This window comes from Phascolarctos cinereus, unplaced genomic scaffold (assembly GCF_003287225.1).
Source record: "Phascolarctos cinereus isolate Bilbo 61053 unplaced genomic scaffold, phaCin_HiC Scaffold_4;HRSCAF=312, whole genome shotgun sequence".
In the NCBI taxonomy this organism is placed as follows: Eukaryota; Metazoa; Chordata; class Mammalia; order Diprotodontia; family Phascolarctidae; genus Phascolarctos; species Phascolarctos cinereus.
The window spans coordinates 391,883,570-392,006,025 of NW_027555847.1; the positions used below are offsets into that span (position 1 = coordinate 391,883,570).

At 38.4% G+C, this 122,456-nt stretch overlaps 2 protein-coding genes and 1 long non-coding RNA gene across 5 annotated transcripts; 1 reads left to right on the forward strand and 2 right to left on the reverse strand.

The window, feature by feature from the left end:
* Window positions 1-3,383: 3,383 nt before the first annotated feature.
* ELP2 (elongator acetyltransferase complex subunit 2) lies at window positions 3,384-54,985 on the reverse strand. The gene is given in 23 exon segments (XM_020985694.2): window positions 3,384-3,724; window positions 4,284-4,397; window positions 4,784-4,926; window positions 7,556-7,677; window positions 10,390-10,537; window positions 10,539-10,583; window positions 11,869-11,941; window positions 20,549-20,606; window positions 20,725-20,823; window positions 24,572-24,641; window positions 26,743-26,931; window positions 29,434-29,583; window positions 31,921-32,052; window positions 32,384-32,484; window positions 36,641-36,736; window positions 39,151-39,291; window positions 39,884-39,950; window positions 40,409-40,473; window positions 43,427-43,504; window positions 44,717-44,873; window positions 48,500-48,570; window positions 50,297-50,375; window positions 54,848-54,985. Coding segments are annotated over 23 exon segments (2,493 nt in total). The 3' UTR covers window positions 3,384-3,567.
* Window positions 54,986-55,073: 88 nt separating this feature from the next.
* SLC39A6 (solute carrier family 39 member 6) lies at window positions 55,074-106,944 on the forward strand. 3 transcript variants are annotated; one of them, XM_020985695.2, is made up of 11 exons: window positions 55,260-55,348; window positions 61,212-62,033; window positions 65,597-66,274; window positions 68,423-68,606; window positions 70,791-70,960; window positions 77,789-78,007; window positions 79,534-79,639; window positions 84,915-85,292; window positions 94,125-94,205; window positions 101,106-101,296; window positions 105,487-106,944. In XM_020985695.2, the coding sequence occupies exons 3-11, from the start codon at window positions 65,606-65,608 to the stop codon at window positions 105,637-105,639; spliced, it is 2,151 nt and encodes a 716-aa protein (XP_020841354.1). In that variant the 5' UTR covers window positions 55,260-55,348; window positions 61,212-62,033; window positions 65,597-65,605; the 3' UTR covers window positions 105,640-106,944. The 3 variants fall into 3 exon arrangements, with proteins under 3 accessions (XP_020841355.1, XP_078009415.1, XP_020841354.1); XM_020985696.1 differs by lacking the exon at window positions 61,212-62,033 and having other exon boundaries at window positions 55,074-55,348; XM_078153289.1 differs by lacking the exon at window positions 61,212-62,033 and having other exon boundaries at window positions 55,074-55,348; window positions 85,095-85,292.
* On the reverse strand, window positions 101,673-114,224 carry LOC110207935 (uncharacterized). The gene is made up of 3 exons (XR_002324358.2): window positions 114,147-114,224; window positions 107,111-107,224; window positions 101,673-101,747 (listed from the first exon to the last, which is right to left on the reverse strand). It is a non-coding gene; the product is annotated as an uncharacterized LOC110207935 (long non-coding RNA).
* Window positions 114,225-122,456: the final 8,232 nt, after the last annotated feature.

A 122,456-nucleotide genomic window follows, 5' to 3' on the forward strand; every position in this document is an offset into this window, starting at 1 on the left:
ACAGAATGATGTCTTGACTTGTGGGTGAATTGGATTTAAGGGAGGCCGAGCTGCACAAAGTTGTCATTTCTCTCTTCCAATCATCAAAGTCCAGTGGCCAGACTAAAGTCGACAACTGGTGATGGCCCAGTGTGCAGTGAGTGCCCTTGGAGTCTTCAGTGTTGACCGAGTTCTAAGCATTCCACAGGGCCTTCTTCAGCCACCCTCACAGCCATTGGAAGAAATTGTTCTCATTCGTCCATTCTGCTAGAGAATCTTCACATGCTCAGAGCAGACATCCCCCCAAATCACAGGTAAGTGGCGCCATGGTGCAGTTTGGGGCCCGGAGTTGGGAAGATTCATCTTCCCTACTTCAACTCTGACCTCAGACCCTTACTAGTTGTGTGACCCTGGGCACATCACTTAACTTGTTTGCCTCAGTTTCTTCATCTGTAAAATGAGCTGGAGAAGGAAATGGCAAACCACTCCAACTTTACTTACAATGAGAATAGTCAGAGAACCTAGTTCAAATCCTGCCTGACTTCCCCTGTGTGATCTTGGCCAAGTCGCTTAAACTCCCTAAGCCTCAAAAAGTTAAACTTACTCTACACAGCTCCAAGACACAAAATTAGGACCAGTAAATAAAAGTTCTCAAGTAATGATCAATCAAAAAGCACTTATTAAACCCTTATTACCAGCCGCTGTGCTACATCCCGGAAGATACAAAGGTTAAAAACAGTACCTACCCTCCAGGAACTCAAAATCTAATGGGGGAGATACGTAAAGATCTACGTACATACAATATAAAGAGAAGGGGAATGAAAGAAGTGTTTTATTAAGTGTGCTAGGTACTATGCTAAGCACTTTTGTCTCCATTAATTCTATTAGGTAAGTACTATTATTATTCCCATTTCATAGTTGAAGAAACTGTGACAGACAGAGGCTAAGTGACTTTCCCAGGGTCAAAAAACTAGTAAATGTCTGAGGATGGAGTTGAACTCAGGTCTTCTTGACTCCAGGCCCAGTACTCTATCCACTATGCCAAAGCAGATGGGAGGAAATCACATGGGTAAAGGCACTAGCTGTAGGGCTTGAAGGAAGGACTTAAGGGCTTAAGACTTTAAGGAAGCCAGAGAAATAAAGTGGAGGTGAGTGAGAGCATTCCAGGTTATGAGGGTCAGTCAGTGCCAAATGGGAGAGATGAGAGTCATTTATTTGCAAGCAACAGGAAGAAGACCAGATGCATGCAGAGTGTAAGTGTAAGAAAACCAGAAAGGTAGGAAAGGGTCAGTGTATGAAAAGCTTTAAATGCCAGAGAAATTTATATTTGGTGCTGGAGGTAATATAGAGCCACTGGAATTTACTGAGTAGGGAAGTAATCTAGCCATAGCTATGCTTTAGGACAGGGATGGGAAACCTGTGGCCTGGAGGACACATGTGGCCTTCTAGGTCTTTGGGTATGGCTCTTTGACTGAATCCAAACTTCACAGAACAAATCCCCTTAATAAGAGATTTGTTCTGTAAAATTTGGACTCAGTCAAAAGGCAGTAGCCAAGGACTTAGAAGGCCACATATGCCAGGCCACAGGTTCCCCATCCCTGGTTTAGGAAAATCACTTTGCAGGATGGATTGGAGCAGGAAGAAAATTGACACAAGGAGACCAATTATTAAGCAACTGCAATAGTCCAGGGTCTAAAATAGGGTGGTGGTTACATGAGTGGAAATGGGGGACACAGATGAAAAACGTAGTAAAGGTAAAAACAAGGACACATGGGCTGAGGGCCAGAGGAGTTGAGGATAACACCAAAGTTTTAAGCCTGGGTAACTGGGAGCGTGGCACTGCCAGCAACAATAATAGGGAAGTCTGGAAGAGGAGAGCATGTGGAGGAAAAGATGACTTCAGTTCTTGATCTGAGATTCTTATGAGAAAAGTGATGCAAGACGGGCGCTCAGAAGACAGGTTAGGGCTAGACATAGCTCTGGGAATCATGGGCAGAGACGACAACTGAATTTATGAGAACAAATGAGATGACCAACCAAGATAACATGGAGGAAAAAGAGAAGAGGGCCATGGATGGAGAAACCCACAGTAAATGGGCATATTCTAGACAAAGATCCAGCCAAGGAGACTGGGAAGGATCAGCCAGACAGGTAGGAGAAAAACCAGGAGAGAATGTTGTCATAAAATGCTAAGGAGGAGAGAGCACATGGGGGAAGAGGGGTGATTGACAGCGTCAAAGGGCGCAGAGAAGTCAAGGAGGATGAGGATCATGAAAATGTCCTTAGATTTGACAACTCAGTGATCATTGTTGACTTAGGAGAGAGCAGTTTCAGATGATTAATGAGGCTGAAGCCATATTGCTTTAGAACTGAATGGGAGTGGAGGAAGCAGAAGCAAGTGCAGACAACCTCCTTGGGGAGTTTAGTCACGAATGGGAGGAGAGATACAGGATGACAGCTAGGAGGGCTTTTAAGAATGGGGAGACATGGGCATGTTTGTAGGCAGCAGAGAAGGAGCTGAGACAGACAGAGACAGACAATATAAGAGAATGGAAATGAGAGAGAGAGCAAGCTGCTGTCACGCTCGGGAAGAGGAGAATGATTGCAATACTGCTGTGAAGGCCCAGTTGTAGTTAAATCACATAAATCTGTAGTGGTCCCAATCAGCACGGCTTTGTGATAGATCTGTTTAGTAGCAGCACAGGCATGGAAGTGAAGGTGGTGGATGACAGGAGTAATCCAGGGTTGGGCCTTTGGCAAGGTAAGACGAGGGATCCGAGGGTAGAATTGAACTGTTTCACCAAAGGATTAAGAGAAGGAAGGGAAGACAGTATAACTAATAGGGGAAAGGGTGTCAAGGGAAGCAGTGTCATCCAGAGGGAGCCAGATTTCAGTAAGTGCCAGAAGATAGGAGTGAAAAAAGAAGAGGTTTAAAATGAAAGAAAGTTCTAAGACAACTCCAAAAGACTCACAATAGAAAATGCCATCCACATCCAGAGAAAGAACTCTGGAGTCTGAAAGCAGGTGGAGGCATACTGTTTGCTCTCCTTTTCCTTTGTTTTGTTTTACTGCTTCATTCTCGTGGTTCTTCCCATTAGTTCTAATTTTTCTTTACATCATGACTAATGGGAAAATATGCTTAATACGAACGTCTACATAGAGCCTATATCAGATTGCAATCTTGGGGGGCAGAGGGAGGGGGAGAAAATTCGAAACAAAATCTTATGGAAGTGAATGTTGAAAACTAAAAATGAACTAATTAATTATAAAAAAAATAAAATGAAAGAAAGTTTGAGACAGGCAGGATGAGGGAAGAACAAATGGATCTGAATAACCCACAAATAGGATAATTGGCCCCTAAATAAAGTGTTAAGCATAATCATAAAAATGAAATTCAAATTAAATTATGAAGGTAAAGAAAATTTATTTACAAATAAATATTCAGATAGTACTATATTATCAAAGCTGTTTTTAGATATTACAAAAACATAATTATCTTTTTTAAATAATATAAAAATTTTCAAAATGTGAAACTGAAGCAAGTGATGGAGGTTTTTACACTTTTTTAATGTAAATTTTCTACTTTAGCTAAAGTGTGTATCTGTTAACATTGAATATTTTGACACAGTTATCCTCTCCACAGCTTGCCAGCTGTAACCATTCACTGCTGTCTGGGTCATCATGTCCAGCTCTTCCAGTATAATTCCTCCAGCACAGTTTTTTGACAGTGAGTGTGTGACTTTGGCTGTAATAAAGATAGAAAAGTCGTGACACAAAAATGTATCTTTGTAAATTATAACTGCAAAATAAATTCAGATTTCACCTCAATATGCACCACTTAATGTATGCTAAAAAAAAATGTATGCCTAAAATGTCCGAAGATCCTACTGCTAGACCTAGGTCAAAACAAAAAGGAGGGCTCCAAGTATTAAGAGTAGCAATGAAAAAGTGAATTCTCCTACCTAGTCACCCCATCTTTTGTGCCGAGCAAAAAGCCCCCAATATCTCCCATTCTCCCTTTTTCTGTCTCTGTCTCTCCTGGACTCTAGGTGTCTGGGATAGATCCTATTTCTGTCAGACTGCTGTCAACAATCTGACTGATGGGAGGAAGAAAGTATTTTGGGAATGGAGTGTATTATTATGTTCTTGAAGAAAGAAGAGTTTCAATCACTTCTCTGCACCTGGGTCTCCGCATGTGCCTCTCCATGTGAAAGTTGGATATAGTTTACTACACAAAACACATTAACTTTTGTTCAAGTCAAAGAAAACAAATATTGTCTGTAGGGAGTGGGACACAGAAATACCTATGATTTGTTTCTATGCATTTGGTCCAATCTGAAGATGCCGGTTTCTGGAGAGTCTCCTCCCACGTATACAAACAGATCTTTCCACACTCTAATCCTAATGCAACAATATATCTAAAAAAAAAAAAACATAGCAACAAGTATTAAAATTACTTCTATTATCACCAACGTCACTTCCTAAATTTAAGGTGTTAATTGAGCATCAAAGCTCAACAACAGTAGGATTTAACAACCAATTTGCAAGCACTTTCTTACCAGGATCTAAAAGAACCAGTCACCTCTAAAAGAAAACAATGCCTATATTTGATTCTTAGCCTCTGCTGGGAAAGCTGGGAGACAACTCGGAAAGGCCAGGAGTCCTCACAAAGGAAGTCAGAAGAGGAACAAATACCAGGAAGGCAAGCAACACTGCTGCCCAGTTCAGAGTTTGGCCTTACAACGAATAAGTGAGAACTAAAATGTTCTCCTCTTTAAAGTAAAATCTAAGAACGCAACCATACCTTCTGGCAAGGGTGAGTACAGGGCTGACGCTGATGGCGGTGACTGCATCGCCTGCATCCAGTACTGAAGAGCAGGGCCCGATATTACAGATGCGGCTTTCTTCTGTAGCACCGGCGGAATCACACTCACCCCAGACTACAACCTAAGCCAGACACACAGACGAACAAATTACAGAGCTGTGTATGGTAGAACAATATCCTTGACATCTGAGGTCACGGACAAGTCCACAGGGAAAAAAAACATTTTTCTTCTCCCTTGGGATGCTCCCTACAGGTTTCTTCTGGAATAGATATTCCACAAATAAGCCCTTTCTCAGGTGCTCTGAGGAACAGAAGGTACAGGGACACAAATGATTTTTTTTCAATTCATATTTGACCCTTTTTTCATACTTAAATTTACATACGCTGCGGCTAATGTTTCTGAAAATTCACAATATTACACCCAACATGATTAAGTTACACAACAGAAAACTGAAGGAGATGAAACCCTACCTACCCTACTTCTCACTCAGTTTACTTTATAAAGATGGAGGGACGTTGCCAGGTGCTACTAAAAATGAATGGGTCTTGCTGTTCTAAGCTCTGGAAAAGTCTTTTGATCTGCTGAGATTTTGTAAGACATGATGATCTAATCAAGGAAAGGTTTGTATACGTGCTTTCTTGGAAAATGTACATGGACCCATCTTCTAATCCAGATTCCACTTAAGTAGAAGCAAAAAAAGAAATTAAAGGGGAACTGGGCTGGAATTCCCCATGGAGAGGAGATGTGAGGAGCACGAGCCTTTATCTGAGTCACTGACAAGAACAATAAATAGCATCAGCCAAGCAAAGATCCCTGGGGTTAGGGTTAGGGTTAGGATAACACAGAGGTAATGGAAGCCAGCTATCTGATCACAGTCCAGCCTTTATCCTCAGATATAAGGACAAGCTTTGTTTTCAGGAAGAATCATAAATACTACTGGAGGGTCTTCTTTCCCAAATGTCCATCTCTTCTGGTGATGGGGATCTAGATCAGTATCCAAGAGTGATTTCTTCTGGGTTTTCAAACAGTTGTTAATTTAGAATTAGAGGTCATTTTAGTCCAACCTCCTTAGTGTACAGTTAAGGAAGAAGAGGCCTGGACAGGTTATGTGCCTTGCCCTCTATGTCTTAGAATTTTACATTTTCTTCTAGACTCTTTTGCACCTTCTTTCTATGTGAAGCCTCTCCTAATCCCTCCAACTACTAGTTCCACCCTTCCCCCAGCTTCTGTGGGTGCCTTTCTATGTACACGGAGGCAGTGTTGTGCAATGGGTAGAGAGCTGGCCTTGAAATCAGGAAGACCTGGGTTTCAGTCCTGCCCCGACACTTATAGGCTATGTAACAGAGACCAGAACATCTCTTAACCTCTCAGTGCTCTGGGCAATTTTCTTTATTTATTTAATTTGCAAAGAAGGTACTGCCCTGCATTGGGAGAGTTTCTGCACCTGGCATTTCTCTGTAACAATGAAATTACAGGTCCACTCTCTATCCTTTTATAAGTCTGTGCTATTTTTACACAATAGATCAGCTACTTGAGGGCAGAGATTATTTCACTTTTACCTCTGCTTAGCACAGTGCCTAACACATACAAGGCACTTTACTGATTGCTCACACAACTTGAAAAGTATGGCTGACACACCGGGTGACAAACAGGACCCAAAAAGATCCTGACAGACTGGAACACTGGGATGAAGCTGAAGGATGAAATTCAAGAAAGATAAATGTAAAATTTTATACCTGGTATTAAAAATCAGCTTCCGTGCACAAGATGAGTGTGTGTGAAGAGGAACAGTTAGACAACAGGTTCTCTGAAAAAGATCTAGAGGTTCCAGTGAACTCTAAGCCCAGTACGACTCAGCAGGATGACATGACAGCCCCCCAAAAAACTAATGACATCATGGCTAGTGTCAAGAAGGCACTGCTGCCAAGAATAATAACAGCGAACACTTATACTGTGCATAGGCACTGTGCTAAGCACTTTACAATTATTGTCTCATTGTCTCCTCAAAGTCCCTCTGCATTCTGCCACAGTCCGATCACACCTGGAGCCTGGTTCTGCCCGGGGCATCACAGTTTAACAAAGACAATGACGAGCTGCAGGGGAACCAGGACGGTGAAGAGCCTGAGTCCACCTCAGAGAAGGGTTGTTAGGAGGGGCTGCACATGTTTACCCTGCACAAGAGAAGACTCAGGAGGGCCGATGATAAGGGCTGTTGTGACAAGAGGGACTCGAAGTTCTGTGTGGTCCCAAAGGGCAAGAACAAGAGCATTTAGTGGAAGTTAAAAAGAAGCCAACGTAGGCTTGTCGGGAACACCTTCCCAACAGTCCGAACCAGCCAAAAGCTGAGCAGGCTGACAAGACAGGTGAGGAGTATTCTCATCCCTGGAAATCTCTGGAGCAGAGGCTAGACACCCATTGGTCAGTGACGTGACAGTGGGGATTCTGCTGGTTGGGCAGTCAACTAGCAGCTAAGTGTCTACTGTGGACTATGTGTCTGCCAGGTCCTGTCTAGCTTCAAAATTCTATGACTCTTGTCGTCATTTTCAACTAGAAAGAATGTCTGATTCTCTCTCTCTTTCTCTCTCTCCTTCTCTTCCTTTTCCTGCTTCTCCCTTTATCCCCTCTTCTAGTACTTTCTATCCCTTAGTTTATCCCTTAGCCTGAGCACTCTTTGTTAAAAAGTTTTCATGACAGTGCCTCAAGCTCTTTAGAGAAAGTCTTATAAGATTGAACAATTTTTTTTTAATCACCTTTTTGTCACGACTCCCAGTGAAGAAATATCTGCTATCAGGGCTCCAATCACAAGACCAAATGATTCTAGTATGCACAGCTGTGTTTTTGTCTGTGAAGGCACAGAGACTAAAAGCTGGTTCTGGAAAAAAATACATATCCACAGTTGAAAAATAATCTACTGAATGAGACAGCTATTTGATTTTTTACCCTTTATAAAGCCATGTTTTAAAGACAATGATGCTTAGCAACTCATTTCTGTATGGTACATGTTTATGTGAAACTACACTGTTAAAATTTTTTGTATTATGTAAATAAAACTGACCTGCAACTAGTAGGACACATATTTTTTGTTGTTTTTCTAGTAACGGGGATAGATTTGTGCTAACCAAGTACTCTTGTGATCAGTGGGGAACATCTGAGACAGCTAGTTAGGAGTTCAATTTGGGGGCAGGGATGCCATGGACAATATGATTAGAAGTACATTATCACAAGATCATTTTCTTTTTGTTTCCAGTGGAAGTAATTCTCTTTCTTCAGACAAGAACTATTTAGCCTAAATATCAAACTATTTATCAAATAATAAATACAAAATATTCATGCCTGCTGCATACATTTTACAAGGAGAGTTTTGAAAGATGGAATTGAAATAGTCTCCTGAGAAACCAAGTCCTTAAGGACCAGAGACCAAACGGATTAAAATGTGTACACCCAATTATCTCTAGAAGACTCAGGGAAAACTGCACATAACAGGAGTGAGCCACATAAAAATACTCAGAATTACTGGTAAATAAATACACTGGGTCATTCTCAAAAAGGAAAACTGAAAGACCAGGTACCAAGAAACTTGTTTTCTTGGTGTCAGCCCAGCTTTAAAAGGCATTCAAAAGAAAGCAACCTCTTGAAAGGGTGAGGTAGAATGGGGTAAATTATCTCACATAAAGCAGACAAGAAAAGGCTTTTACAGTGGAGGGGAAATGGGGGAAGGTGAGAGGGAATGAGGGAATCTTATTCTCATTGGATTTTGCTTAAGGAGGAAATAACATACACACTCATTTGGGTATGGAAATCTATCTTACCCTAAAGGAAAACAGAGGGGGAAGGAGACAAGAGAGCGAGCAGAGGGATGATAGAGGGGAGGGCAGATTGGGAGAGTGGGGGTAATCAGAACTAAACACTTCTGAGGAGGGACAGGGTCAAAAGAGAGAACAGAATAAATTGGGGGGGCAGGATAGGATTAAGGAAAATATAGTTAAGTTTTTCACAACATGACTACTATGGAAGTGTTTTGCATAATTACATACGTATAACCTGTACTGAGTTGCTTGCCTTTTCAATGAGGGCAGGTGGGGAGGGAGGAAGGGAGAAAATTTGGAACCCAAAGTTTTAAAAACACATGTTAAAAAAAAATTATTTTCACATGCAACTGGGAAGTAAGAAATATAGGACATGGGGTATAGAAATCTATCCTGCCCGACAGGAAAATAGAAGGGGAAGGGTATAAGAGAAGGGAGGAGAGATAGAAGGGAGGGCAGATTAGGGGAAGGGGGAGAATGCATGCCATTTTGGGGTAGGGGGAAGGGAGAGATGGTGAGAAAATCTGGAACTCAAAATCTTGTGGAAGTGAATGTTGAAAACTAAAAATAAATTTTTTAAAAAAAGAAAGAAAGAAAGAAAGAAAGCAACCTCTTGGAATTTAAAAAAATATTTCCCCAGGCCCAACCAAGGCTGCAGGCAGAAGACAGCCAAGAGACCAGAGGACATGGGGAAGGGCCAAGGGCCCTTTAAGCTGAATACACCTGGTGAATGAATCCATCATCATGCAACTGTTACGATGCAGACTGAAAACACAAAACATCCTGAGCACCAAGTAATGGTACCTGCATACACCGGACCTAACAAGGTCCCTGTCCCCTAACAAAGTCCCACCTTAAGCTCACTTGTAAATACCAAAGAAAACAAATGTATAAGTCCTTTAGGGCCATAGGTACTTGGACATGTGTTTTCTGGTACCACCCTCACTTGACTAACTGTGAAACTGGGACAAAAAAAGTTAATGGACTCACCCAGTCTTAGGGCACATTCCTGGTATGGGGGTAGGAAGGAGGGAGTAAGCATTTATAGAACACCTATCATATGCCAACCACCGTATTAAGTGCTTTGAACAAATATCTCATTTGATCCTCACAACAACTTTTCAAGATAGGTGCCATTATACAGTTAGTATCTGAGTAAGTATCTAGTAAGCAGCTAGTAAGCTGAGGTCAGGCCCAGCACACCACACACTGATCCAGCAGCTTCCTCTATGCCTCTCTACGGCTAGGAAGAAATCCCAGGGTTTATAGATTAGATATCTAGAATGATGAAAAGCAACATAATTTCTGGTCGCTTACTGCCTCTTGATGTGTATGTGTAGACATAGTCACCAAAAAGTTGGCAAATAAGTTTTTCAAATTATTGAAAGTACTACCATGCTTTAAAAAAAATTTTAAATATTCTTAGTTGTATTTCTGGCTCAATATTTCTGCCATATAAGATCTACAGATCAGAATGTATATCATTTATCAAGTTTTGTGGCAAAACTGATTTTTTAAAAACGTCTTTAGTGTCTATAAAATGTCCCAACCATAAAAGCCATAACTCACCCGTCTTAACACACCCTCCCTTGAGCTACCTGTCACCTTACCAGCCTCACGCCCTTCCTTTAGCTGCAAGGCTAGTGGTGAACCCATCATCATGGAATCATGGTGCTCCAAATTCAGCCACTTCAAGATTATCTAAACTTCCCCTTTTCCAACCAATGCTGGAAACAGATGAAACACAGTCACATGGATGGTTTTCCACTGTCTTTTACCTGGCTGTTGTGAGTTCTCTTCCTGTCTTTTCCACAGTGACCAGTTTCTATCTCTAGAAACAGCGAGCAGGAATTTATCATCTGGAGAGAAGGCCATCTGGGTCACAGTCAGGTTGTGGAAAAGTAAGCTCTGCAGCTGCTTCCAGGAGGGCAGTACTCCAGAGAATGACAGCAGCATGCTCCTTCTTGGTTGCCTGCAGGACAGCAGTGGGGAAAAAAAAAACACAGGAAAAATTACCACAGCTAGAAAGCAACTGAAGGCAAAATGGCAAACGCACACATCTGGACAGAGAGCTGCAACTGATTCAGACACCCAAGCCTGCACAGTCCCTGTTTCTTTCATTCATTCAGAGGCATAACCACACTATTAGATGCACTTCAGATCATATGCACCCCCACCATCAATCCCTGAAAGAAATTCAACCAGTTAACAAGTTATAAAGGGGAAGCATCCTAGAAATGCATTTGAAGTCAATCACTGGGAACTGAAAACACACTTCCGGGGTGGGGGGTGGGGGGGCGCAGGGTAGGGAGTTTTCATACTAGTCCACAAAGGCCTATTTAACATATAATATAGCTTAATGGTACAAATGATCTAATCACCATTTATAACAAGATTTCTTTGTGTGTGTTTCTTTTTTTATATACTTTTTTTTTAAAAATTTTCCTCATTACAATGTAAAAACAATTTTTAACATTCATTTGAGTCTCCCTTCCTTCCTCCTCACCTCCCCCCCATTTAGAAGGTAAGCAGTTTGATATGGGTTACACATGTGTAGTCATGCAAAAATATATCCATAATAGTCATGTATAACAAGATCTCTAAAGGAAACTAAGTTCCAAGTTCTAACTCGGGAAGCCTGACAGTCCCAACTACAAATCCCAACCCCTGTGGTGGAAATTCCCACTTGCCCCTTTCCCACTAGCCCAGCTCCCAAAAGGGCTCTAGGACAGTGTGGGAGTGGAAGGAAGCTGGGACAAGAAAGAACATGGAAGGCAGCTAGGTGGTGCAGTAGACAGAGCTCCAGCCTTGGAGTCAGGAGGACTGCAGGAGGAGTCAAATCTGACCTCAGACACTTGATACTTACTAGCTTGGCAAGTCACTTAATCCCAATTGCCTAAAAAGCAAAAGTAATAATAAAGAAAGAACATGGGCAACTGGTACTGGGGTGGAGTGAGAGAGGTTCAGAAAGGGGAGGGGTCCCAGGGGTCCCAGGGTGTGGTGAGGTATAAGGGGGGCCCAGCAGGAGCACTTCTTTCTCCTGTGGCAGCACCTACGGAGCAAGGCACTGGGGAGAAGGGAGGGCAAAGGTATGATGAGCAAGAGAGGTCAGCAGCAACAGCATCAATCCCATGAACTGATGATTCATAAGCTGAGTGTTTAAGTAGCTCCCATAAGTTCTGACCCAGACCAATGACATCCAAAAACAAATGTGATCTCAAATAGCGTACTAAATAATAAGAAGAAAAATCTCGTACCTTACATGCTGAGGCAATCACGGTGTTTGAATTGTTACAGGCAACACAAAAAATTTCATAACCATGTCCATATCTAAAAAAAAAAAGTAAGAAAATCATGTGCTTCACTTAAAGGAGAAAAGGACAAGAAGCCTCTCTCAGGGATACAGCTCTTAAAGAGTATTTTAGATATGAGTAGAGGAGACAGGAATAATTCTGCATGTCTAATCAGAGTTTACAAAAGCTTTCAGAGAAGGATTTGTTTAGCTTCCATCCCCATAAAGGAGATGTCCGGGGAAATTCCCTTGTAGCAAACAAGCACAAAACTTTATCTTTTCACTGACCTTCCATTAAAGTCACGTACATGCTTTCCCTAATTAACATGTGTAATGACTAATATGGAAATATGTTTTACATGATTGCATATTGCATAACCTATATCAAATTACGTACTGTCTCAGGGAGGGTAAGAAGACAAAGGAACATAGAGAATTTGGAACTCAAAATTTCAAAAAAAGAATGTTAAAAATAGTTTTTACATGCAATTGGAAAAAATAAAATATTATTACCAAAAAAAAAAGGTATTTAAAACCTTTTCAAGGCCCCAAAAAAACCCCAAAACAAATTAACATTTATAGTTCACCTTGTATTTTTATTCCTTACTATTGGATTTGGTGCATATTTATCTACTCAGAAAAAAATCAGTTTGATTCAATACAACTTGATTCAAAACGGTCCTTTACTGAATGTCTACTCAGTAGACTGAATGTCTACTAGGCACTCAACAAAGGATTGTTGAATCCAATTGCACTGATTTGAACTGAGTATTTTCTGAGCGGAAAGGTCACCCCTAGGTGGCAGCATCTGAGTTGTACTTTGAAAGGAGTTAGGGCTCCCAAGCAGTAGAGGGAGAAGGGAGTGTGTTTCATACATAGGGGACAGCCACCCTGTGCAAAGTAGGGCTGAACAATGAAATGCCATTTATAGAGCAAACACAAGTAAGCCAGATTGCCTGAAATTCAGGGTGGGTAAGAAGGAATGGAAAGGACAGAAAGGATGGAATGGTTAGAGCCAAATTGTAAAGGGCTTTAAATGCCAGTCAGAGTTTTATCCTATTAGTAATAAGGATCTCCTGATGCTCGTGAGTAAGGATATGATGTGGTCAAATCTATGTTTTAGGAATATCAATTTGGAAATAAAAAGAGAAAAGAAAGAAAAGACTGAACTATTAAAAATATCCAAAAGAAAATAGAAGGAAGACCAGAAGGATACATGGACAAGCATGACAGCTTTGAAAGTTATGTTAAATTCATTATATACTTAAAAGGAAAAGCTATACATAATAGAGACTAGCAGTTTCACTGTGTGGTGCAATGCTTATTGTATTCAATGCTCAAATCTAGAATAAAAAATTTATTTATTTAAAAAAGGAAAAACAATTTGGCAGCCTTGTGGAGGATGGACTGGGGTGAAAATAGCCTGAACACAAGAAGACAAATAAAGAGGCTACTGCAATAGTCCAGGCAAAAGATGCTGAGGACTTGCTTGATCCAAGGCAGTGGTTGGGTATGAATGGAGAAAAGGCTACAGACATTTAAAACACTGGGATGAAGTGGATGGAGAACTTCTGTTGTCCAAAGTACATACAACTGAACACTCAGCCCAGAGAGCTCATCCATCAGTTCCTTTATTTTGGACAGACACAATGGGTAATAATAAATTAATAAAATGAGCCCAGAACTGAAAAGTGAAAAAGCAGAGTGAGCTGCATTTAGGAAACTGTGCGATGCTTTTAATGATTTCAAGCTTCTCCCTCAAACAAAGATTCATGTTTTTAATTCCAACATTCTTTAAGTATAGAGACAATATGGTAGAGTGGACTGAGAGATGACTTTGAAGCCAGAAAGACCTAGGTTCAAGTCCCGCCTCTGACTCAAGCTGGCTGTATGTCTTTGGGCAAGTCACTTAACTTCTCAATGATGTAGGCAACTCTCTAAGATTAGAAGTTGCAGAGATGGTTCTGACTAGCATTGGTGGGGGAGTTTCTCTGTACCAATGAAATCACAAGTCTAGTCCTGATAACCAAGCCTCTTCTTTCTATGACACTGACAGAATCCTAATAAAGCTGCCCCCACCCCAATATTCTAACTTCTTTATGGGCCCCATTGAAGAACAGGCACATCCTGATTTAACCACACAATCTGGCTTTAACCACACCACAGGCCCCTAGACTCAATATAGCCACTTCCCCTACCTAGCCACTGTCTCCCCCCCCACCTCAATATTCTAACTTCCTCATATATGCCTCACTGCTCACTAGGACAACAGGTGATGAACTCATATTTCTCACAGAAACAACAGGCGTGTCCATGTGATAGAATCCCAGCCACTGTCTCTAGCTAGCCACTGCCCCCAGACCATTTCCTTATACTTCCCACAGAAACAGCAGGTGTGTCCATGCACTCAACCACAACCACATCCATCTAATCTCAGACAATAGTCGGGCTATCAGAAAGCAGCATCACTAGGATGCCCAAGCAAGATGTGGACCCCAAAACAATAGAAAGGACTTTCCCTAAGTAAGCACCTGTACGCTAATAGCAAAAGCTGTCATTTAGGTGAACTTACAATGTAGAAAGGCTTATTACAATATCATTATCATACATACATAACCCCCCAATGGGTTTTTCTGTAGGCACTGTGGATAACTGCATGCACAGTTCCACTGAGGCTGGGACCCGTCCTTATTATCTAATCCCTTAACAAACCCCTCTCCATTACCTAATCCCTTAATATACCCCTCCTGCCTTTTTAATATTCATAATTTATGTTATGTAATTGCATCTTTGCCCTATAAAAATCCATCTTGCTTTCACTGAAGTTGCTGATTCCTCTTTGAACCTAGCTCGCTTCTGAGGGGTGTCAATCTTCAGTAAAAGCCTATCCTTGGATTAGAGGTGGTCTAACTCTGAATTCTTTGAGACAGGGCCACCACAACACACCATGAAACTGCAACAACACCATACAGTTGAGAAGGGTAGAATACCACAGTCTCCAAAGAACTCAAATCATAGGTGTTCCAAGGGCAATCAAAGAGGCTCATGGACTGGCCACTACCAATGAAAATCCATGTGGAAAAGTGGTGTGAAAGATGACATTGGCCAGTCATGCAGGCCGCCGGCAATGCACGCACTCTACTGACACAACGTCAGAAGACCTGGAGGAAGTATGCCCAGCATACTCTGTAGACCTCAGTTTAAGCAGGGGTTCTTGACCTGGGGTCTGTGAAACTGGATGGGAAAAAAGGACACTTTAATTTGGACTAATCTCTAACTGAAATTTAGCATTCCCTTCAATTACGAATGTAGGCAACAAAACACTGTTGTGAAAAGATGTTCATAGGATTCCCCAGCTTGCCAAAGGGGACAAGGAAGTTAAGAACTACTGCTCCAGAGGATTCACAGAAGGACATGGGCAGGACGAGAAAGCTACAAGCCTCGCTGCAGTGACAGAACCCCCATTTTAAAAAAAAATTTTTTTTAAACTTTTTCAACACCCACATTAACAGTGCCCCCAGGTCACTGAGAGAAGTGTGCTTCACTTAGATAGTGGGTGTCTCACTAAAGATTTCAGCTGTGAAAGCTTGGAGAAGAGCAGTCTGTGGGATCTGGTCTTCTCTCCTGTCTCCCCACACACCTCCATGCCTTCTTTAAGCAGTATACTGAACATGTAACCTTTTCTAGATGACTCAGAGCAGTCATAAGCATCCATTAGGTACATGCTGAAACATAATGATGGCCTCAGGGCCTATGGAGCATGTAACACTGGCTGTAACCATATTAAACAGGCCTGGGCTTTTACAGCTGCTATGATTGCTGCAGGTGGTGCCTCTCCTGGATGCCCCCAACTACTTCTTGCTGTTGCAGCCTACCCTCCTTCTAATTTACTGAGTTATTTTTCACAAAACCTTCTTGGTGAAGGGGGCTCTACTGTTATGAAGGAGGATTTTACACTACAGTTTTTCTCTTACTCACAGGGACGAGTTATCTTCCAGATGGCAGGAGTTAATACGAGTGTTACAATCATAATTCTTCCCTTCATGTATGGAGATGCCGTTACTACTTCACCATCAACGGAACATCTCCTTTATAATGATGGATCTGCTCTGATCTTTCTATACCACCCTGCCCAGTTGCCTTTGTCACAGCACATATTTAATAAAAGGCAGGCAGGCATTATGGGTACAACATGTGGTCATGGGTGGTGGTAAGTCCACATGGAGCTGAATAGCATCACTGTCTATCCATCTGGGATGATATGAGGGCCACTAAATCAATCTCACCAAAGATGGTATGTCTTGGTCCTTCTTGGATGGGTTCATTCAAGTGCTATGAGCCTACAGGCCAGGGAAGGGCCTCAGATCCTCTTACTCCCAGAGCCAGCATGAAGCTAGGTGCACGTGGGCTTGTTATCGCTTCTGTCTCTACTGTGTCCACTCTTTCCTACTTTTAGGTAAAGGAGACTGAAGACAGCTTTGACCATGTAAGCTTTGAAAGGTCAAAAGAGTAGGCCACCAGAAGTCAGGGAGCTGGAGTTCACGCCAACACATACAAGAAGCTAGACTATGAAAACTGAAGGCCAGAGAGACCTGTTTGACCCAGTGCAGCAGTGGAAGAGATTCTGGCTCCTCCATCTATGTCTATGCCTTGTAGAAATTATGTTAAGTATGAGCCCACTTTCCCCATGGACGAAAGTGGGAGTATAAGGGAGAGTGTGACCTTGGGTGTTGGGGAAAAATGTCTGTAATTTCTGTTCTTGCAGTAAATACTTCCATAAAAAGCTAAATGCAACTGGGACACTGATCACTGGCAACTAACAAGCAGAAAGAAGAATATGCTGGTGTAGGGCTGACACCAATGGTAGTGCAGAAAGACAGCCCTACTGCTCAGGAGTGTTCCTGTATCCCTGAAGGGGAGTCCGCATCGCTCTGGAAGAGCGAGTTGAGAGTCATGCTCCATGGAGGGGCTCAAATGGGATACAACTTGGCCCTCTGCATTTCGGGGAGCCCTCAGGGGAGATACCCTAGTTACTCTTGGCTATCCTTGTTCTTAGCATCCACCAGAGTAAAACTGGCAGTGTATTTTCCCTTTGTTTGGGGCTACAATTATACAGTCGTTTTTTTCTGGTGTTTCCCATATAAGTTTGTTCCTTTTGAAATGATTTCTGCAGTCGTCTGCATTTGCTGATTTATTGAATATTTAAGTACTGAAATTTGCTGCGTTACTGAATCCTGTACAAGTACTGATATTAAAGGTACTATGACAAGTATGGGCTTTATATCACTAAAATGAAGGTGCCTAGTTAATAAATGCTGAGGTTTTCACATTAAAAAAAAAAAGATGGGATGTGTTGCTGAGAAGCTGCACATAGATCTTTTTTGTAATTTAATGTTCTGGGGAGGTGCTAATTAAAGAATTCCTTTGATAAATCTTTTTCTAACCAAAGAATTACACCCTGTGATAAAATGGTGTAATGACATAATGAATGTGGGAAGGCCTTCCCCCAGAATTTAATTCTTACTCAACATCCTACAATTAATATTAGAGAGACTCCTTCCGAGTGTAAAGAATGTGGGAAGACCTTCAAAAGTAGTTTATCCCTTGATTTCCATCACAGAATTCACAATGGAAAGAAACTCCAAACGTTTAACAAATGTGAAAAGATTTCTAACACAACTCACAGCTTAGAGCACATGAGACAACTTGTACTAAAGAAAAAAATGCACCAATCGATGCAATTTGGGAATATGTTCACCAAACTTTTTTTTTCTGCTAGAGGCACCATCATCCTTCCAGTTGTGCTAGTTTTGCAACCCTGGACTCATCCTCAACTCTCTTCTCCCTCTATCCAATCAGCTGCCAAGTCCTATCAGTTCTATCTCCACAACGTCGCTCCAATCTGTTGTCTTTGCCTCACTCACTTAGACTACTACAACAACTTACTAACTGATCTTCCCACTTCTAGTCTCTCCCGTCTCCAGTCCATGCTTCCACACAGCTGCCACGATAAAGATCCAAAAGCACAATTCTGACCATGCCATGCCCCTGTTCAAGAAACTTCAAGAAACATTGCCCCTAGGATAAAACCCAAGCTCCTGAGCTTGGAACTTAAAGTCCTACACAGTGTGGATCTGACCCACCTCCTCCACCTCATTCCACATTTACTCAACACTGAAGCCCAAAAGACCTTATTTAGTATTAGTAGTTCACTAAGCTCATCCTTCCCTCTCCTGGCTCCATGCCTCTGTACAGCTGCCCAAGCCTAGAACGTTTTCCCACCTCCCCCCTGGGTCCCAGAATTCCCAGCTTCTTTCAAGCCTCAGCCCCTCCTTCAGGAAGCCTTTCCCAACAACCCTAAGGGTTGGTGCACTCACCCTTCTCCAATTATCTTGCATTTACTTGTCTATCTTCTTGTTTCTCCCTCCCAGGAGGAGGAAAGTTTCTCAAGGACAGGCATTGTTCTTCATTTTTCCCTTTATATTTCCCATGCTTAACATGCACAATATTTTGCACAGAATAGGTGCTTAATAAAAGTTGAATTTAAGTGAATAGGGTACCAACAAGGCAGCTTAATAACCTTCTTTTATCAAAGGAGGAGGTGGAAGATTTCTCCTGGACACCGACAGGGAGCCTGGTGTAATAAACAGGGCAATGGATTTAGACTCAGGAAGACCTAGGTTCAAATCCCATGTCAGCCACTTACTGTCTAAGCCTGAGCACGGACCTCTTTGGTCTCAGCTTCCTCACCTGTAAAATGAGAAGGCTGGACTCACAAGTCTTTAAGTTCTCTTCTAGTTCTAAATCTATACCCCTGTGACTCACAGTTTTTTCCATCTTTCCACTCTCCAGTGGTATTCCCCAGCCACTGTATCTACTATAGCAATGCACTTCAGCTGCAGTGACGAGGTAAGAGGGAGGCACCACGGAAGTGAAGTCTCCCTCTAATGTCTCTATGAAATGGAGGAAATGCTCCATTCTCCAAGGCAATGCCAGTCAAGCCCAAGCTGCGAGAGGTCCTGCCACAGTGGAACGACACTGAATTCAGGCCCAGTGATGGACTATCTGCCTTTTATTTGAATTCTAGCCTAGCTAAGTTCACAGAGACTCATCACCAGACTGGCCATAGCATGATGAAATTTTTGGTCACAACAATTCTCAGAAACTCTACTAAGTCAATGAAGGTTTGTGATCTTCACTGGTGAAAGAAGTATTCAAACAGATGAAATCAAAGATCTTTGGATAAGTAGAAGGAACCTCATAAATATAAAGATATAAATAACTAAATCAATGAATATATAGATGAATAAATATATATGTGAGAGACAGCAAAAGAGAGATAGCGTCAATGACGAAGTGAGACAAAGAAAGAGAGACAGAGAGAGAAAACTTAGGTGAGTTAGAGGCACATGATTTCACTCAATCAGATTAATGAAAGTTTAAAACACTAACAGTCTTTTCACTCCCCCTTTGGTTGCTGGCTTGGTCCTCCGGCCTCCATCCTTGGACTCACTCTCCTTTCTCAACACTTCACCATCAGTCCCAGGTGGCGCTCTCTGTTATTAAGTCCCTGGAGAAATACAATCCTTTCCAGTCTGTACTCTAGTTACACTAGCATAGCTTCAAGTCAAAACTGCCATCTGACCAAGGTCCCCTGGACTCTGCCTATTTCCTCATTTGGAACCCTCATACTGGATTTTCTGCTCTTTCTGAACCCAAATTGTCCATAACCTTCTACCTCCTTTCACAACTCCAAATTCTAGGGTCAACAGCCTACCTGGAGAGCTCTTATTCTTCAGGCAACTAGGCACATGAAGTTTTCAATCAATTCACACATTCTACAAAATAGCCCAGACCCAATAACAGATCTATAGCTAAATTACATTTCTGCCCCTTTGATACCTTCACTCCCAAGAAGGAGTATTTGATACCTAATAATTCAAAGTCTCCAGACATTCTCTCTTACAGGATTTTTGCATCCTCCAGACAACCTCCTTCCCTGAGATACAGCAACAAATATAAATTAGCCTAAGGCATTTCACATCATGGTGTAGATACAACCTTGGCCTCTCAAAGGCAAAGCCAGGATAGCACAAGCTCTCATAGTCCCCATTGCCAAGAAAGCTTCATGTGCAGACTGGGGGATACAGTGTCTACCATATAAAGGCAAGACTAGGATCAGAAAGATGAATCACCAGAAGGCTGGTCACCAAGTGAACATCACGTCTGGCCTCAGTGAAGAACTATGAGCTTAGACAGAGAGTGATTATGATTCAAGAGGGCAAAGGCAGCACCCAGATTAACAAGACACATTTGCAGAAAAGAAAACAACGTATGCCTTGAAACCAAATACTGCCTACCTCTAATAACAACTTCACTATGTTGTGAAGAAGAATTACTATCTTCTGGTCCACATGAATTTTGCAAATCATATGCTTTTAAGTGTCAGTGGGGCACTACCACGTAGCATTGTCTGAGGTGTTTTATTCTCACATATCCTATACGCAAGGCAGAGAGCGGCTCCAGAGTGCATGGGATAAAGAACACAAAAGGTCCTTAATAATGGTGTGTGCAACTGAATATTAAGATTAAAATTATGTCCTCAGATCAAAGAGTTGATGTGCACCTAAACTAGTATAACTTACAGTTTCTGAACCTCAGGCCACAGAGTATTTTGTAAAAGATGGTCCTCGGTAGGGGGTTCTATCAAAAAAAAAAAGACACTTTGAATTAACTATTTTTTGCTTTTCTCTTAAAAAGTCAATTTGGCTCTTTATTACAACCAACAGCTACTGCATTAAGAATATTTTCCATTTCTTACCAATAAGTTTGAAGGATTGAAAGCAAATGTCCTGGTACTGACGACCAACACCAACAAATCTGTCTTCTTCTTCTTCAGCTGACTGAGAAGTTATGTCTCCTAATAAATACAAACATAGTCAAAGGTATTGACCTATCACCTCTTCATTTTCTCTCCTCAAATTTTTCAAAATCAAATGAGATAATGCACATAGTGAAGCTCTATGAAAATCGTAACCTTATGTGAATGGTAACTATCATTACTATTATTGAAAGGCAGTGTGGCGTAGTGAATAGAGAGCTGGTCTAGGAGTTGGCGTTCAAGTCCTGCCTCTGACATACACAGTCCTCTTTGATCCTGGACAATTTACTCTGCTTCACCTCTCAGTGCCCTGGGCAACTCTTAAAATTAAACTGCGCAACTTCACATATATAAACAATAATGTCAAACTGATTGCCTTCTCAAGGCATGGAAGGGAGAGAATTTGGAACTCAGAATTTTAAAAAAATGGTTTTACATGTAATGGGAAATACTTAACAAAACAAATAAAAATATATATAAAAAAAAGAACTAACTGCAGAACTGCCCATCTGCATTGGAAGAGAGAACTTTCTTACCAGGAGATCCCTACACACATGAAATCAAAAGTCCACATCAAAATAAAAATTATTACATTTTTTTCAAGTCTTCATCAAAATTCTTTCCACATAAAAGGCAAAAGTCACAAAGAGTTGCAAAGAATAACTGCATCAGGCCTACACTTTTTTTGATATCAGGCCTCCTCATTCATGCCAAGCAGGGTGATACTGAGGCTCAAAGGACGCCAAGATGTAGCCAATTAGTCATATTTTATCTAATGACTAAGTAATCCATGTCTTAAGAGCCTATGAGGAAGAAAGGGAGACTCATGGTAGTCTGTAGCTGTTCATCTTAAATCAATGAATCAATCAATAAACATTTATTAGAAACCTACTATGTCCTAGGCACTGCGTTAAGTGCTAGAGTATTGCAGTATTGGGGGGAAGGGTAAGAATAAGAGGTGATCTTGTTGTGCCACTCAGAATAAAGCTGGGAAATTGGAGAACTAAGTGAGAAAAAGATACAATTAGAGATGCAAAACTAAATACAGGAGGAATAGAGATAAATTTTGAACAATTGCTATTAAGAGGTAATATTGTAAAATTGTGAAGGAATGTGTCATGAAAATAAGTTGCAGTGTATAACATTATAAATGAGCAAAAAAGCTTTTGTTTAAAGAGCTTTCAGGTCAAACACAGACTCTACAATCCTTAAAGTGTCAGCACGAGCTATTGTTGAACTGATGACCTGTTCTGCAGAAGATAACATTGCAGGCAGAAGACTATTTATTACCTTTGTTTTATTACTAATCATTACCTTTGTTTGCCACAAAGGCTAACAGCACAGAAAAATAATTCTATCTCCTAACTTTTGAGAGAATTTTCAACTCCACTTTTAAACTGCCAGTAATATCAAATTATAACAGATGCCATTATGTCTTTACAGATGGAGTTTTCTCAGCTAAGAAAACAAAACCAACCCTAACATACAATATACTTCATCTGTGACAAAACTGAATTTTCCTGTTCAAAATTGCCTTCAGATGATTAACTCTTTTAAGAAAACTAAATCAATTAGTTCAAACAGGAATTTCTGTTATCACAGAAGTGATTTTGTCAGTATGGGAACTTGTACTAAAATAGACTTCAACCTATCTATCTTTCAGCTAAGTCTTAGGAAACTAACTACCTATGGTTCAGTAAGATTAAGGGACTAACCCATGGTCATAAAGCTAGTGAATGGCAAGCCCTCTATCCAAGAAAGGATATGGGGCCCCTCACATATTCACATAGGAAATGACATCTGATAACTTACATGTTATCAATGCCTTTAACAATGAATTTTAAAATGTATCCTGTTTTTATGGATTTCAAAATTTTAAGTTGCCTCAAGTTCTTTTTAGAAGTGCATAAATCCTAAATAAATAGTAAAAGTATATAGCTTAAATTTGAAATTATCCAAATAAAATTGATAAAATGACCACATTCTTTGACCCAGAGATTCCACTGGAAGGCATATACCTTAAAAGGAGGGTCACTGATAAAAAGAATGTCCCCCATATACACCAAAATACTTTTTTGTGGAATCACCAAATGGAATATTACTATGCTGTAAGAAACAATGAATATGACTACAGAGGTGCATGGAATGACCTCCATGAACTGATGAAGACTGAAGTAAGCAAAGCCAAGAAAACAAATACATAAACAGTGACTACAACAATGTAAATGCAGAAAAACAACCATCACAACACAACAGAAAATGAATGCTATAAAATTATGGAGGACAAGCTTGGACCCAAAGAAGAGATACTGAGAAGAGCTATGTACTGCCTTTGCAGAGGCAGAGGGTCCACATGTGTACAACACTGCATATACTGTCAGATTTTTTTCAATGTTTTGATTTTGATTTTTTTTCACTTCTTTTTGATTTTTTTAAGTCTTTGTTAAATGGGAAAAGGACCCACATGTACAAAAATATTCATAGAAGCTCTTTTTGTGGTGGCAAAGAATTAGAAATTAAGAGGATGCCCATCAATTGGGGAATGGCTGAACAAGCTGTGGTATATGAATATAATGGAATACTATCGTGCTATAAGAAATGATGAACAGGCTGACTTCAGAAAAACCTGGAAAGACTTGTATGGTCTGATGCTGAGTGAAGTGAGCACAACCAAGAGAATTGTACACAATAGCAGCCATGTTGTGCGACGACTAATATTGATAAACTTAACCCTTCTCAGCAATATAAGGATTTAAGACATCTCCAGAGGCCTCGTGGAAAATGCCATCCACATCCAAAGAAAGAACTATGGAAGTTAAATTGCTATCTTTTTTTTTCCTCTTCTTTTGAGGTTTATTTCCTCTTTCTGATGGTTTCTCCTACTGGTCTTAATTTTTACTTACAACATCACTAATGTGAAAATATGTTTAACAGGAATGTAAATGTATAGCCTATATCGGATTGTGCACCATCTTGGGGAGGGTGGTGGGGAGGAGGGGGGAGAAAAATTTTAAACTCAAAAGCATATGGAAGTGATTGTTGATAAATCAAAATAGATTAATAAAATAAATTTTAAAAAAAAGTCTTTGTTAAATGGGACAGCTCTATTGTTATACAGGAAGGATAGAGGTGATATAAAACAAAAGCTATCAATAAAAATTTATTTTTAAAAAAAGACAGCTCATGTTCCTGTTCTACAGCATTTTTGATTTATAAAGTATTTGCTTATAACAAACCTGTAAGAGAGTAGGAGTAGAAGCATCACTATCCCAATTCCACAGATGAGGACCTCAGATTTGTATAAGTTAACTGACTTGCCCATAGTCACACAGCATCAAAGCTGTGATTCAAACTTAGACTTTCTGACTTCAAGCCTAGGGCTCTTTCCACTAGATGATCCAGCCTTTCCACCGACTAAACCAGGTATCAAATGAAGTTGTATGTTTATTTACACCCTGCTACTAAATAAGTTATTTCCTAGAGCCTAACATAATGCCTTGTACATAGTATGCACATAACAAATATTTTTAACTGAGCTGATTTATTCAGAATATAGCTAGTCCTTAGCTAAGATTTTTAAATTTACCTTATTCATTGTTATCTCCCTCAGAGGGATGTATGGGTGGGCACTTCCAAAATGGCATACTTGATTTGTGAGAATGAATCTATAATATCAGTAATCAGGAAACTCACCAGATATTAAACAGAGAGGTTTATAAGTACAGTTACAGAGAGTAGTGTTAGTTAATAATTGCAGCTTCAGTGATTAAAAGTGCTAGAGACTTACCCTGAAAAACAGCTTTGTTGGAGAGTCCCAAAGCAGGCACTGTAGCACCTTCTGGAAGGTCATTCTCCTGCTAAAAAAAAAAATAAGATATCCAGATTTTAAGAAACATAAATTACTAAGAGGTAAAGATACTATACTAGCACTACAAAAAGGGTGAGAAGTAATAGGAAAATTAGTAGCCTGAAGTCACTTTGTTGACAGTTCAGCACAGGTCCTATAGAGTCACCAACCCCCTACTCTCTCCTCCAATAAGTGACATACCTCCTCCTTGACCCACCTACCCACCTCCCACAAGCATGTGATTGTCGTATAGGAAAATGACGCAGGAGAGATGTTCAAAAGGATAATGTAGGAGTGGGTGTCAGCAAGAAAATTCACATTATCTTAAGTTTTTTGATTTGTGCAAAGGTGATTGAACTATAATCATGTACAATATTTGGCCATGGGTATGAGAAAGGTGTGATATTAAATTTCACTGGTTTGTGCCTGTACTTCGCACGGAAGGGAAAAGAACTTTGGTTGGGAGAAGAACGTTTTATAGGCTATGATTGAAGGGGTTATGCTGTAAATTCTAACATTATACTATAAGGTCCTAGAGAGGCAGGTATTGTTGTTTTTATCTTGTTATCCCCAACACCTAGCCTTGTGTTCTGAATAAGGCATTCAGGTTTTGGAATCAGGAACTTTTAGGCTCAGATTCCTCCTTAGCCACTTAATAGTTGTCTGATTATGGGCAAACCATTTAACTTCTGCAATTACTATGTATTAAATATATTTAATTTATTAAAACCACATATTAACACCTCTTTGTGCCTCAGTGTCCTAACCTGTAAAATGAGGCGGTCTGATGCAATAACAACTAAGTACCCTAGAGCTGTAAATCTATGATCCAATGATCCAGAAGCCTCATAGCAGTGTTTGGCCCTCTCTCTACTCTCCATACAATCCAGCCGCTTGCCCAGCCCGTATTTTCCCTCTTCAACTATTTTTCCTACTCAAAATGATGAGGATAAGCTCAACACAGAAGGAGATGCATCTCTTTTCCTAATTCTTCCCCAGAGTATGCCAGAATCTCATTCTCCTCTCCTTTACCGTTTCACTGCTCAAAGTCTATGTAAAAGGCCAGGGAATTAAGGCAGCAATATGGTTTTTAACAGACATTTCCTTTAAAAAATATCTCTTGGGGTTACCTCTTTCTCTCTATTAACACACACATAAACCCACCGACCTACCCATGATACCTTTCTAGCAGGCCTCCCTTACTCTTAGTCTCTTTTTGTTCCAATTTCTTTACATGCTGTTTCTAACCTTGCTTTCCTAAAACACCTGCTTTTATCAAGTGCCTCCTCTGTTCAATGGCTCCCTAGCGTCACCGTACCAAATGCAAATTCCTCCCTCTGGCTTTTAAAATCTTACATAATTTGGCCTCCTATCCATTCCACTTCATCCTCACTACTTTAGTCAGCCAGTTCTATCCACTATCCCTCAAATGCGATAATTCTTACCTCTCTCTCTACAATTCCCTCTGGCTAGAAGGTCCTGCTTCCCTCCCTTCTACTTCTATAAATCATTGCTTCCTTCAAGGTCTAATTTATCTTCCTTCTCTTCCATGGAGTCTTCCCCCAACTTATTTCAGCCTACATTCTTCTTTCCCTTCTCTGAGTCCTTTTTGCACCCATAGTCAGTTCCATACACTTAACTATCCTGTAATTATTTCATACTACCCACTACTGTCTCTCCAGCAAGGCTATAATATTCTGGAGAGAAGGGTCCATATCTTTTATTTCTTGTGTATTTTGCACAATGCCAAACTCAAAGTAACCCTTGATAAATACTCATTGATAAAATATTGTACTTCATACAATGCAATAATGAGGTGAACTTATTCTGTTGTATATTAACCTGAAATTTGAATGCTGATTTAGATTCCTTCTACTTTCTTTGTAGACACAAACATTCTTATTCTTAAAACACATATATTTATAAGCCAGCAGGCCCACAATCATTTATGGCAAGTCAGCAGTACAGAAGTTGACTTTATTTTTCTTACAATTTGTACATAGTATGTATAGCTTGGAAGATAAGGAAATGGAGTAGAGCATTTCTTTAGGCCAGAATGATCAAGTTTAAAACTAAGATACTTCAGTCTATTAAAAATGATTTATACTTACACTAGAAAGTAGTTTCTTCACTGTGTGCCCAGTGATGTTACAGAAGTTCTCCACAAAGTTCCTTGGAGCTGAGAAGACTCGAAGCACTTTTTCATCTGCTCCAGACACAAACTGAAACCTACCAATCATCGCTAGACACTTCATGTCAAACCCATGTATCTGAGGCCTTGCAATTTCATGCCACGTTATCTAGTCACAAGATAGAAAAACAACCCAACACTACTTTAATCTAGTAAACTGTACATTTTGAACAGCGTTTTAGACTCAATGGGAAGAAATCATTTATATTCTTGGATTTTGCCCACAAAAGCTGAGGAAAAGCATTACTATAAAACTGAAGTAGTAGGAGAAAACCTGAGTGAGGTTAAGAAAAAAAATAGAGAGAAAACTTTTGAGATGACAGTGCTAAACATTCACATTATTAGCAGATGCCACTCTCCCCCACAGGAAATGTTTCCTACCTTCTGCAAGAAACCCTTCCTGGTCCCTCTTAATGTGAGTGCCAGAACTCTGTGATTATCGCCAGTAATTCCCGTGTATATATTGTTTGTACATGGTTGTTTCCACCTTGCCCCCCCCAACAGCCTGTGACAACCTGTGAGCTCCTTGAAGATGGGTACTGTTCTTTACCTTCCTCTGCATCTACAGCACCTACCACAGTGCCTGGAGGAGCAGATACTTAACAAATACTTCTTGACTTGACTTACCAACTTCCTGACCTATGAGGTACTGACATGAAATTCATTATTTAGATTCCCAGAAAAAGAACATTTAATTCCACAGGAAGATATGTTAAGTCTAAGAATAAAGCTAAATCTCTTATTTCAATGAGGTACACTCTCTAGCTTGTTTTTAGGGGGCAGCTAGGTGGCGCAGTGGATAGAGCGCCAGCCCTGGATTCAGGAGGACCTGAGTTCAAATCCAGCCTCAGACACATAACACTTACTAGCTCTGTGACCCTGGGCAAGTCACTTAACCACACTGCCTAGCAAAAACAAAAAACAAAAAAAAAAGGTTTTAAAACAACTTATTTATTTGCAGGTATTTGGGAGTTTGGGGAAACATTCTAATATTATTGATCTCATTCCCCTCCCTCCTGACTAATAAAGCAGGTGAAATAAATAGTACATAGTGGTAACTCAGTGAAAATTTATTGAAGATGCCTCACAATGGCTCCATTTATTATGTCCTCAAGAATTATTTCTGTTAACATTTCAAAGAAACTTATTTCAGCAAGAGAGAGGGAAAGCATTTATTTAGAATATTAAGACATCATCTGCCAAATGGAAGCCTTATGGGCAAAGTAATGAGTATACATAGTCCAGGCAAAAGAACTTCATTTGGTACGAAGGTCAGATATGACCCTATAAGAAACACAGAAATTTTTACATAATCTCTCATTTCTAGGTGCCATCTAAACTAGTAACTATTGAGGTCTACTCTTTTGAACCTTCACAATTTGTATAAATAACCTGATGCTCGGAGAATTAATATTTACCCATCAGCAGGTTATTATTACCAAATTGATAACCACAGAGATAATACTTCATCCATCCTACCAAGAATTACATTACCTAACCTACAGAGGTCATCCCCTTTGTGGAGCTTTAAGGAAATTATGAAAACTGTCATCACCACCACCCATAATACTCTTCTCTGACTACAGAAGGAACAAGCAGGTCCACAGGGAGAACTATGACAGTCTGTTGTCAGAGTCAACCCATAGAAAGGTGATGGGGCAGAAGCTGAATGCAGAATGCCATAGTCTGATGTTGATATAATTTTTCCTGCTCAAGAACAATGAAGAAAATTCTGCTCTCACTGGATCCAATTCCTCATTGTAAGCCGAAGTATCAGTCTCCCAGATGGGGACATGAACATGAATTAGATCTGACACTGGGATGTTTCACAGCTCTATGCTTAGATGCACCCAAAAATGCTGAGAGCACACCCGATACTGCCCTCCAGGTCTAGTCTGTAGCTACTCTACAAAATCCCAAAGATCAATACAGGTCTGGAGGAAAGCAGCCTGAGAAGCAAAGCTTTAGGGCACTTAGGTGGTGCAGTGGATGGAGTATTGCCCACACTTACTAGCTGTGTGACTCTGGTCAAGTCACTTAACCCCAACTGTGGAGGAGGAGGAGGAGGAGGAGGAGGAAAAAAGAAGACGAGGAGGAAAAGAAGAAGACGAGGAGGAAAGAAGAAGACGAAGAGAAGACGAAGATGAAGACGAAGACGAAGACGAAGACGAAGACGAAGACGAAGACGAAGAAGAAGAAGAAGAAGAAGAAGAAGAAGAAGAAGAAGAAGAAGAAGAAGAAGAAGAAAAGCTTCCCAAAGATGATAAAAAGAGACTAGGTAAAGGGGGGAGCTGGTGTGTCACAAATAACTCAAGGCCAGGAACAAGTTATAATTACAAAAGAGGAATATAGGCCTTTAGTATATGTGGCACAGACCAAGGTAATCAAATGCAGAAGCAAACTGTAAATTTATAGGTCATATGTTATCTACGTATACACACATATGGGTGGGTGGAGTGTATATAGCTATAAAACAAAATTTTTAAAGCTGATTTGGTTCCATTTGAGGACTATGTCATTTCTCACCTATACACAGGATTATTCAATCTTTCAACTTCTTCTATGACTCTACTGATATTACTTAGCATGTAAAATTCAGAAAAAAATTTACCTGTGAACCATTTTTTTTCCTCCATGGAGCAAAGAGCCGAGTTGTCTGGTCAGCACTCACAGTCATAAGAAATTCTCCTTCTGGATCCCACCTTAGATCCTGTACACTATTAAAGTGCCCAGAAATCACAACTCCTGGAGCCCATTCTTTCTGTACAGAAAAAGTACATAACATATAACATCACAAAGTGATAGCACTAGACTTTGCTAGAGGACTTTATGGCTTTTGGGGCACTTTCATTTATATATGAGTCTAGCAAAAATCCACTGAGGTAAGCAGGGAAGATGTTATCTATCCTCATTGTATAGATGAATAAATTGAGATTCAGTTCAATTAAGTAACATGGCTAGTAAGCAGAGTCAAGAGAGAAACAAGGTCCTCTTACTCTTAATCCAATACCCTTTCCACTATACTGACACCTCTCAAATGCAAAAAAAAGAAAAGTGAGTGAATGTGATAAAAACGAGTAAAACCACCAAAAGAAGTGATGTAACATAAGAGTGGCAAAAAGGGATTTGGAGAACCAAAGAGAATGGAAGCCACGTGTATGAAGTATGGCTATAAAGTACTGCCACTGATTTTCTAACAAACATGGGAGAGCTTAGACATCCACCTGAGTGTTGCGCCTTCCCCTCCTTTTCAAAGTAGTCACATTACAAAGTTAAATACTCTTATTCCAGTGATGTCGCTAGTAGCCAAAATCCTCTTCAAATTCCTTTTCTAGAACTGCTTCAGAACCAGTGGCACTTTTGAGAAAATGTTATCAATGGTGGTAAATCTCTATCCATTGAGGGTGGATTTAAAAAAAAAAATAAGTACAGAGTTGCTCAGTACCAAGTATGCTAAACAAGGCTGGGAATCAAGTGAGGTAACAATTTTTAATTTTAAAATGAGGTGTGACTATAAAGTAACAAAATGGATTTTATCACGTAACTTGACTCTAAAGGAAAACTTCAAAAGAAGACTTCCAAAACTGAGTTAAGCAATAGCACACATCATATGAGTAAGTACAAAGTCTTCCCTGATGGACTAACTTGGATAGATCAGTTCTAACTTGCCTGTTTAAAAAGCAGTCTCATTACTTTAAATTTCCTCTCATAACTATGCTATCTTCCCTTAAAGGCATAAAGGTGGTATTCAGTAAACTTTGCCTTTTGTCATTTACTGTTTCCAATCTTCCCACATAGTGCAGTGTTTCTCAAAGACTAACTGAAGGACAGCTCAAAAGGGGCACAGAAGGATTAGTAATAAAATTAAAGGCAATTGTTCAGTGAGAAAACTAGGAAACTTTTTAAAAAAACTATATACTATAATGGTTAACCTTGTGGACCAACATACGTGCAAAAGCTAAATATTTTATTTGCTGGAACTATTAATAGTATGCTTAAAGGTGAATGCAATGAAGAAAACAACCCAACACTTAAAATGTAGAAAGAGGGGAATACCCTTTTTTTCTAAGAGGTCAGACTTCAGTGAATCTCAACCATCTAAAATACAGAAAATACACTTTTTTAAAAGCCTCTAAGCCACAAAATATTACTATAAATTTACAAGTTATTGAATTTTAATTTTTGCAGTTTTAATAAGCACGGATATATTTAAGTTTCCTGACTAAAGCAAATTAAAAACTGAATACTCAAACAGGACAAGGGATGGCAGACAGCTAACACTTAAGGAAGAGAAACAAAAGCTTTGAAAAAGCAGACATGATGACTACAATAGCATAAGAATATGAGGTCACTTAGAGTGGCACAGATAGCCCTCTATTTCATAACAGCCTCTGAGAGCAGCACATATCATAGCACATTATGGTCACTAATGTTAATAATGATGGCCCTGAGTCAGAAACAAAAGGCTAAATTACATTGAACATTGCTGTTCAGTCGTGTCTGACTCTTCATGACCCCGTGGACCACAGCAAGCCAATACTGTCCACGGGGTTTTCTTGGCAAATTTACGGCAGTGGTTTGCCATTTCCTACACTAACTCATTTCACAGATAAGGAAACTGAGGCAAACAGGATTAAATGACTTGCCCAAGTCACAGAGCTAGTAAATGTCTGAGAACAGATATGAACTTGGGTCTTCCTGATTCCTGGCCCAGTGTGCTACCACACTGAGCCATTTAGCCGTCTTATGAACATATTCCACTTAAAAAGTTAGGGAAGGAAAGGAGTAGAATGTTTTTATAGAAACATTTCTATCAAATATGATTTTAAAATGTTTTAAGTATCTAACAACTCATTTTTATGGAATACCTCATTCCCCAATGATACCAGACAGTTAGTGTATATGCTAAAGCCAGTGTCTCACAACTAACAACTGTTGGGACACAAGTACAGCAATCAAACTGAGATTGTTGATTTTAAAAGACCCCTGTTTTCAAAAAGGGAAATTAAAAACAAAACAAAATCGAAAACCTCACTACTGAAATCAACTAAGGCTCCAAAAGAGCCTTACCAGAAACAACAAAAGAAAACCCTCTTACTGAACCAGCTGCATGTTGCTTCCAAAGGTGCAATGCTCCGTGGAAAGCATGGGCGAGGATCGTGGAGCCATCAGGGCTAAACTGACAGTCACAAAACCCCAGGGTGTTCCCACCCACTTCACCTACTCGGACCTAGGCAACCAATGAAAGAAAACAGCTGTAAGTAAATATCCCATACTTCACAATAAAAAAGCCCATTACAGTCAATTCCTTATTTGTGTAATTACTAAAAGGAAAAGTTTGCAGCTATGGCAATTCATTTTTAGAAATGTAAAAGTCGAATTTATAAAATAATAATTACTGTAAACTAAACAAATATTTAATTCCACCCAGAAGACATTTATTATACAAATGTAATGCGACTTAGCCAGGGCTGAGGATATAAAGAAAATATGAGACAACAGCTACTCTTAAGGCGTCTACAAGGAAGTAGAGGAGATGAAACATCTGTCTTTGTCTTTACCTGCTCCAGCCATACTCCTGACTCTTCATCAGGAGCCCAGAGAATCATGGTTTTATCCATTGAGGCAGACAACAATCTCATTGGCTGCTGAATCACATCACCTAAGAAGTAAAAAATACATTGTTGCCTCTAGAATACACGAGTTCTATTTGACATGAAATCGTATCAAGTGGTCTTTTAAGTTTAAATGCAGCCTATAAGCTGAGTTACTGCAAAGGGTCTATGACTTCCCACGAACCCCAAACATGGTCATTTTGATGCTTAGTTAGCTCCAGCAGCAGCATCACTCTAAATACTACATAAACATACATTATGTAGGTTGAATAAATACTATGCCTGGTTAGCAAATATGTGTGTTATTGTATTTCAAATGTATGTAGACATTGTGGTAAATAAAATACAAATTCACTTAAAAGCATTAATGAATTCATAGTAATTTTTGTCATTCACTATGCATTTTCTCAATCAATGGATAATCATGGTACCCCCTACTCTGGAATTATGAAGGGTCCTCAAATTTGAAAATACTAGGAACCACTGCCCTGGAGCCTAATATCTTAACATCACCAGTTTTTTAAATTGTTCTATACTCTGGCAAGTCTAATTAAAAACCCAATTTTCCAGAGATGTTACATCTAATATCCTTGACTATGTACTCCTTAGATATTGGCAAGCATCATTTTAATTGCTTCTCTTTGCTACTTTAGTTGTCCTGTGACATCTTCACTCCTCTAACCTTCTACTGCATCCCTTTTACCCACCCTGGGTTATTATCATGATTGACTGCCTCTAATCCAGTATCTGTGCTGCAAAATACAATGGGACAGTCTTCTAAACAAGCAGATCTGCCTGTGGTCTACAGACAAAACCTCATACAGAGATTACTGACCCACTCCTCATAGCAGCTATGCCAAAGCTGCTCATTTCTCCCTAACATAGCAATTCTCTCTCACGTGAAGAAAATTCCATCACATCTTGTGTCTCCAAGAATGACATCTAGTCTGAGCTACCTATATATTCTATTTTTCACCTTTACTTCTTGCTTCTATATCTATCCTGTCTCATAATTTCTTGCAGTCACATAAGAAACTGTCTTTCTTTAAAAGAATTTTTCCTGCATGTGCCAAAATACCTATAATACCACTTTTTGTGACAGAGAAGAGCTGGAAACAAGGTAGATGCCCACTGACTGGGGAATGGCTAAACAAATTGTAGTACATGAATGTCAAGGAGTATTACAGTGCTATTAAAAAAAATACGAATATGATGAATAAAGAAGCAAACACAGACTTATATGAACTGATGGCAAAGTGAAGTAAGGAGAACCAAGAAAACAATATATACATTGACCACAACACTGTAAACAGAAAGAACCACAGGGGGAAAAAGTGAATGCTCCAAAATCACAAAAATAAGCATGGCTGGAAAGAAGATACATGAGAAAATACTCCAAACATGCTCCTTTCAAAGGGGGAGGAAGTATGGCAATGTTAAGAAAAACAAAGTTTTTTGAAAAAACTTACTTAGAACAAAACAAAAAAAATTTTAAAAGAAAGAATTCCCTTCCTCTTGCCTTAATTCTACTATTTCTCACCTCCCTTGAGAATCTGTTTCTATACTCATTCTTTCCTCCTTTAACATCCTTACTCTCTTTCCTTGTCAATTTCCCTGTTGCCTTCATTCACACATCTCTTCCCTGAAAAAAAAAAGTCACTTAAATTGGCTGCCCTTCAAATTAGGATACTGTGCTATACCTATCTTTCATTGGCTTATTACTTTCATAGGTGATCCATAACCATTACTGCCAAAGTTTTCTGCCTTCTACCACCCTGAAAAAACCACCACTCACATTTCCACAGCACCTTACAATGTACAAAACACTTTCCTCACTACATTCTTGTGATGTGTGCAGTGCATTATGCACATCTTACAGATGAGCAAACTGAGGCTCAGACAAGCAAAGCCAAGTGCCATTTTAGTGCCTGAGCCAGATTCAAACCTAGGTCTCCTGATCCCAAAGCTTGCATTTGGTCCTACCACCAGAACTGTTTCTTTAACTCCAGCCTAGTTCCTGTCCCTATTACTCCAATGAATACTAACTACTGCATGAAGGCCATTTCTTTACCTTTCTACCATCCTAATGCCTTGGGAACCAAAGGACAAATAGACTCTTGTGAAGACAAATGAAGACATTGTCTTTTTACACATAAACAAACATCCATCCACTTCTATCCAGTGGGGCACTAATTTGGTCAGGAACATCAATGGTAAAACTTTAAAGTGATGGAAGCTATCACAGAAATGGCAGAGAACTAGATTTCAGCAAACCAGAAAAAGGGTTAAACTTCACTGTAACCCTGCAAATTACCCCAAAAAAGCCAGTGAGGTTTACGTTATCTTGGTACAAATGGGAAAAAAAAAAGAGGAAGGAAAGGGAAGATGATAGCTCTGAGTGAACTTTATCATCAGCAGAGATCTTGCCCACTAAACTATACCTTTCTTCCACCTTAAAAAAAAATGCAACCATAAGGTATAACCTTACATGACAAGAGGTAGTAATAGTCAATGTTGGAGGAAATGCAAGAAACAGGCACAATAACAATACTGTTGGGTAAAGCTATGGTTCAACCATTCTGGAGAGCAATTTGGAATTATTCAAAGAAAGTAACTAAAATATACATAACCTTTAACCCAGAGGTCCCATTCCTAGGCATATAACTCAAGGAAATCAATGATAAAAAGAGAGGTCCCACACATACCAAAATATTTATAGCAGCATTTTGTAATATCAAAGAACTGCAAGCAAAGTAAATGCTCGCTGACCAGGAAATAGCTAAATAAACTCTGGTACATGAATGTCATGGAAAATTATTGTGCTCTAAGATATGATGAATACAATGACTACATGAAGTATGAGACATATAAACTAATGAACTTATATGAACCAAGGCAAAGTGAATTAAATAGAACCAGGAAAATACCATACCCAATAACTACAACAAAGTAAAAGGAAAAAACATCAACAAGAAACTGAATGAAAGTATAATGACCCAGCCCAGGCTACAAAGAAAAGCTATAAGAATCTACCTCCCTCCTTTTTTTGCAGAAGTGGGGAAGTAGGAGCATGAAGCATTGCATTTAATGACAGGCTTAGTTAAGACACTGGTCTGTTTTGCTGAAAAATTTTTCTCCTTTTTAATTTTTGTTATAAAGGATGGCTCTCTAGAAGGGGGAGGGACAAATTTGGAAACAAAGATGATAAAAAAAATAGAAGATAGCAATAAAAATTTTAACTAAAAAATAAATATGGTTTTGGGTTAAAACCTATGCTGGGTAAACTTGAATGCTAGCCAGTGGGCATCTGAGGCCATCTGAGCAGTCAGTCATCCCAGAAATTATTTACTTGGAGAACTCTAATCCTATATCCATCATCTAATTTACTAATTCAGTGATTTGTATACTAGTTTGGTCAGAAGTCTTTGGGTCTCTGGCACTAGTTCATACTATCCACCTACCGATTTTTGTCTTATATCAACTGGTAATACAAATATTGAAAAAAAATGAAGCAATGGGAGAACCACTTGTTTTGCTGCTTTATGACTACAAAGAGATATATGTTTTGAAGAAGTTCAGACGCCCCAGAGTTTGTATTCCAAGGCAAAACGGAGTGTATTTTGGTCCACATAACAATGCAAGTTAGTTCAGTTATCCTCATATCCCAGTAAAGTTAATTATAAACTGAACTCTTATGTAAACCCCGCTTTCCCTGCACTGTATAATCAGAGTTGTGATCCCTAAAAAGAAATCAGAAACTCTTCAAAAGAATAAGTTGAACATTTGTTGATCAGCTCCATGGCATGCCAGAAATTACAGGTTTATACAACAAAAACTGTAGCTCTCATTTAGTAGTTCACATTTCTTTTCATTTGCCAACCCCTCCCCCCACCATGTTCTCCCACCATGGTTATCTTTCTGCAGAACAGACCATAGAAATTTTTCAAACATTAACAGATTCCTTGAGTCCACACTCTTAGCTCCCAGAGCCTTGTTTCTCCATTTCTCCTTTGGTATGATAGTTATAGTGTATAATACAGAACTGCTATGATATCACACAGCCAATAGGTATGATTATTTAACATGACTTCCAAAGTGAAAATTTATTAGATTGATTACCAATTACATATAAAGAATTAATTCTCTATTGTAACCATCTAGTCAGTTAAATATTTAGTAAACCTCCATTTATCTCTTTCCTACCTGTGCAAAATGAAGGCTGCCAATGAACAGCATTTACCCAGTTTTCATGACCAGCTAACACTGTCTCCAGAGTAACGGCATATGTTGCTTCAGCACCTACAACAAAAGGCAATGAAATTTGTAAAATCAGAAATTATGACATCTCAAAGGCGGGAAGGTCCTTAGAGAACATCTGGCCCAATAACTTCATTTCACAAATGAGGAAACTGGGATCCAGACAGGTGCATGGCTTGCCCAAGATGACACAGCTGCAGAGCCAGGACTAGAGTTCGGGTCTTGTCACTCCAACGCCAACACTCTTAGCACACACTGCTGCCCAAGCTCTTCCCCAGAGAATCAACAGAATGTTCAGAATTAACTCAGGTGTGCAAGCAATGTTAATGCTCAAGAAAAACAGGATATACAACTTTTAAGTAAATGTAAGACATTCTAAATGTTTTTTTCCTTTATCCATGCAATGGGACTTATGTAAGAGGAAAGTTCTAAAGACTTAGTTTTAAGCTTACCATGCTAAAACCAGCTTATTAATGAAATATAAAAATGAATGTATCAAATATTTCTTTAAGCCTTAAGACACCTGACATCCCAATGAAAATCTTTGTCCCAAAGTTCATGTGATTGGCTCAAGATCACAAGAACAGCAAGTGACAAAGACAATATGCAAAACTCAGGCTTTAGTACTGAGTGTTCCACACTTTTGAAAGTCTATACTTTGAAACCTTAAATCAAAAGAATTAATAAAAATCCCAAAAGAATACATATTTGTTAAATGTTAGATTGAATAAGTTTAGGGTATCTATAATTTAATATAAAGTGCCTTCTCCCCTCCTCCATTTATTTTAAAGCATGCTAACTACAGACTATAATAATGACAACTTAGAGTATATAGGTACTTTGCATGGGCAGTGAGGGTGAGATCAAGCACAGTGAGGCAGAACAAAGTAATAGTTACAAAACACTGCCAACAACGTATCCTGAAAGTGTTATCAAAAACAATAAAAAAAGAGCTCTCTGTTTTAATACTGTCATAGCAGCATTACATGTCATTTCAAAAAAGATGAAAATGGGGCAGCTAGGTGGCGCAGTGGATACAGCACTGGCCTTGGAGTCAGGAGGACCTGAGTTCAAATGTGGCCTCAGATGCATAACACGTACTAGCTGTGTGACTCTGGGCAAGTCACTTAATCCCAATAGCCTCGCCTAAAACAAAAGGTGAAAATAACCTAAATGTCCAGCGATAAGGTTATAGTTAAATAAACTGTGCTACATTAATGTGTAATGGAATATAATGGAATTAAGACCAACAAGTGTGAAAAACGCAAAAAAAACCTGGAAAAATCTTTACGAAATAATGCAAAGTGAAAAAGGCAGAGCCAGAAGAATGGAATATACATTATTAACATGTAAGGAAAAATAAATGAGAATGAAGGAAAAAGAATTGTGATGGGGACTTAAGTGACAGTATTATATTTCATGTATCAACACTAATTCAAATATAAGTAACTGTTAAATAAGTTTAGTTTGTTTGTATTGTCATTCAATGTTAAGTTTTTATTGCAACATAAAAATGTGAGAACTTCTTGCCTAAGAAGAATCAGAGTTCAAACACAATATTGTGTGTATTTAACCCTTTCATTATAGAATACTGTTATAATTGAACAATACTCATAAATATTAATTGCTAACTATAGGTTTCCTTAAGAAAGAGATATTCAAGTATATAATAATACTAATACACAGGCAGCAGTGTTTCCATGTTTTGTACATAGAAAAGCCTAATTTTATAGAACATATCTGAATACTGTGATTATTTTGTCCATTGTAAGTATGTGAGTACATGTATGTAGGAAGCATTGTGAGAAAATGAAGAGATATCAGGTTCTAGAAGTCAGAAGCCTTATTCAAGCCCTGCCTCTGACCCACGTTAGCTGTATGACTGTGGGCAAGTCACTTATCCCAGGTAATTCTTGAAGACTTTAAATTGTAAGTGACAATGTAGGTAGTGAGGGGCACTAGAAGAAGGAACTTCCTCACTAAACCTTTTCCACACCAATGAAATCACAGATTGTCCAAAAAAAATGCATTATTCACACCCTTGATATTTTTAAAAGTTTGAATGTGCCCCTAAATTAGTTTTCCCTTTAGAACTGCCAACTCACCAATGTTTAAAAAGCTACTTACAGCAATATTTTATATTGCACAATTTTTCTCGTAATATATTGTCACAATTTTGACCTTATATACTGCTATGCATTTATTCAAATCAAGTTCTATTCTATTTGGACCATATGGAAATATTTTACACCATCAAACATTTTACTTTCAAGGAAAATTATTTCAGATTAAGCATTATCATAAAAGGAAAACTTTATAAATTATTTGTTGATAGAGAATTGACAATTGTAGAGAAACAACCTTCAAATTACTCATTTAGTGAAAAGGCTAAATGAGCCACAGAGATAGGAGCAAACCAAGGATTTCTATATCCTAACAATTTTGTTACTACTCACTTTCATTTTTCAGAGTAAAAGTGTTTTCCTTCAGCTTTATATCATCATCTTCTTGAATTTCTAAGGATGTTGATTTTACATACAATTTCCAGACCCTTATCAAACAGTCTTGGGAACAGCTTGCTAAAAAAAGATCTTTTCCTAATGGAGAAAAATGATAAATTAATATCATGTTCTAAAAATTATTTAAAACAGTCTCTCTTTCTTCCACTTAGCACATTCTAGGATTCTGTTTATATGTTTCCTTCCCCAGCCTTACACTTAGAATGTTTTGAAAAACCTCCTACACAACACAGTGCTATATAATGTATGTAAAATGCCAGATTCTTACATTTAATCTGTTATGTTAGGGAATCAAAAAGTAACAGGGAAAATTGTTCACATAAAGGTTCAAAATAGATCTTTACAATCTCAAGAAGACAATTTTTTACATGGACATTTCTCAAAAAGTTGCTTTCCTACAGAATGCTAAGTTGCTTAAGTTTTCTAAGTCCTGTCAAACTGCTTTATTCTATCTACTCTTACTGACAGTCAAGAGAAAGGGTAATATAATAATAGCCAATATTATTGTTTAAAAAGATGAGAACCTTTTGTTCTAATAAGGAATAAAGAATGGGAGGTATAAGAGAAGTGAAATAAAAAGGGAAATAGTATATTTCTTTCCCAGAACCTTAGAGAGACATGACATATACTTGCTTCTATCACATAATATTTTGTCGAGTTTTATACTGACCAAAGGCTGCCCATTCAACTCCTCTTATCCAATCCTCGTGTCCAGAGAGCAAAAGCATTTTGTGAAACTAAACAAAACAAGATGACAAAATTTTTTTAGGTATTCAACATATCAACACACATCAAGAACCTAACTTATCCTCAAAAGTCCACACCGAAAGCCATCTCCTTTTCTGGACAGAGTACCAATTCTGCACAGAGTAATGTAAACTAGTCACATATCATTTAAATTCTCAATTAAATTGGGAATCAAAAGTTATCATATATAATACTTGGCTTACACCTACATAACTTTAGGCAGATCATTTAAATTTTTCATCCTTTCACCTCAATTTCCTTTAAAGGAAAAGAATCGTGCATTTATGATACATACTTACATTAGGGAAAGATAAGAATATACGCATGTATACATACATAGTTATCTAATCGGATAGATAACAATTACAACAGACTCTAAGAAGAAAAGACAACAAAAGAAAGAAAACAGTAGGCATTTCCAAGAGCAAGAGTGAAAAGTAATCATTACCTGATCATTCTGCTGTACATACAAATGGATTTTGCAGTCATCACTGCCACAAGCTAGAATCGGTACTAAAAAACAAGGTTAGAAAAATTTTTATGGCACAATTCAATTTGACTGAATAAGTATTTATTCATTGCCTTTTACATACAAGGTACTGGGCTAGGCTGTGGAGATACAAAGACAAAAAGAAAAATAATCACCAGGCACAAGGAGTTTATATTCTAAGAACAAAATGTTTTACGCTAAGATTTGGGTTGAATCTTATCACAGTAAGATAGAAGACAAAGCTAAATATTACTTAACAATTTCTTATTACCATATTCATAGACCTTTCACATTTCAGTATTACATTTCTTTTAGCTCCATGCTATCTAAGACTCAAAGAACAGTGATTAGTTTAATATTTACTGGAGCAATAATCTTTTGAAAGAATCTGTTTCATATCTCCATTTTTATTAAAAAGCATTACTGAAAATATCAATGATCACTCCTCAGTCTCTCATCCAAAACTTCATCACTGTGGCTATTAACACCCCCATAACCATATCCAAACTATGATATGTTTTCCTTCAGTTCAGACTTGGGGGAGGGAGGAGGAGGGGAAAGAAAAGGGAAGAACAGTAAAGAGAAGAACGGAAAGATGAAAGAAAACAGTTGACTAGTTGATACAGAATGAATTCTGAGATGAAATCATAACTCTTCAAATAACCACATGATTCAGCACAAATACGGTGACTGACTAGCAGAAATGAAAACCACCAAAGAAAAGTTTCTTCAGGTAAGAACTACAAGTTTGAACGCCCCTTTGGCTCAAAGAATGACTGTGACAAAAGGGCAAATGCTATATTGAGAAGTGAGGATGACCTGGATAGAGGCTTGGAAAAAAGTCCTTTAAGAAGGGAAGAAAGAACTGGGGATGGAAAGGAATGATCTGTCAGTCCTATATGAATAGATGTGAAGCTAACCATTTTTCTTTCTTCTTTTTTTTGATACATTTTTATTCACCCTTTGTTTTTACATTACCTACATTTCATCCTGCATCCTTTCCCTCCTTCCTTCTAGAGACATCTCTTATAACAATTTATTTTATTAAAAAATAGGAAAAGAAAAAAAAAAGGAAGAGCAGCAGATACCATACTTGATCTTAGCCAAAAGCCAAAAAATGATAAGAGAAAAATTTTTTGTAAATTGACCAACACATCAAAAACAACCTGACATCATATGCAATGGTCCACACCCATAGATTACCCCTCTGCCATAGATATACATATAAGTATAATTTTGCAACATCCTTTTTGTTGTTTTGTGATTTTGTTCTTTTCATTTAAAATGTTGTAGTCATTGCATATATTGCTTTCCTGGCTCTGTTTACTTCATTTTGCATCAATTCATGTAAATCCTGTCATGCTTTTCTGAATTCATCATTGTTGGCTGGCCATCCTTAAATAAAAATTATGCTCCTCTCAAAATGTCACAGTGTAAGCAGTTACGAAAGATATAATGATAAAAAGATACTTACTGTCCTCAAGAAATTTAATTTTTTTTGGAGTATAAGACTAATATACATAAAGAAACAAGCAAATGATACAATTGAGGCTAAACTAGAAAATTTTTAAAAAGAAGACTCAAGGAGACACTGAGAAAAGCACTTCCTCTTGCAAAGTTGGGAGATCAACTCTTTTTATGCCTCAGGGAGGGCAGGCAGAGGATTCCAAGATCATAGAATTAGAGCTGGAAGAGATCTCAGAATCCAACCCATTCATTTTACAGATAAGGAAACCAAGGTCCGAGAAGATTAAATGACTTGCCCAAGGACACACAGGTACTAATCACAGGAGGCAGAATTTGAACCTAGGTCCTCTGACTGCAGAACCAATTTTTTTTTGCTTTACCACATTAGGGCTGCAGAGGGAACAGGACTCCCCTCTATCTTTTCAAGGAAATAAAACTCCCCTCTACCAAATAGTTCCCATGGGTCAGAAGGAGGAAGTTTGAGAGGAAAACAACTAAAGGCTATGCCCCTTGACCCTGAAAGAGAGAAAAAGACAGGTAGATGGCCAAGCCAGGAAACTAGAAATCACTTCTCACTTGTCTGGTTCCTCCTCACCATTTCCCTCAGTGTAACCTACTCACAAATTAGAAAAGGCAAAACAATGAGGGAAAAGACATAGCAGAGATAAGATACACCAATGCGAGTATTTACAGTGGTCCCCTAACCCCTACGGAGATAACGTTCAAAGAAGGGAGTTAATGCACTGGAATGGAGCTGTTTTAGGACAAAAAATGGAGTTTGTACCTAGGAAGGTGGTCTGCGTGTACCTGGGATGTGAGGTACCCTAATATTAAAAGGAATATTTTCAGGGATGAAGAACTCAAAATGGTAAGGGGTGGGAGAGAGACTAGAGGGAGAGCAAATCAATAGGAAGCATTTACTATTTCAGCAAAAATAGCCCAGGTTCTACAGCATGACTACTTGACTTTTTATAATTATCCAATTCTTTGGGCTCAGGAGACTTAAAATACATGGAAATATGTACAGATACATAATGTATATAATATATTTGGTTTTTTGCTACTTTTTAGCTCTGGGTATAAATTAATTTTCAAGCCCACAAATATTCTTACCAGTTACAAAATTCATATTAGCTCCAATCAAATTTAATAACATGTTTTCTTTCACCCATTAGTGTTCACTACCTTATACTAATCCTTAGATCAATGAAATATGAGAATCTGAGAACATTTTGGTAACCCAATCTAAACTCTCAGAATTGTCATATAAACTACATATTTCATGGAAATCAAAAAGCAGCCAAAAGAAGAGGAAGAGACTATTTCAGAATCGAGATTTAGAGCCAGCAGTATGAGTATGAGTGTGTGTGTGAGAGAGAGAGAGAGAGTGTGTGTGTGTGTAATAAAACATGTGTTTATTTACTAAGCCTTTTAAGTACTTAGGTCTTTTTACTGCTGAAATAGATAAGGCCTAATTTCTCTTTGATATAAGACCAGAGGGATACTCACCAATACTATTAGGCAAAAAGGATAAGGAGACATCCAAAATAAACCCACTTCCAAACTGCAAGGTCTGAAGGCATTTTGCTAAGAAATAACAAAAGCACGATTAATAATTGTAACAACTCACATTTATTTATAGCAGCTCTTAAACACTATGAGGCATTAACCAGTGATGATGGCCCTAGGCTTTTTTTGTTTTTTCTAGGCAATGGGGTTAAGTGACTTGCTCAGGGTCACATAGCTAGTAAGTGTCAAGTGTCTAAGGTCGGATTTGAACTCAGGTCCTCTTGACTCCAGGGCCAGAGCTCTTGAAAAGGAAATTTACTGTCTTATGGTGAATCCTCTCTTATGTTCTGCTGTGTACATGGCAATGGTTTTTTTTTTAAATATTTTATTTTATTTTTATTTAAGTTTAAAATAAACTTAAATATGATGATAAAAATAAAACAAAATCCAGGCAGGTCTTCTCACATCTAGTCCAATACTCCTTCCACAAATCCTCCCATTAGATTAGTCAAAATACTCTACAAATTTAAATGCTACATTTTACCAAATATATTTGATTATGATATTACAAAGAAATGACAAAGAAAAAAGACTGAGAAGGGTTTCCTTTAGATAGCTTTATAGAAATTGTGAGATAATTTTTTTTAAAAATCGAATTCCAAGTAAAACATGTTAGAAAATATTGCTATTGACTGTCTCCTTTTATCTTTCATTTAATAATCAATTACTTTCTTTAAATAATCAGTCTCTGTGACAAGGTACTTTCTACCACCGTAGTCTTTATATGACATTTAGGAGGCTTTAATGAACTGTATACTCTATGGACATAAGTTGATAGTTTTTAGTGCAAGGCCTTGGGTGAGGCACTTGAAAGGACAATCTTGAGCCTTGCCAGGACCCAGAGAACTTTCCAAAATTGGAGATACAGATAATTATGTCAAATGTACCCCAGTTAATCTGCTTAGAAAGCAAGTACTTACTTTTTTCAATAGTTTTTCAATATAGTTTGATTTTCATTAAATATTTCCCAATTACATGTAAAAATTTTTAACATTCATTTAAAAAATTTTTGAGTTCTAAATTTTTATCCTCTCATCCCTCCCTCCTCTTGAGAAGGCAAGCAATTTGAGATCGATTATACATGTGAAGTGTGAGCAAAACATTTCCATATTAACTATCCTGCAAATGAAAACAAACCAAAAAAAAAATAATAAAAATGTAGTAAAAAAGGTAATGAATAAATAAATAAATAAATAATCAGTCTATAACACATGAAGAAGCACTACTTACCTTGTGAGCCCACCTTGGACCACACTCGGACTGTCGAATCAGAAGCTGCAGAAACTATAAGTGGATATAGTTCTATACCTGAGGCATTCTTCTGGTAAACAGCAGTGACAGCACAAACAGCACCTTCATGGCCTTTGAAGTGAGTTACTTCTATAAGCTACAACAACAAGTAAAAGCAATTAAGTGCCTACTATGTGCCAGCACTGCCCTGGGAGTCAGGGAAACAAAGACGAGTCCTCTCAAGGAACCTATGGTCTACGCAGGGAAAACAACATGTATACAGACAAGTAAACACAACATGTAGAGCAAATGTATAAAACGCAAACAAAAAGTCATGGGGGATGGGGGCTGCAACCAAGGGAACAGGATAGTCCCCACGTGGGAAGAGAGGCAGGAGGGAGAGCACTGCAGGCTTGAGGGAAGCAGAGCCTGAGCAGAGTCATGGAGTGTCATGTACAGAGACCAGCAGGGGGCCAGTCTGGCAAGAACACAGTGAGTGTGACCAAGAGTCTTGCGCAGTAAGTCTGGACGGGTAGGCTGGAGCCAGATTGTGGAGGGCTTTACATGCTGAATGGAGTAATTGCTATTTTATCCTAGAAGCAACAGAAAGCTACTGGAGGTTCCTGATAGGGCAGTGACAGGTCAGACCCAGGCTTTGAAGATATTAATTTGGTAGAACTGTAGAGAACAAATGAGAGAGGAGAGACTGAGGGCAGGGAGTCTAAGTAGACCTTCAAGTGAGAAATAATGGTTAGAACTCGGTGTAGTGGCCTTCTGAGTGCAGGAAAGAGGGCAGATGTGAGGGATGTTGTGCAGGTCAAATCAATAAGACTTAGTCACTGATTTTACATGGAGTAGGGAAGGGAGGAAGAAAGGAAGAGGAGAAAGGAGAGTCAAGGAGGATTCTGAGGGTTTGAACTTGGGTGACTGGAAGGATAATGATGTCTCAATAGGAACAAGGAAGAGGGAGACAAGATAAAAAAATATTATGTCAAAATGGTGTTACCAATTTCATCTTTTATTACTTGGTTAAAAAGAGCTCCGTTTTTAAGGGTTAAAAAAACCTTAAAACCTTAGTACTATGAAAACATAGGTGACGGTGCCTGCCCGTAAGGACAGTCCTGGAGGACATTTATCTTCGCTAACATAGCTTCCATGTCCCACATACACACAACCACGATGCCCTGGCCTTCCCATACTACTTCTCCTTTTTCCACAACAATCAACAACCGCCCCTTGCTCTCTTCTCCATAAGAGAAGGGATGGAATCTTATTGGCAAGGGATGTTAGTCAAAATAAACTGAGGCACAAAGTTCTGAGCATGATCAATTTATTAGTAAAGCACAAATTTATTAATAAATAGGATCTCAGCTTCCTCAGCAAAGATAAGACCCTGAATGAGAGGGACAGCTCTCTTTTACAGCTTTGGGGAGTACAGAACAAAAAAACGTGACTCGGTGGGCAGATAACAAAGCTCTCAACATCGTGAATGGAGAAATCAATATGACCGGTTACAGAGCAGAGGCATGGGGGACAATAGAACTGGTTGGAAACTGGGAATGAGAAGCTAGCAACAACCTCCTCTTTCCCTCCTGTGACTAAGAAATGTTCATTGTTTGCATCCTCCTTACTGAATACTTTCTCTTCCTTTCGCTTCCTTCTCCCTCGTTCTCCTTCCCACCTAAATGTTTCTTCTGTCTCCTTCACTAGGGCCTCAGCTTCTTCCGACCCTTTTATGTGGCCCCTCTTCTCTCTCCTCTCTCCCTTCACAAACTCATACGTTCTCACCTCTCCAATGAACGACTCCAGGCAGACGAATACCAAATATCTATTTCCATGACTAAGCTTTCATCTGAGCTCCAAACCCACACCTCCAATGGCTCTCAGTGCATCTCCACAAGGATAAACCACTGGCATCCAAAACTGAGCTCACCATCTTTCCCCTAAACTCACTCTTCCTCCTGACTTTACTCTCTGACTGGCATGATATTCTCTCAGTCTCCCATATTATTAATCTCAGGTTGACATATGACTCTTCCACTTCCCTCACCTGTCATATTACATTTGTTCCAACACACTGCTAGGGGATTTCAATCCTGTAGCCTCCTTGCTAGTCCCATGGCCACCATTCTAATGTAGACCCTCATGACCACCCTCCCACCCTGGTGCCACAGCCGAACAGGACTTTCCCCTTTCATTCTCTCTCTTACCCATTAATCCTTATGGTAAGTGCTACCGGAACATTTTAATAATGTACAGATCTGATCACGTCACTCATTTCCTCAAAAATGTTTAGAGTCTCCCTACTGTCTCCTGAGTCAAGTAAAAATTCCACAGTCTAGCATTCAAGGCCCTCCACAATGTGAAATTACCATCCCTTTCCAACTTTCTGTCATATTGCTCCTCCACACGAGCTCTGCACATGCTCCAGCCAAAGTGGACTATTTTCTAACCTGAACACACCCTGCTCTCATGCCTCTGCTCACATTATTCAAATGAGATAATGTATCTAAAGTGCTTTGTGAACATTTAAGTACCATATCGTTATCTTTTACTATTATTATATTTGGAATATCCTTCCACATCCCTTCACTGCTGATTTCCTACTCATTTCTTTAAGCCCAACTCAAAGGTTTCCTTGATCCCTCAGTCAGTAATGACCCCTCTCCCCACTTCATATACCTCTTTGTCTTGGATCTATGTAATATACGTATCCATAAATATGGTGTGCTATAGCTCTCAGCATTTGTGTACTGCAATATCCAATGCTTTTTAAGTGCCAAGAAATCAGGAACGATTCTAACTAAACTTTCTATCTACTCCAGGGCTCTGCAAACAGAAGACATCAAATAAATCCCACTGCTGTACATGTAAAGGAATTTTTGCTCCTTGTCCATTCCCACAGTCCAACCAAAACTAATAAGCAGATCAAAGTATTCAATGAAGGGAAAGGGACAGAAATGGCAACAAGGTCCATCAGGGCTTTACTCAGTCTTCTGACCTTCCGAGACAGTACAAACCCTTAATAATCAGCCCACATGTGCCTCCTAAATGAGCCATGCCACACTCTGGGCCCTGGCATCCCATTGCTACACTGTGAAAATCCCTTATGGCCCTTTCTACTTGGTTTTGACAAATACAGAGGGAGACAGACTTGTTGGACAAAATGAATTTTAAAAGGCATTCTGAAATACCTGGACATTCAAAAAGATGTTTTCAATCACATGGAAATAAGGTATGAGGTAGGGCTATGAGGTCAATGTATCTGTGCATAAGAACCAAGAAGCACGTAGAAAACTTGAAAACAATAGAAACAAGAGGAAACAAAAACCATGAATAAGAATTACCTGCAAAAGCAGAATTTTTTTTTTTAATTTTTTAGGCAATTGGGGTTAAGTGACTTACCCAGGGTCACACAGCTAGTAAGTGTCAAGTGTTTGGTCTGAATCCAGATTTGAACCCAGGTCCTCCTGACTTCAGGGCCAGTGCTCTATCCACTGCGCCACTTAGCTGCCCCCAAAAGCAGAATAATTTTACAACACAGTGGACACTAAGGGAAGCAGCACAGTGTATAAATAGAAGTCGGCCTTAGAGTCAGGAAGACCTGGGTTCAAGTCCTGCCTCTGACAGGCTGTGTGATCCTGGATAAGTCACTTAATCATTAAGACTATAAGATAAACTGGTAAAAAGAAGTTTCTCACTGGGAACTTTCTACACTGATGAAATCCTAGATCAGATAAAAAAACAAACAAACAAAAAGAGAGTCAAAACACGTTCATTTACCTGGTTTTTCTGTATCTCCCAAAGAATCATCTGATTATCTGATCCTCCAGAAATCAGTTCTGTTGCAGGAGCTGAACAAGATAAATTATAACTGGGTGAATTGTATCTATTGTTTTCTACATAATATCTCACTGTTAAGTTTACATGTTAAATATAGGTTAAATTTAATATTACAGTATACCATAGCTAGAAAATTATTCAAAGTGAAAAATTCAAGGCCCATATGACAACATTCTACACTAATGCTTCACTCAATATGTAATCTCATCAGTGTGGGTAATCTCACTAATACTACCAGTTACAATAAATATAATCCGGTCCTCATCTTGAGCATTTCTTGTTCATATTTTTCTTTAAATCTTCTAAGCATAGACATGCTGGGGACTTCCTCTAGATTTTTTGATATTCCATCAGCATTAGTGAGGCACTGTTATCTTTCATTCTCATTATGAGTGAGCAGCTTACCTCCTTCTCCCCTTATACACAGGCACATTCATAAAATCAGGTAGATAACTCGTAAGATAGTTTAAAAATGTGTGTACATTTTTGTTGTTAATGAGCAGCACCTCATTAACATTTTGGAAAGGATGCCAGGAGAATACATAAATATAGATATATAGATAACATTTGTGTCTATTATACACTTGAGAAGCAGCTTGGCATACTGGAAAGAGTTCTGATCTGAAATGAGGTTTCACCCTGGGCATATACTAGCAGAGAAACCATGAACAAAATCACTACCTTTCAGTGTCCTCAGGCTACTCTAAGATTATACCTGGATCAGAGACAGGAGTTTCCACATCAGAAACTCTCCCATACCAATAAAACTCTAAGTCTGAACTAAAAAAACACTATAGATTTAAAATGTCACTAAAATAAATTCAACAAAACCATATTAATTCAGCCTGAATTCTAACTAAATTCAAATTATAATGTATTCAAATTGCAGTATTATAATTTCTCCAGAGACCATAATAATTAACAATGAAACCAAATTGCAGGAAACATGTTTAAAACATTTGGAGGAAAAAAAATGAGCATTTAAAAGCTCCAATTACAAACTAATACGCTAATTATAAAAGAGAATCATAAACTGCAATTGCTAAATGGGGCCTTACAGATTATCTAAAATAATTCTCTCACTAGGAAAACTCGGGATTGGAGAGGTTACAGAGTTGCCCAAGATCACACAGCTACCTGGTAGCAGAGTCGGGACAACACCGTAGGCTTTCTCAGTTAAGACTCCACGTCTTAATACAAAGTATTGCTCAATTAGCTATTTGTTGATGATCATAATGATAATGTGCTCTTTGTGCTCCATTCCATTCCTTCTCAATTCTTCTTTTTGGCAATTCCCTAACAACCTCTTTGTTAGTTTAGCTTTGGTTACTACAGGAACCTGAAAGAAAAATTCATACCTTGGGTCTCAATTTCCTAATGTGCAAAACAAAGGAATTGGGTTAGATGACCACTAAGGTTCTTTTAGTTCTAGTTCTATGATCCTATGATGTTTTTATTTTATTCTTTAAGACTTTTCATAAATTAAACTATTCACCCCATACTATATCCAAGCTAGTGTAGGTTTATATTATTAATTATATTATATTACAATAATTATATAATTATTTATCATAAGTATTATAATATGTATATTAGAGCTTTTTATCCGTAAAAATCTGGTCTTTTTACAGTATGTATAACACTAAAGATGAATATGGAAGATAATTAAGAATCAGTTTTGCTTCATCAAGAAAAAAACTCAAAAAACTAGTTTAAAAGAACCCAATTAATACTTACAATCATCCTTTTTTTGAATCCACTGTACACAATTAATTCTACCAGTGTGACCATTCAGAGTGTGAATAACAACTCCTTTCTATGAGAAAGGAAACAGTGGTATTAGTAATTTATAGTTCAAGATTGGACCTAAACAAAATCAAGATTTTTCCCCCTAACATCAGCTATAGCTACCCAGCTATGAAGTTGGATAACTTCCTATAGGTTTCTCTTGCTTAACAGAAATTAAGTCTAAAGAATTCATGCATGATTCACAATTCAATCTAAAATAATACAGTAGCAAACTTCATGGGAAGCAGCTCTGTGAAGCTATTTTATGACTGATACTTTACCTTGGAAACTAGCTTGGATCGCCTTACACTATGTTTTACAACCAAACTCTGGCAACCGATAAAATATGACAAAAATCTGTACTTTCCCAGGTTCAACAAACATGACACTAGCCACCAGACCACCTGGTATGACACAGTGTGGTACAGGGGAGGGAAGAGGGAAGGGGTGGGGGGGACGGTAGTGTTAGATTTGTGGTCAAAAGACCTGAGTTCTAGTGAAGTTCAAGTACCTCCTTGAGGCCAGGGAACATAATTTTTTATCTTGGTACTCCCAATAGTGTATTAAATAGAGAATTGCCACTGAAGTTAGTAAGACTTGAGCCCTGCCTCTGATACACACTAACTGCATGACCAGAGACAAGACGCTTCACCACACACAGCAACAATTAATTGAACATAGCAGCGTATATTTGATAATGCCAAGAACACCGCCGCTGGGATAAGGAAAAACCCAAATTTTAACAAAAACTGCTATGAAACAAAGAGATCAAAGAAAGGACCAACATATATACAGTTACTTACAGCAGCTCTTTTTGTTACAGCAAAGAACTGGAAACTAAGTGGGTGCCCATCAATTAATGGCTGAACAAATTAAAATAAATTAATGTAACAGAATTCATGAGGAAAAGAATGGTTTCAGGTAAAGCTTGTAAGAATTAATGCAGCATTAGTGCAACACTCTTCCTGATGTAGACCATACTGTCCGTGGGGTTTTCTTGGTAAAGACACTAGAGTGGTTTGCATTTACTTCTCCAGCAAATGAAGGCAAACACAGATTAAGTGACTTACACAGTTCTTAAGTGTCTGAGGCAGATCTGAACTCAGGTCATCCTGACTCCAGGCCTAGAACTCTAACTACTGAGATACCTACCTGTCTCCAGTGGCATACTACCTCTCACATACTATACTCCAGCCAAATTCAATTGCTCCCTTTCACCAGCATAACAATGCCAAAAATCTTGTCAAAAAACAGGTACAGCCGGAAATGACACCAAATGACCCTGGCTCTTGAAAGTTTCAAAAACCTTTATGTGAGCAAATATTTATTATCTATCTTATAAGCTATACCACGTTAGGCAACATGGGGAGAATACAAAGAGTTCTAAGCTATGGTCTCTGACTTCTACACACTTAAAATCTAAGACTAATATAAAAGAACAATTAAGAGAAAATACAAAGTAGTATATATTTTAAAATATTAAGTTTTATAGTGTATAAATTGCAGGAAATGAAGTGCGTACAATCAGAACAAAATCAACATTATTCAGATCAATGCAAGGCCCAGCCATGATATCACAGGACCAATAATGAAACATGATAAGCACCCTGCTGACAGAGAGGCAAAACTCAAGGTGCAGAATGAGATGTACGTTTTCATAGACAGAAAACAGGGAAATCTGTTCTGCTTGACTACACATATTTGTTACAAGGGTTTTGTTTTTCTCTATCTTTTTCCCCAAATAAATGAGGACAAGAGGAGGGGTGTAAGGTGAGAAGAAGAGGGACAGCAATTGCTAATTACATTATAAGCAATTACTATGCCTATACTTCAAAGAGATCAAAGTGTGAAAGGGCCATATGTACAAAAATACTTAAAGTCAGTATTTTTTGTTATAACAAAGAACTGGAAACAAAATGAGTGTCTGTCAATTGAACAAGAGCTGAATAAATTATAGTACATGAACAGAATGAAATATTATTGCCCCACAAGAAAGATGAAAGGGACAGATGCATAGTAACTTGGGGAAACTTGTATAAACTGATGTATAAGGAAGTGAGCCAAACCAAGAGAACAATTACTATGGGGGGTTTGTGGGGTTTTTAATTTTTTTCCCACTTAATAGTATTTTATTTTTTCCAACTACATGTAAAGATAGTTTTCAACATTCACTTTTATAAGATTTTGAGCTCAATTTTTTTCTCCTTGCCTTCCTCCCCTCCCCCATCCCTAAGAGAGCAAGCAATATGATATAGGTTATACATGTACAATCATATTAAGCATATTTCCACATTAGTCATGTTGTAAAAGAAGAATCAGAACAAAAGGGAAAAATCATGAAAAAGAAAAAAGCAACAAAAAAAGGGAAAATAGAATGCTTTAATCTGCATTCAGATTTCATAGTTCTTTCTCTGTATGTGGATAGCATTTTTCATCATAAGTCTTTTGGAATTGTCTTAGATTGTTGTATTGCCGAGAACAGCCAAGTCTATCAAAGTTGATCATCACACAATGTGCACAACGTTCTCCTGGTTCTACTTACTTCACTCAGATCATGTAAGTATTTCCAAATTTTTCTGAAATCCTCCTGCTCATCATTTCTTATAGCACAATACTATCCTATTACATTCACATACCACAATTTGTGAACAATTACTATGTTGACCACCGCACTGTAAAGGACAGCTCTGAAAGACACAGAACTAGAATCAGAAGTATAAGCTATTCTTCCTCACATACACCTCTCTGCTTGTGACTTCTATGTGTGGCCACTCTCCCCACTGATCCTGGGTGCATTTGTAGGAGACTACACCCCAAGTTTATGGGTAAGATATTTTGTTGCATAATTTCTTTCTATGCCAGTTCAATAATGTCTTTGCTTTGAGATGCGTCCTCTTTATGACTGCTCCAATGTAAACATGTTACTTTGGGCTCATGAGCTGTGGCTTTAGGAATTCAAACCTAGGGTGTCTCAAACTTGAGGTGGCCATCCCCTCTGTTCAGTCGTTTCAGTCTTGTCGGACTTTTTGTGACCCCATTTGGTGTTTTCTTGGCAAAGATACTAGAGTGGGTTGCCATTTCCTTCTCCAGTTCATTTTACAGATGAGGAAACTGAAGCAAGCAGGGTTAAGTGACTTGCCCAGGGTCAAACAGCTAGTGCCTGAAGCAGAATTTGAACTCAGGTCTTCCTGACTTCAGGCTTGGTATTTGGCAACTATGTGGCACAGTGAATAGAGCACTGGGCTTGGAATCAGGAAGATTCGTCTTCATGAATTTGAATCCAGCCTCACACACTCACTAGCTGTGTGACCTGGGCAAATTTACACAACCTCTATTTGCTTCAGTTTCCTCATTTGTAAAAGGGAGATAATAACAGCGCCTAACTTCGAGTTGTTGTGAGAATCAAATGGGGATAATAACTGTAAAACACTTAACACATTGCCTTGCACGTAGTAAATATTATACATAAATGTTGGCTATTATTATTATTATCAGTGAAGGGGCTACTCACAACCAATGAGATTATTCAAAGTATCAAAGCTAGGGAAAATTTAGGCATGTTTGAAAGCTGATAACAGGAACCAGTAGAAAGTGAAAAACTGAGTAAGCCCAGGACAGGAAAAAAAGTTTAGGCAAGGCCTAAATCATTAAGAGATAAACAAGTTGGAGAAAACAAGCTTAAAGAACTGAGGCTGTGACTAGCCCAAGATATGGACCTGGCAAAGATTAAAATAATAGGTGTACGAAGGTAGGAAATCAATTCTTTAAAAACGAAAGCTGAAGTTGGACAGCAAGTATTCGTGAAATAGGTCAACCCACCGTGTGGCTAGAATCAGGACTCAAGAAACCAGGAAGAGTGAAAGTGTCCAATGCTGAAGACAAGCAAGCAGAGAAGAAATGGGGAGGAGGGAGGAGACTGGGTGGGAGGGCGATCGAAGGCCGCCTGGAAGTGGCTGGCTATTGATTCCAAGCTGCACAGGGAGTCAAGTGGATAAAGAATGCCTGATGTCCAGATCATGACATGCAATAAAATGAGCAAGCCACAAGCACATACATCACTGGAAAAGCGCTAGAAATGAACAACGAACTAGGTGCAGAAATGAAAGATGAAAGTAGGCTGGGCTGTCTTTGAGAAACTGCACTGCCCTTGCAAGAATTCAAACTGCGTCCACACTGACAGCGGGAGGACTGAAAGGCCCGGGTCTCCCACAGGAGCATGTTCCTGGGTGCTTCCGTGACTTGCGATTAACCTGGGGAAACGACCCTCGCTGCCCGGGGCAGCGCAGCCGAGGGGGTGAGGGGAAGCCGCGGGGCTGTGTGGAAAACACTCGATGGAGAGGACGGGGAAGCCCCAGGCTTCTCCACGGTCCAGCGCCGGCCCGAGCAGCAGCGCACACAGTAGGGGCTTCAAACGTGTTGGCGGAACTAAACTGAACGGGACGGGGGTGCGGACCCCAGAGCGGGGAACCTGGGGGGGAGGGGGGACTCGCTCTCTCTCACCTGCGGGTCGTAGAGGACCACAGAGCGGCAGGAGCCGAAAGCCAAGATGCCCCCGGGTCCGGGGTCCCAGCGCACGGCGCCCCGCGCTCGGTTCGCGCTGCAGAACACGTGACACGTCTCCATCACGGGCGCCGCCATCTTGCGTTGGAGGGAGCTGTAGCTCCGCCCAGAAGAGGAGCACTTCCGGCCGCAGGGGAGGAAAACGCCTCTCTTTTCACTAGCGCGGCGGCTGGCACCTGCACTGCAGCATCTGGCGCCTGCGCCTCTTCCTGCTACCGGGGCGCGGCTTTCCCGGGTTTTGGAGTTTGCCGACCAGAGTGGGGAGGAGGAAAGCGCCGGGAGGGATGGAGAGCCTGGGATCTGGGAGTGATGCTTTACTGGCGTTGTGGTCCCGGTCTACCCGCCCCACCGACTGAGCTTTCGTCTGTTATAAAACAGGACTTCGTTCTAGCGGAATTCGGGGAATTGTGTCGCGGCTGGAAGGAGCATAGGGAAACATCGGTAAGTCACTGCCCAGCTCCAGTCTCGGAACCTCATCCGCGGGAAGTACCGCAGGCGACTCCAGCTCACCGTGTCCAAAACTGAGCTCCTCATCTTTCCCTCCCAAACCGATCCCCGAACTTCTTTATTGCTCCTGAGGGTACCAGCCCATCACTATTATTCCACGTATCCAGTCAGTTGCCAGATCTTGCTTCTGCTTTCACAGTGTGTCTTGCATCTGACCCATTTTTTCCATGCACAGAAGTCACCCACCACACACGTTTGGCCCCTAACCATTTTTCCCCTAGACTATTACAATATCGTCCTAACTGGATATTGCAAGAGATGGAAAGATAGAGATAAATAGATACACAGACAGATGCATAGATTAGATAGATACATAAATTAATTAGATGGATGGGTTGATGGATTAGATAGATGCTTTTTCATTTATTCGTTTATTCTTTTAATTAACATTAAGCGCCTACTGTGTGCCAGGGACTGTGCTAAGCGCTAGAGATAAAAAGAGGCAAAAGACTGTTCTTCCCCTCAAGGATCTTACAATCTAATGGGGGAGAAAACATGCAACCAAATATATACAAACTATCTACAGAATAAATAGAAAAAAATTTAAAAAGAGAAACCACTGGAATTAAAGCCAGATCTGAGCATTTTAAATAGCCCCTTCCTTCAAGATGAATATAAAATCCTCTTTTTGGCATTCAAAGCCATTTGCGATTTGCTAGCCTTTTGCAGTCTTCTTACACCGTACTCCCTCCCTTCCCCCCACATACTTTGCCATCGAGTGACAGCGGCCTCCTTGCTGATCCTCGAATATGATGAGCCATTCCATCTCCAAACTCCAAGAGTCTTCTCTAGCTGTTCTCTCCACCCACCCCGCCATGCCTGGAACCCTCTTCCTCCTAGCTTCCCTGTTTCCTTTAGCTGAAGTCCCACTTTCTGCAGGAATGCCTTCCAAGTCCTCTTTAATCTTAATGCCTTCTTACCCCCACTTTATCCTGTATGTATCTTGTTTGTACACAGTTCTTTCCCAGTTTTCACCCCTTGAAGAAGCAGAGTTTTGTTTTTTATATCTCCAGGGATTAGCACTCTGTGCCTAGCACATAGTAGGTATTTAAAAAATGCTAGTTTAGGGGCAGCTAGGTGGCACAGTAGATAGAGCACTGGCCCTGGAGTCAGTAGGACCTGAGTTCAAATCCTGCCTCAGACACATAACACTAGCTATGTGACTCTGGGCACCACAATTGCCTCATCAAAAAAAAAATGCTACCTCAAGTCTCCCTTCTCCCATCCATTCTCTACACAGTTGCCAAAGGGCTTCTCCTACAGTGCAGGTCTGATCATAAAATCCTATGGCTCCCTAGTGTCTATAAAGGGTCATACACATGTGCGCGCGCGCACACACACACACACACACACACACACACACACACGCACACACTCCTCTAGCCCTTCACAGCCTGTCTCCCACATACCAATTTATTATATACATTACTCTTCCCCACACACTCCAGTCTAGCCAAACAACTATCCTCAGACACTACATTATGCCTTTTCACAGGCAGTCCCCCATACCTAGAATGTGTTCAGTCCTCACCTCTGCCTCTTAGAATTTCTAGTTTTCTTCAAAGCTCAACTCAAATGCCACCTCTTACAGGAGTCCTTTCCTAATCTTCCCAGCTACTAAGAGTATCCTCTACAAAATCACTTTATATTTATGTTATCAAGTGACAGAAAATTATTCATACGATGACAGAAAATTGTTAATACCAAATGTACTATTACCAGCCAAGTCCTTTAAATGATCTAGTAATGTCAGAATTTCAGTAATATCTTCGCATTCCTACTCTTAAGATATTTACTCTTAATTAGGTTGAGCTACACTATACCCTAATTCCCACTCTGTGCCCTTTCCTTCTAAACAGTCAGCTTGCTGGCATGACCTGATGTTCTTAACTCTTCACCTGGGATTCATGAAATGAAGGGCAAAACAGCCAGAATGAAGTGGTTTTCCTTGCTTATACTGCTAGCAGTGGCTGCAATCTCGTGACCAGGCCTTGTTCCCTAATGTGATCCCTTCCCCCTTTTCTCCTAAAAGTTTAAGAACCTTTTCCTGTGAGTCTGCTGGTGGGATATCCCCCTGGGTGACAGGTTTGCTATGGTATTATCTCGATTAGAGACACTATTCCTCCACTCAGGAGTTTGATTTACTTCAAGACTTGACACAAGTCAACAAGCATTTACTAAGCTGTCACTTTGTGAAGTGAACTGTGCTAAGTACAGAGAATATCCCCCAAAAAATGCAGAAAGAAAGACAACCTACAACTTGCCCTCAAGGAACTTACATTCTAATGGAGGAAGACAACATATAAAAGGAAACCAAAATGAGCTAGGTAGGGGCTGACCAAAATACCCAATGAGAAAATCCAGAGTGCAGCCTAAAAATGAATGAAAGATTCCTAATACATTTGTATGTGGACATGTCTTTTCCCTGTAGAATTGGTACGCCATAAGAGCAAAATCTTTCATTCTGTCTTTGTATTCATCCATTGCAGAGTACAATGCTTGGCATACAGTAAGTGCTTAATATATGCTTGTTAACTGATTAAATGCCGCAGTAGAAGCAGCATGGCTTTGGAGTCAGAAGACCTGGACAAGGGTCCCAAATTTTCTGCTTATTCTCTCTGTGACGTTGAGCAAGTCATTTCCTTGGTGGTTGGTCTCCCTGCTTCTCTCCACTCCAATGTGCTCTCCACTTAGCTACCTAAAGTGTAAGTCCAACCATGGCACTTCCTCTCCCGTATTCAATAAACTCCAGTGGCTTCTTTTTACAAATATAACATCCTCTATTCGGCTTTGAAAGCCCCTCACAAGATGACCCCTTCTTACCTCTCCAATCTTCTTATTCTTGACTCCCTTCAATGTACTTTATACTCTAGCAGCACTAGCCTTCTTAATGTTCTCTGCTCACAATACTCTTCTCTTGATTCTATAGCTTTTCACCAACCAGCTGTCCTGCCTGGAATATTCTCTCCCTCCTCACCAGCGCCTCCTCAATCCCTTCAAGATTTAGCCCCAAGCCCACCTCCTGTAAGAGGTGGTCCCCTCCACTACTAGTGCCCTCCTTCAGGGGCTACCTCCCATTTACACTGTCCGTATCTTACTTGTATCTAGTTGTTCACACATTGTCTTCCTCATTAGAATGTCAGTCCCTTGAGGACAGGACCATGTTTTTGCCTTTCTTTGTATCTCTAGCACTTGGCACAGTGCCTAACACATACTAAGGGCTTGATAAATGTTTGGTGACTGACTTCCTCTCTTTGAGTCTCAGTTTCCTCCTCTGTAAAATAAGAGAATTGAACTAGATCATATTTAAGGTTTCTTCCAATTGTAAATCTTATGATTATACAGATGGAGGGAAACTGAGGAAACTGAGGAGTGGACAGGCATGGTGACTTGCTCAAGGTCATACAGTAAAAACACAGTGACAGATCTGAGATGAAAACAAAGCTATTTAAGCTGTACCATACTGCCTTGCATTAACCCCGCTACCTCACTACAAACAATGCCACTCACAAGAGTGGCATTTCCTTGGTGGTGAACACAAGAGTGTTCATATAGGAGAGAAAGAGGAGATGAGACTGGAAAGGTAAATCAAACATATGTGAAGAATTCAGAGAAACTTGGGAAGAGTTGTATGAACTGATGCAGAATGAAGTGAGAATAAAAGTTATGCAGTGACAATAATGAAAAGTAAAACATCAGGACTCTCATCAGTGCAAGGATTAATTTCAGAGGACTAACAGTGCCTCCCACCCCAAGAGAGAAATGGGGAACTATTGGTATAAAATGAGGCATACATAGTTAGACATGGCCTATATGTTGATTTGTTTTGTTTAACTATACTTCCTTGTGGCCAGAGAGGGTTTTCTTATGGAGTTCTGGGAGTCATTGGGAATAATGGTCTTTTAAAAAGTAGCTTCAATAAATCATATGCATATATACTTTTTTTATATGTACATATATTAAAATAATAATAGCTAACATTTATATAACACCTACTGTGTGTCAGGCACTTTACAATGATCTCATTAGAGCTTCACAACAACCCTGAAAAATAAGTGCTATTATGATTCTCCATTTAACTGTTGAGGCAACAGAGGCAAACAAAGGTTAAGTGATTTACCCAGGGTCACCCAGCTAGAAAGTATCTGAGGCCAAATTTGAACTCAGGTCTTCCTGACTCCAGGCTTAGTCCTCTATCCACTAGACCAAGTCTTAAGGCTTGATTATGAAAAGTATTGAGTGCTAACTTCAGGAGTTTGTACTTAATCTTGTAGATAGTGAGGAACCATCAAAAATCTCAGAGCAAGAAAATAACACTAGAGTAATAATAGTTAAGGAAGATTAATATATGACAGTAGTATACAGCAGTGTTGTCAAACTCAAATAGAAATAAGAGCTACTAAGCTGTATATAAGGACTCCTGCAGGCAGCATATTGATTTAGAAAACCACTTTTTAAAATTATCTATGCTCTAGCTATAGTATTTCTATTTTGTTAAATGTTTCCCAATTACATTTTAATCTGGTTCTGAGACACTACGGAGTTATTGCCAGCTGAGCCAGCAGCCCTAGTGTTTGACACCTTTCATATAGAGGTCCACATCCTGTGGATCCTATTGGTTGAAGGAAATGAGATGATTAACCTGAAGAAGACTGAGGGATGGGTGCAGGAGGGGGTGGGGTAGGGCAATGCAGCAGGACATGATAACTGCCTTCAGGAATTTGAAAGATGAGCACACAGAAAAGAGATTAGACTCCTATATACTTTAAGAGGGCAGAACTAGGAGAGAAAGGTAAAAACAGCCGGAGGTAACTTTTGGCTTAATGTTGGGAAAAACTTCGTAAAAATTTGAGCTGTCCAAATGTGAAATGATCTGCCAAGAGAGGTGATGGTCACTCTCACTGGAGGTCTTTAAAGAAAGGCCAGTGACCACTTGTGAGGAGTATTATAGTAGGAATTCCTTTTGGGTATGAGTTAGACTACATGGCTGCTGAAGGTTCTTCCAAATCTCAAATTCTGTGACTCTGTGCATTAAAAGATGAAACAGTTTTTGGTGGTAATGAAAGCCTGCACTAGGGTGGCAGCAGTAGGAACTGCAAGGAAGGAAAAAAGCGTTTATTAAGTTCCCACTATGTGGCAGGCACTGTGCTAAACGTTTACAAATATGGTCTATGTGACCTTTATAACAACCCTAGGAGATTGATGCTATTGTCATCCTCATTTTCCAGTTAAGGAACTGAGGCAGACAGAGATTTAGTGATTTACCCAGCATCACACAGCTAGTTAAGTGTCTGAAGTCAGAGCACTACCCACTGTACCACTTAGCTGACTCAAGGAGTAGTGACTGAATACAGGAAAAGGTTTGAGGAGGTATAGGGCAGAGGTGTCAAACATAGGACTTTCCCGCTGCTTGTGGTCCAAAATACTTTACAATGCACTCAGAATCAGATTAAAATATAATTGAGAACTATTTAACAAAATTTTAAAAAACACAATAAAACAGTTAATGTCACTTTTTAAAACAGAGTCAGTGTGCCACAGGGAGCCTCATATGCGGATTAGTGGTTCCTGTTTCTATTTGAGTTTGAAACCATTGGTATAGAGGAGGCACGACAAAGCAAGAAAGGAGAGATAATTGAGATGATTTGAACCTGGGGAAATAGAAGAATGGTACTACCAAGAATATAGGTAACTTGAGGTTGGGAATGGCAAGGCCAAGAGTCAAGAAAAGTTGTTTGTAGTCCTGGGTCTTCTACTAACTAGCTATTCAATCTTGGGCCTCATTTAACTTGCACAGGCCTGTTTCCTGTATGATGGATTTCTACCAACTAAACCATCCGTAAGCATCCAAACCCAAAATGCTATGATTTGGGCAAGCATCTTCATACTGGAGACGGAAGAAGTATTAACGTGACCTGGTGTTGCCGGAAGAAAGGGAGGAGGGACAAGGACAGTTTTGGAAGAATTGCCTCCATGTAGAGGGTAACCGAGGAACCAGTGAAAGACACCGAAGCGCACGTACAGAGGCAGGAGAGAAGCAAACGGAGGGGAGTTTGCAAGAGGCAGAGATGGATTTGAAAAGCATAATTCTTATGATTTTGGGGTTTCTGGTAACCTTCCAGCAAACGGGTGGGTGTAGAAGCTCGACCGAGGGGCATTAGAGAAGGCGTGGGTGGAGGGAGTGAGGTCAGCTGGCGTAGCACACATTTTCCATTAAGGAGCTGGACCAAGAAAGCCAGAAGGGATATGAGATTAAGAAAACCAGAGAGAGCCGCAAGCCTCAATCCCCTGGGAATGAAATCACCACTTCCCGAGGTTTTTTCATTTTCCTGCCTTTCTCAACACGAGCACACACACATACCCCCTGCGGGCGGAGTGGGTGTAGCAAAGAGGAGTAGAAGCATACTGATCCCAACTAATTAAAGAGACAATTTTCTACAGCTCCGCCCCCTCCCTGAGCCGGCGAGGTCGCCAGCGCTCTGGCAGCGCATCCTTTCGGCAGCTTCTAAAACCCGGAAAAAGACGTGGACGGGACCGCGCCGGCCGCACGGCGCATGCGCAGAGCCCTGCCCGGTCTGGGCAGCTAGGGGCCGGCCTCGGGGCTGGCCGGACGCCGCAGGTGAGGAGCCGTCCTCGTGGGGCTGGATGTGCGGCCTCCGGGGCTTCCTGGCCGACGCTTGGGCGCCTTCCCTTGTTGGGCCAAAAAGCGGGCCGCCCCCCGCCCCCCGACCGGCCGGTGTGGGCATCGAGAGCGGGCGGCCTCGGCCCCCGGCGCGCAGCCCCCGAGTTGGGTGGCGAGCCTTGGGGAGGCTGCGGGCCGGCGATGGAGGGAAGAGGAGCGGGAGGGGATGTGGGTGGGGACGCGGAGGGCGGGAAGGGGGGGGCGCGGTGCGCGTGGGGACCTCGCGCCGTCGCTGCTTTGTTTCCTGGGAGCAGCCCCGCCTTCGGGACACAGTTGGAATTGGGAGGGAGTACGGGAAGCTGAGCCCCCCAGGTGTGTCCGCTCGTCGCCCGAAAGCTGGAAGGAGCCTTGGGGGGGCTCGTCTGCATCGGGGTGACTTTATGCGAGGCCCTCGAACGGGCTGTTCAATGGTTTAATAACCCTGTGTCAATCTTAATTGGTTTCCTTTGTAATCCTGTTGTTCTGTGTATTTAATAACTTGGGGTCCGTTGGTTTCAAAAAAGGTTAAGAATCCATCCTCTAAACCTAGTTTCACAGGCGAGGGAATAGACCAGAGCCCACGCAGCCAGGGCAGGGAAGGTTTACTTATACGAATTTTATACCTATATGCCACATAGACTGACACTGTTTTCTGTATTTTCTCCCTCTCGTAGAATGTAGACCAGAAGCTGCAGGGAATACTTCAGTGAGATAACAGTTCTGACACCATTTACTTGAATGTGTGTATTTTCATCTCTCATAGAATACAGAATAGAAGCTGCATCATCACGGGGCAGATTGAAGTGAGATAAACAGATCTATTGAAGTATTACTTCACTGTGTCTAGCTCCTTGCAAGTTGTAATTGTTTCATTCTTTGTACTAGTATCCTTAGGTATAGCACGGTGCCTGGCATATAGCAGGCACTTAATAAATTACTTATCGAATGATTCTTATTCCTCCCAACCCCTGGAGAATGTTAGTAGCTTGAGCTCTAGGACGGTTTTTGTTTGTACTACAACTTAGCTCAATGGCTTGCACTTTGTTGGGGGGGCATGGGTGATCTCTGAGCGTTCTGAACTTGGAATTGGAACCCCCTGGTGGGAAACCACTTCTCTTGTGGATAGGAAGCTGATCTGTAACTTAGAATTAGGACACTAAGTTAAGTGATACCCTTGGTGACAAAATTAGTGCGAATCAAAGGCAGTACTTGGACATTAGCCACTAGGGGTTAGTATTTAATTTTTATTTAAATACAGGAGAGTTATTGCTCTCCATAACTAATTGGGAGGGGTTGATTTATTGGACTGGGAGGCTTCAAGGGGATTATCTTAAAAGGTAGCCCAAAGTTTTTGAAAAGTGTGGAAGGAGAGGAGATACTTCTCCCTAATGTGAATAGAGAAGGTGTGTGGTTTTTGGAAGCATTTGGGGGAAGAGACAGTGCTCTTTTTAGTGTAGAATAGTTTTTGCTAGGATGTCATTGTAAGGTAATGGGAAAGTTGTTGAGTGAATAGACTTGAGGTCCTTTTCCTAGAACTACATAGCACTGTGTGGAGGGGGCAAGGCAGAAATTAGGCTGTTGCTGCCTTCCTGTGTCTGGAAGGGAAGAGGAAAAAATATGACAGTCCCCAGCCTACATTGTATTTGCTTAATGAAAGGTCCTAAAAGCTGAAACTGTATGGTTTTATCTAGTGCTGGTCTTTCTTTCAATTAGTTCAGCACAAATTGCTCTCCAATTTTCTTTAAACCTCTTTCATTTTCTTTTGCCCCATCTTCCTTTTCCTTTTTCTCTTTGCTTCTCTGCTTTTATCTTATTTCTCTCTTTTCTTCAAGGCTCTTTTCAGTCCTCTTCCTGTAATCCTCTTAGAGATTCTGTCAATCCACAAGCATTTATTAAGCACTTACTATGTGCCATACACTGCCGAAGAGCTGGAGATGCAAAGAAAGCCAAAGGTCCCTGTCCTCAAGGAACTCATTCTGATGGGAAGGACAACATGCAGACAATGGTGTATATAAAAGGCATATGTACATTGTACATAGGAGTCAGATTCAGAGGGCAGGCACTTCAGAGATGGTAAAAAGGGAGAGACTGGGAACAGTCTCCTACAGAAGATGGGATTTGAGCTGAGTCTTCAAGGAAATGAGGAGTTAGAGATGAAGAGGGAGAGCATTCCAGGTATGTAGGACAGCCAGTGAAAAGTCAGGGATTCAGAGGCATGAATATCCTCACTGTGCTCAGAGAGAAGTGTTTGCATTTCAGAGAGAAGTGTTTGCATTTTTTGGGGGGTCTTTATCTTTTCAGTGGTCTGCTTTCTGTGATTTAGAAAAGGGAGGACATTTCTCAAGCTGGACTGAACCACTGAAATATTTTCCTAAATGTTCTAACCTCCAGTCTTTGCATTCTAACCAGCCATACAAGCTACATCAACAGTAATGATCCTAAAATTTTTGCTTTTATAATTTCTCTTTCTTACTCAAGGACTTCAGGTTCCCCAATCAAGTGCAAAATTCTCTCAGGCCTTTTAATGCTCTTCAAGATCTGCCATCTATCCATCCAATGCTGTTTCTTTAATATTCTTTTTATTTTCTGCCCTGCAAAGCAGAATGCCTCGATTAAATTCATCCTCCTTTTCCTTGTGCAAATCTTAGTCCTCTCTTCTGTTGCTTTTTTTGCAATGCCTATCTTTATTCTGTGTATCTAAATCTTATCTATTTTTCAAGGCCTACCCAAGCCCACATCAATCTATCCTTAACTCTGAGGTTCTTAAGTGTGTGTGTGTGTCTGTGTATGAGAGAGAGAGAGGGGCCCATTTGACTGTCTGGACCCCCTCCCAGTATAATGTTCATTGTCTGCATTCATAATTAAGGGAAATGCTAAATTTGATTTAGGTTAGAAAAATAAAGGTGTCTTTTCCCCTTCCAATTTCACAGACCCCTTGAAATCTCTCCATGGACCCCAGGTTATGAAGCATAACTTCTGTTGTACTATAAGTTAATACTACTAAATCTGGTTAGCACTTAATTGTTCTTTAGTATGCTTGGTAATTTCCCAGCTAGATTGTAAACTATGTCTATATGACTTCTATACTCCTCATAGCATCAAAAAGTACTGGATACACAGAGGTTCAATAAATGCTTGGTAATTTACTGTTTGTGCCATATAATTATATTGCCGCCATATAATATTTAAAGATCATGAGAATGGTTCCTAGCTTACTGGGTGGACTAGGATTTGGCACAGGATGAGAAGGCATGGTTTCAGCCTACACCATGGAAAAAAAAGTACTTAACTTCAAGGAGATCACATATCCATTGAAGGATTACTTATCTGTGTTTATATTTTATTCCCAAATAGAATATAGTCTTCAGGAATGATTTAATTTGACTTTGTGTCCCCAACATTTAAATAGATGCTTAATAAATATATTTGTATACTTTTTCAAGCACATGATTTTTGAAACCCATTCCTACTGTCTTATCAAAGACAAGGAATAACCATATTTTTTTCTCCCTTTGTTATAGGAAACTACAATGGAGAAGACATTTTCTGCGGCTCTGCTCTTCACATTAGTCATATCAGTGTTAGGTAACCATCATGGAATGGAACCAGAAAAAAGTATTCCCAATTGGACAACTAGTATTAATGTTGATTTGGCAATTGTTACTCAGCGGCAGCACTTACAGGAACTTTTCCATCGATATGGCGAGAATAATTCCTTGACAGTTGAAGGATTTAGAAAATTGCTTCAGAATATAGGCATTGATAAAACTAAGAGAATTCATATAAATCATGACCATGATCATCACCATCATCACCATGGTACCACAAATAAAAATATTAAGAAAACCGTGTGTCCAGATCATGAATCTGGTGGTACAATTAAAGATACCAGGAATAGCCAGATTAAAGGACTACACAAATCAGAAAATATTGAGAGTCAGCCAAGCATTTTGGTCAAGGACAGTGTTAGTGAGATGACCACAGCTATTTACAGCACTGCCATAGAAGGAAATCATTTCCTAAAGACCAGGAAACAGCTTCTACCCAAAGATTTGAACAGTTTCTTGGCACCCAATACTACAGAGGGTAATGGTGTGAGCTTGCTGGCAAAAGAAAAAGCAAATGAATCTGTTGTGAATGAACCAGACCGAGGAGGAAGCTCTATATATTCTAAGCATTCCAACCAAAACGTCCAGGAGGTAAGATTAATTTTGTTTATTGTTTTTAACTAAACATGCTGAGTGGTATGCCACTGTGGACTTTGGCATTAGAAGGGAAAAGGAGGATAGGCACTGAAAATGTTACTTCTCAGTTTTGCCCTAGTTTGACCCTTCCTACAACTCTTAAGTTCATTTATAACAAAATAAGGTTGTCTTTACTTCAGTCAGAGAAAGGTTTTTAATTAATGGACTATTTGGCAAGCAGATAAACAGAGCCTTAGATATAGAAATTACTACTACATGTAATTCAGTGGGAAAGTGAAGTGTTATAATTATCTGAGTAAAAAGTAACTTTTAACTAGTATAGTCAACAAAAATTCAAATCTGTGGAATTTTAAAGAGCTAAATTATTAGCTACATTTTAATAAATGAAAGTATTATAGTTTGAATTCATATTACTATAGTAACATCTTATTAAGTACTGGTAAAGGCTGTTCTGTAGTATCCTGGCTTACAAAGGGTGAGTTTCAAAGTATCTGATATAAAAGTTGAGACAATTTGAATGATCAAGTAGTTTACCTAGAAAAGCATTGAGGCCAATAGTTTATTTTTGAGAGAACCTTCTCCTGAAAATAAACTAATATTTAAAGTAGATGCTTTTTTTTTCTATTGCATATGTTTTTAAAAAATTACTTGCCTGCTCTTCCTGAAAGATATCTGTAAGATTTTATTCTGACAGCTAACATTTTCATGGCACTTTTAAGTTTGCAAAATGCTTTACTTATATTGTTTCATTTTGTTCACACAGCAACGCTGTGAGGTAGGTCCTATTGTTATCCTCATTTTACACACGAAGAAACTGAGCCTGAAGGAGATTAACTGACTTGCCTAGGGTCACATAGCTTGTAAGTGTCTGAGGCAGAATCAATTCAGCATTCTCTCCATTAGGCCACGATGCTGCCTGCTTGACCAATATTAATTCTATTCACCAAAGAGAGACAGATGGTAAATAAGTATTTTCAGGGTCAAACTAAAGCTATTGTAGGAGAAATGTCATGATAAATGTTTATTAGGATGAATAACCAGTATGTTAAGCCCTTGTTAAAATTACCATTTATCATAAATCAACGGATTTTTTTTTTGCGAGGCAGTTGGAGTTAAGTGCCTTGCCTGGGGTCACACAGCTAGTGTCAAGTGTCTGGTCTGAGACTGGATTTGAACTCAGATCCTTCTGACTCCAAAGCCAGTGCTCTATCCACTGCATCACCTAGCTGCCCCTAATGAAACAGATTTCTTAAGGCAGCTTCTCACTATCTGTAAATAGAGAATTATTTGATAGTAGGTGACTAACAAGTTAATTCAGATTTACAAGTGAGTAGGATGTAAATCATAACTAAATTAGGTAGAATCTTAGACTTTAAAGCAGGAAGTGACTTTTAAGAACATCCAATCCATTGAACTCATTTTACAGATGAGGAAACTATTCAAATTCAAGGGGGAGAAGAGGCTTGTCTAAAACCACACATTAGTGACAACAGGGACTACCACTGTAGTTGCTTGACTCCCAGCCTATGGAAAAGTTGACTCAGCCTTGCATATGCCAGTTCATCCAGCCGCCTGTTCACTCAAGCTTTTTCTCCAGATGAATGTATGTTATATAGCAGTGGTATCAAACTCAAATAAATATGGGGGCCACTAAATGATACCTAAGGATCTCTTTGGGAAGCGTGTTCTTAGAAAATCACATGTGAACATTATCTTTGTTGTATTTTTATTTTGTTAAATATTTCCCAATTCCATTTTAATCTGGCTCTATTGTGGGCAACTTTTTTGACACATCTGCTGTAAACTAGGTTAGTACTATTTGCCTGTGAATTTCAGATGCTTCACAAGAAACAGGAAGAAGCTGATTCCATTAACTGAGTGTTACAACATCTCATTAAAGTGTCACCCATGGCCTGTTTGGCCGTAAGTACCTCCTAGTGTCTGTACTTCATTTCAGGGTGTGTGCCTAAATTCTGAAAACAAAATTAATTTAGAGTCACTTGAATTTAAACAATTTTCCATATAATCTTTTTAGCAGGAATGTAGGGTTCTCATATAACAAAAAGCTTGTGGTTTGTTTTTTTTCCAGGTTCCATACTATGGTAATGCCTTTTGTAATTTGAAATGTTTTGTCTTCATTAGTGTTTCAATGCATCAAAACTTCTCCAGTCTCATGGAATGGGCGTACAAGTATTGCTGAATGCAACAGAATTTAATTATCTTTGCCCAGCTATCATCAATCAGATTGATGGCAAATCCTGTATAGTTCACGTAACCAGTGAAAAGAAGACTGAAATCCCTCCCAAGACCTATTCTTTACAAATAGGTAAGGTGGAATTATGCTCTTCAGCAGCTTTGTTTAACTCTGGGGGTAGTATAGTAGGAAAGAGGGAAGAGATAGAAAATGTATTCTGTGAAAAATTATCAAATTAAAAAAATAGGCTGGATATTTTTATAATACAAAATTTAAAATTCAGGAGACTTTTTTTTTTTAAAGAAAATTCATTTATGAGACAGTATTGTCCAATGGAAAGAGTACTGGTTTTGGAATCACAAGACTTGGTCTTCCTAAATTTAATGCTTCCTATCACTATGATATAGTACAAGTCACCTCATTTCCTTCTGCCTCAGTTTCCTGACCTGTAAAATGAGAAAAGTGGACCAGAATTAGATGGATACAAGCAATATGATATCAGTTATACATGTGAAGTCATGTAAAACATTTCCGTATTAGCCATGTTGTTAAAACAAAACCAACAATAAATAGCAAGAAACATAGAGTTGGGGAAAAAAATATACTGCAGCCTGCACTCAGAGTCCATCAGATCTCTCTTTGGAGATGATTAGCATTTTGCGTCATGGGTCTTTTGGGATCGTCTTGAATTATTGTATTGATCAGAGTAGCTAAGTCACATTTAATCATTGTTTCAATATTGCTGTTACTGTGTATTGTGTTCTCTTAGTTCTGCTCACTTTATTTTGCATCAGTTCATATAAGTCTTCCCGAAACTATTTTTGTCCTTTGTCATTTTTTGTAGCACAATAATATTCCATCACCAGGCACCTAGGTGGCATAGTGGATAGAGTATCTTCCTGAGTTCAAATGCGGCCTCCAACACTTACTAACTGTGTGACCCCTAGGCAAGTCATTAACCCTGTTTGCCTCAGTTTCCTCATCTCTAAAATGAGCTGAAGAAGGAAATGGCAAACCACTCCAGTATCTTCTGCAAGAAAACCCAAAATGGCATCACAAAAGAGTGAGACAGGACTGAACAACAACTATCCAAAAAGTATAATGACCTGCCCTGAGGGGTGGGGTTTCCTCCACCTTCAGAGACTAGACAGTTATTGTTAGGTATGTTTATGGTGGGGATTCTTTTCTTGTATATGTTAGAATAAACAGCCTTTAAGCTCCTTCCATTCTCAAATTTTGTGTTTGTGTGATGTGTCCTTTGCTCCTTATGACCTAATTGTGAAAATTTCCCATTCTAAAAATTTTTTTTTTCAATTAACAAAAATTTACCTTCTCTTCTTTCCATTTTCCCTTCCCCTTCCTCTCCCCCAACACCATTGAAAAAGAAAAAAGAAACACATGCATAGTCAAGCAAAACAAATTTCCAAATTGGCCATGTCCAAAAATATATATCTTAGTCTGCATCCTGAGATCATCACTTCTCTGCCAGGAAGTGGGAAAGCATGTTTTATTGATGGGTCCACTACAATTATGGTTGGTCATCATGTTGTTTAGAGTTCTTAAGTCTTCCTGTTGATTGTGAAAGCAGCTATTATGTGGATATATAATTCTTAAAAGTCATATTAATAGCTACTGGCATTTACATAATATTTTAATGATTACAGAGTGTTTGCCCTGCAATGACCTTCTGAGCTCAGTTCTGCAAGTATTATCTGCATTTAACAGATGAGGAAATTATGTCGATTAAGTGATTTGCCAGGTACTTAATAAAATGATTGGTGAATTGAAATACTTAGGTTCAAAGAACTCTTGTCAAAAGAGCAAGAACATTCATCCTGGAAAGCATAATAATTTCTTTCCAGCCTGGGGCTGGTCTTAACAATGTAAACTTTCATTTAAGAACTCTCTGGTTAAGAATATGGGCCTGAAAATATTTTTCAACAGATTTGTTATTTCACCACAGCTTTAGTCATAATAATAGATAACATTTATATAAGGCTTTAAAGTTTGAAAAGCACTGCACAAATATGATCTCATTTTATCTTCATAATAACCCTGGAAGGTAGATGCTGTTATTTTCTCCATTTCACAGATGAGGAAACTGAGACGGAGGTTGTGATTAGCCCAGGTCACATAGCCAGTAATAGTCTGAGACTGGATTTGAACTTAGGTTTTCCTAACTCTAGGTCCCGTACTTTGATGCATTTTGTCTTGTAGCTGCTGTCCTTTGACCTTAGTTGTGAAAGTCAAGAAAATAAATAAGTAACTTGAACATTAACTGCATGATTACCTTTTGTGTGTGTTTTGTTTTAACAGCTTGGATTGGTGGATTCATAGCTATTTCCATCATCAGTTTCCTTTCTTTGCTTGGTGTCATCTTAGTACCCCTGATGAATCGTGTGTTTTTCAAGTTTCTTCTAAGTTTTCTTGTGGCATTAGCTGTTGGGACGTTGAGTGGTGATGCCTTTTTGCATCTTCTCCCACATGTAAGTAGTATCAGCCCATTTTAACATATTTTATTCTGTATTGACAGTGATTGTTCAGAGATTGTCTTTGAATGTTTATTTACTAAAATTGTTTGCATCTAGTCATGGACATGCTAGAAATTTGATTTTTGATGATATAATGTAATTTTGAAATACATTAGACATTACTAACTTGTATACACAAGTTTTCATGCTTTTTCCTTTTTTTTTTTCTTAAGGAAATTTACTAAGGATAAGCTAACGTTTTGGATTTTTAAAAAATATTAAAAGGAGATTGATAGAGGAATGTGGGCCACAAAATTCCAGTCAGCAACTACTAAGACAGGAGTCTGAGCTGTAATCGATTGCCCTAAGCCATCCAATTCAAGACCTTCCTGTCTGCCTAGGATCATTGTGCCCAGAGGCTGAGGGATTTTATAGACCTTAGGATAGTCTCTGGGAAGTCCCCTAGCCCTTGGCAGAGTTCTTCAGAACTGTGGAAACTCCTATGATTGGTTAAGCCTAGAAGCCTAGAAACTCTCATAATTGGCTAAGGGCGATCCATCAGATATAACTACTTTGTCAGCAGGCATTTCACGAGTTATTAGCTATGTTGGGCTTTCCTTTTGTCAGCTTATCAGGGATTTTCCATTGTTCTAACAATAGTGTTTGACCAGCTGTTTCCTAGGGACTAAAGAAGTTGTGGTTTTAAAGCACAAGGTTACAAGGAAGGGGATGGTAATGATTCATCAAGGTGAAAAGGCAAATGATTTTTATTACAAGCCCAGTACTTGGAGGGGCAGGAGGGATGGTTAGTGCAGTAATTATATTCTTACTGCATTCTTAACTAACAGTATGAATCTGATTTTTTTTTATGAATCTATCTGATTAATCAAATACAGTTAATATAATCAACAGTACATGGTGGTTTAATCAATCATAACTCTTATCCTAACAGCGTTAGCTAACCATAATTATCTTGCTCTTAATTCTGTTCTGCTTAATTCACTACTAGAATCACTGATACCCCTCAAATCACAATGAGTTGAATAAATGTTGATTAAATGAGTAGGTATATCAAAATTATCATTGCAGGAGGAATTAAGTTTAATTACTTTTGTAGCTTTAAGCTTTGATACTAGTGCAAGCATAGCCACTTGAGAGAGGCCTGCACTGGGAACATTTTTCTTCCCTTTTAGTGTTAAGTGCTATTGGTTATTAAATAAGTGACCGAAGTTGTTTGTTTTTGGAACAAATAATTATTTTCTATGATGTGACGATGTCTCAGATGTATGTAGTGTGCAGGAATTTCTTGTGTTTATCTAAAACTTAAAACACCCTGGAAGCAGGAAAAGCTTGTATTATTTCAGTTTTGGCACCTAAGGAGACTGAGGCATAAAACTGACATGACTTGCATTAGATCATATAGCTAGTTAATAGCAACAGAGGTTTTCCAATTCCTTATCTTACATCTTTTCATTAGAACTTGGCAAGGGAGATGCTATTATCCTTTCTATTTTTACTTATAAAAGAAAACCCAGAGAAATAAGTCATGCAGAACCCATGATTTATATGGGTGCTTCTTGTATTTGCAAATATTTACATTTGGGTTCAAGCCACAATCCGCCTTATTAAGACTCTCTGCTCTTGATGTGTTTTAGTATTTTGTGATCCTTCATTATTTGTAATGTGACTGTTTTGAAAAATAAAAAATGCACTAGAGTTCAGTATCCATCATAATTTTTCTTCTTGACTACCTAATTGGTGATATCTTACTAACGGGAAAAACAAGCATCAGTTATTATTTACTAATTTGCTTGTTGGTAGTGGTTCATAAGCGAAACCTTGCAGTTTACAGAATACCTTGGTTATAACAGCTTTGCATAACAGGGCAAACATTTTCATCCCCATTTTGCAAAACAGGAAACTGAGGCTCAGTGAAATTAAGTGACTTGTAAGGATTATATTGAAAAATAAGTTGGGGAAGAGGTGGCAGACTCAGATCAGCTGATTCCAAAGCCTCTGCTCTTTGTTCCCCTTCCTGTGCTTCAATAAGTGTATACAGTGGGTAAAGTAGTGTTTTGTAAGGGAAGAAAGCAACAAATGTTTCAGAGGGTTTAATACTTATGTAAATATTCTTTGAAATGTGGATTTTAAGAAAATGTATTGGGGGGCAGCTATGGATAGAGCACCGGTCCCAAAGTCAGGAGCACCTGATTCAAATTCGGCCTCAGACCAAACACTTGACGCTTACTAGGTGTGTGACCCTGGGCAAGTGCTTAACCCCAATTGCCTAAAAATTAAAAGTTTTTAAAAAATGTGTTAGACAAAATTGGCATGCAATGAACAGATCATGCGAATTTATTTAGATAAACTGACTTAAACCCCAAAGTTTTGTAGCTCTTCGCTCCCTGTCATACTCCTCATTTCCAGGAAAGCTCCTGGAGCAGTCTTCTTTCCTTCCCACTTATCCAGTGCTTGGTAAAAGATTTTGGTTTTCTTTTCAGCTTTTAGATTATTTAGTTTTTAAAACTTTTTGCATAAATGGTTGTTAGCTTTATGTGTACATTTAGTGAGGTTACAGTCAGTGAAAAAGGTGAGTTCTTTAGCAAATTTTAATAAAGTAAATTGACTTTTTACACTTTCTTTTTTACTTACTAAGTCATTCTCAGAGGAACGTATCACTATTTCAAAATGTCATAAGTCTCACACTGGCTGTAAAGTCTTTAATGTCTGACAAATAATGGGAAGTTGCCACTGCATTCTCAGGGTGCCCCAAGTCCTAGTCCTTTGCGAACAGCAAGCATAGAACTCTCTTTTGAAAAGTTGTGGTGATTCTACTGCTTGTCAATGAGAACATCTTTTGTATCTAAAAGAATGATTCTTAATGTGTATGCTTTAGACCCCAGAAATTGCCTTTGTCTTTTTTTAAGTTTTTTTGCTCTGAAATTCACAAGTGTCAAATGAAGTGAGCTTTTCTGTATACAAAGTAGAACAGAAGAAGAGGATTAAATATGAAGCTATTACACTTAGCTTACTTTTCCTTTTAAGTATGTAGTAAAGTCAACTTGTAATTTTCACAGCTATTCTGCTTCTCTCATTTATTTCTGTTTTCTTCTCTGCATTTTAAAAATTCTTCAGTGGTCCTCTTATTTTCTTTTTTGGTGATCCTATTGCTATTTTCTCCCTCACCTTGAGAACAAAACCTTATAATACTCATAGTGAAGCAAAACAAGTTCCCACATTGACTATGTTCAGAAATTTATTTTGAGCTTGCCAGTATCACTAAGTTCTCAACAGAACAGAAAATCTATCACTGGTGTCAAACTGAAAAAACATCCTTGTGGGGTACATATTGACTTAGAAAATCACAAATTAACTTTATGTTGTATTGTATTTTTATGTATTTTGTCAAACATTTACCAATTATATTTTAATCTGATTCTGGCCAAGTCAGCAAGTCTGACACCTCTTCTCACATGCTTATGTTTGTTTCAAAAACTGTTTTCTTATGTGCGTAACCACTGTACACAGTTGCAATACACCTACATAGATCAGCCTCTATATTCAGGGTTCATACTGCTCAGTGCCTCACAACTTCATAAAGCTTAAAATTCCTGACCTGCTGGCAAGCCAGGAATAGAGCCCTGAACCCTAGAATTGGGTAAATGTGCTTTTGTAAACCCCGTAACATTAGCTAGTTTTTGATAAATACTGAATGTCTAATATGGATGATAACATTGGGATTAATTAGCATATGAATTGTAAACAAACTCCAGACTTTCTGCCAGATAAGTTTCAGTCTTTGAAAAGTGTATTCTTTGGGCATATATTTGCAGAGGTACATGTTGTAATACCTCACTTATCTTGTTAAAGAAAAAACTTTTAACATGTCAGAATTTTCTAGATAATTGAAGTACATAATCCTTTAAATGTAGGAATAACATTTTAAAATGAATTAAATTTTTGAAGATGCATGAGAAACAGCTTCCTGGATAGAATTTGACTTTTTTATAAAAACAGGGTCATTGTTGCGAGCATTATAGTAATGCTCTGTGTGAATTTATTTTGCTTGATTATGCTTCTTCATTATAAGGGTTTTATTTTTGTTTTATTTTTTCTGTTTTCAGTTGGAAGGGGGTGGGAGGAAGGTGGGAACAGCAATAGTAATGCCAATAAATGAAAAGAAAAAAGAAGAGGGCTACAGAAACATTTTTAAAAGTGCACAGAGAAGAACAGAAGGAAGCACAGATCAGCTGTGAAAGTCATGGGCTTAAGATCTGATGTTTTTTAAAAAAAGTGTTATGGAATGAGTATTAATAGCTTCATATACATATGTGTGTGTGTGTGTGTGTGTGTGTATAAATAAAATCCTTTTTGTGTTCTACTTCACATATAGAAATACTTATTGTGTTGGGGGGGTGGAATTCAAAAAACTCCAGATTATTTGTCCAGTCAAAACCCAAAGCATTATCTTCAGAAATGCTGTTTTACTGTTCTCAGTGTCCTTTAATTTAGCATTAACATTGAGAAACATTCTGTCATATTTTGGAATCACAGATACAGTGAACCAATAAAACGTAAGCTCCCTTCACTCAAGGAGGTTAAAAAGATGAAAAGAAAAGCTCCAAAAATACCAAACTGTTTATTGGCAATATTTTTTGTAGTAGCAAAGAATTGTAAGCAAAATGAGTGCCTAGTGAATGAAGAATAGCTAAATAAATTGTGAATGTGATGGAATATTGCTTCACTGTCAAAAACAATAACTCCCAATGATAAATATGGAGAAACATGTGAAGACATTTATAAACTGATACAAAGTGAAATAAGCAGACCCAGGGAAACCATCTGCAGTGACTAACACAGTGTAAATTGAAAGAGCATTAACAGTAAAACAATCAAAACTGAATGCTGATAAATTATAATGACCAAATTATAATGACTCCACAGAATAAGGATGAGAATATATACCTTTTGGAGAAGTGAGGGCATTGTAGGTGTGGAATCCTGCATAGAATGTTAGACTTGGTTGATATCTTGGGAGATGTAGCTGAGCTGTTTTTCCCTTATTTTTCATTCTGTGTTATGATGGAAAGCCCTTAGAGAGTGGAAGGGAAGAGGGATATATTGAGAGATGTTGGTGACATAAAAACAAGGTACTAAGATACTTTAAAAGGGGGGGGGGAAAGCTCCTTGGGCATGTACTGGTTTTGTTTTCTTTCTGTATCTACAGCACCTAGCACAGTGCTTGGCATATACTAGGCACTTAGTAAGTGCTTGTTGACTGAATGACCGCAGGCATGTCAATTTCAGTTCTCTTTCTACTGTTATATATATACTTTTATGGAGTGTAAAGAAGTGATAGGTTTTTTAGAGCTATAAAAGACCTTTATCTGATCCAGGAAGATTCCTAAAAAAATTTGGGGGCCTATTTAAGAATCTTTCATCATTAGAAGATATGCTTCTATAGAAATGATGTCAGGACATACAGCTTAATATTTCAGGTGCAAACAACATTAACAATTGAATCTAAAATATTTTAGTAACATAAGGTCTTACAGGATTGGTGCCTTCCTTATGGCTTAATTTTCTCATCAGATCCCTCATCTGGTAGGGGTATGGACTGGAACTTTGATTATATTGGTATAAGGAACTTTGGGGTGAAGAAACTCCCTCTACTCATGCAGATTATCGTCTCTGTAACTTGTAACATTTCAGATTCCTGAATAATTTCCCAGTCTATATGTTATCACTGAGGCAGTATTGCAAGCAGAAAGATAGTAAAAATGACCAGATACTAACCCTGCCTTACATAAAGTAAATTCCAAAATTGAATAATATGCTGTCCTCAGGTTAGTCTATGGTTCTGAAATGTCTTTTTTTTTCCTTTTCCCTCTTTTTTTTTTAAATTGATGAGGCATTTGGGGTTAGGTGACTTGCCCAGGGTCACACAGCTAGTAAATGTTATGTGTCTGAGACCAGATTTGAACTCAGGTCCTCCTGAATTCAGGGCCAGTGCACCACCTAGTTGCCCTTCTGAAATGTCTTTTCAAAATATAGGAGATGATAGAACTTCTAAAAGTCTTCATGCATCCATGCATTAATTTGGACCCTGTACCAGGTAAATGTGAGACTTCTGAAAGATACCACATGAAGACACTTTCTAATTCAAATGTTTAAGTGCCTGTAATATACAAGTTACTGTATGCTAATTGCTGAGGTTACAAAGTTAATACAAAGATCCCTGCTTTCAAGAAGCTTATAATCTAAAGGGGGAAAATGTATACTTAAAAGTAAGTACCCTGCAAAGAAGAGCTTGTTGTTTTCGTTTATGACAACCTGCTTCAGAACCTGCCTCCAAATCCCAAATCAGCTAGTCTTCATTCACTTACACATATTTCCTGCTGACCTAGAAGATAGCAAGTATTATCAACAGAAACCAATTTCATTGAGGTTCTTTTATTTATTGTCATTTGCTCAGGGTCTAAAATTTAAAAAAAAATTTCAGTTAAGTACTAGTCAAAATGATTAAAGTCATTGGAGAGAGCTATATCTGGATGAGTGTGTTTTTGTTGACATACATAGAAGTGCTAGCTCTCTTTCCCCCCACATGTATGTGTGTATATATACATATATATGTATATGTATCAGACTAATTGCACCAAAGTATAAACACACACAGCCTTTGGTGCAATTGGTTTGATACTCTTAGGTTCTACTGTACTTAATTATCATATTAGTACTCTCAATATGAAAAGATTCTTAATGTTGTTTCTTATTTCATTGGCAAGTCATTTGTATGTTACTAAATTGAATCTAACAGTTTTGAAAAATATTGTTTGTTCATAGTCTCATGCAAGTCACCACCACAGTCATAGTCATGAGGACCAGCCCCTTCAAGCAAGCAGAGGACCACTGTTCAGTCATCTGTCTTCTCAAAATATAGAAGAAAGTACTTATTTTGACTCTACTTGGAAAGGCCTTACAGCTCTAGGAGGCCTGTATTTCATGTTTCTTGCTGAACATTTAATCACGTTGATCAAACAATTTAAGGACAAGAAGAAAAAGGTAAAATATTAATATGTGATACTTAATATATTTCATGCTGATAGATGGTATATCTGAGATCTCAGATTTGGGAAATTAGTAGTCTCTAGTTCTGCGACTTAAGGGAGTACTTGTAGGTCTTAGTACTTCTAGATTTTTCTTCCCTAAAGCTTCCAATGCTACATGAGATGGAAAAGGAAAAAGGTAAATGACTAGGCTTATGGCATTAACAGGACTTCTAGACCCAGAAATGCAGTAGGTCCCCAATAAATATTATTTGATGACAGTGGTGAATATTGCTTTGAAAATGTTGCCTTATAGTTGATCTTCTTTTTTGGCAAAAATTTGTGTGGCACTCGTTCCATCTTCTGCCAGAGATGGTACGTAGTTACCCAGGTAGTTCTCGTGTTCTGTTGACAGTACCTTTTCAGTTACATTATTTATGTCATCCATACTCAAAGACCTTTCCTCTCAGTCCTAGTGGTTCAGACAGGAGATGCTTTTTCTGCAGCTACTTCTAATCTTTTGAGGCTGGAAATAGGTAGATAGGGCTGGGAGAACACCCTCTTTTTGATTTAATTCAACAAATATGTATTAAATGCCTTATTGTAAACATGGCCCTATGTTAGTGATATGTGCGAGATAACCAGTGAAGAATAGCTTGTGGAGATAATTTACTTCAAAGTAGCTCATTATTGGGCAGCTAGGTGGCACGGTGGATAGAGAGTACCTGACCTGAAGTCAGAAAGAATTATCTTCCTGAGTTCAGATCTGGCCTCAGAAACGCTCTGGCTATGTGACCCTGTTTGTCTTAGAGTCTTTATTGGTAAAATGAGCTGGAGAAGGAAATGGCAAATCATTCCAGTGTCTTTGCCAAGAAAACTCCAAATGGGATTACGAAGAATCGGACATGACTGAAACAACTCAACAACAAAGCACTATTATAAAGGCATTTTCTAGCTTTTAATGGCTGATGAATATAACTGTCAGTATTGGTAGTAAAGGGTTTTTTCTGTCCTCATCACAAGAGATGACAAAGGAACAAATTTCAGTCTAATAAATTGTACTTCTCTGAGAGAAGCATAGCTTGCATTAATCCTTAATGATTCTACTGTTACAACTGTATAAGAATGGGGTACCCTTTGTGTGATTATTTCAAATGCTAAGCAAATTAATATAACCAAAAGTCATAAATTGAGGAGGAAATACTGAGGTGTTGTAATTATGGCTTTGCATTCATGTATTTATGATTTGTTATGAAATATATACATTTACTGAACCCACCTATTATATATGTAACAATTTTACATATATACATATATATATATATAACTATTATATACTTGATAAACATATATGTATAGGTATGTATATGTAAAATGCCCTTTCCCCCCCCAAAAGGTGTGCTTGCCTGCACTCAAAAGTTTACAATTTGATAGTAATATATTAATATGGCTTTTATTTTACATTATATATATTTGCTTAAATGTTTGACTTTTAGATGTTTGCAAATTCTGTTAAAGTATTATTTTCCCTTGATTCGTTAGACTCAAAAAAAGCCTGAAAGTGATGATGAGATGGAGATTAAGAAACAGTTGTCCAAGTATGAATCTCAGCTTTCAACAAATGAAGAGAAGTTAGACACAGATGATCGTAAGTCCTGGTAATCAAATCTGAGGAAGAATCCTGCTGTATACCTTTTTCTCGATCAGAAGAGCGTTAGCTCTTATCTATTCCCTTATCTTATTTTCTTATCTATTTTTTATCTACCTCATCTACTTCCTAAAGAACAGCTGATAAATTGTTGTATACCCTCTAAAAGTGATAGAAAGTGAGAAAGTCTTCATTTTCAGGGGAAATTTGCCAGAACATTCAAGGCTGGCCATCCCTGGTCCTGTGGGACCTTGCTATGCCCTTTTTACACTAACCCATTTGTTCCACTAGAGAAATCAGGTGATCTTGGCTAGGAGGTCATTTATTTTAAGACCAGTCAAATTTTGCAATTTTATTTCCATAGCTCAACTGCATAGGATTTGCCTCTAGTGTATTCCCTTAAAAATGCCATTATAACCAGGAATTTGAACACCATTGAAACACTGAAATAAGGAACACTAATGTAATGAACCCAAATAAGAACTTTTTAAACCAAATCAAAGCTTCACCCAGAAATTCTTCAGTTGAGGAAATTTTCTTTCCCATTATAGTTTTGCAAATGAGGAATTTGAGGTTCAGAGAGATTAAACCAGCAACTTAATAAATAAGCCCTGTCACAGGCTGTTGTGAGGATCCAAGGACATTATATATGGAAGGCTTTGCTAGCCTTCAAGTCCTGCTGCTACTATTCTTAAAGCCACAACCAAACAAAAACACAGCTCTAAGTAATGTGGCTAGGATTAAAACCCAAGTCTTTGAATTCCAAATTCATTATCTTTTCTTGCATATCCTGCTGCCTTTTGTTACTTCATCATTATGGTATACTCTTTTGGAGAGAATTCATGGTAGTTGTTTATTTAGTCTTTTTTCCTTCTCTTCTCTGCCTTCTGCTTTACTTTATTGAGGAATATATAGACATTACCTGGTCTTTTGTTTTTAACATCCAGTATCCTTAGACTTCTAATATTTTATCGAACTAGATGATTATAAACAGTTGTCTTTTGACTTTTAGTTCCTGGTGGAAAAAAGCATCCTTCATTATGAGTTTGGTATTTATTAATGGGCAATAATTACCATATTTACTCAATACTTAGAAAGGGGCTTAACAAACTGCTCTACTCATAGGATTTGTCTAATAAATGTTAAACATCTAATTCCTACTTTTTTCTCACACACACACACACACACACACACACATATACACGCACTCTCTCTCTCTCTCTCTCACTCTCACTGTCTCTCACTTACTCACTTTTAACTGGCAGAGTTTTGGAAGGATCTTATTTGATCCTTGAAAAAGCTGTCCATACTCAATGTCTCCACTTCACCTCCTCTCATTCCTGAGCTGTGGCTGCTTCCCGGCTGCCTGTAAATATTCCCACATCTCTATCCTTTAAAAACCCTCACTTGATCCATCCATTCCCACTAGCTATTGTGATATCTCTCTTCCCTTTTGAGGCTAAACTTGAGAAAGTTGGCTCTTCTCAGTGCTTCTACATCTTTTTCTCTAATTCTCTTAGCTCTCTGTGATGTAGTTTCTGACCGCATCACTCAAATGAAACTGCTCTCTCCAAAGTTACCAGTGATTACTTAATTTCCAGATATAATAGTCTTTTCTTTTTTTTTTTTTTTTGGCTAGGCAGTAGGATTAAGTGACTTGCCCAGAGTCACACAGCTAGTAAGTGTTATGTGTCTGAGACCAGATTTGAACTCAGGTCCTCCTGAATCTAGGGCTGGTGCTCTGTCCACTGTGCCACCTAACTGCCTCTCTAATGGTCTTTTTTGAGTCCCCTTTCTCCCTTTGACACTGTTGACCACTCTCCCATTTGGATTTTCGTGATACTTCTCCCTTCTGGTTTTCCCCCTACCTGTTTGACTGCTTCTCCATCTCCTTTTCTTACTCATTATCCATATGATACTTCCTAATGGTGAGTGTTCTCCATGTTTCTATCATAGGCCCTCTTCTCTCTGTCTGTACTCCTTGGTGACCTCATTTGCTCCCATGGGTATAGCTCTCTTCTACATGCATATAACTCCTATATCTCCAGCTCCAGTCTCTCCCCTGAGGTTTAGTCCTGCATTACCAACTGTCTTTCAAACTAGAAGTCCTGGAAACGTCTTAAAATCAACATGTCCAAAATAGAATTCATTTTTCTACCCTCCCCCAGCACTCTCTGCTCTTAACTTCACTACTTCAGTTGAAGGTACCATCATTCTCTTCAGTGTTACAGGATCCTAATCTCAGTGGTGGACTCCTAATTCATTCACTCTATATCCGGTCAACTACATGTCTTGTTATTTCTGCCTCCACAATGTAGCTTATCATCTGAACTGTTCTCTCTATTCACATAGCTACCATGCTAATTCAGGCCATCATTACCTTTCACCAAGGTTATTAAAACAGCTTCCTAATCAGTCTCACTGCATCAAGTCTGTCGCCTCCCTAGTCCATCTTGTACTCTTCTGTCAGAGTAATTTTCCAAAAGAACAGGTCTGACCATGTAGCTCCCCTACTCATCCAACTTCAGTGCCTTCCTATTTATTGCCTTTAGGATAAAATATAAACTTCTGTTTAGCTTTTAAGGCCCTTCACAACCTAGTCCTGACCTATCTTTCTAGTCTTTTCTCACACTCTGTAATCTGGTCAATCCATAAGCATTTATTTAAGCACTTTCTAAGTGCCAGACGCTGTGCTAAGCCCTCAGGATACAAAAAAATGTTAAAGATAGTCTCTGTCTGATAGAGCTCACAGTCTAATGGGAAGACAACATGTAAATGACTGTATGAATGTCAATATAAATGGGGGGTAATCTCAGAGGGAATGTACTAATTTGAATTAAGGGAGATTGGAAAAGTCTTCTTGCAGAAGGTTGGATTTTAGTTGAAAGAAACTGGAAAATCAGGATTCAGAAGTGAAGAGAGAGAGCATCCTAGGCATAGGGAATAGCCGATGAAAAGGCTTGGAGTTGAAAGATGGGTTGTCTTGTTTAAAGACCAGCAAGGAGCCAGCATTACTGGATTGAAATGTACATGGGAAGAGAATAAAGCAAAAGAAGGTTGGAAAGGAAGTGAAGGGCTTTGAATGCTAGAGTATTTTATATTTTTTCCTAGAAGTGGTAAAAAGCCACTGGAACTTATTGAATTGTGGGCACTGACATGGAGAGACCTGCATTTGCATTTCAGGAAGACTTAATTTGATAGCTCAGTAGAGTATGGACTAAAGTAGGGAAAGAATTGAGTTAAAAAGACTAACATGAACCAGCAAACTATAGCATTAGTCTAGTGTTGACATGATGAAGACCTGTATTAGGGTAGTTGCAGTATTAGAGAAGAGATGGGAATGTACATGAGAGATTACAAAGGTAGAATTGGCAGGTTTTTGCAATATATTTATTATAGTGGACTGAGGGAGAGTGAGAAGTCAAGGATGACACTTAGGTTGTAAGCCTGGGTGCCTGGGAGGATAGTGGCATCCCAACATTAATAAGGAAGTTTGGAAGAGGAAGGCATTTAGGGGAAAGATAATGAGTTCAGTTTTGCCCATGTTGAGTTTAAGGTATCTGTGGGACATCCAGTTTGAGGTGTCTAGTAGGTGACTGGAAATTCAGTGATTGGAGATAAGAGAAAAGTTAGGGCTAGATAAGTAGATCTGAAAATGAACATAGAGATGGTAATTGAATTCATGGGAACTGATGAGATTAAGGAAAGTAGAGGGCCTATGAAAGAGCCTGCTGTTAGCAGGCATGGCCTGGACCATGATTCTGCAGAGAAAATGGAGAAGGAGCAGTCTTATTGAAGGAGAACTAGGATGGCCATAATGTCACAGAAACCTAGAGCAAAGAGGGTGATCAAAATTTTCAAAGGCTATAAAAAGAGGTCGTAAAGAATGAGGATTTTGGGGGCAGCTAGGTGGCGCAGTGGATAGAGCACTGGCCCTGGAGTCAGGAGGACTTGAGTTCAAATCCAGCCTCAGACCAAACGCTTGACACTTACTGGCTGTGTGACTCTGGGCAAGTCACTTAAACCCAATTGCCTTAAAAATAAAAAATTATGATTTTAAAAAAGGCCATTAGATTTGGCAATTAAGAGATCTTTAATAACTTTGTAAAGAACAATGACGAGATTGCAAGGTAGAATGTAGAGTTAAGAAGAGAGTGAAAAAAAAGGTGAAAGCTTTGATGATAGTCTTTTCAAGGAGTTTAGCCACAAAAGGGAGAAGGGATAAAAGACAGTAACTAGTGGGGGATGAGTGGGTCAAGTTTTTTGAGGTTAAAGAAGACTTGAACATGTTTGTAGGCAGTGAGAAGCAGCCAAGAGACAGGAAGAGATGAAGATAAGTGAGAGAGCAGGGATGATAGAAGGGGCAGTCTGCTGGAGAAGATGGATGGAATGGATCATTTGTGCACGTAGAGGGCTTTGCCTTGGTAAGAAGGCCTTGTTCTTCATATGAAATACAGGTGAAGGCAGGATGGTGGCAGAAGACATCTGGAAGATATGAATTGAGGAGGAGGGGAAAAGAGAGTGATCTCAGTGAATGACCACAGTTTTTTCAGTAAAATGTGATACAGGGTTTTCAGCTGAGAGGTTGCAAGGAAGGAGAGCTCTGGGAAGTTTGAGGAGGGATGAAAGAAAAGGTTTGGCCAAGCCACTGTGGTGAGTAGAGTAATGAGTTAGAGAGACTTAAAAAGATTGCTGCAGTGAGGCCCCAGTTGAGATTATGTAGCATCATCTCTCTGTTCCTCACATGAAATTCTGTCTCTCTTCTCGTGCCTGGAATACACTCCTCTCTGCTTGCCTCTGCCTCCTAGAGTCTTTCTTTTTCTTTAAGATTCATGCAGGTCAGGTATCATAGTCTGCCTGAACTGAAGCCTTTCTTGACCCTGCCTCCATGTATTGAACTGTTTTTTATATGTCTGTACTAACTAATTTTATGCTATATATATTTTTATAGTCCTTATTGTCATTACCTTTAGAAGGTAAATTTGTAAGGACTATTTCGTTTTTTGTACTTGTATCCCTAGGATCTACCACAGTGCCTAGCACATAGACATTTAATAAATACTTGTTGGTTGGTTGATTGATCCTCACAAGATGGCCCATAGTCATAAAACAGGAAACCTTAATTTGAATCTCTCATATCCTACTAATGTTATTTTCTTGTTTACTTTACATTTTAAATTTGTATTTAGACACCACGTGTTTTTCCCCAGATCAATTACCATGTTCTTTCCGAATGGACATTTTAAAATTTAAATTCCTTGCTGTTGTTACCTAGGGCCTGAAGGTTATATAGGGGCAGACTCACAAGACCCTGCACACTTCGCTTCTCAACAACCAGCAGTATTGGAAGAAGAAGAAGTCATGATAGCTCACTCTCATCCGCAAGAAGTTTACAATGAATATGTATCTAGAGGGTGCAAGAATAAATGTCATTCCCATTTCCATGATACTCTAGGCCAATCAGATGATCTCATTCATCATCATCATGATTACCATCATATTCTACATCACCACCATCATCAGAATCATCATCCCCACAGTCACAGTCAGCGCTACTCTCGGGAAGAGTTGAAAGATGCTGGCATAGCCACATTAGCCTGGATGGTGATCATGGGTGATGGCTTACACAATTTCAGTGACGGCCTAGCAATTGGTAAGTACATCTATATACATTTCTTTGGACTGCTAATATAAAATACTTCTTTTGTCTCTATGCCATTTATTAGTCATGTTTTCTAAGCAGCTAAGATTTTTAAATTAGTAAATATCTATTTTTAGTACATTTGTGGATAGTTTATAGTATGTACCAGAAGAGAGATCACAGCGGTGTGATTGACAGTGTTTCAAATGATGGCAGTTTTATAGCATTTGAGCAGGACCTGAATGCTTTAGGAATTCTTATATGTACCAAGTAGCAAATAAGAGAAATTGGTCAAGAAACAAATTATAAGTCTATAAATGCATTGCAATTTCTTAAAGGTTGCAGGAATTTGGGGAGACTTAAACACATTTAAAAAAATTTTTTTTTTCAATTAGCAGTTATCTGATTTCTTTCTTTCCTTCCTGTCCCATCCCTACCCCAATTGAAAACAAAAGAGAAATAAAACCCCTGTTAAAAACATGTATAGTTGAGCAAAACAAATTTCTGCATTAGCCATGTCCCCCCAAAATAGTTTCATTCTGCACTCTGGGTCCTTTACCTGTCTAACAGGAAGTGAATAGTAAGTTTAATCATTAGTCCTCTGGAATTGTGGTTGGTTATTACAATGATCAGAATTAGTAATTCTTTCAAAGTTGTTTGCCCATACCATATTGTTGTCGTTATATAAAAAGTTGTTGTTTAGTTGTGTCCAATTCTCCATGACCCCATGGACCATAGATAGCACACCAGGCTCTTCTGTCCTCTGCTGTCTCTTGAAATCTGTTCACATTCTTGTTCATTGTGTCCATGACATTATCTGTCCATCTCATTATCTGCCATTCCATTCTCCTTTTGCCTTCAGTCTTTCGCAACATCAGGGTCTTTTCCAGTAAATCCTGTCTGCTCATTATGTGGCCAAAGCAGTTAAGCTTCAGCTTCAATGTTTGACCTTCCAGTGAATAGTCTGAATTATTAAGTGTTGACTGATTTGATCTTGCAGTTCAAGAGAATCTCAAAAATCTTCTCTAGCACCACAGTTTGAAAACATCAATAATGTGGCACTGAGTTTTCCTTATAGTCCAACTCTCACAGCCATACGTTGCTACTGAAAAATCATAGCTTTGACTATATGAACCTTTGTCGGCAAGGTGATGTCTTTGCTTTTTAGCATGCTGTCCAGATAGTCATAGCTTTCCTTCCAAGTGTAATGCAGAACATTATTTTACCATTTAGGTAGTAGGGCCCTTTAAGCCATGGAAAGCAGAAATTACTGCTTAATCTTGCCCCAGGCCTCTTTCCTCCTAAATCTAAACAATAGTGAAATGTACTCTTGCATAGCTCAGCACAGCCCATACCTCCAATGAAAATGGATAAGAAAGCTTGCAATATAATTGCTTTATGTAATTATGTTTATACCAGAGACCAGGATACCTGGTCTGGTTTGTGTGATCTCTGATGCATAATAATGGGGTGCTTGGGTGCTTGTGCTTGTACTTATGCCCCAGTTTCTCCCTAGTCTCAGAAACACTGTCTCTGACAACCACTCCCCAGCCCAAGGACACTGTGCCTAGCAGTTATTCATGCATGGGCCTCAGCATGACCCTTATCTCTCTCCCGGGTACAGCTACACAGAGCTGGGCTGCTCAAGCCCCAGCCCTCAGATCATGTCTCTGGAAGCCTCCCAATTCCTTAGTAAGTTCCTGTGTTGTGAGAAAGCTTTCCCCTTGTTGCAGAGCATTCTCTCATCAAGACAGAGGGAGAGGGGTGTCCTTGGCCAGCCCAAGGACTCTTCCTCCTGCCAGACTCCAAAGATCCATCCCCCTCCCTGTCCGGTATACTCCCTGTACTTTCCCACCCATAGCCCCCAAAGACACCTGAACCTTTGGATTACCTCATCAGTGTTCCTGGCATTTCTTTCCCGTGCTCTTTTCCATATAAACCCTAGCTCGACCCCTGATTGGGGCTCCTTGATTTGGGTGTGCATACCCCTTGCAGCCACCCGCTAATAAATCCACATTTTAAATTCCGCCTGGGTCTCGCTCGCTGATTTCTTGGTACAACACAAGGAGCATGCATCTTTTAAATTCATGGCTGCAGTTGCTGTCTGCAGTGATTTTTGAGCCCAAGAATATAAAATCTGACACTGCTTCCATTTTTTTCTCTCCCTATTTGCCTGGAAGTGATGGGACTAGTTGCCAAGATCTTTTTTTATGTTAAGCTTTAAGTCAACTTTTACAGTCTTCCCTTCCATGCTCAAGAGACTTGTTAATTCTTCTTCACTTTCTGCTATCAGAGCAGAATCATCTGCATTTCTGAGATTGTTGATATTTCCCCTAGCAACCTTAAGTCTGGCTTTTGATTCATCTCAGCCTGGAATTACTTATGATGTATTTTGCAATATAAGTTAAATAAGATGAAAATATACAGCTTTGTCATACTCCTTTTTCCCGTCTTAAACCAGTCAGTTGTTCTGTGTTCAGTTTTAACTATTGCTGCTTAACCCATATACAGGTTCCTCAGGAGACAAGTAAGATGATCTGCTACTCCCATCTGTTTGAGGACTTGCCACATTTTGTTATGATCCACATAGTCAAAGGCTTTAGTGTAATCAATGAAGCAGAAGTAGATATTTTTCTGGAACTCTCTTGCTTTTTCCATAATCCAGCAAATGTTGGCAGTTGGCTTCTAGTTCTTCTTTTTTCGAAAACCATTCTGCTCTTCCAGTAATTCTCTGTTCACATACTGCTGACACCTAATTTGCAGAATCTTAAGCATAACCTTGTTGACCTGTGAAATGAGCACAATTGTTGAATAATTTGAACATTCTTTGGCATTGCCCTTCTTTAGGATTGGGACGTAAACTGACCGTTTCCAATCCAGTAGTCCTGTTGAGTTTTCCAAATTTACTGGCATCTTGAATGCAGCACTTTAACAGCATCATCTTTTAGGATTTTAAATAGCTCCCCTGGAATTCCATCACTTCCACTAGCTTTATTGTTAGCAGTGCTTCCTAAGGCCCACTTGACTTCATTATCGAGGATGTCTGGCTCTAGATCAATAACTAACCATTATGGTTATCACTGATGTTAAGATCTTTCTTATATAATTCTTTTGTGTATTCTTGCCACCTCTTCTTAATCTCTTCTGTTTCTGTTAAGTCCCTTCCATTTTTGTCTTTTATCATGCCCATTTTTGCATGGACCATTCCCTGGATATCTCTAATTTGTCTTTTCATTTTGGGGTGGGGTTAGGTAATGGGGTTAAGTGACTTGTCCAGGGTCACAGAGCTAGTAAGTGTTATGTGTCTGAGGCCAGATTTGGACTCAGGTCCTCCTGAATCCAGGGCCAGTGCTCTTTCCACTGTACCACCTAGCCTGCCCCCTGAATATCTCTAATTTGAAGAGATCCTTTGTCTTTCCCATTCTATTGTTTTCTATTTCTTTGCATTGCTCATTTAAGAAAACCTTATTTCTCTTTGCTGTTCCCTGGAATTCTGCATTCAATTGGGTGTATCTTTCCTTTTCTCTTTTACCTTTTGCTTTCCTTCTTTCCTCACCTTTTTTTAAAAGCCTTTTTTTTTGCATTTTCATTTTAAACTTTTATTTAGTACTTTATTTTTCCCCAGTTACATGTAAAAACAATTTTTAACATTTGTTTTTAAAACTTGAGTTCCAAATTCTCTCCCTTCTTCTCTCTCCAAACCCCTCAGTGAGAAGGCAAGCAATTCTATATAGGTTATACATGTGTAGTTATGCAAAACATATTCATAATAGTCATGTTGTGAAAGAAAATATGGACAAGGAAAAAACTCAAGAAAAATAAAGAAGGTTTAAAAAAAGTATGCTTCAATTTGATTTCAGACAACCATCAGTTTTTTCTTCGAGGATGGGTAGTATTTTTCATCATAAATCCTTTGGAGTTGTCTTAGATTGTATTGTTTCCTCAGCAATTTCTAAAGCCTCATCAAACAGCCATTTTGTTGTTGTCGTTGTTTGTTTGTTTGTTTGTTCTTTGGTGAGGCAATTGGGGTTAAGTGACTTGCCCAGAGTCACACAGCTAGTGAGTGTTATGTGTCTGAGGCAAGATTTGAACCTGGGTCCTCCTGACTCCAGGGACTGTGCTCTATCCATTGCGCCTCCTAGCTATCCCCAAAACAGCTATTTTGCTCTCTTGTTCTTTTTCTTTGAGACTGCCTCTTGTACAATATTGCAAACCTCTGTGCATAGTTCTTCAGGCACTCCAGATCTAATATCTTAAGTCTATTTGTCACTTCCACTTCATCTTCATAAGGGATGTTATTTAGATTTTACCTATACAGTCTGAGGTTTTCCCTACTTTCTTCAGTTTAAATCTGAATTTTGCAATAAGAAACTCGCGAACTGAGCCACAGTTAACTCCAGGTCTCGTTTTAACTGACTATGTACAGCTTCTCTACCTTTGGCTGCAAAGTATATAATCATTCCAATTTCTGTTTTGACCATCTGGTGATGTCCCTGTGTAGAGTCGCCTTTTGGGTTGTTGAAAAGAGGTGTTTGCTGTAACCAGCGAGTTCTCTTGACAAAACTCTGTTAGTTTCTACTCTGCTTCATTTTGTACTCCAAGCCTGTTTAACTTGCCTGTTAATCCAGTTATCTTTTGATTGCCTACCATAGCATTCCAAGCTTCTGTGATAAATGACATCTTTTTTTGGTGTTATTTCTAGAAAATGTTGTAGGTCTTCATATAACTGATCAACTTTAGTCTCTTTGGTATCAGTGGTTGGAGCATAGACTTGTATTACTGTGACGTTGAAACAGTTTGCCTTGGATTCGAACAGATATCATTCAGTCACTTTTGAGATTATACACCTGTACTGCTTTTCTCGCCCTTTTATTGACCATGAGGATTACTCCATTTCGTCTAAGAAGTTCTTGCCCACAGTAATATATGTAATGATTACCTGAATTAAATTCACCTATTTCTGTCTTTTTAAGATCACTGACACCCAAGATGTGGATGTTTAATCTTTCCATCTCCTTTTTGACCACATCCAGCTTCCCTTGGTTTATTGATCTTACATTGGTTCTTATGCAGTATTGATCTTTATAAACAGCATTGGTCTTTCTTTTTATCACCTGCTGAGCTTCCTTTCAGCTTTGGCCTTAGCCACTTCATTAGTACTGGAGCTACCCATAGTTGTCCACTGTTCCCCAGTAGCATATTGGATACCTTCAGACCTGAGAGGCTTATCTTCAAATGTCATCTCTTTCATCATTTTAATACTATCCGTGGAGTTTTCTAGACAAAGATACTGGAATGTTTTGCCATTTCCTTCTCCAGGGGATCACCTTTTGTCAAAAGTCTCCACTATATGGGGCAGCTAGGTGGCACAGTGAATAGAGTGCTGGCCCTGGAGTCAGGAGGACCTGAGTTCAAATCTGGCCTCAGACACATAACACTCACTAGCTGTGTGACTCTGGGCAAGTCACTTAACACCAATTGCCTCATAAAACAAAAAACAAAACTTTCCACTGTGACCTGTCCACCATGGGTAACCCTATACAGCATAGCTCATTGTTTCATTGAGCTATGCAAGCCCTTCTGCCACAACAGTGCAGTGATCCAGGAGGGGATATGAAAAGTTGCCCTGGTTCTGTTTACCTCACTCTGCATCAGTTTACAAGTCTTCTCAGGTTTCTTTGAAACTATCTCCTTCATTATTTCTTATAGCACAGTAGTATTCTATTATATACACACCATAACTTATTCAACCATTCCCCAATTTATGAATACTCCCTCAGATTCCCATTCTTTTTCACCTCAAAGAGAACTAAAAATATTTTTGCACATTCTCAGAATTTGTTTTGCTTAGAACTAATCCTTCCCTTAACCTATTCTTTCACTAATCTACTCTTCCCCTTCTTTCCCTCTTATTTCTGTGATGAGTGAAATGTATTTCTGTACTTAACTGTGTGTGTGTATTCTCTCCTTTGACTAGTTCACATGAGTAAGGTTCAGATGTCAGCCACTGCCCTTCAGCCCCTTCTCCTTGTTGATATAGAGTGATAGACTATTCTTTGTGTACTTTGATTTTATGAGATAATTTTCCTGCTTTTTTCCCCTAGTATATTTCTTTTACTCTCCCTTTCCATTCTTTTCTTTAGATCATCAAGGCATAACAGAACTATTCCCAGACCTTCTGTCTAATTAAACTCACTCTGTGAGTCATGATGATGATAGAGTTCATAGGGGACATCTGTGTCATGTCTGTTTATTGGATCGTAAACCATTTATCCTTGTTTAGATCTTTAGAATTGTTTGTGTTTACCTTTTTTTTTTAATTCTTGTGTTTGAACTTTTAAAATTTCTACACAGCTCTGTTCTTTTCATCAGGAATGCTTGGGAATCCTCTGTTTCATTAAAGGTTTATTTTCTCCCCTCTAGCATTATACTTTATTTTTCTGGGTATGTCATTGTTGACTAAAAGTCTATTCCCTTTGCTTTCTGGAATATCATTTTCCATGTTCTCCACTCCTTTATAGTGATGGCTGCTAAATTGTGTGTGATCCTCACTGTGTGTCTGCAGTACTTGAATTCTTCTTTCTGGCTTCTTGCAGTGTTTTTTTTTTTCTTTGATCTCTTAGCTCTGAATTTTGGCTATAATGTTCCTTGGAGTTTTCGTTTTGGAGTATCTTTCAGGAGGTGATGTTCTTTCTATTTTCAATTTACCTTCTGATTCTAAGAGATCTGGGCAATTTTCTTTTAAAATTTTGTGAAATATGAGTTATGGGTTTTTGGGGTTTTTTGTTTTTGTTTTTGTTTTGTTTTTGTTTTTTGGTAATGACATTCAAGTAGTGCAAAGATTCTTAATTTTTTTTTCTCCTTAGCTTTCCAGGTCAAGTCTCTGGCAGAGATACTTTACATTTTCTTCTTTTTGTTGCCAGTTTTTGACCTTATTTTAGTATTTCCTGTTTCATGGAGTCATCAGTTTCTTCTTGGTCCATTCTGATTTCCAGGGAGTTTTTTTCTTGGGCAAGATTTTGTGCTTGTTGTGCCAAGCTATTAATTATTAATTCCCTTTCCAATTCTTTCTTCCATAGCTCTCGTTTCTTTTCCAACTTTTTTCTCAAGTGCTCTCATTTCACTCTTATAAAAACATTTTAAAGTCTTTTTTAACTCCAGCTTCATCTTTTCCAGGAATTCTAGGTGAATTTGTGCCCAAACTATGTCATTATCTATAGTTTTGCTTATAGATGTTTTGGAGTCATTCTTTCTAGGTTTGTGTCGTGGGCATCCCTGTCATCATAATAGCTTTTTATGGAGGAATTCTTTTTTTGCTTGTTCAATCTTCCAGCTTATTTTTTTTTTATTTCAAACTCCATGTTATGAACTGGCTCTATGCACTTATTGATGTTCAATATCAAGTTTATAACAGAACTCTTTAATGCTAAAAATATGTTTAGAGGAGGTAGATACAGGATAGCAGAAGAGCAGGAAGTACAGTAACCTCAGAATGCCTCCAAACATACCTAGAGATTGCACCAGACTTAATCCAGATGGGGGAAATCCAAGAAAGTCACTGGGCTGTTCCTGTTGTTACTTTCCTGGAGTACTGAGTGTTAGGTTATTCTACGATATGGCTGAGTCTGTTACCTATTAGTGTTCCCAAAGTGGTCTGATCCAGGGCAGAGTCTGATGCTGCGCCTTTGGTCTGAGCTCTGCAAGTTCCTGACATGAGTTTGAGGGTAAGCAGTAGAAGACTGTTGCTGAACTCTACCACTCTCCAGCTGGAAAGTTCTGATTGAGAGTGAGAACGACAGGTTTCCCTTTAGTCTGAGATTCCTGCCCTGGTTATTCCTCCATGGGTTTGAGACTGGACTAGAAGCTAGAACAAAGACCCTTCTCTGCTTTTGGGATCTGAACTTCACTACTACTGCTTCTGAAGTGTCCATATACCTATCTATCTCCTTATGTTGACCTGGAAAAAAGACTCACTGTGACTTTCTTGAATTCCCCCATCAGGATTTCTAGATCTGTTTGGAGAAGTTTTGAGGGGAGCTCACCATATTTTTTCCTGCTATTCTGTTATCTTGACTCTACTTCCCCATAACCCACTTTTAGCATTATTTGAACAGTTTTGTTATAAACTTGATTGTAAAAAAATCAATAAAAATCAATTACATTTGCTATACCATTTAAATTTAAGCAAAGGAATTTTAATGCATTAAATACCTTTTCAAGCACCCCTTCAGTTTTCATCAGGAATCTTTGTCCCTTCATTCCCATTTACTTTTCTTCATACATGGCTCCTCTTATAACATTTGTGCACTCTGTTATTATGATTCTTTTTTCACTTTGTGTGTCTGTTTCTCTACATCTCTGCCTGTATTGTTTTGAATTATATTTGTCATTTTGGTTATCAGCTTGTTTCTGATTATTGAGCCAAGTATTTTTCAGATAATTATTAACAACTTCTTCTTTGGAAAATTGTCAACATACCTAAAAAAATTTTTTTTCTAGTTTATGTTTTGACTTTTGCTTGTATCAAATCATTGGAAGTATGTACTAGGACGAGAATAAGTTTTTCAAATTTCAAAACATGACTTTACCATCTTGATTATGATTACATCTACTAGTTAGGAAGTGCTTAACCTTAGTGAATGGAATAGAAACTAGTGGAGAGTAACTTTCTGCCTTAAAGATTTAATTTAAGGTTGTTTTTTAAAAAAGTGTAATTTCCCTTTTGGGAGTTGGTTGAAAGTTTCACTTTTTAGATCAGAATTAACATAAACCCTTGAATGATACAAAAAATTAAGTTATTAGTCAGATTCATAATTTCTTATGCTTTATTTTTCCTTTCCACAGGGGCAGCTTTTACAGAAGGATTATCAAGTGGTTTAAGTACTTCTGTTGCTGTCTTTTGTCATGAATTACCTCATGAATTAGGTAAGAACCATTTTTAATCTGCATTTTTAGCATATTTATATGGATTATTCTTTTACTACTGCACTATTAGAATTTTTTGGATCGTTGGTTCTCTAAATTTAGTCACCAGGTGTAATGATTTTAGAAAGGAGTAAAGAGGCTTCTGCTTTAGAGTACCAAATATTGATTCACTTATATTTGCACCAATGAATCTTCAAAAGACAGTGGTTTGTCTGCCTAAACAATTTTTTCATTTGATCTTCTTTAACAGTCATGAGCATCTACACAAATGCAGTAATATTCAAATGATTGTGTGACCTTATTGTTTGGGAAAGCTCCAGCTATCAGTGCAGATCACAATCTGTCTTTGCCTGCCCGTCCTGTGGGACTTACCCATATTCTCCCACAAGTTCACCCAACTTTTGCTGGAGGACTAGTTTGATTTCACTTGATGTCTCAAGGATACCAGTCAAGCACTTTGGATGTCCACCTATTATCAGTCACCTGTCTTATATGACCAATCCATCTTCTCTTCTTATTTGGTATTACTTTGTATCTATTTATTTTCTATTAAATTTACCAACTTCTATTTTTTTCCCCATTCTCAGTTTAATTTGTTACTTAGTCTAGTCCAAAGACGCCCCTCTTCCCAGCTTGTCTGTTATTATCATTATCTCACTTTAAAAAATAATTTTATTGATATCTTTTGTTTTTACATCTCCTACATTACCTATATATCACTTCCCTCATCCTCTCCCAGAGAGCCAGCCAGCCATAATAAAGAATAAGAGAAAGAAAGAAAAATAAAGAATGAAAGGAGAAAGAAGTTTAAGCAAAACTAACCAAATTATCAAAGACATCTCACATTATGTGTAGTGTTATATACACATGGTCATGCCCCTCTGCAAAGCAGTAGAGAAAGCTGTCTTCTGATTATTTTTCTTTGGGGTCAGACTTTGTCATTAATGATTTCAGAACATTCAGTTTTGATTGTTTTGTTGTTTTTCTTACCATTTGTAGTATGTTGTTCTAGTCATTGAGTATATTGCTTTCTTTTTATATATATATATATATTTTTTTAGTTTTCAACATTCACTTCCACAAGTTTTTGAGTTCCAAATTTTCACCCCATCTCCTCTCTCCCCCCACCCCAAGATGTCGTGCATTCTGAATATCCCTTCCCCTACTCTGTCCTCTCTTTTATATCTCTCTCCTTCTCTTATCCCCTTCCCCTTCTATTTTCCTGTAGGGCAGGACAGACTTCTGTACCCCATTTCCTATATTTATTTCCCAGTAGCATGTGAAACATTTTTTTAAACATATTTTTAAAACTTTAGGTTTCAAATTTTCTCTCTTCCTCCCTCCCCACCACCCTCTTTGAAAAGGCAAGCATGTGTGCAGTTATGCAAAACACGTCCATAGTAGACATGTTGTGAAAAACTAACTCTATTTACCTTAATCCTATCCTGCCCTCCCATTTATTCTATTCTTTCTTTAAACCCTGTCCCTCCTCAGAAGTATTTACTTCTGATTAACCCCTTTCCCAGTCTGCCCTCCTCTCTGTCATCCCCCTGGTCTCTTGTCCCCTTCCCCCTATTTTCCTGTAGGGTAAGACAGATTTCCATACCCAATTGAATGTGTATGTTATTCCCTCCTTAAGCCAAATCCTATGAGAATAAGATTCACTCATTCCTTCTCACCTTCCCCCGTTTCCCCTTCCACTGTAAGAGACTTTCCTTTTCTGTTTTTTTGTGAGATAATTTACCCCATTCTACCTCTCCCTTTCTTCTTCTCCAGATATAATCCTCTATCATCCCTTAATTTTATTCTCCAGATATGACCCCTTAATCTTCAGCTCACCCTGTGCCCTCTATCTATCTATCTACATATACATACATATAATTTTTTTCCTCCAACTACCCTGATACTGACAAAGGTCTCATGAGTTATAAATATCATCTTTCCATGCAGGAATGTAAACAGTTCAATCTTAATAAGTCTCTTATGATTTCTCTTTCCTGTTTACCTCTTCATGTTCCACTTGAGTCCTGTATTTGAAAGTCAAATTTTCTATTCAGCTCTGGTCTTTTCATCAAGAATGCTTGAAAGTCCTCTATTTCACTGAATGACCATTTTTTCCCTGAAGGATTATACTCAGTTTTGCTGGGTAGGTGATTCTTGGTTGTAATCCTATCTCCTCTGCCCTCCGAATATTATATTCCATGCCCTGCGTCCTTTAATGTAGAAGCTGCTAAATCTTGTGTTATCCTGATTGTGTTCCCACAGTACTTGAACTGTTTCCTTCTGGCAGCTTGTAATATTTTCTCCTTGACCTGGGAACTCTGGAATTTGGCTACAATATTCTTAGGAGTTTTCCTTTGGGAATCTCTTTCAGGAGGAGATCTGTGGATTCTTTCAATTTCTATTTTGCCCTCTGGTTCTAAAATATCAGGGCAGTTTTCCTTGATAATTTCTTGAAAGATGATGTCTAGGCTCTTTTTTTTGATCATGGCTTTCAGATAGTCCAATAATTTTTAAATTCTCTCTCCTGGATCTATTTTCCAGGTCAGTTGTTTTTCCAATGAGATATTTCACATTGTTTTCTAATTTTTCATTCTTTTGGATTTGTTCTACTGTGTCGTGATTTCTCATAAAGTCACTATCTTCCAATTGCTCTATTCTAATTTTTAAGGAAGTATTTTCTTCAGTAAGCTTTTGGACTTCCTTTTCCATCTGGCCAATTTTGCTTTTTAGGGCATTTTTCTCCTCATTGGCTTTTTGGACCTCTTTTGCCATTTGGGTTAGGCTATTTTTTAAGGTGTTATTTTCTTCAGTATTTTTTTGGGTCTCCTTTAGCATCACTCTCAGTTTTTCCTCTACTTCCCTTACTTGCTTCTCAAAATCGTTTTTGAGCTCTTCCATGGCCTGGGACCAATTCATATTTTTCTTGGAGGCTTTGGATGTAGGGGCTTTGACTTTGTTGTCTTCTTCTGGTTGTATATTTTGGTCTTCTTTTTCACCAAAGTAAGATAATATAGTCTAACCCTTTTTGCGCTGCTTGCTCATGATCCCAGCCAATTACTTGAGTTTTAAACTCTTTGTTAAGGTACGAATCTGCTTCCAATGTGGAGAATGTACTGTCCCAAGCTTCAGGGGTTTGTACAGCTGTTTTCAGAGATACTTGTAGGGACCTGTAAATTTTCAGTTCTTCCAAGGTGGTATGATAAGGGGTGAGGTGTTTACTCCTTTCCTGGCCTGAGACTATAAGTACTCCTTTCTGTCCTGTAACTGTGAGGAGGGGCTCCTCTCCACAACCACTACAAGCTCCACCAAGCCAGTGCTCCTCCTCACCTCAGCACCGCTGCCCAGAACTGTGGCCCAGATCCAAACGCAGGCAAAGCAAGAGATACCTGCCTCAGCACTGGCAAAGAGATCCCTGCAATCCCTCTCTGATCAGCCACTGGATTCCCCCTCAGTCTGTGGGCCGGAAGCTCGGGAAGCAGCTGCTCGCGAGCGCTGCCCCCCCCCCCCCGCCCGCCATGCTCTTGGGGAATGGAGCTGAAACCCCGCCTTCCTTTCTCAGCACCGACAGAAACAGACTTTTTCCACTGACCTTCTAAGTTGTCTTTGGCATTGGTGGATTGAGGAGTCTGGAAACCTCCACAGCTGCCCGAGATTTAGTCCTCTGAGGCTTGCACGCCCACGCTGCGGCCTGTGCATCCATGCCGCGCTGCGCTCCCAGCCTGGCACAATACACCTTTCTGATCAATCATCCAGGTTGTCTTGGGCTGGAAATTTGTTTCACTCTGTCTTTTTGTGGGTTCTGCTGCTTCAGAATTTGTTTAGACTCTTGGCAGCTAGGTGGCACAGTGGATATAGCACTGGCCCTGGAATCAGGAGGACCTGAGTTCAAATCCGGCCTCAGACACATAATACTTCCTAGCTGTGTGACTCTGGGCAAGTCTCTTAACCTCAATGGCCTCATTAAAAAAAAAAAAAGAAAGAATTTGTTTAGATCCATTTTTTATGAGTATTTGGAGATGTTTGGAGGAGAGCTCAAGCAAGTCACTGCTTTCACTCTGCCATCTTGGCTCCGCCTCCGAGTATATTGCTTTCTTGATTTTTCTGCTTGCTTCGTTTTGTATCACTCAATATAAGCATTTGTATTTTATCATATTTACCATTTCTTACAGCACAGTAATATTTTATCATATTCATGTATCATAGTTTGTTTATACATCTCCTAATCAATAAAGCAGCCACTTTGATTTCAATTCTTTGCTGCGACAGAAAGTGTTGCTATAAATATTTTGATGTAAAATAGGACCTTTCTGTAATTAACTTCCTTAAGGTATGTGTATAACTGGTGGAATCTCTAGTCAAAGGAAAGTCACTTTCTTTGAATAATTCCAGATAGCTTTCTATAATAGTTATATCTAATCATACTCCCCACCCACAATGTATCAGTGATCTTGTCTTTCCCAAATTGACTATTATCTTTTGTCATCTCTGCCAGTTTACTGGGTATGAGAGGAAACTTCAGTGTTATTTTGTTTTGCATTTCTCTTACTATTAGTGATTTGAAATATTCTTTCCTATGATTAAGAATTTTTAATTCTTTTGAGAACTGTTTTTTCATATACTTTGACCACCTACCTATTTGGTCTTATATAGACAGTGTAACTATACCTATATCCTAGATGAAGGAAATATGTATCATGGATATCAGGCTCTAATTGGTGATATTTGATACAAAGTTTTTTGTTTTTTTAATACACAGGCAACCACTTTCCTTTTTATTCCATTTGCATTAATTTTGTTTATGCAAAAGTTTTTCAGTTTTCATGCAGTCAAAACAATCTATTTTATCTTTTGTAAATCACATTTAGTTCCTTGTTTGGTTAAGTTTTCATCCCCTTGAAATAGTACTTTCAGACTTCACACCATATTATAAAGCAACAGTCATCAATCAATAGAATGGACTACAGAACGGAGAATCAGAAATAATAAAACCGAATAATCCAGTGTTCAGTAAACCTGAAAACATAAATTACTTAGGAAAAAACTCCCTATTGGTTAAGAACTGGGAAAACCGTTAAGCAGTCCAGAGGTTTACTGCTAGACGTATAGCCCAGGGAGGTCATTGATAAAAAGAAAGGCCCTATATACACCAAAATATTAATTAGTAACACTCTTTGTGGTAGCAAAGAATTGGAAGCAAAGTAGATGCCCATAAATTGTGGTACATTAATGTAATCAAATATTAGTGTGCTGTAAAAAATTAATAATATGGAAAAAATTAAATAGCCAACATGAACTGATGAAAATTTAAGTAGAGCCAAGAAAAGATTGTATGCAAGAAATATAGCAGTGTAAATAGAATTACCATAAAACAAAACCAAAAGAATTTTGCAAAATTACAAAGAACAAACAAGACCCTGAAAAAAAAAGAGAAGACAGCTCATCCCAATCCCTGGCAGAGGTGGGAAGTCTGCAGGTGTGAAACAGTGTATGTATTTGCAGATTTTTTTGTGTGTGTGTTCATTTATTTTACTGATTTCTTTTACTTTTTAAAAAAGTTATTCTATGCGGTAGTTCTCTAGGAAGTGAAGAGAGTGATACAGGAGGGGAAAATACAAGTAATGTTAAAAATAAAAGATAATAATAAAAATTTATTTTAAAAAATTCACCCCCAGTCATTATTGTATAAGGTATATAATCTTTATGTTATGATCTTTAATATTCATGTCACAAATGCATTCTGAGTTTACTGTGGTGTAAGGTGTAAGACGTTTGTTTAAACTTAATTTCTGCCAGAATTCTTTCTATGACTTTTGCTTTATAATTTAGTTTAAGGTCTAGAAGTGCTATATGCCACTTTTATTAAGGTTAGAAACTTAATATCTTTCTTCCTTTCCCTTTTTTATTGGAAAACACTACATGATGCAACTGCTTTCTTTGAAATACTTTGTTCCTGACATTGCTGGACCTTCCCTTATATTATTGTAGCAGCCTCCTAGAGAGCCTCTCTGACTATTCTCTTTTCCCTAATCTCCAAATACTGCTTTTTCTATGTCACTTTTATGTTCAAAATGTAATAAATGGGCTCTGTATATATTGCCCATTCAGACACCTTTGCTTGATTTTTAAAGGCTTCCTCATCACTCTCACTTTACCTGTTGAACCTAATTTCCCATTTCTGCCCCAAACACATCTTGACTCCATCAGATTCTTTCTCCTGTTCATGTCTGTTGTTTAAAGTATGTTGTATTTTCCATAGTTTGAAGCATTTTTGTAAGTGCTAGATAAATATTTGATGGGAGGTTCCAGTCTTGCCTCTGAGGCTTAAATACCTGGATAACCATCAGCAAGTTAGTTAATTTCTTTGTGTCTCAATTTCTCTGTAAAATGTGAATAATATTAGTTGGCATATCTGCCTTCAAGGGCTATTTTGAGACTTAAATGTGAATGTTTCTCAATGCTTTGCAAATGTAAGAGGATTAAATAAATATCCTTGACTTGATTGATTTGCTAGGAGGATGGCAGACAGACCCAGGGAAATATTCATCAATGAATGAACACAATCACTTCAGTGTTCTTTTTTTAATAAATTACACAGCTGAAAAAAAATAATCATTTGATGAATCTTAATGTAATGAAAAATTTTGCTTTTTAAATTAAAGAATTTTTTTAATCCTAAAATTATAAAAATCTTGTCCTTTCATAAAAGCTGTAATTTTGTTTAATTTATTTTTGTCTGAATAACTTAGTTTTGTTAGAATGTAGTAAACTTAGTAGTTTATTTTTCGTTTAAATCTAAGACTGCCTTTTTGTGCACACATCTTCATACACTTAGCTTCATTGTTTTTGTTAATAATGATGGAAACCTATAATGGCTTTTTTTGTTTCTCTCTCACATAGGTGATTTTGCAGTTCTGTTAAAAGCTGGCATGACTGTTAAACAAGCTGTTCTTTATAATGCCCTGTCAGCCATGCTGGCTTATCTTGGAATGGCAACAGGAATTTTTATTGGTCATTATGCTGAAAATGTTTCCATGTGGATATTTGCACTTACTGCTGGCTTGTTCATGTATGTCGCTTTGGTCGATATGGTAAGTTTTTATGTAATTAAATCATATTCTGTGTATATGTATAGCCTATATCGGATTGTGTGCCATCTTGGGGAGGGTGGTGGGGAGGAAGGGGAAGAAAAATTTTTAACTCAAAAGCATATGGAAGTGATTATTGATAAATCAAAATAAATTAGTAAAAAATAAATAAAATAAATCACATTCTCTGAGCATAATAACCAAATACTAAAAATAATCAGCAAGAGATTAGTTTTGAAAAAGATTTTATACAGAATGTAGCAGTGATAAAACTTGTGAGGTTTGTCCTGAGAAACACATGGAGCATCTGCTTTTCTGCAGACTGTTGGTGTCTGGTGCCAGTCATCTCCTTTCTAACACGTGTGACAGTGTTAACAATCCCATCTTCTTTTTCAGGCCTTGGCAACCCACACAGCTAGTTTAAGCTGAGTAGAATATCAAGACAGTCAGTCACCTATTAGTTATTTGTAATTATTTGGAGAAAACATAGGACGATTAAATCAGTACTTGAAGTAGTAGCAAATAGAAAACTTGGCTATATTGGTAACAAGCTCTCTTTGCTTCAGAATACTTAAAGAGCATTGGTAATTAACAAATGAACAAAGAAAGAACAAAACCCATGCAATAATTTCTGGGAATATATAAATTCAGGGTGAAGCTTCCATTTCCCAAATCTTACTTAGTCTTAACTAAAAGGAAAGAGAAAAGGGAGGAAAGAAGTTTCTGATTAGGCTGAAAATGTCAGTACCCTAGGCAGTGGCAATGTAGGAAACAATGGCATGCAAAAAGTATCCTTAATCTTGATCTTCAAAGGAAGAGTATTTTTCTAAAGGTTACAAATACCATCCCTTTGATACAGAAAAGAATAATTTTGTTTCTGGGGTCTTACAAACACCTTGACAATTCCCACAGTGTAAAACTTTTTTTTAAAGATGTATACAAAGAAATTGACACAATAGAATAACTAAGCATATTAACATTATATTATCCTATTTGAAATCTTGGACAGTTTGGTGGCACAGTGGCTAGAGTGCCTGGATTGGAGTCAGGAGGACCTGAGCTGAAATCAGGCCTCATACACTTAATAGCTGTGTGACCCTGGGCAAGTTATTTAACCCTGTTTGCCTCAGTTTCCTCATCTGGAAAATGAGCTGGAGAAGGAAATAGCAAACCACTTCAGCATCTTTGCCAAGAAAATACCAAATGGGGTGATGAAGAGTCAGACACAACTGAAAAACGACTAAACCAGCACAACAGAATTTGAGATCTGAGAAGGCAAGGGATTACTGACACAGCACTACAGTATTGTACTAAGCTGTGAAGAGCTGTGATCTTAATTTCTGCCTTTTTTAATATAGTCAACTAAAAGGGATTTTTCAAAAATATCCTTGAGGAAACTTAGAGCCATGTTGTTGGGTTTTGGTTTTTTTGTTTTTTGGGGTTTTTTTGAGAAACTGATTCTATTTCTTATTAGACTCAGAAGTAACCTCAGCAAATATCTAGTCCAGTCTCTACCCAAAGCATAATTCTCCTTATGATGTTACAACAAGGAGTCATCCAGCTTTTGCTTAAAGATAAGGCAGTCTATTCCTCTTTTGGACAACTCTAATTGGTAGAAAAGGTTTCCCTTATGTTGAGCTAAAATCTACTTCATATTATTTCTACCCCATTTGACTCTCAAGGTCTCAATAGAATAATACTAATCTCTTACAGATGATAGTCCTTTAGATATTTGAAGGATTCTCTCCTGTTCCCCTAAATTTTCCACACTGAGGTTAAACTTCATTTGTTTCTTTGTTTCCTGTTGTCAGCTTTATCTAAACATATTCTCATTTAATGGTCCTCTGAAAATATGGCACCTAAATTGTTCACAGTGCTTCTGGGTGTGATTTGACTAGGGCAAGGTTCAGTGGCTGATGTTCTTTCCCCACTTTATTACTGTACTTGTTTTAGTGCAGCTGAGTCCACGTTAGCATTTTTATTTTTTGGCTCCTGCCTAACACTACAGATTCATATTGAATTTGTAGTCTACTAGAATCTAAGTCTTTTACATGAATCATTCTAGCCGTGTCTCTAATAGATCCTATGCTTGGGCAGTTGATTTTTTTAAACCCAAGTCCAAGATTTTACCTTTTTTCTTATTTAATTGTACTAACTTCAGCCCACCCTTTCATTCTGATCTTTTGATAACCCAATTCTTTCATACAGATTATAAAATTGCCCAAAGTAATAAGAAATTTTACAGGTCATGCTTATGGAAAAACTTGCTACTTTCTTGAGCTGCCATTACATCAGCACTTGTAACTTCTCAAGCATCCTGATTTTAAACAGGATAAACCTTTTTTAAAATCTGTGAACCAACTCTTTCACTGAATCCCTGCATTTCTTATCTTTTGATCCCTTAGATTGTTCTTGAAATCCTAAAGTTTGAAGGATCATAGGATCATAGATTTGGAGGTGGAAGAACTTTAGGGGTCATCACGTTCCACCCTCTTGTTTTACAGTAGAGGCCATTGAGGCCTAGAGATGTCAAGTAACATGACCTCTGTCCCACAGCTGCTAAGCATCTAAGGCATCAGATTTTGTACCAGGGTCTTACCGACTTTCCAAGTCCAACCATTTAGCTATAACACCAGGTCATCTGGTCCAACCCTCACCCAAGTTATTAATCCCCTCTAGAGTATTAGTGAGTTACCCTGTACTCCTTCAAACATAAAGCAGCCTCTGCCTTTTTTGACTAGATAGCTAATAAAACAGTGTATTTGTTGATATTTAGATAGTGCTTTACAGAGTACATTATGTGCATTTTCATTTGATGCACTCAGAATAACCCTGTAAGGAGTCAGGTTAGGGTTTTAGAATTTTAGAGTTAGAAAAGAAAGGACTTTCAAATTAATTTAATCCAGCTCTCTCTTTTTTGGAGAAGTGAAAATAACTGCCCATAGTCATGCAACTACTTAGATCAAGCATTAGAACCTGGGTCTTTCTGACTCTAGTGGAACAAATGAGATAATAATTGTAAAGCACTTATACTAAGTTCAGTGTAAATATTATTGTTGTTAAATTGTTATCACAATAATTATTTTTAAGCATTCTGGTCAATATAGTACACTGCCTCCTGTTTTGCTCTTCCTTATATTAAATCAATATAGATTTCCTTTGAAATTTTTCACATAGTTACCAGTTCTGTCCCCTGGGGCCACATAAAACAAGTCTGATCTCCTAAAAGACAGCATTTGAAGATGATGTCATGTGTCTTCTCCTCTAACCCAAGTAATGTCTTCTCTTGGCTAAACATCCCTAGTTGTGTACACACCATTCAAGTCACCCATCTCTGGACTCTTTCCAGCTTCTCAATGTCTTTTGTGAGATGTCACCCAGAATTGAGTAATAATGCTCTAACATTGACCTTAAAACTGTAGAATCAAGTCTTTCCTTTCTATTTATACTTACTAACTTTTCATTTTAAGCATCAATCTTATTTTATGTAGTATTATTTCTATAAGCCAAACAAGAAAATTTTCATGACCTCACTACATACAAATAATATTTTTCATAATTCTATTAAAATTGCAGGAAACCTTAGAAATAATATGTTCAATATGTTTATTTTAACAGATGAGTAAGCTGAAGCCAGGGAAGGTGTTAACACTTCCCACATTAAAACTAGTAGTTTTAGAGCCAGGAAATACACTAAATTTAATTTATACTTTAAGTATTAGAGAATCAGACTAATGCCTATGTTATAGAATTTTTTTAATCAGGCTTTTTACTATATGTTATTTAGGGAGAGAATGGTTTGATTCTTGATAATTCCAAATCTGTGCAATGAATTGTTTAAATGAAATGCTACAGTTTTATAGGACATATAGCTTTGCTTAAAGCTTTTATAAAAATCACTTATGGGGGCAGCTAGGTGGCACAGTGGATAGAGCATGGACCCTGGATACAGGAGGCCCTGAGTTCAAATTTGGCCTCAGACACATAACACTCACTAGCTGTGTGACCCTGGGCAAGTCACTTAACCCCATTGCCTAGCCAATAAATAAATAAAAGTAAAAATCACTTCTGAAATAATTTTGTGGTGTTGTTACTATTTAAATTAGTATACTCTATGGCAGATTGTTCAAAATTGATATCTGTTGGGCTGGAAATTTTAGCAATGTAATGATTTTTTTCTTTTCTTTTTTTAGGTTCCTGAGATGCTTCACAATGATGCTAGTGACCATGGGTGTAGCCGCTGGGGATATTTTCTGTTACAGAATGCTGGGATACTACTGGGTTTTGGTATTATGTTACTTATTTCTGTGTTTGAACATAAAATTGTATTCAGTATAAATTTTTAAATTGGGTCATTAATGTTAGAATAAATCTTTTCTACTTATTTGTTGCTCTATTTCAGATATAGGTCATAGGGGAGCTGGGTTTTGTTGTTTTTGGTTTTTTATGTGCTTCATTGAGTTTATATTTAGTAGTACTTGAAATTTTATATTAAATATTGCTGTTGGTTATGACTGTAAAATTAGCTACTGAAGTAACAAAAGGTACGTTTAGTGATGTTTAAGTTATTCTGTTCTGGAAGTATACCTATGATGTTAAGGTTCACCAGTATTTACAGCTTTGCTGTATGGACAAGTGATGTGGTATGGCATGGCACGTTCTATATATAGTTCAGTTTGAAAAAACAAAACTTTTTTCTCTGATTCCTTCAGAAATTACTTTCTAACATAATTTTGCTCATACCAGATTTTAAATCTGACGTTCTTCTGTAATCAGGGGTAGTGGAATCTTCAGTATCCTAAGATATGCTATCTGTGGGCAATGGAAGATCTATATACTTGAAATCAAAATGAGAAGATGTAAAGAGTTTTAGTTTGAGAAAGAAAAGGACCTATGAAGCAAGAATGGTTGCCTGGAAGTACTATTATAATTACAAAAAAGTCACTAGCTATTTAGCAGGTGAGGAAAGAAAAGAATGTGAAGGCTTTGAAGTTGAGTGAAAGTTTAATGGATACACTGCAGGAAAAAAAACATTCTGGGCATTGCTGTTTTAATATTCGTACTCTACTCAGGTGTATACTTAGCCCTCTTTTTGTAACAACAAAAAATATGAATAGCTTGAATGAGATCATCATAACATCAACTGGTGTAATGGTTGACTGGAAAATCTCAAGTCCTAAACCATGGTGTGATGGGATATGAAACTTAGAGAGGAAACTCTTACTTCTCCAGAATAGTTAGGAAATGAGATGTTCTTATTATTTGTGACTTGCCCTACATGCCTGTACCTACATTGCTAATTTTCAAAGGGTTAGAGTACAATTACTTGTAATCACAGCTACAAGTACTAAATCCAGGAAACTGTTGAGCACAATTTGATCTTTCTTTGCTAATTAAGAAGGCACTTCATGATCTTGAAAAGCCTCAGGGTCAACATTTTGGACATTACTTATTATTTTATGGTACTTTAGTTGTGACCCTATGGCATGAGAAGTTTGTTCTTTAAATAAATCTTTTATATGTTTTTCTTGTTGTTTGTATAATTTTCATAAAATGAGAGTGGAAAATGTGTAAAGGCATAGATTCTGAGACATTGTATTCCGGCTGCCTTTCTGCAAACTCATATTAAAGACTAAGAGTCCTTTGCCCAATTTTGGCTTCTTTATTAGCAACTCTGTAGGTGCTACTTCAATTACCTTTTAAATTCAACCTATTCTACTGAATTTTCATTAATTTTTTTTATCTAGATTTAAAGAGGGTTTGTCCTTCACCATTTAAAGAATTTGTGCTATTATATTTAGGGCAGGGGTTCTTTACCTTTTGTGTGACATAAACCACTTCTTAGGGGTTAGTGTCATATATGTGGTCAGGGTAGCAACCCGCATGAGGTTCCTTTCAGTTGTAGATACAGGATCCTCTAATCTTGTCTTCCTAATAAGTTGAGTAAAATAGTAGAATGCAAAATAAATCACAAAAATCATCAGCATTTCTCCAAAGCATTAACAAAAGCTAGAAGTAAATGATAACTACACAATACACAAAACACCTGGGAGTCGATCTACCAAGACATAACGTAGGATTTACATAAATGCAACTATAAATACTTTTTACAGAAATACAGACATAATTTGGAGGGAAGTTCATTGTTCATGGTTAGAACATGTCAAGATAACAAAAATAATCTTTTAAAAATCAGACTTATAGTTTCACTGGTATAGGGAACCCAGGTGAGGAAACCTCTTTTACCGTTGCAGATCAGGAACTGCTCAGCACTTACAATCTTAGTATCACCTGGAGTACAGAGTGCCCCATGGGACTTGCCCATGGTCGCACAGCTAGGACTTGAACCTAGTTCTTTCTGCCTCCAAAGTCAGCTCTCCATTCACCAAGCCATGCTACCTGTAATAAAAATAACTATACTACCTAAATCCACTTATAGATGTCCTATACCAATAAAAATGCCAAGGAGTTGCTTTACAGAACACTTCAAAATAGTAAATTCATTTGGAGGAATATAAGGTCTACAATTTCAAGAGAAATAATGAAATAAACTAGGAATGAAGGGAATATGAGGCATAGCATTATCTCAAACTATTGTAAATAGGAATTACCAAAACTATTTGGTGTGGCTTTAATAATAGGAAAATAAGTCAGTGGAGCAGACAAGATAAACAAAACCTAGAAGAAATTGGACATAGAAATCTATTATTCAGTAAATCCAAGAATAAAAACTACTGGGGAAATTGTAGGAAAATGGCAGAGTAAGGCAGCAAACTACCTGGCTCTTCCAAATTCCCCCACAAATAAGTTAAAATTTTCAGAATAAATTTTAGAGTGGCAGAAATAATTGAAAACTTAGGGTAAAGCAGTTATCCAACCTAAGACAGCTAGGGAGGATAGTAGGAAAGATCTGACCTTTGGGTTGGTGGTCTGGCCTGATTGGGCAGCTAATTAGAGGAAGATTATGGTGACCCCTCAAGGGTGCTGGACCAGGACCCAGGTGTGCTGATCATATAGGGTCCTAAGCTGTGGTTATGGGCCAGGGGCCCTGTTCTTATGATCATTGCAGGAAAGCCAAGTCCCTGGTTTCCATTCCAGGGCAGAGATGCAAGCTGATGCTTGCAAATGCCTGAGAAACCAGAGGAAGCAAGAGCATTTTTCTGTGTCAACAATGCTGGGGGACCTGGTGGTGGCTCACTGTGGTAGAGAGGAATACACGGAGTCACTTATAGACCAAGACATGAGCCAGAGGAGCAGGGATCACACCTGGCTTTGCATTATAAAACATCTGAAGAAACAAGAGGTCAAAGGCCCCCGATACAGCTCAAAAAAAACAGCAGGAAAACCTGAAGCTAGACACCACATCTTGGGAGCAGAGCCTGGTTCTAATGTAAAGCTAACAGCCGAGAAATAGCCATTTAGAAAAAAATAAAAAAGCAGAGAAAGAAGCCTATCATAGATAGCTATTTTGGTGATGGAAATCAGAGGTCAAACTCAGAAAAAGACAAAACAGTTTTTTGTAAAGCTTCAATGTAAAATGGTCATGAACCCAAAAAAAGTTCTTGGAAGAGCTTACAAAGGACTTTAAAAGTCAAATAAAAAAGGTTGAGGAAAAATCAGGAAAATAAGAGTAATGCAATAAAAGTATGAAAAAAAATCAACCAATTGGAAAGAGATCCAAAAACTTGCTGAAGAAAATAATGCCTTAAATTCAAATTGAATAAGGGGAAGCTAATGATTTCATAAGACATCAAAAGATAAAATAGAAAGAATTTTTAAAAATCCACCAGTTACCACCTGAAAGAAATTCCAAAATGAAAACTCAAGAGGAGCATTATAGCTAAGTTTCAAAGCTCCCAAGTCAAGAAGAAAATATTACAAGCAATTAGGAAGAAAATGTTAATACAATATTCCAAAGAGCAAAGGAGAAGGCAAAAATACTGGCGGGGTTTACCATTTCTTTCTCCAGCTCATTTGACAGATGAGGAAACATGTAAATAAGGTTAAATGACTTGCTCAGGATCACAAAGCTAGTTAAGTGTCTAAGGCCAGATTTGAACTAAGAGAGAGGAAATCTTCCTGACTCCAGGCTCAGCACTCTATCTAGTTCACCACTTAGCTGCCCAACATATATTTAACATAAGTTTCTTTAACTTACAGAAAAATAAAATGAGGGAGGAATTCAAGTTCTTAGAAGGGTGTATGGATTAAGAAACAGGAGGGCAATGGGATAAAATAAGGGAGGAACTTTTAGAAGGGTGTGCGGATTAGGGAGGCAGTAATCAGAAGTCAATTAGACTTCTGAGGAGGGATAGGTTAAAAATAGAGAAGGGAAAATAGGATGGAGGGAAATGTACAAGTAATTATAACTTTGAATGTGAATGGAATTAACTCATCCATAAAATGGAAACTGATAGCAGAATAGACCAAAAGCTAGGCCTAACAATATGTTATTTATAAGAAATACATTTAAAAATAAAAGATACACAGTAAAAATAAAAGTCTGGAATAGAATTTACTATGCCTCAGCTTATGTAAAAAAAAAAAGGCAGGGGTAGCAATCATGATCTCAGACCAAGTTAAAGCTAAAAGAGATTTAGTTAAAAGAGATAATCAGGAAAACTATTATATTAAAAGTACCATAGATAATGAACTAATGTCAATATTAAGCATATATTCACCAAATGCTATAGCATTCAGATTTTTAAAGGAAAAGATAAATAAATTATAGGTGGAAATAGCAAAGCTATAATGAGAAGATTTCAACCTTCCCTTCACAGAACTAGACAAATCTAATGAAGAAGAATCAAGGAGATTAATAGAATCTCAGCTAGAATATGATCTTAGATATGATAGACATTTGGGGAGAATTGAATGGGAACAGAAAGGAATATACATTTTTCTCACCTTTATAAAAAATTACTAAATTAGGTCATAAAAACTTTATAGTTAAATGCAGAAAAGCAGAGATACTAAATGCATTCATTTCAGATCATAATGCAATAAAAATTACATTTAATAAAGGACCATGGGAACACAGATTTTAAATTAATAAGCAAATTAGGAGAGCAAGGAATGGTTTGCCTCTCAGATCTATGGAAAAAGGAAGAATTTATGACCAAACAAAAGTAGAGAACATTATGAAATGCAAAATTGATAATTTTGATTACATTCAATTAAAAAGGGTCGGCATAAACAAAACCGATGCAACCAAGGATTAGAAGTAAATCAGAAAGCTAGGGAACAATTTCTACGGAAGTGTTTCTGATAAAGGCCTCATTTCTCAAATATATAGAGAACCAAGTCAAATTTGTAAGAATACAAGTTATTCCCCAATTGATAAATGGTCAAAGGATATAAACAGGCAATTTTCAGATGAAGAAATTAAAGCTATCTATAGTCATGAAAAAATGCTTTAAATCACCGTTGATCAGAGAAATGCAAATTAAAACAACTCTGAGGTACCACCTCATCCCTATCAGATTGGCTAATATGACAAAAAGGTAGAATGATGGATGTTGAGGAAGATGTAGGAAAATTGGGACATGAATGCATTGCTGGTGGAGTTATGAACTGGTCCTACCATTTTGGAGAGCAGTTTGGAACTATGCCCAAAGGGCAAACTGTGCATACCCTTTGATCCAGCAATGCCGCTGCTAGGACTGTATTCCATAGAGATTATAAAAAAGGGAAAAGGACCTACTTGTACAAAAATATTTATAGCAGCTTTTTTTGTGGTGGCAAAGAATTGGAAATTGAGGGGATGCCCATCAATTGAGGAATGGATGAAGAAGTTGTGGTATATGAATGTAATGCAATACAATTGTTCCAAAAGAAATGGTGAGCAGGTGAATTTCAGAAAAACCTGGAAAGACTTACAAGAACTAATAGTGATTGGAGTGAGCAGGACCAGGAAAATATTGTACATAGTAACAGCAACATTGTACAATGACCAACTGTGATAGACTTAGCTTTTCTCAGCAAGACAATGATCCAAGACAATTCCAAAATGCTATCTACGTCCAGAGAAAGAACTATGGAACCTGAATGCAGATCAAAGCATATTATTTTCACTTTTTTTGTTGTTTTTTGTGTTTTTTCTCTTGTTTCTTTTTTCACAACATGACTAACGTGGAAATATGTTTAACATGTTTGAACATGTATAACCTATATCATATTGCTTGCCATCTTGGAGGAGGGGAGGAGAAGGAGGGAGAGAGAAAAATTTGCAACTTAAAATATAAAAAATGATCGTTGAAAACTATCTTTACATGTAATTGGAAAAAATAAAATGCTATTTACAAAAAAATTAAAATTAATTGGAGACTAATTAACAATCTTAAAGAATGAGTAAGTTAAAGAACAAGTCATAGAAATAACAAATAATTGTGTTGAAGAGAATGATAATAATGAGACAACATATCAAAACTTACGGGATGCAGCAAAAGCAGGAAAATGTATATCTCTAAATGCTTACATCAATAAAATAGGGAAAGAGCAGATCAATGAATTGGATATGCTATTTAAAAAAACTAGAAAAAGAACAAATTTAAAATCCCTAGTTAAACACTAAATGGGAAATCTTGAAAATTAAATGTAAGATTAACAAAATTGAATGTAAGAAAACCACTGAATTAATAAATAAAACTGGCTGATTTTGTGGGAAAAAAAACCTAATAAAATAGATATACTGTTGGTTAATATTTTTAAAAAGAGAGAAAACCAAATCACTAGTACAAAAAAGGCAAATATACCACTAATGAAGATGAAATTAAAGCAATTATTAGGAGTTATTTTGCCCATTCATATACCAATAAATTGAACAATTAGGTGGCGCAGTGGATAGAGCACTAGCCCTGAAGTCAGGAGGACCTGAGTTCAAATTTGGCCTCAAACCAAACACTTGACACTTGAGACTAGCTGTGTGACCCTGGGTAAGTCACTTAACCCCAATTGCCTAAAAAATAAAATAAGAGAGGTAGAGGAAAAATTGGGGAAAGAAATGAGTGATGCAAGAAAATCAAGAAAATTGAGTCAGCAGTTTGATTAAGGAAGTATGAAAAATGGAAAAGGATGTACAAAAGTTCAATGAAGGAAACTGCTTTAAAAAGTAGAATTGGCCAAATGGAAAAGAAGGTACAAAAGTTCACTGAAGAAAATAATTCCTTAAAAATTAGAACTGGGCAAGTGGAAGTTAATGACTTCATGAGACATCAAGAAACGATAAAACTAAATCAAAAGAATGAAAAAAAAATAGAGGAAAATGTGAAACATCTCATTGGAAAAACAACTAATCTGGAAACCAGGTCTAGGAGAGATAATTTAAGAATTATTGGACTATCTGAAAGCCATAATAAAAAAAGAAAAGAGCCTGGGGACATCATCTTTCAAGAAATTATCAAGGAAAACTGCCTGATATCTCAACCAGAATTTTACCAGTTATTTTACCGGTAAAGTAGTAATTCAAACAGTTCACCAATCACCTCTTGAAAGAGATTCCAAAATGAAAACTCCTAGGAATAAATTTAACAATTTAAGTGAAAAGGAAGAATACTTACAAAAACATAAATTCCCCAGATTAATAGAAGAGGAAATAGAATACCTACATAAACCTAACTTAAAAAAAGAAATTTAATAGTCCATAAATGAGCTTCCTAAGGAAAAAAAAAAGCATCAGGACCAAATGGATTTACAAGTGAATTCTAGCAAACAGTTAAAGATCAACTAATTCCAACATTAAATAAGTTATTTTAAATAATAGGCAAAGAAGGAGTCCAACCAAACTCCATTTATGAAAAAAATATAGCGCTGATACCTATACCAGGAAAAGCAAAAACAGAAAGAAAATTATAGAGCAATTTCACTAGTGAATATTGATGCAAAAATCCTAAATAAAATACTTAGCTAGGAAACTACAATATGTCACAAAAATTATACATTATGACCAAGTGGGATTTATACCAGTAATGTAGAGCTGGTTCAATATATGGAGAACTATCAACATAATTATATTAATAACAAATTAACAAAAAAAATCACATGATTAAGTCAGTAGATGTAGAAGAAGGAGGCAGAGCCAAGATGGTGGAGTAAAGACAGGGATTCACCTAAGCTCTCCCCTAAACCCCTCCAAATACCTTTAAAAAAAAAAAGACTACACAAATTTGAGAGCTGCAGAACCCACAAAAAGATGGAGTGAAACAAATTTCCAGCCCAAGACAACTTAGGAGGTCAGCAGGAAAGACCTGTTGCACCAGGGTGACAGAGGAGCACACTAGTGCAGACCGGACCCCAACCCAGAACAGGCCTGTAGAGGACTGAATCACTGGCAACAGAGGCAGTTTCCAGACCTCTCAGCCTACAGATGCCAAAGACAACTTGGAAGGTCAGCAGGAAAGGTCGGTTGCACCTGGGGGAGAGTGGAGTGCAGTCTAGTGCAAGCTGCGCTAGCACAACTCCAGTCTCCAGTAAGCCAGGAGCAGACCTTGGTAGCCACCGAATCAGTAGCGGTGGTGTAAATGGCAGTGACTGCTTCCAGAGCTCTCAGCCCACAGTCAGTAAGAGGGTCGAACAACTGGTCAGAAGGAGATTACAGGGACCTTTTTGCTAGCACTGAGGCAGGACTCTATTGCTTCACCCCTAATCAGATCTAGGTTGCAGTTCTGCGTTCCCAGAGTGAGGAGGCTCAGCACTAGCATAGCAGACCTTACAGCCACAAGGAAGGGGAGACCCTCCTCACAGTTCCAAGGCAGAAAAGAGTGCTTGTGGTCACTCACAGACCAGAGTACAGGCCAGAAGAGTTAGTAAACACCTCTCCTTACATCATACCACCTTGATAGAACTGAAAACTTACAGGTCCCTAGAAGTATCTGAAAACCGCTACGCAAAACCCCTGAAGCTTGGGACAGTGCACTCTCCACCCTAGAAGCAGAGCCCTACTTTAACAAAAACTTAAAAGTCAACTAATAAGTAGGGAAATGAGCAAACAATGAGAAAAAACTGACTATTGGAAGTTACTATGGTGACAAGGAAGATCAAAACACACATTCAGAAGAAGACAACAAAGTCAAAGCTCCTACATCCAAAGCCTCCAAGAAGAATATGAATTGGTCTCAGGCCATGGAAGAGCTCAAAAAGGATTTTGAAAATCAAGTAAGAGAGTTTGAGGAAAAATTGGGAAGAGAAATGAGAGTGATGCAAGAAAATCATGAAAAACAATCAACAGCTTGGTAAAGGCGACACAAAAAAATACTGAAGAGAATGACACCTTTAAAAACAGATTAGATCAAATGGTGAAAGAGGTCCAAAAAGTCAGTGAGGAGGAGAATGCCTTAAAAAGCAGAATTGGCCAAATGGAATTGGAGGTCCAAAAACTCACTGAAGGAAATAATTCCTTAAAAATTAGAATGGAGCAAATGGAAGCTAATGACTTTATGAGAAATCAAGAAATAATAAAAACAAAACCAAAAGAATGGAAAAAAATAGAAGACAATGTGAAACATTTCATCGGAAAAATAACTGACCTGGAAAATAGATCCAGGAGAGAGAATTTTAAAATTATTGGACTACCTGAAAGTCACAATCAAAAAAAGAGCCCAGACATTATCTTTCAAGAAATTATAAAGGAGCAAACCAAACTATTCTGAGGTACCACATCACACATATCAGATTGGCTAACCTGACAAAACAGGAAAATGATAAATGTTGGAGAAGATATGAGAAAATTGGAACATTAATGCATCGTTGGTGGAGTTTTGAACTGATCCAACCATTTGATGTGAAAAGGAAAGAAAAGATTTCAAGGTTCTACAAATAGTCCGACTGAAAAATTATACCCTATCTAATGGGAATATCTTGAGAACCCTAGAAAAAGGATTTCTCAGAAGTATGACTTTGCTACATGTATTCTGTAAACTTGAGCTGTTTTTCCTTGGATTCTATATGTAAGATATGTGGCTCTATATGGTCAGATAGAGTATCACAGACTTTTGGGGAGATGTTTTGTATTATACCGTCAGTAAATACTCCTTTCTAAAAGTTAATTATCATTTGGCTTACTAATTAATATCAACTAATCTTGATGAGAAGTGCATTTTGGGAGGATATGAGCTTCAGTATTAGGAAAACTCCCAATGCCTCAGGAATAATCCCAGAGCCCATTACAAGGATCTAAGACATCTCCAGAGGCCTCAGGATGGAAAATGCTGTCCACATCCAAAGAAAGAACTATGGAAGTTGAATCGCTATCACTTATTTTTACCTTCTGTTGAGTTTTGTTTCATCTTTCTGATGGTTCCTCCTATTGGTTTTAATTTTTACTTACAACTTCCCTAATGTGAAAATATGTTTCATGGATATGTAAATATAAAGCCTATATCAGATTGTGTGCCATCTTGGGGAGGGTGGGGGGGAGGAAGGGGGAGAAAAATTTTCAACTCAAAAGCATATGGAAGTGATTGTTGATAAATCAAAATAAATTAAGAAAATTTAAAAAAAAAAAGAATAATCCCAGGGCCCAGAGTGGATTTAATAGCCACTGGAGCTCTAGACTTGAATTTCTGATGGCTACTAGGTCTCTTCAGAGCTCCAGGGCTATTTCTGAGGGATTGGGAGTTTTCCTAATACTGGAGTTTGAATGGTGATGGGGGATAATAGCCCCAGAGCCAATAATAATAATACGAGCTATTATATAGAATCTTAGTGCTAGAAGGTACCTTAAGTAGTCATTTAATCCAGATTAAAGGATGAGGATTCATAGACCAAGATCTATAAAAGGATTTCATAGATCATTTCACAGAAGCAATTTCAGTTATTTCATAGATAGAGACAGCTAGGTGGCTCAGTAGATACAGTATGGGGCCTGGAGTCAGGAAGATTTGAGTTCAAATCTGGCCTCAGATACTAGCTTTGTGACCCTGTGCAAGTCATTTAACTTCTGTTTGCTTCAGTTTTCTCATTTTAAAATGGGATTAATAAAGGCAACTACTTCCCAGAGTTGTTGTGAGGATCAAATAAGGTAATATTTTAAAATGTTTAGCACAGTGCTTGGTACACAGTAGGCCCGATATAAATGTTAGCTATTGTTCTTTGCTGAAGGTCACAAAGCTGTTGTTATTCAGTTGTTTTCCAAGTCCAGACAGAACTCCTTGCATTATGCCATGTTACCCATGGAGAGATGGCTTTCAGATAATTCAGATGCTGGTGATTCCCAAATATACCTATTCTACACCAGCCTGTCTGCTGACCTCCCATCTCACATCTCCAACTGCCCTTTAGACATATTAAACTGGAAGTCCAGTAAACATCTTAAATGCAATATGTCCTATGAAGGGAATTATGGTTTTCATATTAATTGATATATATGTAATGAATATAGTAATAATTTAGATTTTCAGAATTGCTTCTTCTGACTTGCAAGTCAGAAGCTTATAACGCAACTTGAAATGATCAATCAAACCGTTGACAATGCTTTCATAATCATTGCCTTCTTGTGTCTGTGTGCCTGTGTACCTTAAGTGAAGCTGATCAAAGACTGTAGAACCTGTTCCCATCACAGAACTCTGATATTGTGACCTACCAAGTAATGACCCCCGGGACCTGAAACAGTACCATTCCCACAGAACTCCATAACATCTGTTTTGTAGACTTATGGGCTTGTCCTGGGAAACCACTCAGGCCCTCACAAACAATGGTTTGTAATCCACCTTCCTTGCTCCCTTCCTACATGTGATTTATGCATATGATCTCTGTTTTCACTACAACAAGGTGGAATTCTGTCCAGGAGAATTCCCTATTTGCAAATCTGTTCCTCACAATAAAACTAATTAATTAAACCACTTCTTGATTATTGGCACTTTGTCTCTGGCCTGCTGTTTCCTCATACCCAGGTTAGAGACTGTCTCAGTAAAATACTGCTAACAGTCCAAAACTGAACTTTCCCCTAATACCAAACTTCCTTATTACTGTCAAGGGCCACACCATCCTCTCAGTCCCTCGGGTTCACAACCTAGGTGTCATCCTGGACTTCTCACTATTTCTTACCCCCCATTTTCAATCTGTTGCCAAAGCCTGTCAATTTCACCTTTTCTAATGTCTCCTGAATATTCCCCCTTCTCTCCTCTGACATAGCTACCACCCTACCTTTGCAGTCTTCTTATGCTTTGTTCCCCAACATATTCTCTTTGATCCAGTGACACTGGCCTCCTAGCTATTCCTGAGCAAAATACTTCATCTCTCAGCTCTGGTCATTTTCTCTGGCTGTTCCCCATGTCTGGAATGTTCTTCCTCATTTCTGCCTACTGGCTTCCCTGGCTTCCTTCAAGGCCCGTAGAAAGCCTTTCCCAACCCTTCTTAATTCTAGTGCCTCTCACCTGTTAATCATTTCCAATTTATTTTGTATATAGCTTGTTTGTATATATTTGTTTGTTGTCTCCCCCATTAGACTGTGAGCACCTGGAAGGCTGATACTGTTATTTGCCCCTTTTTGTATCCCCAGCACTTAGCCCAGTGCCTGGCACTTAGTAGGCACTTAAAAAGTGTTTATTGAATTGAAAAGTTTTTGCACAAACAAAACCAATGCAACCAAGATTAGGAGGGAAGCGGAAAATTGGGAAAGAATTTTTATAACCAGTGTCTCTGATAAAGGCCTGATTTCTAAAATAGAGAACTAAGTCAAATTTATAAGACTACAAGTCATTCCCCGATTGATAAATGGTCAAAGGCTATGAACAGGCAGTTTTCCAATGAAGAAATTAAAGCTATATATAGTCACATGAAAAAAATGCTCTAAATCACTATTGATTAGAGAAATGTTAAATTAGAGAAAGTTAAAACAACTCTAAGGTACCACCTCATCCCCATCACATTGGCTAATATGATAAAAAAGAAAAATGATGGGTATTGAAGAAGATGTGGGAAAACTGGGATATTTTAATGCATTGCTGGTAGAATTGTGAACTGATCCAAAAATTCCAGAGAGTAGTTTGGAACTGTGCCCAAAGGGCAAACTGTATATACTCTTTGATGCAGCAATGCCACTACTAGGACTGTATTCCGGGGTTTTTTGTTTTGTTTTGTTTTATTTTTAATTGGGCAATGGGGTTGACTTGCCCAGGGTCACACAGCTAGTGAGTCTGAGGTCGGATTGGAACTCAGGTGCTCCTGACTCCAAGTCCAGAACCCTATCCACTGCGCCACCTAGCTGCCCCAACTAGGACTGTGTTCCAAAGAGATCATAAAAAAGGGAAAAGGACCTACTTGTACAAAAATATTTATAGCAGCTCTGTTTGTGGTGGCAAAGATTTGGAAATTGAGGGGATGCCTATCAATTGAGGAATAGCTAAACAAGTTGTAGTATTTGAACATAATGAAATACTATTGTTACATATGAAACAGTGAGCAGGCCGACTTGAGAAAAACCTGAGAAGACTTATATGAACTAATGCTGAGTGAAGTGAGCAGAACCAGGAAAACATTGTACATAGTAACAGTCATGTTATGTGATGACTAACTTTGATAAACTTATTTCTTCTTAGCAATGCAAGGATCTAAGATACCCCAAAAGACTCATGATGGAAAATGCTGTCCACATCCACAAAAAGAACTATGGAGTCTGAATGCAGATCAAAACATACTATTTACTCTCTCTCTCTTTTTTTGTTTGTTTCTTCTTTCTTGTGGTTTCTCCCATTGGTTCTAATTCTTCTTCTTTACAAAGGGACTAAAGTGAAAATAGGTTTAATATGAATGTATATGTTGAGCCGATATCAATTTATATGCCATCTTGGGGAGGGGAAGGGGAGAGGTGGGGAGAAAATTTGGAACTAGGCATATCTTATGGAAGTGAATGTTGAAAACTAAAAATAAATAAATAAATTTATAAAAATAAAAGTATTTGTTGATTGAGATGAGATGGTCAAGGAAAGTCTCTTGGAAGAGGTGGCATTTAATTTGAGCTTTGAGCAAAGGCAGAATTTGGATAGGTGGGACCAGGGAAGATGGATGTAAGGGGTGAAAGACATTCCAGGTAGAGGGAATGGTGTAAACAAAAAAATGCAGAGAGATAAGAAGCTGTGTTCAAGGGGCTATTTTTGGAATATTTTAACTGGAGTGAAGAATTCTTATAGCAGAGTTGTGGGAGATGACGTTGGAAACCTGGGATGGGGATAGATAGAGAGAGAGTCTTGAACATCACGAAATTCAACTGGATCCTGTGAGTTATTGGGAAACTACAGAAATTTTAGAGAGGCAAAGTACTAATAAGAAAAATATAAAAGATGGGATCTGGTTCTAGGTGGAAGGCAATGAATGGTTACCATGCTAGAGCATGGTACAGGAACCCTGTGTGCCCTTAGGCAGACTTAACCTCTCTAGTCCTTAGAATACTCATCTATTAAATGAGGGAGTTGGACTGGGTAACCCCTGAAGTCCTCTCAAACTCTGTATATAGGACCTAGAAGTATGAGTTGAGATGAAGGTGATATAGTTTAGTGGAAAGATCCAACAGAGACTGTTGAAAGAGGAGCTAGAGCTTAGAAGAGAGGTCAAGGTTGGAAATCATTTCTACAGGTGACATATAAAAAGTTCAAGAGACATGGTTTCTGGGTAATTAATCATTTTATTAATCATGCTAATGGATAATTAATAAAAGAGGTCAGTGGCACTCTTGAATGCCAAAGACCCTTTATGAAACCCATTCAACACTTATATGGCCATGGAAGAATGGGAAGAGGGTGGCAATCACCTCTGACTGATTAGCAGTTAATGAGAAGAATGAATATTATAATGAGAGGTGAAGCCATTCTAATGAGGAACAGGGGAAAATATGACTCTGAATACTCTTGCTCCCAGACAACAAGATTTCTGAACGCACAATGACCAAAATTTAGTTAAAAGTCAAACAAATAATGAATCTGAGGTGTTTCTGGCAGCATTTGCCTACGTTTCATTGGACAACTTCACTGCAGCCTTGGTTCTGAACACGAAACAGGAGCACTTTGCACTGTGCATGGGCTCAGGCCATGCAACCAAGAAACTGCCTAAACAGGAAAAGGGGTCCCAAGCAGAAAAAAATTTAAGAAGTCTTGATGTAAACAAAGAATCTACCCCCCACCCAAGTGTAAGTAGAACACAACGGGCTGGAATTTACCTTATATTAGACTCTTTGTAAGGCTCTCAAGTTGGGTGGAGTCTCCTACCCAGAATGAAAAGCTCATACCCCAGGGGATTTGGGCAATCTCTCCCATTAGCAATGTCCTGCTGTGACTAAACACCTACAGGTAAAAAAATCTGTTCCTAATTTAACAATTGATTATAAATATATAAATCATTTCTCTCATACAGAGAGATCTCTGAGGAAGTGCGTAGGAGCCATTCAGTTGGCAAACAACTATGGAATCATAGTTGATGGGGTGTGGCCCAAGCTGAGGTCTTCACCCCTTGTACCAAAGGGAATCTGGCTCCCCTTTGTCTACAGGCCCCAGCCCCTCATCTCCCTTTGAAAAGCCTTACCCTACCTTTTAATCTCATTTAGATACCTTTCAGTTCCTTCATTGTCTATTCCTGTTGTCTGTTCAATCTCTTAGACTTTCCAATCTCTGGGAATTCTCACCTAGACCCTTTTCCCAGACCCTTTTCCCAGACCATTTTCCCAGACCCTTCCCTGGTCACCCAAAAGTATATAACATCTACCCCAGCCCTCATTCGGGGCTGAGAATCTCACATTCGAAAGGCTGAAACCTTCTCATGCTCTCCCATCTTTACGGGCGTCACCTGGCCTGTGTGTTTTTTCACTAATAAACTTTTCCTCTGGCTGAAGAAGGACAGGGCCTGGTACCACGATCTGGGGGTTCCAGCAACACCCCAAAAGTCCTAGACCTTTTCAATAGTGTGATTATTTATCAGTCCCCATGTTGACAGAAAGTAAAGCTGTTGTCCTGAGAAGCTATCTTGTGGTTAGAAGAAACTAGGAAAATTTCTGTCCTCTTAAAGCTAATGTGGAAAGTTAATAGTAAAATTAATAATATAAAATGTAGATGCCACAGAATGAAATAAAATAATTGGCAGGTAGGTCCCAGGGAGAGAGGAGCCAGAAAAGGCAGCCAAGGTTCACTTTGCTGGGCAATGGAATAGAAAAAACTTTGGGGTTTATATTTGTGTAAAGGATTTGGTAATTTGGATGAGGTAAGCAGGAATTTGTAAAATACATAGATAAAAATTTTTATTGATTAAAAATTCATAATCTTTTCTACTCTTCTGAAATCTTCCCTTCTTTGAAGACTTGTCTTGAAGATTGATCTCTGACTTCCTTTAATATTGTGTAATTTTTTCCCGTATGAATACAGTCACATCCTGATACTCTTCCTGACATCCTTTAAAACTTAAGCATCTGGGGCAGCTAGGTGGTGCAGTGGATAGAACACCAGCCCTGAAGTCAGGAGTACCTGAGTTCAAATCTGGCCTCAGACCAAACACTTGACACACTTACTAGCTGTGTGACCCTGGGCAAGTCACTTAACCCCAATTGCCTAAAAAAAAAACAAAAAAACTTAAGCATCCCTTGGCATGTGGACTGTTAGAAATTGTGGGGACTGTGGGAATTCAGTGAACTACACTGACTTATCTTCTGACTCAATTCTGGATCTAGCTCAATTCCCATTCTATTCAGTTATAGGTCTAGTCCAATATCTATTTTGTGAGAAAACTTTATTCAGATATGGGAATTGTGAGAAAACTTTAGTGCATTGTTTAAATCTAGCCCTGCATGGCTGGGAAGCTGGACCACCTCTATCAGAAACCCAGTCAGATCTGAAGATTGATGTAAGGAGTTGAAAGAAATGATTACTAATAACCAATGATTTAGGGAGATTCAGATTCCTCCCCCGATTTTTTTTTTTTGCTTTTTGGGGAGTAAGTCTAGGGTTAAGTGACTTGCCCAGGGTCACACAGTATCAAGTGTCTGAGGCTGGATTTGAACTCAGGTCCTCCTGACTCCAAGGCAGGAGCTCTATCCATGGAGCCACCTAGCTGCCCCTCCCCCTTTTCTCAATACTTATTTCAAGACCCCAGTCTCTGAAGGTTGAACTAATCTTCTCTATCTAGAACCTACCCATGTAGAACAGCCAGTGTCCTGCTTAGGCTTGGGTGGGGCATAAATTCTTTGAAT

What these genes read in the sequence shown, in the direction of transcription:
- SLC39A6 (XM_020985696.1), top strand. Translation starts at nt 55,217, where the DNA reads ATGCTTTACTGGCGTTGTGGTCCCGGTCTACCCGCCCCACCGACTGAG. An exon ending in CAGTGACGGCCTAGCAATTG is followed by an intron (nt 85,293 to 94,124) that starts GTAAGTACATCT and finishes TCCTTTCCACAG; the next exon opens with GGGCAGCTTTTACAGAAGGA. An exon ending in TGAATTACCTCATGAATTAG is followed by an intron (nt 94,206 to 101,105) that starts GTAAGAACCATT and finishes TCTCTCACATAG; the next exon opens with GTGATTTTGCAGTTCTGTTA.